Here is a 143,725-nt window from a genome sequence, read left to right as displayed (position 1 = left end):
AGAGGTATTATTTCACATCTCAGGTTTTTCAAACAGCCTCTCAGTCCTGCTGAGAGTCCATTCTTCTAAGTGAAAATAGTCTAGTATAAGGAGGTGTTGGATACCTACTACTTCCAGTAGAGTCTGCCTTTATAAATTTTTTAACTGATTAAAAATAGTAATAATCAATTTGACCCCATTAGCTTTTATTATAACAAAACAAGGAGAATTACTTTAGCCATTTCTTGCTCCAACTGTAATCTTCTGTTAATTTTCTGCTGGTAGGTCTTTATGACATTTTCTACATGTTGCTCCATGTAGAACTTGAAGGCAAAAGGTGAGTAGCTCTTTATTCGGGATTCTCGCTTTTCCTCATCTTTGCCATTTTTTCGCACAGGCACCGGAGACGTCTGAATCTGCTTTTTATCCTTGCTTGTTTTTTCAGCTTTAGTGCTCTTGCTGCTTTTATCATTTCGCTCACTGTTCTCCTCAGCCTTATTGCACGTTGAATTGGGGACTACACGGAGGGTCTGCTCTACACCCATGCATAAGCAGTTGATATCGAACTGCTCAGAGCTACCGGGAAGTAACAAATGCTTGGGATACGGTGGTGGTGGACACCGCAGTTCCTGGTTACCGTAATCCACATCTAGTTGATAGGCATTAGCTGCTCCAACAGGTTGCACATGCTGCTCAATGATCTCCAAGCCATCCACAGCCGGTGCCTGCGCAGGTAACCAACCAGGATGGGAAGGTCCCACTGCAGTCTGAGGCTCAGGTCTCATCACTCTCATGCTCTTCACTGGCTGGAGAATATGAGCAGATGTGACTGCTGTGATCGTATTTGGAGATGTAATTGAAGGATCAGGTTTTCCTGGAGGAACCTGTCTTATAGACACTGTCACTTGTGGCTGTTGCTGATGGTTGTTAAAGGAGTTTGTTCTGCTCGGCACTGTGGCATCGGGTCTGAAGGATACGTGTTGCCGTGGAGATGTTTCTATTCCTGGATTTTGTAAAGAATCTCGGCGTGACGGTGTTGCTGCCTGCCACTGCTGAACTTGAGGATTATTCATGTCATAGAGGTCCATGTTTAGGCTATTTCTCGATGGAGTTAATAGATTTTGTGGTGGACTGTCTGAAAAATCATTAGCAAAGGCTGGACCTCTGGATATCACATGCATTTGATGAGAAGAAGGACTTGTCTGTTTGTGATGAGAATGTGATATATACAGGCTTGCTGGTGCCTGCTGAAATGCATGACCAGAATTATTCTGAACAACTGCCCCTTTATTTGGAAGATTGGTGTATCCTCCCTCCTGCTGCATCTTGTTTTGGAAGGATGGACTCCGCTGAACACCATACCCCATAGGTTCCCCCTGCACCATCATGTGCTGCCTACTGTAATGTTGGCTGGTGGAGCCATGGGATGCCTGCAGCTGCAAAGCTTGACTGCTGTGATTAGCCACTGGATAATTAATCACAGAAGACTCGATATTTGCAGGGTATGTTTTCTGCTGATGGCTTGTTGGTGTGCTGTGAGTGCCTACTCCAGAGGGTCGTTGTACAGGAGCATTCATAGCTGTAGACTGCGAAGTAGAGATTAAATAGTCCATGTATGGCCTTGGAACTTCAGTAAGCATATTTGCACCTTCTGCTCCAAAGCCTGTCCCTTCATAGGCTGCATTACTGATCTGATGGTAGGACGGAAAAGATTCGTTTGATCCTTCGAAGCTTGGCCTGCGGGTTACATTATTTGGCACAATACCCTTTCCTTCATAAAAAGAACACAGAAGAATGTTAGGAAACAATTCAGGTCAACCAATTACTTTGCATTACTCATCCATCTATACATACAGACATACACACACAAACACGCACGCTGCGTGGGGAGTATGTGTTATAAAAACACCCTCCAAAATCTAAATTAAGCACTCTGAACATTTAAAGTTATAGGTGCCAAGTATTACTACTGATAACGAGCTACTGGCCCACAACACTGCTCATGCCAGGAATCATCAGGGAGTCCTATCAAATCATGAAAATAGAAGCACAAATTCCTTAACCATGAAATCATCAGATTATACTACAGCCTGGTTTTTAAAGCTGGACCAGTATCACCAGTCATTACTCACAGACAGGAGGAAGCTACAGAGCAGGGGGTTAAGTACAGCACCAACGGGAGAAAAAAAGCTCGTGGAAGGACTGTCAATACAACTTAAAGTCAACATTACTATAAGCTACTAGGTCATCACATAGTCCACATCTTCTGTACAGTGAGCTCCCTGCTCATGCTGGGGATCTGTTTACATCTCTCTGTTCCATCGTTCTCCTCAAGAATCCTTGTTTCCCTCTCCTTCCTTTACAACAAAGGCATCATACAGTTTGTCCTGTATTCTTTCCAATGTGTTGGACACAGAGTATCCCTTTATATTACTCATCTTCCATCTGTCTGGAAGGCAAATCTTTCAGGGTGTCAACATGTTAATCTTAGCTTGAAGAATGTGCAGAGGCAAGATAGCAGCATTCCTACACTGTAAGTGTTAATGGCACTTTTTCATCAGTTCTGTGATCTGAGGATAAATTGCAGGTGTATAAAGCACTGGCTGTGCTAAAAAGTCAAGGGGAGACTCTATGCTGTCGCTATTTTGTTGTTCCCCTTCTGGTTCTTTAGCTTTCACAAATCACAGGACCTGGCCCATTTATGCCTAAATAATTTCCTTTTAAAATCTTGACTTCACAAGGTCTGCAAGAATAGTTGTATTGAGCTAACAGGCTTGAACACCAGATTGCAAGCTTTTCTGATTATTTGCATTCCAGCACGTCTCAGCTGGGCCAGATGCAGCACACCTGAGCACAGCTGTTGACTCTTCATCTTGACACACAAGCCCTGCTATATACAGACAGACAAGGATGTGCACGTTATTAAGACAGGTCTATGCACCATCTCTGCGTGCTGGAGAGGCTGCCCCCACACTAAATGACACTTTCATAAACAATGCAATGTTTTGAAACAGAAGCGAGTTGGACAAATAATCAGTGCTCTTTAAAGTGAAATCTACAATTGGCAGCTCTTTTTCCTACGATAACATCAGGCCATGCTTACCGAGGTTGCACTTACAACAGCACTCCTTGACAGCGCATCTGTTGGGACACAGTGAGATGCACTGATGAGGCTGTGGCAATCCAAAGCATCCTAAGAAGTGGCTACTCTGGCCTGGAGGTGGGAGGCAGCCATAAGACCCATTTGTCATCTCTGTCAGTAGGATTCATGCTGAGCCTCAGGCACAAACTGACTTTGTTTTTCCCTATCAGAGGCTACGAAGGAAACTAGCAGCAGTAATTGTCCTCCTTTGGGACACATACTTTAGCTGTGCAAAGAATCTTGCTGATGTCAAGAGAGGTATGATGTCCACCTCCTAGATTTGTATACCAGTAAGTCTGGTCTAGTCTGACGGAGGAATATTTGGATTTGTGAAGATACCAAACGTGGTAGTTGCAGATGACTTTTTTTTTTTTTTTCACACATTCCTATCCAACACGGTAACTGTTATGACTATCTCTTGCCTATGAAGGTTTTAGATCAGCGTGTATTCTTAAGATTAATCAACTATGCTCATGGGATCATCTGTGTTTATACATAACTCTCTGTCACACAGTAATATCTGGTAAGTTTTATTTGAGTCTTGCCAGTATGCTGAAACTCTTGTTAGCTTTACTACTGAAATTAAAGTAGGACAAAAATGAATAATTTGAAGATCTATTTCCATACACGAATATACGGAATTCAAAACCAGAAGATTTAAATTCTCAAACTGCTAATTAAAAGTTCCCAAGTAGCATTACATGCCTCCTAATGAACTAGAGGATACCTATGCTACCCTAGCACAAACAATACCATACCAAACAAATCAACGTGATTTTGTGGCACCTCAGGCAGGCAAACATCAATTGCATGATATTTAAGTTTTGCACTCTGGGTATCCTAAAAGCAAAGGTGGATCTTCAGCTCGAAAGGTTAAGTATTCAAAACAGCTGCATGCATTGCAATGTTAAGAAAGCAAAAACAAATGCAAATGAAAGACACCTTAAGTAATTAAAATGCTAGCCTAGAAAGATTTTTCAACGCTTTCAGAGGAAATGTATGCTCTTTAGGACTGTGTTCTTTCACTTTAAGGAATAAAGCCTTTATAATATAAAGCAAAATACAGTTCCGTAATTCTGTCAAAGTTATTTTAAATTCTCCTTAAGGCCCAGTTGAGGCCACATTTGTGCACATATTAGGACAGAGCTCTCCAAATAGCAAACTGGCCAGTACTACTTTGTCTGTCAGGTGGTCACGCTGCAGGGTAACATTCTTGGAAATGTTTTCTTAGGGTTTTCCAGAATTTCCCAAGTAATAAAACAAGAAGTCTAAGACTGATAGAAAGGGCAGCTGACCTGCTCCTTACACAAAACCATCACCCTTTCCCACCACATCTGAAGCTCCATTCCTGAGAGCGACCACCTGGAAAATGAGGTACTTCCCCACTTCCATCTTCCCTATATGTGGCTACCCTCAGGGTCCCCCAGGAAAGAAGTGGCTTTACTGAAGACCTCCTTCCTGTCCAGGGATTTCTCTTTGTAAACTGAATGGGCTTTCTGTTCCTGAGCTTTCCTCATCTCTGGACATGCCTCTCTATCAACTACGCCAAATTTAACACCCTTCCCAACAAAGATCTTCAATTTGATCAAGAGGCAAGAAGGAAGGTGCTGCTGAGGTGGCCAAGGAGATAAATTTGTCATGTGGGAATCACTTGCACTCAGTAAAGTCAACTTATGACCACACTTGGAGGTCTGTACTACTGTAATCAGATTGATTGAAGGGATTTATTAGCTTCAACTAGTCCAACACAGACAAGACCTTTCAAGTCTAAATGATGCCACTGACACAACAGAAGTTCCTTGTCCAACGAAACAGGACCCTGACAACAGCTGTCCAATCTGCTCAACGCTTCGTCCACTAACCCCTCTGCAGCGTGTAACACCGTGTGATTACACAGGTTTGGCCAGTCAGGGGATGGTTATTTGTCTGCTTGGCCAGTTTTTGAAACTGAAAGAAGATAAAAGTAACAAACTCTATCCAAACCCAAGTGTATCCTGATCACAGATCAAAAGCATTCTGCAGTGCTGTAAGTGCTAATACCTGAACGGAAACAACTCTTGCAAGGCCTTTTGTCAAGGTGTGGACTGATGTTTGCTGATGATGCATATGCAGGGCCCAAATCCTCCCGTTTGCTAATTTACATGAAACACAACTGTAGCAGACTAGCAGGGATGAGCAGAAAAGCTTCTGTTATCTTGGGCCAAGCTATTTCTGCAGTGTACTTACAAGGATGTCAACATGAATGAATTCCTGGGAAGTGAGCTGTCTCACAACTCCTAGCAATTACTTACATGCAAGCTTTTACTTTGCAGTAAACTTGAGAAGATTGAAGTGATTTGCACTGAAGGATAAATAGCTTTGGGTTTAAGAAGGCGGACTATGAATGTGCTCTTGCAAAGCAGGTGAGCTGTGTTCAGCTTCTAGCCCAGCTCACCTTGCAGGGCCATGTTCACATCACCGTCTCCTACAAGAGTATTATTGAATACTGCCAATCCACTACTTCTCACCAGCAACAACCCTACTTTAAAAAATAGCTTATTGCAAGAAAGAAGAACACAATTTTTAAAAAAGTTCATGCTTACCTGGTGAGGTCTGCTTAATCACACGTACTATCTGTTCATTTCTAGGATCCAAGTAGCTCATCTTACTGATATACTCCAGAGCCGCTTCAATACTTCTGCTACCTGTCTGCTTCAGTGCTCGGACAGCCATCTCCTGTATGAAGCAAACAAGACTTGAATCACAGTGAGGCAAACCCCAAGCACTGTACTGCAGGCTAGAAAGCAGTAAACATTCTTACATTTATAGAAATATTTTATAATTCACACCAGATCACAGCTGCCTGAAGCCAAATGGACTCATATTTTGAAAACATTTGCATGCCTTATACAACTGGAAAATTAGAAGAAATAAGGAAAAAAACCACAACCTACCCAAACTCTGGCAATTAAAGAAGCATCAAATTGAAATGTATACTTTCAGATTCCTTAAAATAAACTTTGAGTCAAATCTGGAAAAGGCAGCATAGTTTGACAAAGGATGAAATAGAATGAAATATTTAGCTTTTGGTATTTGAGAGCATGTCTCTTAGTCACACCTGAACACAGTAAAAGCTTTAAGGCTTCACGGATGCCACAAGAAGCTTATTAGGCAGGGACTGATTTCTGCTGAGCAAATCCTGGCCCCAGTAGAGTCAGTGGGGAAGAAAGATTGCTGTTTTCAGTACTGCTGGGACATCATTCATTATCTGTTTGGAAAATGACTAGCACACCAAACTGCGTTTCACATTGTTAGTCTTTTTAGCTGTATTTTATTGGGCACACATCCATCACTGAGAAGTTAATATGGGTGCCAGACACACAACCTGAAAACTAAAACTGGGGTGAATATCAATACTGTAGTTAAACTGTTCCAACACAACCATGGTTAGTGTCCCCTGCTCTACAGCCAGCAAGTCATATTCTTCTGGAGTTTGTTTATACATTTACTTACAGCTCAGGTATAGAATACCTTTCAACAATTACTCTAGTCTCTGGCTGCAAAGCAAAATTCACAAATCCTTGCAAGGCTGTGTGGTCTTTTCTAAAACGATGGAGAGACTGAAATCCAGAGCTTTAATGTTGAATTCACAGCTCCGAACTTCAGCCATCAAGAAGTTAGATACTTAGTCAAAAGCAGTTCCTGAGAATCTTTCTATAATCACCTCCAAAAGGCAGTTCATAAAATAGATATAACAGGAGATAAACTGACCTTTGGTGACAGAAGATTAGAGGACTAATTGGAACAGGGCTCCTAGCTCTTACATGGCTAAAGCTGAATGAAATGAATATCACCATCAAGGACGTGCTTGCAAATGTCAGTATCCTATTATCTTGCCACTGTAGCGTCATTTTTAGGGGAATTCTGTCATCACAACCTGCCCACTGAGCGCTGAATCCGATGGAGTTTGTGCCTTCTTGGCTTGCCTTACCGACTGCAGATGTGAGGGCTGGGTTGGCAGAAGCGCACTACTCTCCCACGGGGCAGTTCAGCGCACTGGCTAGCAGTCAGGTAGCCTCAACATGTATGCCTCCCTTCCCGTATCATCCAGAGCAAAGAACAACTTTTCTCAACTGAACTGCAAGTACGTGTAACATTCTCACTAACTGTTTACTTAGCAAGGGAGGATCATCTCAGATGACACTAATTCACACTTAGCCCAGAGCCACACGCTGGCACTTGGCATTTTGCTTCGCTTAGCTCAGTCCCCTCCTACTCCCCCCAAAATGGCAGCATTTTCTCCATTACTCAGAGGTTCTGCTTGGGGAATAGCTATAGCAAGATTGAATATTTTTCATACAATTTATGACTCATAATTCATAGAAAGGCAGTAGTAGGTTTCACATTTCCTATAGCTGAAATATTTCACTGGCATGAACACATTACTAAGGGCAATTTTAAATCAACAGAAAACTATTATGTATGAAGGAAAGAATTTCCCACAATGTTTTTTTCTTCTCTTTCTTTTTTCTTCTTCTGGATACATTTCTAAAGTATTAGCAAATTCGCATCCTAGTGCTCAGCATTCTCATCATCCAGGGATTCTGGGCTTTACAGCCCAGTTCCACAGGGCTGCTAACACTTTCCCCATTTACACCAGCTGGATCTAGCCTTAGATCACAAGTCTTAAAGTTTCCTAAAGCAAATGTGCTCAATATGCAAGACTGAAAGATCTTTGGGCTGGCTTAGATGTTGGGGTTTTTTTTGGTTTTGACTGCAGTGGAGTACCAAGAGAATAAATGCTTGGTAAGCATTATCTTAATGATTAATAAAACAGCCCATATAATCCACTTCTCCCTCTCTCAGCTGTGTTGGCTGTATACAATTCAAAGGGGCTAAAATAGGTTAGTTTTTGTCACCAGCACAATGATACAACTCTGAAAACAATCCTTTCCCCTCCCTATACGGTGGCACTACTTTCTCCTCTTTTGCCATTGCATATGTCAGAAAAGCAGAGTAAAAATGACACTGGTCTATTTGAAGCTGCATGTTGTACCTTCAGCAGATATGTTAGGGGATTCGTATTTAAACTTCAGTGGGAACAACAGGAGGGGAAAAGCCCAATACATTTCACTGCAGACTGCACGATAACCTAAGAGGGACGGCAAGAGCTGGAGACTGGCAGATGTGTCGCTGGCCATCTCACTCCCGCAAGCCCCCAGCGCAGCAGCAGCCCTGTGCTCCAGCTCAACACCTCTCATCTTTCATTAGGTCAGCTCCCACCCTCCAAAGGGTTTCCTCATTACATACTCTGTTTGCTTAGCATTTACGTTACTGCTGGAAAAAATGAAGTATGTTTTTTTGTGGTTCAAAAGAACACCTGTGATTCCCCTGTGCACCATCTCATAGCTTTTGCCCTTTCCCCTGTAGCTATCATGAGACGCAAATAGCCCCAGTTTCTGATGCTGGTTCACAAAAGCCTCACATCATCTCCAAGCAAATGGAGAGCGACCAACAAAAAAATAAACATGCCACATACAAAAGGAAAGGATTTTTCTCAGAGGCAGATCACATACAATCATAATTCTCCACCCAGGAGACAAATCTCCCTGCGGGCATGTGATACTCCAGGGGAGTGGAGGGCAACAAGAAGCTCCAGCACTATTACAGCTGGCCTTTGGCCTCCTCTGCGTTGTCTTTCCCATCGCTATCCTCCATGCCCACAGCTGTCTCCTCTCTGGCAACTACATGAAGAGGGCTCTGCTCATTCCAGCACCTTCTCATTAGGGATAGGGGACAAGCTGATAAATGGCTGAGGCTCACGGAGGGTGTGCTCAAGGTGGCCACTGGCTAATAGGGCACGGTGGCCCTCTCCTTCCTATATGCAATGCAGCGATGAACTCTGCTGAGTGAGGGAGCGTGGCTGGGACAAGGCAGCGAAGGGCTGGCCTCCAGGAGCCTGCTGAAGGGGAAGCTGGCTCCCCACTGGCAGCAGGGGCCAGAGCCTGGGCTGTATTTGCTGGAAATCAATATAAGGACTGTTTCGAAGGATGGGAAGAAGGGCAGAAGGTGGATTAAGCAATGTCAGTAATTACACTTGTTGGAGAGCAGAGGCTTAAGTGAGATGGAGGGTCTTTGTGAGAAGCAGCAGAACGGCTCAAGAAAAAGGAGGGAAAACAATGCCAAAATCTTGCAGACTGATACTGTAGACAGTAGAAGGGCTGAGGAAACAAGACGACAAACACTGGGCGAAAATAAAAGTGCACAGCTACGCTGACACAGATAGAGGTGTCTTGATTTTATGCCACTCTAAGGTAAGTACGTTTTAGAAAGAGAAGGGAAAAAAGACCAGAAATCAGACACGAACAAAAAAATCTGCTCACAGCCGTGTCCAATGCCAAAACATTCAAATAGGCACAGGACCAAATCCAGCTCCCACTGAGGTCAACAAAGATTTCCATTAACTGCAAGGTACACTGCATCAGGCCCTCCGCTTCAGATCGTTTCCTTTTCACCAGGCCAAACGCTGTCAGCCGCAGTATGGTTTGAGAAACCTGGCCGCTGGCTGCGTTCTGCTAACCCCACAGCCAGCTGTCAGGCTGCAAGGAGAAACACAAGCCACTGGCAGCGCGCACATAAACCACAAGGGAACAGAGCGGTCCCGGCCCCAACTCATTCTTTGCATTCTGTGTATTCCCTTCAGAGGATTCAAACATCTCTCCGTGCAGGGCTTTTATACACCTTTTTGCTTCCAGACATCACTAGCTGTTGGTGAAAAAATAAAGCAGAAAAAGTAAAGGTGAAAAGCTACAAGGGAAAAATGTGCTTTTACAATTAACTCTAATAATTTTGTAATTAATGTTACAGCTGCAATATTAAAATGAGGTTTCAGTGGTCAGCTGTGGTTCTGGACAGATCCAATGGAAAACCAAAGTCAGGCCATGAACCACGAAGCAGACTGAGGCAACTGCAGGATCCCAAACCTGTGGGTTCATAGAGAAAAATGGGGGTGGGGGTAGTTCCCAGCTAATTCCTCCAGTGGGCTACCCAAACCAGACAGCTGCATGGTCAACATGCTCTCCGTTATTTCCCCAGTCTTGTGCTGGTAGAAGGCAGCTTTCCAAGAGATTTCAAGATTTTGCTGGAAGGAAGGCCACCTTTGAGCTCAGATGCTCAACAGGGAAAATCCTTGTTTGATGGTAAACAGATATTTGGATATGTGCATATACAGACTTCATCTCACTCTGTGCTCTGTAGGCAATGGGAAAGGCTTTCCCCATTTTACCCTCCCGCCTGGCTGTACTCCACCAGCATTGGCAGAGGCTTGCGTTCTTGCTGTACTACAGGGTTGTCCAGCAACATTTTTCATTCAGAAAGCTCCTCGTTGCCAAGATGTATTTATCATCCACGTGAAGATTGCACAAGAGGTTACAATAAGTAAGACTTTTTCCCAAGAACATTGTGTCTGAAGGAGACAATAGGTCCTCCAAGATTTGGCATGGGTAATTAATTGCTAACAACAAAAAAAATTAATTACTTGCTTTCCATTCACAAAGAAGGATGGGCGACAGATGCAGGAAACAGATACAGGTTCCCTGCAGAAGGGAAAAAACTAAAGCTCATGCCAGAAGAGATGATCCAGAATTGATTACGAACCTTTCTGAGATAGCCCACCGTTGTGGGATTTTTCATTCATGATTTTAAACATGAAAAACCTAAGAAATTCAGGGAACAATATACACAATATGGTCTGTCAGGATTGCTGCAGCCCCACAGAACAGAGAACCTTATTTTGTAATATTCTCTATCTGTAATTATTCTCTGGTTGGACACTTCACCCAATTTTCTACTCTACTTTTGTTTTGCCTGTTTTCAGGTTGCTAACACCAGGGGCTAAATTTTGCCCACAAATTCCCATGCCTACCTATAACCCCGATTAAAACATTCTAGCCACATAATTAAGAAGCTATCCTGAGAATCATTAGTGCTCTCCAGTTTTAGTGCATCAAAAAAGCAGGAGGAAATCAGCACTAGCAGAGACCTATTGAGTGCCCACTTGTTTGCCACAGGATCATTTAGTCCATTCATAAACCACGTAACCCATTCAGAAACTAAGGGAGATCTACCCCAAGGCTAGTTAAGGGTTTTCTGCCCCCACTGCTCCTGTTACAAAGCTCCTCCAAAGCTATACTGCTTTGGTGGTGACAAACCTCCCTCTTACTTTCAGCCTAAATTACACAGGGTCAGTTTATTCCTTCTGCCTTTAGTTTCCATTGTCTTGTAACTGCAGCAGCTCTGCTGCAGGCAGAGAGCCCCCTTCATCCTAAGGGATGCTTGCAGCTTGGCCTCCTGAGCTAAACAAACCACATTCTTTTAGCTTTCTCTTGTAAACCAGGCTCTTCATTCTCTTTATCGCTGTAGTAGCCCATCTCTGTATCAAGAAAGATCAGACTGGGACATGGTTTTGATAAGAGCTGCACACACCATTCCTGATGACATGTCAACAGTGGTGGAAAAGTTATCATTGTGGTAAAGTAATTCCTTTTCTTTGTTGATTTCAGCAGAGTTTGTTTGAGTTTGGGGCTTCAACCCCAGCTTTTAGTCCTTGCTTGCAGCATTTCTACCCTTTGTGCTCCTGAATTTATTTTCAGTTCTGGTAGCACTCCAGCCCTTAAGGTCATCCATTATTTTGGTCAGATGCTCCAGCCCTACTTTGCACTGACTGTGTGTTCCCACTTCACATTGTCAGAATGCTTCCTTTTTTTTTTTTTTTAATATCAGACTCATTAATGGAAAAAGCATGCAAAACGGACACCCTGTGGTACATAAAGTTGAGGCAGACAGAAAAAGAATGTGGATAGGTGATGAAATGTAAGACTCACTAAGTTAAATCACATCAACATATGAAAAAAATAACTGAACTGTAAATTAGGAATGGGGAATTACAGGTAAGGAACAACTTCAACCAGGAAATTTTTATATAACATTTCCAAGGGATATTTGAAGAACTAACAAAGGGAATATGCCCAAAAGATAGAGGGAGGATTTTGGAAATGATACAATGCTCTGGTAAATGTCCTATCAGAAGAAAAACAAATAAAAATAAAACTAACATGACATTTGCTGCTATGCCACCGCTCATTCTGCTTGCCTTCAAACTCTTTCAGTCTTGATTTAGACAGTCACCTACAGAGGGTAGGTGTCTTTACTATTCTGCGTTTGCACAGCATCCAGTACGATGGGGTCCTGCTATTGTTGCGTTTATGGCAGTACAACAACTTATTATTAAATAAAAGTAAGGTAATTAAGTCCAGCACAAAATATTCAACTTGGAACAGTGGGCAAAAAGATGTTGGAGGGCTAAGGTGTCAGTTCTCCTGGGTCCCAGGATAGAAACCCTGGTATTGCTACCACCACAAACCAATGCTGAAATAAGATTACCTTAACCCTCCAAGCCACAGGCACACTTCCTATAGCTGTGGAAGGAATGAGGCAAAATAAAACAAAAGTAACTAGAGATTGAGAAGCATCTTTTGATGATCAAGATTATAGCTGTTCAAAATATTTCCAGTATCTTTTCAGATTTAAAACAGCTCTGGATGATTAAAAAACAAACAAATGAACCAGACAAATGAAACCAACATTTGAAATTTAGTTTTTGTATTTTACTAGAACTAGAGCTAATACAAAGTTCTTTCACAAGCATTACAAAAAATCAAAATAAAAGGGCCGTCATGACACTTCTCTACTGTTTTTTCCCAGCTGCTTTTCCTTAAGCTTATAACTAACCAAAGCTATTTAAGCTCCTCCAAGAGAAAAAAAAATACTCTGTAGACTTAGCAGCAGGGTACTTATAAAGAACAACGACCGTAACACCTTTACCAACTTGGAAAGTGCAAAAAAACAAGAGCTGAGAACAGTAACTGGAAATATGACACAGCTCCTTAGCAGGTGTCTCAAAAGGCACCAGTTACATCAAAATACTTTTTTAACACCGTGCAATTTGTATCGAGTAGTAGCATATAACTTTTGTTTTTTGTTCTTTTAACTGAACTCGTATAGTACATTGCCCCACTGCAGCTCCTCGTAAGACACACTGTGTTTGGCCACGGGTGTTTCACAGAGGATGCTTGCCATTTTACACTACAGTCCTTGTGTTCCACGAGTTGTTCAAATATGGCTCTTTGCATGAAAAGGAGAGATACAAACTTCAGGCTATAAGCCAATCCAAGGTCCCAAAATTAAGACATTTGGAAACAAACCAAGCATGGCTGTTCAACATATTTCCAAACAAATGCTTGTGAAATGAAGGGAGTATTTATAACAAGGCATCTCCAGACAAAGAGCGCGTATGTAAACACTTCAAGAAGCTCTGCTGAACTATTCAAGAGATGCAACCTGTTTAAAGAAAAAACACACATGCACTGTAACGTCAATTCGCAAATCCAATCAGAACATTTAGTCAGACAGCTCCTGTTGATGTCCCAGAGAGTATGTGTGTGTACGTGCAGACACGCATGTAGATATTATATGTGTGCATATCTGTGTATGTGATTTTGTTGAAATTAATCTAATTTCAAGTAAGCCTGTGAGCTCTTTGAAAGCAATGTATTAAAAAAGACACGACACCTTCTTTCATGAAGAAATAAGGCTCTTATTTGTGTCATCAGTCAGACAAGTAATTTCATTATGTGTGTGTGTGTGTGTGTGTGTGTATATGTGTGTGCATTTATTATAGCATTTCTGGAAGCATGTCAGGCACTCTGGAAAGGATTTGGAAAGGGAAGGCCTGCAGGAAGCTGGAAGATGCCCTGCCCCAGGCAAAAAACCTGAACTCTGCATGAAGCTCAAGCGTCATGAAAGAACAATTACAAACAGGCAAGGAAAGAGTGGCCATGGCATTAACAACAATGGAAAGGGAGTGAGTATAATCAAAAGCCGCCATGAATACTGCTTTTTTTTTCCCTTTCTTCCAAGCTGGCTGGGTAGGAAGAACAGAGCTGAGCTGCTCTGTCCCAACCAGGACACAGGCATGAGAGGAAGGGGAGCAGGGTGCAGAGAGCCCCATCATGGAGGCAGCTTAATGGGTAGACCTGAGGGGTAGTGACAGAGAGTTCATTCTCCCTGTCCCCCCTGGCCTTGGAAATGACACATCTGTGGCTGAAGAGCTGGTGGTAGAAGCCTAGTTGCCCTAGATACTTGGTGCAGAGAGTGACACTGTTAGCACCCAAGATAAGCAGTGACTTGCTGCCTACCTCAGAGGCTCTAGCACCACTTTCTGCAGGCACCCACTCTTTCCCCCAGCTTGTGAAAGAGCACAGGCTCCTGATTTAGAAATCAAACTTGGCCAACAGTAATAGGCAGTAGTAATATCTCCCTGAGTACAGAAAGTCCCCGTTCTGGAAAACACACACCTTGCTTCAGATCCCACATCAGAACAGAGGTGTAAGGAGTGAGCATGCACAGCATTCAGTTTTGAACACATGTAGTACTACAGGACTATCTATATACCACAGTTCACAGGCCAGGTTTGCATTAATGGTAAAATAAAGGAGAGGTGGAAGTGTGTATTTGTATGTCTTCACTGCTTGAGGTATCTCCTAGCTGCAGAAAATCCTTTCTACTGTGATGGCACCTGAAGCCTTCTGCACTGCGCTGTGCCCTACGCAAACACAAGGGAAGAATCCTATTCTAAAAAGGATTTCTAATTTAAAACAGAACAAACAATTGTATATACAGCCATAACTGTTCCTCATTACTCTTTAAGTCTGCTCATTGGAGAGCTATTTAAACTATTTAGAGTTCAGTCTAACCAAATGACCCATGGCGGGTGCATCAACAGACAGAAAGTTGTACAAGTCTTCCCTAATCTTTCCTCAGCACTGGAGCAGAGGGAACTCAAACCAGGAGCACTATTATTTGCTAATTCAGAAGTCTTATACTGAGGCCAAATCACGTTATATAAACAGGATTTATAAGTTACTGCATTGGCAGGTTTATGTTACAGAGCAGCATGGAAGAGCTTTGCTTACTTCATGCATGTATGAATGCACATGCACACACATGCAAGTGTGCACATAGCTGCTTTCTAAAGGTCATATTTTACTTCCCTGAAATCCCCTCACTTTGGTGACTGGAGCAGGGAACTTCCCACCCTCTGGAAGCAGTCTGTAGCAGGTTCAGCCTCAGCTCCAGCTCACTTCTGTCCCTCCTGACTGGCAGCCACTGTGATGACCTGTATTCTGTCACACAGTGCCTCAGCCATATGCCTTGCATTAACCAGAGATGCTTAAGAGTCTCTCCTGTTCCCACAAGTCAAGGCAAGGCAGGCCACAGCACTATTCATCAATACTTCTAGTATTACCAAGGTAACATAACATCCTACAATAGCTTTTGAACTCTGAAGAAAAAGAAACAGAGGGCAATTAGAAAACTTATTCAAGTATAAGCAAATGAGTTGTCCCAAACCAAGAAGCATCATCATCATCTTCCTGTAATGTTCACTTAAAACCCCTTCCAGGTTTCTGTTCACATTTTTAATAACTAGAGGTGTTACCAAACATGCCATCCCCTTTTCATACCAAGCCCAACACTGACTGGGCCAGCGCCGAGACTTACAACTGTGACTCAAAGAACAAGAGTCGCCCATCTGGTACTCCAAATCAAATCTTTTGTATGGGACAGAGAAGTCCAAGCCAGAGGAGATCTTGTTACCAAGCCTCTGTGTTTTGATTCAAGTTGCTGAAGTATTGAACGCAACACCTCCCATCTCCCTGTCGTCTTCTTTCTTTATCCCAACAGTAAAGTGGTCCCATTGATGCAAAGAGCAGTGAATCCTTTCAGCAGCAGCACTGAGTAGCAAGGTTTGCCAAAAGCTATTAGCAGGCCATATCAGGTGTTACACCCTTTATAACGAGGAGGAAGATACACATGGGGGAAGAATCTTCAAATGCTCAGTCACCATTTGGTTTGAAACCTCCCTCTGGATTGGTATGATTTACATCCAGAAAGCCATAATGGATCCAGAAACTCAATTTAAAGACAGAATTCAGCTTGAAAAGACAAGAAGAACAGGAAGCGTGTTCCTACCACTTCTTCATAAGGTGTACTGAAACCACCAGGAGAGCAGGGGAGGTGCTGTGCATTTCACCAATGCAATCAGAAAGTTTTCCCACCCAAGAGAACCGGCAGGCTTCAGCCAGACTAATTCCTCCTTACTCCACTTCTCCCCATCTGACTCAGCCTAATGAAACATGCAAATTTGGCCAACAGTGCTGACATTAATACAAGTATTAAAGGCCAATTTGAGAATATTAATAAATACTGCAGCACCCAGCAAAGAACCAACATAAGTTCCTGGGGAAAAAAAAAAAAAAATTACCAAGTTGGCTTCAGGAATTTATTCATTCCACTAAAATCTCACACTCTCAACACACACAGAACACGGTAAAGAGCCTTCCACAGAAGGCATCTTGAAAGTTGAGGTAGAATTGGACCCAACCTCGAGGGAAAGGTGCACCACACTGCAGAACAGCACTGTTGTTTTAAGAAAGGCACTCCCGTATAGCTTCATTTCCAGTTGTGTACCAGGATCCTCACGCATGAAATCCAGCCCTAAACAAAAAATGGCATCTGCTATTCTGTTCTCTGGGGGTCCAAGTGAGTGCCCCTACACTCAAGACGTGCAATCTTAAAACACAAAACCAAAAAACAACCTACTCCTGACATAATGCATCTTAAATGACTGAATATATTAAGATGGCAGGTCCAGCAAAACCAACGCCTTGCTGTGCAAAGGCCAGCTGCCATTTAAAAAACACTGTATAAACTCTTAAGTAATCTCTTGGAATCAGGTTCTTTCAGATTCTTTCAGGTGGGATGTTTTGCAGTCTTATTATTTTACACTTATTAGTAGCCAGGGCACATTTGCTGCAAGAGCAGCAGGCCATCCCTGCTCTCCTCCAGACCCGCTTTTCACATATTGAGCTGTCACAATAATAGCGTGACTCCTTCCTACTAGCGCCCACATCCCCCCCACTTTTTTTTTTTTTTTTTTTTTTTTTTGAGACAGCAGTTTCTTACTCTGTCAGGGCAAGTAAATCAAGCTAGATAGAATAGCAGTTCAGTGAATGTTTCATGATGAGCTTATTCCTCTTCATTAGCAGCAAGTGATGTGTTTGCTAATTTTATTGCTCACGCGTTAGCCAAAAATGCATTTGGCTGGCATTACATTTACAATAATGCTATTTGTGTATCAAAGCATTTCTTTTCAGTGGCCACAGACACTAAGATGAGTGCTTCCCATTGCTCTTCCTTCTACTATAAAGATACATACATATTGAGTTACGTATAAAAAAGGATTTTTACAAATATTCACAGAGCTTGCAAATTATTTCTTAGCCAAACTGGATACAAGGGACTTGTAAACTGGGTATTCAGATTCAGCAAGATGAGTTATGAGGGTTGTTGTCCAGGAATAAAGCCCCAAAGCACAAAAAAGAATTGTGTCAAAGACTGGAAGAGCTTTTTGCACTGCCAAAGTCAGCTGTTGCCCAGAAAGTCACACGGTGCTGCAAATTTGCAGTGCTTGGTATTGTTCATTGCATTTCTCCACACCCAACTCTACAAATTGAATTTTGCATCTATCCCTGTTAATGGTGCCTCTGCCATTTTTACTGAGTGCTGCCTACTTAAGGCATTAGAAGCTTCCTTATATTTCATTTATTTAACATTTAAAGAGTGATACTCCTCTCCCATCCTTTTCTTGTAACTTTATATGTTCTTTTTTTCAGTTTTAAACCACTAGAACTTTCAAGTGTTGTTTTAAAACCTCTTCTCCAATGCAAGAAAAATTCAAAGACAGTAAAATTAAGTCGCCCATTCATATTCAAGGTCAAATACTAACACAATGTTCCGAATCAGGCTCAAGCATATTCCCAATATGGCCTTTAGAAGCTTAGGAGAGTTTTGGTCCCCTTAACTTTTCTTTGGGGAGTACTTTAACAGAACTATAAAACCTCCAGGATATCTGGTTGGAATGCATTACCACTGAACTGTTCTCTCCTTTGAGGATTTATACCACAATGGGACCCCAACGGACATCAAGCAGTAATGCACAGTCAAAAAGAAAAAAAATAAATCTGAGAAATATAGCTCTATTGTGAGACAAATGAAGGCTACTTCTCTCTCAGCCTCACAGTCCAATGCAGCATGCCTCATGTGACTGAAGAAACATCTGGGTTTTATCTTGAGATTCCTAATATTTTTCAGTACAGACACATACACACGCAGAATTCAAGTGTGCTGGGCAAGACAACTTGGCATATTTATCGTTCAAAGAGTAGAAAGATGTAGAACTCACATACAATATTATTTTTTTTAAAATTTGTTGGCATTTTTAAATTTTATTTATTAATTGTAATGCTATCTTTTCTTTAAATTCTCAAAAATATGAAAAAAGCATTCAGCTTTTAACATTTTAAAATCAATATGCTCAACCTTGTAATACAATATACTCAAACTGCAGCACTAGGGATCTCATTAGACATTTTCCAGAAGTCTCCATGCAGTGCTTAGTTTCATTAACTCTATCAAATACACATGTATAACTACAGGTCCAAAAGTAAGAATTGCTAAACACTGCTGACTACCACTTAACGATTTTTAAGACTGCAAAAATATCCCTTTGGACCGAACTGCTGCTGCAACTGCTAGTCACTGCAGCTTTCTGCAGTTGCGAGATAAAACTCTCAACTCTACCAGTGCTAGAGGCAAAAAAGAAAAAGAGAAAGAAAAAAATCTGGCTGGATAAAATATCTTAAGGTCAGGCTTTTTACATGTAAAGCAGCCGCAGCAGAATTATTCACATTCTTAGCACATAGCTGACCGGGACAAGATTCCACGGAGAGGCAAACAATTCCCCCAAGAGAGCAGCTGCATCTTCCTCAGCTCGGGAGCTACCGGGGGGAGGGAGAAATGCCCACCAGGGTCCTCAAAAGTGACCAAGAGTGGGAAGAAAATGAAAGACTGCTTCTGCTCCATGGTAATGCTTCACACGACCGCTCCTTTTCTGTGCTCAATGAGAACAGAGAAGTGTAATAAATAAATAAATAAATAAGTGAAAATAAAGCCAGCTGCTAACACACACTTTGATCAATGTCCTAGAGGAACCTCGTAAGCAGACACCCTAGTCCGGTTAAACATAGAAGAGTAGGGGGGAAATATTAGATAATACTGAACAGAACAACTGAAAGGAATGCAGTCATCTGGCTTTGCCTTTATTGCATAATTCTGTTCAGAAGTATCTTTTGAAAGTATAAAACCATTTCTTTCTAGGTTTCCACAATATCTTTCTTAAATTGTCTTTTTTTTTGTGTAGTATTTCCTTAGCAGTATCGTTACTCAGTTCACCTTGACATTATTTCTGTTGGCTATCGGCCAAGTGGCACGCTTTAGTAGTCAAGACACACAGTACTGAAGAAGCATCCTTCTCTCTCCATTCCATTTATGTGCAAAGGCTGCAATATGTATTTTAGGTTGTTGTCAGAAAAGAAATCCTCTTGCAAGATCCTCCTCAATGCCATCCCCCTAACATAGGTATCTCCTCACAAACCTGCCACTAGCCATCAATGAAATCAGCCACAGCAACATGAAAAATGACCATATCACTACTTTCAGCATTCATAACTTAGTCTTCACATATTATTTTCCAGCTGCAAGTGTGTCAGCAGAAAACTACTCCCACCTTGTTCCTGGCTGCCCGTCACTGCTCCCTGTGCCTGAGGTATCACCTGCTTCCCTCTTCCCTGACCACACTGCGGTCCACTCGCCGCCAAAGACAGCTGGGTTAGCACAGACCTATGATTTAGCTGTTGAAGCCAGCTCAGCTCATTTTGACCCAAGTGAGCTAGGGTTAACTCCAGCAGCAGCTCACTGGGGCAGTAAGACCTGGGTGAGAGGAGGAGTAAGAAGAGACAGCACTGAGCAGATGGCCGTCTCTGGAGCACAGCTGGAAGGAGGAGAGCACATGAGCGCAGGCTGAGCTTTCTCTCGGCATTTCCTCTGATGGTGGTTGACAGCCAAGGCAGCTGCCACTGCTCTCAACTTCTCTGCGGCTTTCTGTGCCCCCTGACGTACCCGCCAATTGTGCTCGTGTCTCTCCCACCATCCCCAAAAGTTATTTTTAACCTGGATCAGTTCCCTGATCAGTCACCGCTCAGCTCCGCAAACACTGTGCTGGCACAGCTTGCGGGAATGAACTGGGGAGGAATGAGCGGGAAGATGGGCTGCTCTGGCAGCACCACCGAAAGCTGCGCTCCTGGAGCCCCAGCCCAGGAGTCTCCTCCCCTTCCTCCACACCAACCTACAAACTTCCCAGGTGAATGGAATACGCTCGTGATATCTCAGACCATAAGGTTTTTCTTTTTTTTTTCTCCTCTATGCTGCCTTAAGAAAGTTTTTAATTGCAGTATTTTGTGTGTCGGTGTCATGTTAGGTTTAACAAGCTAATCTCTCTTACTTGTGCAGTTATCACCTAATATTTCAAGGCAACAACAGGACATTTTTCAGAAATACATTTGATCATCTTAAAAAGATATAGCCAAGGGGAAACAGTCTTACATGACAGGCTATAAATCAACGTGTTAGACAAGTAATTTTAAACCACAGGAGGAAGAAAAAACCAAATCTCACTGTATCAAGCCAATAAAAACCCTGTAACACTGACTCTAGAAGATATTGGACCTATTCCATAACAACTATATTTCTTAGGAAAATACAGTATTTTGAACTCTAAAAAAGTCTGAACTTGATTAGACTGAAACAAAGGAGAGGGAGGAAAGCAGAGCAGAGGACACGATTCCCCTTATACTTCCTCCACAGTTGGAAGTCTGAGGAGGAAGCTTGAGAAGGCTCAAGCAGATAAAGATAAAGAAACCGTTCCCTTGACCAAGTCACCCGGTGTTGACACATTCGCTTACTAGTTCCCAGTAATCCTGGCAGTGGATCAACATTCCTCACCTCCCTCCTTCAAGCATTTACTCAAACTTTTAGATTGGTGTTTTTCAGTGCTCTCAACCCATGTCACTTGATAGGGGAACAAACGGCAATTGTTTTTCAGGCATCATTATTATTATTATTATTATTATTACAGCACATGCTCAGTTGCTTGAATACTATCCAGAGACAGCAATGTTTCTTCTGAGATCTGGGGTGCAAAATATCAAGAAACAAATAAGAGACAAGTAATCACTTTTCTTCCTTGAGAAAACACATTCTTAAAAGTGAGGTCTACAACAAAATCACACCGGGCAAAATTCTTCTCGAATATTTCAGGTGCAGAATGAAACCTGGCCAGTGCTTTGATGGAATAACACTGTTAGTAACAAGCACAACGCTACATGGCCTGGAAGGGAGGCTTCATAATACAGCACCCCAGAAACTATGACCCTACGATGTGCTGTAGTGCATTGGTGAACATCTCAGTTTCTGGATGAAGTAAAAAAATACAGTTTCTATGCACCTGTTCTACAAAGCTGCCAAAGGTAAAGCTATATGTCTGGTTAGGCAATCCAGTTCCAAGTTCCTAAATTTCCCCTATGAGAACTGGGTGGAGACAGTACTCCTACTGGTTTCTAACCTGTGTGCGTGTTGCCAAGTACTGTTAAACAGATGTCATTGCATCACACCACACTGCAGGTTCATGAGAAGATCTGTGTTTGTACTCTTTGAGCATACCAAGCCCAAAACAAAGCTAAGCCTCCATGGTAATGATACATGGAGACGGTCTCTGTATTTTGATGATCGAGTTCACGCTACACCAGTAAACTCTGAGAGGTCGTCTCAGAGTAATTTCTGTAGCTCCAGAGAAACGCTCTTTCCTCATTTCTACTGTGTGCATCTTACTTGGGCTCCTTTCTGTGTGCACATTGCCTTCAATAATGCTGTGAGACACAGAATTACAGATGCAACGATTCCTGAACAGCAGTGTTGAAGAAGACACTCTGCTTCCAAGGTCAACATTCACTTCCTGCAACAAGCACTGCAACTCTCTATTCTTTTCTCTGAGGCATCCATCAGCTCTTGAAATTGCTGACATTATGATTAATTATTTTTACTCAAGCTTTCCAGTGTCTGCCACCACCTTCAAAGACTAATTACAAAGGCCAATGATAAGCAAGCTTAGAAGTATGTGTATATACATACATGTATAGAAGTATGTGTGAAAACCTGAATTTAGGCAATTTTTTCCACAACTGAAATTTGTAGGATTTATATTCCAGACCATGCAGTATCTGAGATGTTGGAACTATCCGAAGTACTGCCATACAAAGAAAACAGTAATACTTGTAGTAGTTCCATATGTAGCCCATTACTAGAATGACTATGATTCTTGTATATCAATTTTAATACTCAGTTTTCAACTTTCAGCTCGTCTCTGCAAAAGGGTAGAGCTAAGAACCTAGAGAAGAAGTACCCTAACCTGCAACAATCTGACAGCCTACATCTTAAATAGGATCTATATCCTAAACGCCAAGTGAGCTTTCAATGAGTACTACAATGCTCCCATCTAAGCGATCTATCTGCCAAGCAACTTCTGCATTCTTTCTAACCTGAAGCATATGGGCTGGGACACCCCACCAGCTGACTACTCTTTTACTCCTGCTCTGAACATTTACCCATGTTTTCAATACAACCTCAAGCTCTCCTCTGCAAGAACATTAAGTAAGCAGACACTAAGAATGACAGAGATATCTATGCAAACAATAAAAACACTAAACATCATTATCCTTTTATCTTCTCTGTGCTGCAACCTTCCTACATCCCTACCCTAAGAACATCAGTTCAGGTTGTATGTCTTCTGGGTAGAGACCTCAATTTTACAATGATGCTGTACCACACAGCTTTACTGCAATGCCAATATAACAGTGGCTTTGTATTTGATTATCGCTGTAACGGAGCAATGCAAATGTGAAACCCAAGGTGAACAGTAAAACTCTTGCTAGCGATTTACACTGGTAACACAATCCATCCTACACCAAGCTTTTCCCAGTTTCTAACACGCAGGTCATAGACCACAGATCCTGTTCTGCCAGGAAAGGCACCATCATGTTTTCTTATAATGTCATTACAAATGCTTGGAAAACTGTGGACACCAACATCATAACTTAGAGAAGAAAGAAGGAAAATACTGGGTACGCTTCAAGTTACAGGAATACCTTAACTGGTTATTAATTATCACATATAGCTGGGTTTAATCGTCCATGTAGTCTGAAATCCAAGCTACTGATATTAAACGGATTTGAACAGATTTCCATTTCAGGCCAAAACCTGTGCCAAAACCTAAGTCTAAGTAAATGGACTTAGCATGTGGGTGTACTGGTGGAACAGGAGGACTCCTACTGCTCAAAATAAGCAGCAAAGCTCTGGCCTGATGAAATCAATAGGAATTTTACTGCTGATTTCAACAAGGACAGAATTTCAGCCCAAGAATCTTCATCTTCCACCATGGTGGGCCTGGGGATATGCTCCCAGTCTAGATATATGCACAGTTGATCCGCAGTCCCAAACACACTACTCTTCCCAACTTTCTCAGCTCACCGCATTCTGCACAGCAGTACTCAGAGAACAGAGCCAAGTTCTACCAGAAACTCAGACTGTGCAGGCTCTTCACATTTTGTCTTCTGACTCAAGCATCCAAGGTACCCTCTGTTGTTGCAGGTGGGGTCTGAGGAAGGAGAACACTGTTTGTTACTCAGTAGCTGATGAAATGAAAAGGCCTCCCCAGCCCCTCCGCAGCACTTCCTGCAATGCTCCATACACTAAAGTCATATACCACTACAAGCTGGATTGCAGCTCAGTGCATTCCAGTGCACTTTGTCACGCTCCCCTGACCGATACTATGCCAAAAATGACTAGCTTTAACAGTTCTCTGGTGAATAAAAGAGCTTTTGCAACTCTGAAACAGAGCTGAGTTTTTAATTAATCTTAAATCTGCTTTTCTGTTCTGAAGGAACATTTTTAATGCTGCCTGTAATTCCTCTTCTGTGCTTCTTTTCTTACTTCTGTAGTGACTTTTGTGAAGATAAAGGGAAAAATTCAAGCTGACTAGTTTTTAAAAGCCTTAAAGAGACCTCCAAAATATGCCTGAAGGAAGTAAAAATATGAACTAGCAAAATACGAAGATGAAAAAGATCCACATCATGTTCATATAAATCTAGAAATACATGGCAATGAGCCAGAAGATTCACAAGACAGCTACCATAGAGAACAAAATCCAAAGTACAGCTGGACTATCTAAACAAGCATAGAGCAACATTATCCAAGATTTGCACATTTATTGTTTATTTACTCAGTACCCAACTGAGCACAATCTTGTGGAATACAGACTGCTCCTGCAAACATCCCTTCTACTCAGATACTCTAAGCACTTATAGTTATAGACTGTGCCCGAAGAAACTTTCCTTTGTAATCTCGTATTCAAAACCCATGCCTACAATTGCCAAAAGAACGTGATTATGAGAAAACTGTAAAACTAATGTAAGTATTTAACAGAGTAAAGTGCTCGTTATGTCAATGCTTGGCTCCCTTCTGTAGCAGAATACCAGCATGTTACATGTGCACCCAAAAAAGGATCACATTTCTCTCCAAGCCAGTTAGCTTTGCTCAGCACATCAAGAACTGTTGCTGGTTCCAGCCCATTTTTGGAACAGAGGGTTTTGCTATCCAACCCCATCTCCAGGCTGACCTGGAAATATGCCTGCCCTGATTGCTACTCGTGTATGGAAATAATAAAGCTATTTTTTTTACATGAAAAGCAAATCCTTTATTTTCCCAAAAGCAAGAACAGCCATTGCAACAAGCATAGAAGCCAGGCGTTTAGAATAGAGGAGGGTGTTACCTACAAGTATAAAAAGCAATTAAGCCTTGTGAGCAGAGCATGTGGGCAGGATGAGGGGTTAAGCATGACTTTACACAGCAAGCACACAAAAAAACACTGGAGAGAGGGAAGTGGGGAGGAGGAAAGCAAGGCAACCTGGAGCTTTTAAATTCAATAGGCTGGCAAGGTGGGGAAGACGCCTCTCCTCTGCAGCGCCTGCCAGCTAGAGAGAGCAGCAGTCCCTCACTGTTGGGGGGACGCTGCTGAGAGCCCCATGCTGCTTTCCCTGGTTTGCAGGGAGCAGCTCTGGCTCAGGCTACTGTTTCTTCCACGCTGCAGAGCTGAAGAAAAGGACTTTCCTAACACCCAAGCACAAGCCCTCGCTGAACATGCACTGGCTTTGGTCATGCAGGCAGCTTGGGGGATGACAGACCAAAACAGCACTTTAGTGTGCATGATTAGGATTTTCATCCTCAAAAACTACATCCAATTTTCAAGGCAGATGATACTTCATTAGCACTAATGTTCCTCCAGTTAAAACAACCAGTTTGCTACTAATGGCTGAACTCAGCACTACCAGCTTCATGACCTGATTGCCCTCCTCCCCAAGTAAATGCCAGACATCATCCTCTCTGCTCACACATCCACTTCCCGCTTTTTAGAAGGGGCTTCATCCTTGTCATGCTTCCCATTTGCCCTCATGATTGTCAGTTATCACACTCCTGTCAGAGTTTAAACCTCAGCAGTAACACCTCCTCTATCCATTAGCTCCCACGATCTGAAAGTAAAAAAAAAAAAAAGGGGGGGGGGGGGGCAGAGAGAGAGGGGAAGTAAAAATAAGTTCCATTGAGCCTCTTCCCAGACTGGGAAACCACAAAACTACTATGTGAAAGTGGCAAAACAAACCAGATCTGTGGTCTAGTGGCAGGGTTTTCCCCAAATTCATGGACTCAAAACTTTGTGTGCAAGGAGGGTTGATGGTGCCCTGCTAGTTTGACTCGGGGTTTTGTCTAGTGCTGGGCAATGGTCCTGTTTTAAGGTAACAGGAAAGAGGAAAAGAAGGCAGTTTTATGCACAGCTGAAAGTAAGATAGCTGGCCTCCCCTACATGCTGTGCTAACGCTACGGCTGCTGTTGTTTGGCCCATGTAGGGCAGGGTGATGACTGAATTCAAACTCCAGTAGACAGTGGAGAGCTTGGGAGCACAAACCCTCCTCCATGAAGCAAGAGGAAGAAAATGGCTCTTCGCAAAAAAACAAGGAATCCTGTTAAACACATAGTGCTGCTATTTGCCCAAAATAGCATTCCTGGAGATGCTGAACAATTAGCAGGACATTCTGACCTTCCCAGGAATCTGGGAGAAGGCAGTTCCAACACCGGAGCTCTGCCACAGAACGTGCTGCAGCTCAGACTCTCCTCCGCCTCCTGAGCAGAGGTGTTCCAGGCTCAGGAGGCAACAGCTTCTCCCTGGCAGTAAATCTGAGCACCCATTTCTGCATAAGTGTAGAACAGGGCCTGCAACAGCAAGTTTTCAACCTCCAGCAGTTTCTAACCCTTAAGAACCACAGGAAAGTTCCTGGAAAAGTGGAACTGATTTGTAACAGAAGGTTTTACAGCACCAAAGTAGTACTGAAAAATACTTTTTCTAGGTTACTTTCATGTGGCTAAAAACCCTGAAGGTTCACTTCTCAGTAAACAGAGAGATGGGGGGCGGGAGGAGGCACACCAACGCAAATGAAAATTCTTGTGGCTTGCTTTTGAATTTGCTGGCACTTTGCAGCGAGGTCCTGCTTTTGTAGTATGGGGAGCTGGCTCGCCACGTGCCCTGGCAGAGACTGATGACTTCTGCCCACTTGTAAACTCCTTCTAGGCTCTAGGTCTTCAATTTGCACTGTTGAGCACTGCACCAACATCTTCTCTCCACCGTTTGCATGACAGCAACACCACACACGTGTTTCACAGGTTCTTCATAACACACCTTCGAGAAAGCACTCAATGAACTTAGTGTTTGCATTAGAGAACATAATAAAGAGATTTTCAGAATGGGAAGGATGGCCAAGGTGCAAGAAACGATCACAGGAATGAGATGGAAGTGAGCTTCCAGCAGAGCAACTGCTGGAGCACTTGAAAGAAAATTCTGCCCTGCTCCAGCACATAGCCAGCTGGTCGCTACCATGTCTGGGCAGCACGCATTACAGAGGCAATCAGGGGATCATCTAAAAGCACAATCAAGATTGGACACTCTGAAAAAACAGGCTCCAGCAAGGTGGAATGCATGTCTCTAGAGAAAATTATTCAGCACTCATTTGGAGCCAGGACAAAGAGAGCCCATATGGAGTGGATTTGTCTTGATTCAAAGATCTCTGTCATACGGCCACAACTTTTTATATTTTTAATTGGGACAGCCAGAGATTTTTCTGTTTTTGTAAACCAGGATACCCTGCACATTAATATTTCCAAGGTTCCAGTTACATTGATTAAATTAGATTTTATGCACCTTTATCAGGCTGACATCTGTCAGGAAGGTGGAGTGAACACAGCGACTGTTGCAGAGCTGAAGAAAAGCATGAATGGGACGGGTGGCTAGTTTAAGCACAGACTGTGGAGTCCTGACACTGAATGGAAGAAAAGATGCAGATGTGAAAATATACGAGGTGCGCTGTCAAAGTCACATTACAGTTGCATCTATAATTCTTTAGGATGTCACATCAAATCTAAGAAATAAGGTTGAAGTCTATAGAAGAGTTCTTTCTTAAGAGTTTGCAATTATTAAAAAAATTAATTAAAGGTATTCAGAGGCACAGGGAAAAAAGCATGTAGGAGGTGTTGAATATTAGTCATTCAAACCAATGGAGCAGAAAAAAACAGTGCAATAGGACAACAGGTAAAGGAAGGTATAGACTTGAATAGCCCTGAATATATTTAAGAGTTGATACAGTGAAAGAACGAAACAAACAGGGAGAGAAGGAAGCTGCAGAGCAGCAACGATGATCTCCAAGTCTGTGCTGACATTTTTCTTCTGTTTTGAAATAACCCACATCCACTGGATTCATAAATGGTGGATAAAATCCAAACCTATCCATATAGAGACTTATACAGGAGTAACTTTACACTGCTAGTTGCCCTACTGAAGTCAATCTCTTTGAAGGGCAAGAACTTAACTATATTATCACCTAGTATCAGCAGTCTTCTTCCTAGCATTTTATGTACATGAGGAGTAATACACTGCATCTTTGCATGCTTCGGCTGAAATGAGTAATTTACAAATCGTGCATTAGAGTAACAAAGGATATAGAAAACAGTTGCAAAATGCCTGGTCATTCAAGCAATCTACATTTAAATCTCAACATTTTTCCACTTACATTGCGTTTGTATTTCTCTAAATGCATAGAAGATAATATGTGTCGCAGTAACAGTTTCACATATGCACGCATACACTGATAACAATTAAAGACAAAGCAGCACGGAACAGTTATTTTCACAGGCTGTCCCAGCTATAGCCATTGCCTGATTCAGCAAGTTACAGGTACACAGTGTTCTTTGGCTTCAGCTTTCTGAAATTAACTGACCTAGAAATAATTTTTTAAAAGTATTTTCATATCCTCTCCTGTTCTCTTCATCCCTTGCCTCCCTGGGGAAATATTTTTAATTGCTTGGATTCAGTTAAAATGAAGAGCACAAGCTTCTCATCAGGAAAAATCCATCTCTTGCACTGCAGGGAAGCAGAACACAGCCTCAAACATTAGAATCTTGTTTACTTGGACTGAAAACGAAATCTTCAGTGCAGTACCAAATCCTATGGATTAAGTTCTTTGCAAACAGCTGGTACCATGCAAATATTGCGGTCGTCATAAGGCAGATATGCACACACGCATCTCTAATTTCTATGTGTCAGTTTGCATATAAGAAGTTTCTTATGAACTGCCAGTGACAGTCCAGATGGCAGGACAAGACCATTAGAACAAAACTAGTTTTGCTGTGCTGCAACCATAGCGGGGTGACCCCTCAAGACCAGAGCTGACAGAACCACCTCAGCAGAAGCCACATGGTATCAGGGCAGACACATCAGCTGCCAAGTAACATGAAGTCAGAAATATTCCAGCAGCAACAGTATTTTGGGTGACCAGCAGCAGATATGTAGAGCAGGTAGACAGCAAGAAGTTGACTGGTTGACTTTCACCAGGCTTTTATTTAAGCATCTTCTGAAGATGGGAAATTGGGATTGCTCTCAAGTCTGGACAATACGAGCCTGCTGCTGCTGTGGTAGGATAACACCGAAGACCATAATGCCACAGCAACTTCAGCCTGTATTTTGGTAATCAGAGGCATTTTTAATTTTTTTTTTTTTTTTTCCAAAAAGCTAGGGAATGATGAAAACCTAGAAATAAGGACCAGCATTTTCCACTCTAAGTCTCAGCTCCAAGCAACATAAAAACACCAGATCTAAGCTACATTCACAATTACATTATGAACATAAACAGAAAAGAGTGAAAAAAGTGGAATGTATTTCACATGCTGTACACACCTTATGTAAGGATAAGGCCCAAATTAACACAGACATCTGTAGCTTTAAGCAAACAGACAGGGTGTCCCTCCTAGAATTTACTAGTGCGAACTGCATTTGTTCCAGCAGTACCTGATTGTAAAACATCTACTCTACAGTAGCTATATGTGTAGTGAGGCAGCTTGCAATCCAGCCAGAATTCCTTCCTAAGTCAAATAAAGGAAAACCTGCCCAGCTGTTCGTTGAGATTGTTAAAAAAAAAAAAAAAAAAAAAAAGAGGCAATGATGGGGAATTAATGGACATACCCAACAAATGAGAAAAACAGCAGCTGCCATCACCAAGCAAATTCGACCTAAAGGTCTCTTTCATGTCTCTCCTCGCGTATCTTAGACAGCATTGCATACATGCATTTGTAAGTCACAGAGACAGCCAGCACCCAAGGAACAAAGAATATATGTACTGGAGCCTGATTTATGGCAGGTTGGGGGGATACACAGACAACACATATGGGGCACGGACATTATATAGGAGTCACCACCACCACAAGCAGCTGCTGAGCAGGATTTGAATGCTGTGCCCAAGGGAGCACCAACAAGCTGTGGTCTGCTTGAGAGTGACATGATCAACCTCACAACCAAAAAGCACTTCTGCTGTGTTTTCTAGCACATAACCATTCACCTTCACAGCAACAGTGGTGTAATCCTCAGTCCCTGCCTCCTGGGCATGACCATGCTGATCACTGTTTCTCTTTCCAACAGGGGTCTGGTAAGAATTCAGCCAGCATCTTGAATATTTCCAGAAAACAGAAACACAGTTGTAATACTACCATGCTTTCAGGAAATGCAGTCACAGTAACTTCATTCTGTCCTTGGGCAAATATGACAATATCTGGCAATGACATTTTATAAATAAAATGGAAGAAAAAGTAGCTTAGTTCCCTTCAGTTTATCAGATTATATTATGCAACTGAATGCTTGGCTACGCTTTTGTAATTTAAATAACTACAAGCTCATGTACCTGCTGACAGTATTTCTACACAGGGTACAGATGAAATTCCCCATGTTTTTTCTTCCTGTTAACTTAGTTTCAGTTCTGCTGATCAACTAATTTCAAAATGTCTGCAAAATAATTTTTCCTGTGGGTACAGCATGAAAAAACCGTGAGGAAAAAGGACTGCCATTGTTAAGTTACTCTGTATATTTGGCCATGCCTTAGGGAAATAAAAAAAGAAAAAGAAAAGAAAAAAAAAATCACTCCACACAAGTATGGCACATGCCTGTATATCACATGAGATGCAGTCATAGACTTTCATTTGCATTCTACTGATATTCAATTAGCAGCTTTAACATAAGCTTTTATTTAGTTTAGCAACTATCAGGAAAGCATTCCTAGGTTGAATTAAATGAATTCCAAATGCACATCTTGGATTACCTCTACGGACTGTATCATGCAAAAGCCTTGTATCCAGTCCTTCTACTAAAGCCTCTCTCTGAGTTTAGAAGTGTCATTCAATTTTTTTTGAGAAAGAAAAAAAGGCCAACTACAAACACAACCAAAAAAATACTCCCCCCTGTACCCCCCATGCAGAGATGCTATTTTTCAGTCTCAGCATAAAATCACATTGGTTCCTCTCAGATACAACTGAAAAGAGCAGCAGAGATTTAGGCTGAGAACAACAAAAAAATGTAAAAGGAACAGAAGGAACAGTTACACCCTATTACTATTGTGATATCAACTTCCTGTTATAATAATGGCAATCTTTACTTTTGGTCACAAGGGCTTTTTTTTATTCAGAGACTGAAGTTAATGCTTATGCAGAATTTTTAGTGACTGTGAAGCCATTTCCTTTTTTATTAAAAAAAAAAAAAAAGAAAGAATAGCTCAACCTTCTTCTGGCAATTAAATTTTAATAAATACAATTTAAGTATCCAATGCAAGTTAATCCTGCACCCTGTTACAGCAATATATAACTTTAGACTTTTATATTAGCTCCCAAGCTTCTAGAATGATTATCTGACACGAGGAATAGGGAAGCATGAGTTTAACATAACTCAAGATTCACACTTATCTGCAGTTGAAGTCTGGCATCTGATTCCTGTTCTGTCATTTCAAACATAATCCTATTACCAAGTTGCAATTTATTCTATAGTTTGCTGAAGAAAAAAGCAGACTAACAGGAATAAAGGGCAGAGTTTAAAACATACTGCAGTCTTGTTCAGTGCCATATTACTGCCCAGCTGCCAAGAAGCCACATTTTGTCATGTGAAGGAGCACATGCAATCACCTACTACTGCCAAGGAGTATTTCCACCACCGCAAAAATGCAAGGGAAAAGACAAAATTCTTTTTCTTCCTTCTGCAGGACAAGAGCATACTCTAAGTCACACTCACACAGAACAAGACCAAGAGCACCTTCCCAAATATATTGCAGGAACTGCATCACGACACAGAGGATTTAAGTATATTCAGACTAAGTTTCATGAAGAAGTGACAGCAATGCAGGTAGACTGGACACAAGAGAAACAGGACAGAAGAGAGAGGTGTCGGCAGGTATCAGCTCAAAAGCAATCCTTGCCTCTTGCTTTCAGCCCCTGGAAAGCTATGACTCACTTTTTCTGAAGCAGCTAAAAACTGAAATGACTTAAGGGGCTACCTTCAGGCATATTGGTGGGAAAACACATTTCCTTACATGCTTTGATGGAAGAACACTGGATGATACTCGAAACTTCTCGGAAATGAGAAAAAGGCTGGAACCAAAAAGGAATGTTAGAATGAAAAAGGTTATGAAACAAGCTCTGAACACATGTAGCCAAGAGAACAGAGAGTGAACAACTTACCTTCAAATGAGGGAGGCAAACGAACACACAAGAGACTGTCGGCCTGAATTATCAAATCTACTTCAGTTGCTAAAATAAAATCCTTCTCCTGCATTCAGCAGTGAGTGCCCTCATTTGAAGGCCTCTTTTTTCTCCTTGTAACCCAAGAATACTTATTTCCTCCTGAGCTGCAAGATAGCTTGTAATGACTCTTGCCACCTTTAACATATGTCCTACAGAATAACCTAGACAATCTTGTAACAGCTCATTCTTCAGTCATTTTTCATTAACAAAATAATCTGGACCGAAAACACCCAGAAGATGACTAAGATGTTCATCCTGGAGGCTTTGGAAAATAGCTGGGCAAGCAGAATGCTCACCACAGGTAAAGTTTACCCAAGCAGAAGACAAAATTTTGTTACAGGACAGGCCAATGTTATGAAATTAATTCCCCCATTTGCTCAGGGCTATTACAAGATTTGCTGCCCTTCACCTCGAAGATAAGCTGTCTTTTCAGACTTGTCCGCTTAACAAATACATCACAACAGATATTTTACTACAAGCAAAACTCCAGCCACGTATTAACTTTGCATTGTTATCTGCTTCTTCTCATCACTACAATGATAGGATGAAAAGTCATACTGCTCAGTAACACGCTGCTAGATGGCACATGGATTGTATGTGAACAAGCATGACCTAAAACCCTGTATAGAAAAGAAAAACCACAATACCAATTCCACATGCAAACATAAAAAGGACTTTCTGCCCAAGCTCTGCTTGGCATAGCAGAATTTCCCTCACTTAAAGAGGAGCAAATATTTGTTCAAATTGAGATAAATACTGTATTCCCCATTCTCAAAGTTTCCCAAAATCAAGCGGTAGTTCCCAAATCAGGGTAGAATCTTTGCCAAATGGGTTAAATAAAAAGGATGTAATCCATGATGAAGAGATCACAAGAATCCTGGAATGCAAGAAGGAGAATTAAAAAACAAAAAACAACACCCCCCCCCAAACACACCAAAACCACCTCACTTCTACAAAGTGAATTCCATTAATCCAATGTAATACAGATGACAAGATGGTCAGCATCATATTCTTAGACACATTACAGTACCCACAAACACCATTCCAGTTCCTTGAAAGACACTATAATTAGCATCCAAAGGACAGATCTTCCCCTTCAGAATCTTCTGATATTGGCACAGGTGGGGTGTACATGTTTTATTACAGAGATATTTATAAAAGCCTCTGGAAAAAATTAAACATAAGGACTTCCCCACTTCACATATTCACACAGTTATTCAGTGTATAGTACATGATGCATGTTACTGGAGGTACACAGCCTGTAAAAAAAACTGAACCATCATTTTTTCTTAAAAACAGCTGCCCAAACAAACTATGTCGAGAAATCTTCGCCCAGAAAAGGCACCCTTGCTCAGAGAAAAGAAGTTTGCTTGCAGGGAAGCCGGGGGAGCGATAAGTGTGTAACGTTCCACAGTTCATCTAGAACTGCTGCAGCCCACTCTACATTACAATGTCAGTGGCTGTTTATGCTCTAAGGAAGTACAGTAAGTACAGTACAGCCCATTCAGGTTGCTGGAATGTCACTGATCATATGCTCAATTGCATCTATTCATTAGAAAAATTCAATCCACAACAGCAGCTGCATTTACCACCACACCCCAAACGCCATCCAGTTGCCCCAGGTGATTCCAGCGGTTTACCAGCCCGCAGGACAGACGCTCCACACTCCTGTCCCTCTGCAGCGACTCTAAGTTACACTTCCACGCCCAAGGAGTTTTATTTACTGAAGAACAGTACATTAGCAGTGCTTTTGGCTTCAAGTTTTTGCAACAAAAACGGTCCAGCCTTTTGCATTCATATTCTACAAGTTTCAAAACAATTTACGCTGCACTAATTATTTTTGATGGAAACTTGCTCAATAATTACTGTTGAAAGGATGACTTAAGCAAACAACAGACAAGTTACTCCATTTGTTTGAGAAGAACTATGACTAATTATGTGTGTAGTTTTGTTTTGTACTTCTTAAAAAAAAAAAAGTGCAAGCCTGGCTTCTTTCAGGTCAACAGCAAAGTGCCCATTAAATTCTGAGGGCCAAATTTCACTACAAAGTCATAAGCTACACAATGGCTGAAAAGAAATCTTTGTGAAACAACATGGGTCATTTAAAAAGGCACTGGCAACTTCCTAATCAATTTAAAAAAAAAAACAACACAACAAAACAACAACACAACCCAAAACATTTCCACATGTAACACCTATGATGACTGTAACTGAAAGACACAAGAATTTTGTATTTACTTCATGAATTACACTGCATTTTATGTATTTGTTAAGTTTACCAGTTAGCTTATAACCAATTTCCTGTCTGTGTGGGTCTCTCATAGAGCAAGAATAAAGTAATAACATGTTATGATGTTTCCTTTTTATTTAATTAAACCAATTTCTATTTCATCTTAATACTTAGAGTCACTCAGGCAGAACAGGGAGCTACAAATCCTACCTTTATGTTACCTAATAGGCAACATCTCTTGTAGTATGTAAAATGGTTGTTGTTAAAAATCTAACCATGCTATAGATACGCTAGATGAGTGGAGCTAATAAGAGTAATAAATAGCAGTATCCCTTCCCCAGCCTCTAAAATTGGTACTCCTTCCTTCTTAATTGTCACTGCTCCCCTTCACCCTTCCAAAAATCCTTATTGTAGCCCAATAAACAGACTGAAGAAGAATCCCGATCCTTGCATGGTGTCCACCAGAACAGATTACCCACAAGGTTAGGATTACTTTCCAGTGTTCCATCTAGAACACCAAAAAGCATCAGCCCAAATCCAACTTGAAAATGGAGTTCACATAAGATCAAACCAAATAATGTTATAGCCATCTATTCATTCTTCACAGCTTCCTAGAATGCCCATGATTAGAGTTTCTTATGACAAATAGCCAAATTCAGGACACTTGCAGCTGTTAACAGCTGATTAGTGTATCATGAAGCAGGATGTGGAGCTGTAAGACCGGGGGGGGGGGGTTTCAATGCCCATTTACCAACCCCACACTAGCAGTGGGTCCAGAGGTAAATAAAACCACCCCTAAAGAAAATGAAGCTGACTTCACTTCTCTGTTAAACCAGAGATCTGTTAGCTGCCTGCAGGAGTACAGGAGGTGTCCGTGCAGTAGGCATTTAAAGGCTTTGATTTGCAAGCAGGGACAGGGTAGCTTGGGATGGCTGATTTACTGCACATCATACTCTCCAACAGTTCAGCATTTGATTCAAAACAGCTCAGGAGGGAAGGAAGAATCTAGAGGCAGTAATCAAGTCTGTCACCCTACACCATGCCATCCCCAGGGCCAGATACCATTCACACCATCTCAAGAAGCCCCATTCATTCACAGCCCTCCAGGACAGCCAACCTTCATATGGCCTGGTCCCACATCAGGAAACCCAGCGTTTTTAGCCACAAGACTCCAGTTTTGGAACACCTATCTGGACTCTAGCCGAATGGGATTCTGCTTACGCTTAGGTTTGAATGCCAAACACACCTAAGGGATAGGCCAAATAATGCCGTCTCCACGCAACAAGTCACAGCTAGGGAGAAAAGCTAAATGTGAGGATGGATGGATCATGGCCAGTGAGGGAAAAAAAAAAACAAACAAACCAAAAATGTGCAGGCAAATTCAAGGAGGTAGCAAAAATCTCCACATCGGAGTCAGAACTGGGCTTATTCTCAGTGCTTTATAAGAAGTAATACCACTGTATGAACGTTGAAGTCAAAATAGCTAAAGATATTAAAAACTTTACACATATAGTGCATTACATTGCCTTTAATACCAAGACATTTTAACAGGTGCTCAGGTATTTCTGTTTTATACATTGGCTTAACATTTCTGTGCTGTAGTGTGCTCAAAGTACTTTCCAAGATTTCAGTCCAACAAGCCTGTTCTGTATGTGAACGATTTGTCTATGTAACCTACCAAATGTGCATTTCCAATCCAGAATCCAGCTGTGCTCATTTAACCTTGGCTCATACGCACAGGGAGTGTTCTCATCCTAAACAGCTAGGGAAATTTAGAGGGTAGAGTTCTAAAAAACACTGTGTTTTCATGGCATGCGTAAGATCAGAGAAAATCCCTGGTTTCTCCAGTTAAATAATTCAGTACAGTATCTTGGTTCACTGGACCAGGAAGTGTTTAGTTGTACTGCAGCACTTCTCATTGGATCTGCAATCTACTCTAGCTCTGATTATCTCACATAGCATAAACTCTTTGGAATAGAAACAGCACTAATTAATGTCTATATAGCTCCAGAGAAATGCAGACTGTTTATAATAATGCTTGATGTTAGTTTTGTTATACAGATTCAGAATGTGGTCTAGGAGAGCCAAGAGACTCACACTCTGCCATGAGCGAATGGAGGTTAAGCTTTGAAATCAAGGAAATGCCACCAAAAGCACTTTGGTTTTAGATCTCTCCAATTTATATCAAGGACTATAAATGGAAATGTTTCAGCTTGTCAACAACCGCCATTCAATCACACAGGAAAAAAAGTTGTTTCTACAACAATCAGAATCTGAGCCCAAAACGGCACTTCATCTCTAAAAAGCAAAATTTTGAACTATTCCTGGACAGAGGTGAAAGTCAATACCAACACTGGAAGCACATGCAACATGAAACCAGCTCAACACAGAAAGACCTTGTTCTGCACCAGGTGAAAGATCTTTGAATTAAGAATACATTCTAGCATCAACGTTGGAATGACAAAAGCAAGCATCTCTGTGCCAAGTTCCTTATCTGAGACACGGCTACCACCTCTTGATAGAAGCAGAGAAAGTGAGGAAGAAGAGGTGTGCACCAAACCACTGCTGCTTCCTGAACATCCAGCCAGTTCCACCCGCTTCTGGCAAACAGCAGGTGGGCTTCTTCAAAGACCATATACTGTCTCTGTCATTTCTTTAGTTGCTTCTGACAGTGAACTGAGCTTAGATACGCCACACAAAATTCCACCCTATTACTCATAGCTAAGGCTTGTTCCAGTATTGAGGGGAAAAAAAGAAGAAAAGAAGGAAAAAAAAGGGCAAAAAAAAAAAAAGGAAAAAGACACGCTACCCTGTTCAGCCTTATGTATCAACTGGAGAAATCATAAGAGAACCATAGAGGTCACCATGACCATCTTTAACATGAATTAACCCCATACTAGGCACATCTCTCAACAGCAAGTCCATCTACTCTGCTAGTCATACAGCAACACGACTGCCAGAAGAAACGGTGCATTTTGTCAACTGGCAAGCTTGAGAACTTCCATCAAAATCCTTTCCTCAGTCCTGAGTATAAACGCATTTTGAAGGCAGTGACAATCCCCCTCCAAACTCATACGTACCTGATCGCAACCTGCATTCACCAGTTCCTGGAGCATCTGCCTATTTACTTCAACAGCTGCTGTAGTGCTCGACTCATTAGCAAAAGGCAGCAAAGAGTATCTAATTTCTCGCAGAGCTTTCTGATATGGTCCAAACTTAGGTGTTTGTCTCATCTGCTGCTGCCTTGCAGCATCCTTCCCTATTAAAATCTTAGGGTCCAGAGAAGTTTCACTGCCTGGTCCAATAGGTAGTCCTGAAGATTTGGATGGTTGCTTTAAACCTTCTCGAATCTCTTGTAACCTTTGTCTGCTGTTTCCAGAATATGTCGTAGCAGGAAAAGTCTTTGGCCTCATTGTTAATCCAGTTTTCTCTGAGCATAAATACAGCTTTATTCTTAGTTTTTTTAAATTACTTTATTTCGAAAAAGTGTCACTTGATGGTATCAATTTCTTGTAAACATAATCCTTCGAAGAGAAAAAGAAAAGGCAAAATTCTCAAGAAACTTCTGCCAACATTTTACTTCAGATCACGATCTTCACGCTTCCTACAGAAAATGAAAATCCTTGGAATCATCATTTTGCAGAATGACAGTGTCTGAAACAAAAGAAAATAGAAAGTACATGCAATTAAGTTGATACTGTAACTGCCTCTGAAGGGACAGCATGAAAATTAATCAAGTGAAAGTGAATCAGTTTAACCTATTAAGCTGTCACAGCTGGATTCCCTTTAATGATTTTCACTTTATCTGTTTTCAAGAACAGGATTCCAAGAGGCTTTCTCAACATAATCAATAAATAATTCCTTTTTCTTTAAAGTTTCATTGTCAAAATAAATTGAAATAAAAGCCTTAAGAACTACAACATTTAAGAATTTTACAGTACCTAACTGTTCCCACCCAATTGCATAACCAAATCCTGGACAAGCCTATCCTATTTCATAATTGGGGAAGAGTATGCTCATGAAATGTTTCCCCCCCCACTTAAGATTTTTTTCTTTTACATTAGCTGAGCTCAGTTTCAGAAATTTATGAAAAAGATTTATAATGGAAATATTGATGACTCTAACCATAGCAACTTCTGGTATTTCAATAACAAAGTAAATAACAGAAAGACAAGATATTCTGCCTTTCCACATGAATATCTTTGCAAACTCTGAAGGTAAAAATTCTCCCCAGAACTGGAAGGGGGCGGGGGGAGGGAAGGGAGAGAGGAGGGTATATGATATTTCATTAGCTGTGCCTAATAGGGTAGAAAGGGAAAAGAGCGGTAGATGGAGCTACTCAGTAACAGCAGAAGAGGCAGAATCAGCTCAGTTAGCATCCCAACACAGAAAAAATAGAAGACAGACAGCTTTATGTACCTCTTCTGACAGGCAGCTGAGAACAACTATGCAGCACAGCCAAGCTACTGTGCAACTTGTGATCTCCATGCAGCATGAAGTTACAGCAAGAATCCTACCTTAACTAAGTCTTTGCGGCAACATCATAATAGAAACATTAAATAATGGTGCATTCGGAAAAGGATTAAAAAGATGGCTTAATCAGAAATATCATCTCGCTATTGATGCTGTTTACACAAGTTTGCTTCTGCTGGTGCTATTGGCACTTGCAAAGTGACTCCTGAATGGTGCTCAAGCCACTTTGTTGGGAAGGTTAGAATTTTGTTCAGTTGTTTTCAAATCGCAAATACAGAAGATTGTAACACACCGTATGTTCTTCTCACTCACTCAGAAGTCGACTGGATTTTTTTTCTTTTAAAAAGGCACCTCACTTCTGATCATAGCACATTCATCACCTGAAGGAGTTTCTCCAGAAAGTATTCTTCTTTATTTGCACGTGCTCATACTAAAACTCAACTCATTGCGACAACTCTTCCTGTGATAGCTATAGTATTCCCCAAAAAACCAACCATTTCCATACATTTACTATCACTTCTCACCGCCAAGCAAACAGCTTACTATTGTGAAGGCCAAGAGAATCTGGACACATTCACCTCGGAAGCCCGTCACCGCTTCCTCATTAGTTCAGAGTCCACTTCAAGATTGCCTCTACAACCAAGGCCTGACACGCAACAGTGAAGTCAGACCCTAGACTCTTTTATGATGGTTCACCAGTCTGAAATGCAGGAGCACAGATTAATCACTTGAGATACAGTCTACATGTTATGTTCTTACAACACATGCCATATACTCCTCCACGTCTTGGCTGAAAAGCAGTAGAACTCTACCCTGAAAGCTCTAGGATCAAACTACTTCAGAACACACAATGAAGGGCACCCATGTCAGCCTCTTTTGCTAATATTTAAATGCTCAGTTAACTAAAAGACACCAATAATGTATTCGAGGTCTTGAGCTCCTCCACTTGGTACTCTCTAAGGATATCCTGCAACCTTAACTCATACAGGACTGAGTGACATAAATGCCCACGAGCATATTGGACGGGGTTTGTCACTTGTTTTAAAGGAAGTGCTAAAGCTGTTCACCTAGATTTTGATATTTCCACAAACAACAAATCAGCTGTGAGTCAATAACAGGTAAAGTTTTCATTGTTCTCAATGAAGACAAAAGCGACTGAAGAATCCCAAGAATAGAATTTTGTCTACTTAGTCAGAATATAGCAAAAGATTAAAAAAAAAAAACCAACAACATAATAGTATTGCAGCCTTTTCAGGATTACATCATAACTAGCTAGTGCTTAAAAGATACAGAGCAATTAATTGGTCTATAACTGTCTTTTCCTGACAGCAGCAGGCACCATATGGCTGGGTTTGGGAATCTGGACTGTTATTCCTTTTCAGTCCCTGTGCCAATCCCGAGGCCTGGGACACGCTGGAAAAGCTTGCAACCCCCCCACCTTCTTGCAGCAAAGGACTGCGTTCCCACTTACACACATGCTTCACATAAAGAACTTTTGTGACCTTTAGCCTAAGCTCGAGTCTAATAATGCTAGGTCAAGCCAGCTGGCAACTTCGTCAGCTTACGTTTACAATACTGCTAAACCAGAAAGAAACATTGATCATTTAGACAGTATGAATGAGAACATCAACAACAGTAAGTACTGGAGCTAACCGCAAGCGTGTTTCATATTTTGGAGAAGGGTTTTTTAACTAAATATGTAAGATAAGCCAAGAAATCAGAACATTAAATATTACAGATGATATACAAAGAAAGACAAGCTGCCTGCTTTTTAAAATCTTCCTGTGATTTGTTATTTAGCAAGAAATAAACAGGTTGTACGCTCTAAAAGATACATAGTGTGTCTAATTCTGTCTAAGCATTTCTGACTGTACATCTGGATTTGGATAACTCCAAATTCTTCTGATCTGCACCTTTCCTACAGCATGAATATATCAATAGCCTTCCTGCCATCACGAGAAATGACTTTTCAGAATAATTTTTGAGCTTCAAGCCATTCTGACTAAACAATCCTAAGCTTTTTTTTCCCAAAATGTTACACATTCTGCACTAATTAGAAGCTTCTCCATTATCCTGAAGATATAATATTTCAAATAAGCGCAGCATTACTTTAATTGAATCAAGTTAGAACAATTTTTGAATAACTGATTATATTTCTTCATTTGAGAAATACCAGTAGCTGCTCTGGCAGCAAACAACCAAGCACACTGAAATTATATGCTGATGCCTGTCGTCCCAGCAGCACTAGCTATTCACGCTCCTGCTTCTTCATTCACCAACAGGCTGCGTGTGCTAGTGGCTCGATGGAGCTGGGACACAGGCAAGAAACTAAAGCTCAGCTGTGTTTCACGAGCTAAGTCCCAAACCCGGAGCTGGCGAGCCGTTTCCCAGTCTATAACCATGCAGGCACTGTAGTGAGCTGAACTAGCGATCACTGCAGAACGAAGGAGTGAACTTTTAAGAAACTGCTACAACTGCCTTCCCTCTCTAAGTTTACAGGCATTGCTTTGGTTTTTTTGGAGCACAAATTCATGGAGGCAGGGACCGTCCACTTTGTACTGGAAGTTTAAGATTGTCAGGGGGTGCGGTGTCAGGAATTTCATTATTATACAAACCCTGCTCCCCTTTATAAGTGGGCACACGGTGAAAGTGAAAAGAAACGAAGCGAGGATTTTCCCCAAAACATTCCTCCTGCTAACAAAAAGTGTTCAAAAGTAACTCTGTGCCTGTGTGTCCCACTGCCAACCATAAGCACTGGCCCAGTCCAGCGCTGTGGGAAACAGCTCACCTTCCCCATCCACAGCAGACCAGCAGTAATTGACCGCAGAGCCTGGACACTCCAAATACGCTTTTTTGCGTCATTTGCGCGAGTGCCTTTGCCGGGGAAGGGGGTATTTCAACACGCACACCGCTCACGAGGCAGGAGAGAAGGTGGCGAAGTGCTCAATTTTGGCAGTGACCTTCAACTGCCTGGGAACAGCAGGGCCCCCGCCGCAGCCGGACGGGACCTCGCCGGCTCTGGATGCCCCCGGCCCCCGCCTCCAGAGACATCCCCCACCCCGGAGGGGTCTGGCCCAGGCTCGCCGCCTCCAAGCCCCGTGCCGGCCGGGAGTAGCCCCGGGGAACGCGGGCGCCCCAACCCCTTCTCCCCCAGCCCCAAACCCGCTCCTTTCGCAGGCAGAAAGCTCCCAAAATAAACTCCGGCCGTTTACCAGCAGCTCCGGCCTGCTGGGGGACCCCGCAGAGCCGGTCCCCACGGCGGGGGGGAGCCGGGCTGCCCGGCCTGGGGCAGCGGCCTCGGGCGGGCGGGCGGGCGGGCGGGACCCCCCTCCCCCTCCCCCTCCCGCCAGGGCTGGGCTGTCACACGGGTGTCCGGAAAATGTCGGAGCGTGCGGGCAGGGCGCCGAGGCTGCCCCGGGGAGGGGGGCACATACACGGGACGCTGACTCCCGCTTCGAGGACCGACCCTCCTCCGCGCCCCCCCCTTCTCCACACGACTTCCCCCTCAGGGCACAGCAGCCGGGGGGGGGCGGGGGTAGCGCTCACACCCGGGGCTGCGAGCAAACCGCCGCGCCCCCCCTCCCCTTCTCTCACCTCCTCGAGGCGCCCGGCGCCGTCGCTCGCCTACCGGGTGCCGTCAGAGAACGGCTCAACAACAACGACGACGTCGGCGGCGACCGCGACGGCACTGACCGATCTCCATCTTCCCCCTCGGCCGTCCCGGGCGCCGAGTGCGGGGCGCAGTCGGGACATTCGCTACATTGTTGGCATTCCATTCGCGTCACGTGACCCGCTGCGCCGCGTCACTCCACTCCCCCCCCCGCCCCTCCCGCCGCATACCAGCGGGGGGAGGGGCTTCTCGGGCGGCAGGGCGGGAAAGGCCGTTAAGGGTTGTCGCACCCTGAGGGGACCGGAGGGCGAAGGGGAGGCCGCCCCCGGGGGCGGCCTCCCCTTCGCCCTCCGGTCCCCCCCGGGATGCCCTTCCCTAGCTAACTTGTGACACTCCTTCCCCTCCCGCTGGGTTTTGGGGAGAGGGGTGGCTGACCGCTGCCTCCGCTCGTTGAGGTGAAAAGGGATGAGGTATGCGGCTTGGAGGTGCCAGTCCGCTTGCCCCAAACTCATTTTAACTGTGAATTTTGTGATGATAATCTTTCACTATTATTCCTTCTGCGCCGAACTACACCACCCCCCACCCCCCCCAAAGTAGCAGGACTATCAATGCCTATTTAGGCTTTTCTTTTGATCTCTGGTTTCCTTTTTTTTTTTTTTTTAATGTATTTGACTTATTTTTCATGTATTTTACCGTGTCAGGGAGGCTGTGAGGTGCCAGAGGAGGGCAGCCAGGGAATTCACATCTGGATCAAAAATGCAGACTCAAGTTGCAAAGGATTTTTGGATGCAAAGCTCATGCTTGACCTCGTGGACGGAGCTGCCTGCATCTGAGCCTGTTTTTCATGAAAGTAGGAATATTCTGATTTTAGATATCTCTATGGTCTTTAATAAAGACAATTATCAATGAGAAACAATCCCCCTGCACACAAATACAGCAATGTTTGGATCTGGGAGGCTGGCTCTGACACCTCAGCATGACAGATACGCACACTAGCCATAACCAGGGAATACTAATACAGAGTAAGAATGATAAGAAAGTAAGCTTTCCTATATATATATATATATATATGCATATATCTAGATCATTAACATGGAAGTATCCTGCAGTCCTGAAATAAAACTTCAAAATTCTCCAAATTCTGTTGCAAAGCTGGGAGGTGCTCATTGCACAGGCGCTCTCTTTGGCAGGGAAAATGTCAGTCCTGCAAACGCTTAAGACACATGGTTATCTTTAATCACGAGACTACTCCCAGTGCCTTCAACAGGACCGAGAGCGTGTATAAAGAGAAGACTATGCGTAACTGTCTTTCCAGGATGGGAGCTATATTTACAGCCTTTTCCAAGCCATAGGGACTATTTTTGTAAGTAATATTACTCATGGGCAGTCCTATCTAAGGATATTTCTCTGAGCCTGTTTATCATAACCCCTTTTTTTTTAAATGCCTTCCATGCAAATTGTCAATAGTGCTTATAAATGATACTGGTTTGGGAGGAGAAGGGGATGAATGTTAAGTGACTGCCAGTAGAGCGCTACATTTCATGAGAAAAATGCAGCCTGGTGCACAGAAATTGTTTAGCGTCTCATCTGAGGGCAGCCAGTTTCTGTATATAAATTACTTTTGGAATTTCAATAGTGTCATTGACTGGAATACGTTGTGGCGGGGAGGGGGGAGAGGAAACCTCCGACTCTGGGGAGCTACAGAAACCCGTTAGGTTCAGAGCAGATTCCAGCATCGGCAGAATATTACAGGGTAACGTGGTTCATTTTGCAATCTTCAAATACCTGCAAAACTGAAGTAAATTTTAAATGATATGACAGATGCAGCATGGCTTCATTTTCTGAATTACTGCTGTGCTTAACCGATGAAGCACAGCAACACGATTGCCCAAACGAGAGATTGCTCAATGGCTTGAGACCTTTTCCCAACAAAGTTCAGGCTGGTTTAAAGGAACATCATCGAGATAAAAGTTGCTTACTCTGTGCTAGTATGCTCTTTCATAAGATTTGGTTGTCATCCACGTTTTTAAATCTAGGTAAAACAGATCTTTTCATTTATTTTTCTCCTTTGGAACTGTTTGTTTTCCTTTTGCATTCCAATCCATCTGGGAATGAAACTCAGCTGCACTATTTCACCTCCTGGTTCCAGCCAGCTGCACTTTCTGAACTTCATGCATTTGCAGAGTTGCTGGGTTTGAATTTCCACCAGCAGAGCAGCAGGTACAGGACAGAGGGGTCGAATCCGCTCTCTAGAAAGTACCCGTCTTCCGCTGGTCCGCCACAGATGAGGAGACTCTGTAGACTATTTATGCTTTTAGCCTTTAGAAACCCAAACTATTAGTTCCTCAAAAATACTAAGGAAACTGAAATCAGTTGGGTTGTAGCATGATAAAACTCTGCTAAAACATGATTTGATCTCTGGAAGTTTTTTGGAGATTACTGTCTATCGGTCAAGTCTTTCCTCCCAGCTATTTTCTACGCAGTAAGGTATCTCCAGAAGAAAAGATGCTACATAAAAAGAACAATACAATTTGTCTGTACAAGCAAATCCGTTCACAGACTAGACCATGAGATAATAATCTACCATGAGTAAGGGTCAGTGTGTTTATTCACGGCTCCACTTCAGTGACTCTGCTGGATCTACGGTGATTGCAGCACTCACCTCCTGACTTGCCTGAGCAGCTGCCGGCCCCGCTGTGTGGGTACGGCGAGAGGGACCACGGCTCCGCCATTTCACATTCTTTCTCCTTCCACCCACCTGAGACAGCGAGGGAAGTGGGAGCTCTCTGCAGCTCCGTCGCCTCGCATCTGATGCTCCGTGTTGCCTCATCCCCTCTCCGTACTCGTTTCACCGTTAGCTGGGCCACAGTGTGACTCTTTCTACGCTATTGTATTTGGAACCAATTACCAAATCGTGCTGCTAAAAATACTCCTAGCAACCAAATAATTGTGATGTGGGTGGATGAACTTTTTCTTTACACAGTACCAGTAGTCAATAAAACCTTGAACTCCTTCAGGAAACTTGAAAAAGAAAGGTAGAGCAAGAACATCAGCAACGTCTAATCCTCCGCTAGTCTTTTTTCAAAAAGAGGAACACACGTGAAATTATTATGAACACGTGAACGTAGGTGTGTATGAGCATACAGGCACTTAGAATTTGCTGACAGTGACATCCTTCACCAGGACAACATGTCTAGAACAAACCACTGCGACACAAAATGAATGATGTGCAAGGAAAAAAGACTTCGGTAAACATCGCTGAAATGTTCTTGTTATAATGTATTGATTTTCTTTGCAGAATGATACCGTGGAATTGTTCTTCCCAAATCACCAATGCAAAACCAGTTAGAAACAGGAGTTCTGAGTCCTCTAGCACAGTACAGACAACACAACCTATATGCGAATATAATGTATGTGTTAAGCAGTGATGGAAAATTACATTCATGGCAGTCAGTTAGGCTCACTGCTTCAGTAATTGGGTGGCTGAAAAAATAAACTCTAACCAAATTCTAACTATGGTTTAGATATGCTTTTTTTGTCAGGACTACGTCTATGGGATCTATCACAGCGTTCTTTTTGGGCAGCAAAGGTGTAGCAAATATAAGAGCTGGTACTTCAGAAATGCGTTTGATTTCAGCACAAAGTAGGTGAAATAGGACAAACCTGACTGGGAAACTGCCCCAGCTTTGCAGAGGAAACACGAACCCAGGCTCACGCTAACTGGGTAAGGCATTCTGGGTGCTCAGGCTGCCTTTACAGCCCCCACACAGAAGGTTCAAAACGCTGAATTTCACAAGGGCCCATGTTCCTATGTACTCTGCCCCCAGCCCCACACTTCGCATCAATCATTGACTGAGGCTGGAGCCCAGGCAGCGCCTGAGAGGACTGCAGGAATGTCGTGGCTTTGTGTGGAATTTCGCCAGCGCGAGTCAGTTGTGCTCTCCGTTTGGGAATGAAGCGGCCAAATTTTCAAGTCCCTGCAATCAGCTTGGTGGCATCACTTTGTTCAGATGTGATGCGGATGGCTTTTGAACAGCACAGCCAACCGATTCCAAAATGTTAGGAAAAGTTTTTAGGCGTCCGTAGGCAGGGCCCTTCCGATCCTGGAGAAAATGAGAAGGGGGCAATGCAGGACACACGAAGCCCTGGCATCTGGTGAGGGCACCCAGCAACCATCAATCTGGCCTGTAATTATCTCTTCATCAAAGGCCTGGCACAGTAGCTGTTAGCATCTCCCAGCACAACAATACCCCCACCACAGCTCTGCCCTTCCTGCCGCAGACGCCCTGAATGATTCACCCTCCAGACAGAAAGAAAAGGTGTGGGAGGAACACGCGCACGTTCAAAGCCCTTGCCTTGGTGCAGAAAATGAGGGAGTCTGGAGTTGGCGAGGACAAGGGTAGCTGCCCAAAATGCCTGTGCGGGGAGGAAAAAAAATGAGGGAGCTGTGAGGAACCCCTACCCTGAGGGGACAAATGTGGCACTTTTCTTCTCCAGCACGCTGGAGAAGAAAATACAAAGGAATTCCCAGAGCCACTGGTAGGGAGGTGAGGGTGGGACTGGAATGGAATGGAGGAATGGGAAAGTGGAATGGAGGGATGGGAAAGTGGAATGGAGGGATGGGAAAGCAGCACCAGAGCCCATGGGGAGGAGTGAGCCACGGGTGTAGCCTACAGAGACTGCAAGCCGCCCCCTGCCCCACACGCACACATACACACACACACCGGTGCAAGGGCATTTTGCAACCGTAAGAGACCATCCGAGGCTTCCGAAGGGTGACACTCAAACATTTCACGCTGATTTGGGAGCGGGGCTGGTAGCCAGGTCTGTTGGGCCAAAGGTAGCAGAGGTCAGCTTTTCTCCATTCCCTGTCCCACTTTGGGACTGTCAGCAAACCATTTCACTTCTCCACCTCAGCTTCCCTGCCTGTAAGGAAAGAGGAATGATTCCCACGTCTTGGAAAGACTACGAAATCTCTGGATGAATAGCTCCGTCTGTGAGCTATCATTATGTTAAATTGATGCCTCAAAGCCCAGTGTCATAATTTAGCGTTAATTTAAAAGAAAGCTATGTTTGTTTTTCCGGTAATTTACTGTACCTATTTAGAAGGCCTGGCATTAAAGTCCTGTGTAGCTCTTCCCATGAGAAAATCATATATTTTTTAAAGTATCTATGAAATTTGCATTTTGCATTAGACCGATCTATCAATTCAAAAACTGTTGGCTGCTAAGGAATTTATATTGTCATCTCGACAATAAACGACACATGTTTTGAAGTGAGTTTAGCAAGGAAAGGATGGCTTTAATATGTTTCAACTGTTAACCTGAATCCAGTGTTTTGTTGTTTTCTGTTACCAACTTTGAGTGCAGGAGAAGAAATCTCCTATTTCCTGTGAAATATTTGGTTTATGGAAAATCTGAAATCTGGAAAGCAAAAAAAACCAGTGTCTCATTTCACTGAGAATATAGAAATAAGTTATTATGTCAGTATAAAATGACACATGCTTTGTCCGTTGAGTAGCTCATACATAGGGGAAACCTGAGATTTTTTAGACAAGACCCTGGAAGAAGAGACAAAAATGACTCATGTGACAAGAGACCGCAATCTACTCAAATGAAGCCCAAAATAGCGGTGAGCAAAACTTTCTTGAAAATGGGTACTTTCAGTTAGTTACCTGCTTGCAATTAATGCCTGGTCACTAAAGCTAAATGTCACATTCCCCCAAAGCACCACTAGACACGTCCCCGCTAGACACCTCACCAGAGAAACCTGACCGATAACTGCCGGCAGGGAGGCGAAATGTCCTACAGAGGCAGCAGGCACAGCAGGGGGACGCACACAGCTCACATCCTCAGGGTTAGTTGGGAAGCCATTGGGTTGCAAACCAGAGTGAGTCACAGGCGTTTTACCACAATTACTCCTAACCCTTCTCAGAGCAAAAAACAAGACCATTCCAGAAAGCCTCAAGGTGTCCACATCTTAGAAACTTATCAAGATCTTTCTTGTCCTTCCTTAGGACAAGAAGGTATGGCTAGAGAGAGTAAATGTACTAACAAAGGATTTCAAGAGCGAGGGCTGTCAGTCCAGTATCCTTGGAAAATAAAACTAGACAGGCTATAACCATCTCAGCTTACAAACATATAAATGGTTCTCTCCCAGCTAAAGGGTAGAATTGAGTCAGAAGTTAGCATTGTAATAGGCTGCCTTATCAAAAGCAACACAAGGAAAAGCGATACTTCAGAAAAGGACAAAAAGTGTCAGATTAGTTATCATTTGAACACGTTTTGGGTTCCCAACATAATGTGTGGTTTGGGCCAGATGTGGGACTCAGAGGAAACCATTCCTCTTCTGAGATATTGTTGGATCTGCCAGAGTCTGTAAAAGCAGGGAAGTGTAGTTGGAAGATTATCAAAAAAATAGTGACCATGGTAATGAGCTTTGGATCAGATCTTTCAACAAGACTTGGATCTTTCCCTGTAAGCCTTGTTATTATGACTAAATCAGCTCAAAAAAAATTCCCCCCAAAACCAGCAACAAATTTCAACTGATTAAATTCTGAGAGAAAACTGGACATGGAACAGAGTAAAGGAAGGGATGGGATAGAAAAATGGGCACTGGCATGTGTTCAGAAGTACTATTAATGTGTGTTTAAAGACAATTAAAATAATAGTACAGATGGGCAAGGAAGTACAACCACAGATAAGAAAAAGACACATAGTGCAGAGGAAGAGAACTAGACAGATCGCAGACTGACATCAGAAATGCACAAGGAAAAAAGGGTGAGCTAATATAAAACATGGAAGTCAAGCTGTAAGAAACTGAACTATGTGCGTTCATATATTCTAGATACACTGAATAGGACCACGGTGGAAACAGGGATAGATGCCAGCTATAGACAGAAGTGGTGAGCTTTTAAAAAAACTATTTGTACCTCTCTTTTTAGAAAGTCTGCTTTTGTATTAGAGGAGTATGGGACGTAGGTGACAGAAATAACCATAAATTAAAAGAAGAAACAGAAGTAAGACCATGCTAACACAAGGCGACCGTACATGTGGAACAGCTACTGAACAAGAACATTCCAGGAAAGCATGGGGCAAGCATCAGTTAATCTTGCTATATGTGATAGTGCAGTGGAAGGCTGCAATTGCCCTTAAAAAAATACATAATAAAGGACCACCTCTTCGAGCAGAGATTACATCTCTACTGATAAGATGGAGAAATTGACCAGAGAAACACGGCTGGGCTGCATGAATGTTCATAAGGAACACAGCAATTCAGTGGCAAAGCCAGGACCAGAATCCTCATCTCCTGAATCATGATCAGCAACATATTATCAGCAAAAAAAAAATTTAAAAAGGATGCAAAACATGAAGAGTCAGAGGGATGTCCGATTTCTTGGTTCCAGGCTATTGCCCGGACACAAAGCTCTAGGGGAAACCTGTAAGACTTAGGTCTTGCCCTAGATAGTCTGCAGAAATTCAGATCCTCGCTGCTTAGCCTCTCTTTGACACACAGTAATTTTCCAGTGGTGCTGCAAGCCTATTGCTGCGTCTCATTTTCCTAAATAAACTGGCTTTTCACGGTGTCTGTGCCAGTTGAGCTGGCCTTATGTTGGCATACCTGCCACATCTGCAAGACGGCACTGAGCAGCCCTACGGTGCAGCGAGGCAAGGCGGCAGCCGCGGGCTCACAGCATCTCCTGAGCTCAGAGCACAGAGGGGCTGCGGCACTCTCCTGTCCGAGGTCTGCCCACAGCAGTGGCAAAGTTCTCAGAGCTCCTGCTGAGCCCAGCGCTCAGCCACCACATTTCTGGCACTGCAAGAGAGGGCCGGAGAGCTGAGCAGTTGTGTGGTGCAGTTGTGCAGGGCAGGGCTCCAGGGGAAGCCTCCCCTGTTCGGATTGCCTGCAGGAAGGAAATGGGATAACATACAACTTGGCAAGGCATCTCAAAGCAGCATAAGAAGCTCCAGTCAACAATCCTCACATATTTTCTTGGGGCAGAGAGAAAGATACAGAGTAGAGGAGAAACTACAGTCACACGTCTGTGTACTCTGGGAGCTGAGATCCTGTGTGCTTTGCGCTTGTTTACATACCTTTATCAGCAAAGGTGGACACCAGAAAACTGAGAGAGGTATTTACTATTGTCTATGAGGTGAGTAACTTGCATGAATAAAATAACTTGGCCTGAATCGTATTGATCAGTTGGTATAATCACCAGCAGAATGGAAGGATGGGGGTAACTATTGCCTGGCCTTTGCAATAGAAACAGAAAATTGCATGTTGGGTCTTGTCATCCGTACGTGCCACACGTCCATTTTAAAGATAAAGTTTTACGGGAATCAGGTTCAGGATTACAGCCCCTAGAAAGTTGTTGGGGGAAAATTCTGAGAGACCCCTGCGTAGGAGACTCTGAAAAATCCCCAACCGTCCATAACGCTCTACTAGAGTATCATCACAGAATAATACAACATGAAAACAGCATCCAAACTGAAAGACTTTCCACTCTAAAAATGCTTCACCACCATATGTTCCCGTTTGATGACTATCATTATCACCATGTGTCTCCTGGTCTTCCACACAGTCTTTCAACCTACATCTATTTTGAACTCTCTTCCCACACCAGCCACTGCTTTTAGCTCACTTCAGGAATATACACTTGCTTGTCTAAAAAGCTCCACAGCCGTCCTAAACATACGTTCAATTTTTAGCTGTTTTCTTTCAGTCTCTGCTGTATGTTAGCTTTGCATACTGTGCTCGAGCTCATAAAATCTCAACTCCATGATTAAAGAAAAAAGGCTCTGAATGTCAGGGGTAGCTTTTATTCACCACCAGTCACTAAAACTGCAGGTTGGAGAATACACGATTTGCAAATAATTAAAATACAGAATTTGGTTATAATGAGAATCACCATTCTGAGTCTGTGACTGAAATGAATGAAGTCTTCTATAAATCTTGGAACGTGATAAACACATGAACAGTAATATTATTATACCCTAAATCAAAGTGAATAGAGACACAGAAGTCACAACAACATTTCTTAAAGCAGCATCTCGTAACAGCATGCAAACCACCTCAAGTGGCCCTTGCTTTTCTATCACCATGACTACAAATCTTGTCTGTGCTCTGGCCATTTCTTGCTTCAGGTACTGTAATTTATTTAGTTACTCTCCACGTTCCTTTGTGCTCCCTTTAGCCTAACAAAATCAGTCTAATTGCTCTTCCATCTATTTTCCACTTCTCATAAAATCGCGTGTAACTCCAGATGCTCTAACGCTCTCTGCAATACCGACCCCTTGGTGTGTATGTAGCAAGAGGGCAGGCTCAGGCTATGTCATGAATTTCCATGCACAGCAGATCTGTTTAACCATCCCCTGTGTACATAGCGATACGGGTGTGCAAATTTAGAAGTTACTTTTTAGGAAGCCTTGTGCAATGTTGTGAAATGCAAGCAAAGACCGTGTTTATGTGCAACGAGCGTTTTCCTGGCCACTTGGAATTTCACAGTTACAGCTGCTCTTCACTTTGTGCCCATTTGAAACATCATGGTAAATCCTCATCTCGTCAAAGGAGAGGAGGTGTGTGCACGGAGTGGGTGACACCAAACGGCGGTACCGGCGTAGCTGGAGTTGTTTGTCTGGTGGCGCCTGAAACACGGCACTGCTGATCGTGCCACCCCCTTCCCTGATGCACCCGATCATTTCCGCCTGCACCTTTCGAGTGGGGAAATTATTTTCTAATCTGTCCGTGACTGTCCAATTTCATATCCCTGTGGGTTTTTTAATTTCTTCTCCTGAAATCCTTGCTGTTATTACATATTCATTCTGCCTCAAATAGATTTTTTCCAATATAAAAGTTTCAGTTCTCTCTAAATCTGCTTTCAGTACTTCCTCTATTTTTCGGGGTTTGGGGAGGTTTTTTCTCTTTCATTTTATTTCATATAACCAGTCTCTCATTAAAGGCCTAATCTGAAGCTTTTAGTTTCTGTCTCAGTATCTTCTTCTTGAAGTGGCCCTTGCTTTTCTATCACCATGACTACAATTATTCTCTGTGCTCTGGCCGTTACTTGCTCCAGCTACTGTAATTCGCTGACAGCTACTCTTCAGGCTCTTCGCTACTCCCTTTAGCCTAATCAAAAGGTTGTTAATCTCCATTCTCCTCCCCGACACTTGAAGGATACCATCTCGTTTCTTAATCTTGTCATTGGCTCCCTGCCTCCTCACTCTTCAGAGGTTTTCTCTCCTTTCCCCCTCTTCCCTCTCTTGCTCCCTGCGTGCCTCCCGATGCTCTCCTGCCACAATACCTCTTGCCTTCTCCCACCCTCCGTTCCGTAGCCTGCCTTTATTTTAGTAGCTGCATGAGTTGAAGTAGTATCAATTTTACAGGGAGGAGAACTCGTACAGAGATTCCTTATCTCCTAAAGGTCATCTGTGGGGTCCATGACAGATTAGAAAAGAAATTCCAGTGTTTCTGAGTGGCATCCAGTCATTCCGCCCCAGGACTCCAGATCTGTCCTTCAGACCTCCTGCCCGGGTGATTCTTGGTCTCTGCAGGATCCATTTTTTCCATCAAGACAATTGCCTCGTGGGTTTTCTTGACCATGTTTGACTCTGAATTCTTTCGGAATGAAATTAGCGTTTCTGTATTTGCAAAGCACCCAGTTCACCTTTATAGTGCCATATAAATGCTTACCCCATCGTAATTATAGTAGCCAGTGGCTTAGACATGCTGTACTGTACTCGGGGAGGAAGCAGACAGATTTCTGTGCGTCACACAGAGGAAAGCGACAGCCTGTGTTTGCTCGTTAATTAAAACATTTCAGTGACTTTAGCTTGAGCAATATGAAACTGCCTTGGATAGCCTAAATGTGCCTCAATTAAGATTTCAGATAAGATCTCCTGCCAGAACTGAGGAGATGCCCTGGTAACAGTGACGGTCAGGGCAAAGTGCTGGCTGGAAGCATGGGAACAGAAAGCACAACCCTCACCTTCTGGAGCTTAAGGGACAAATATTCCCAGAAAATTCTTTGTGTCATAAAGGATGAAAAAGGAGATCCATCGTTTTTCTGGATTTATTGTTGTGACCGGTTCAAAGGCCCTTGGCCCTCCTTCCACTAAATTAACACAGCATTGACTGGGGTAATGGTTGCTTCTGTCCCGAACCGAGAGCATTCCTGTGGGGCCACAGGGAGTTAATCCCATGTAGCACCCGACCGTCTCTTTGATAGTCTTTTTTTCATAATTAAGCAACTGGGTAAAGCATGGATCAGCCTTGGCCACATTGTTATACCCAGCCTCACCAGAACCAGAGTCAGTGGGTGAATATCAAATACATTTATTGAGGTTGTACTTTCACTGAACGGTTTACCGTGAAGGCAAAAAAGTGCCAGAATGATCTATACTGACATCAGGCCTCTGGTTGTTGCCTGTCCTTTCAGAGCTGGAACAGGTTGCCTGGAGAGGTTGTGGAGTCTCCATCCATGGAGATACCCAAAACCTGACTGGGCATGGTCCTGGGCAGCCTGCTCCAGCTGGCCCTCCTTGAGCAGGGGTTTGCACTAGATCATCTCAAGTGTTCCCTTCCAACCTCAGGTATTCTGTGATTCTGTGAGCTGGGCCCTGCTAGGTTTGTATCACCTACATCCATACGTTCATCCCAGGCAGCAAAGAGAATTCCTACATGGGATGCAAAGCCCTTTGTCTGCAATCAAAGCAGGGTGGGGGGAGGAGGACCCCTATTCATCCTGTAATGAAAGTTCAGCTGGAGAATTGTTCTTTCCCTAACCTTATTCTCCTATTCACATTTTTGATGACTAACACTTGGGAACCCAGACTACAACAGGCTGAATTTATTCATAGTCCGAGCATTATGAAAGCACCCTCTGAGGCAGTTTCCTCTCACGCTGCCACACCATTGAAGGCAGCCCTGACCTTCGGGGACCACCCTCTTCAGGAATGGAGGGTTATTCAGCCTGCATCCTGTTTGAGAACCACACGCCCCTCCTGAGCGGCCGGCTCACCGCCGGCGCATGGGCCTGACCGGTTGTTTCACAGCGTTCCTGCCCTTCAGCACTCCTGAAGCCACCGGTTGCGAGTGTGTGACCCGCTCTTCCTGGTGCCGGGTCAGAACTGAGCTCCCTCCAGGCGTACGCAGCTAAAGCAAGACTGATCCCCCAAACCTGCAGGCAGAGGTATTGGCAACTTGGCTGGCATCAGAAGGAAAACACACCCTTGGGGTATAGCCTTGTGTATCACTTAACCTCAGCTGAATACGTGTAGGAAGCAGCGATCTGGCTCCCGCTAATCCTTATTCAAGATAAGCCCTTTGAAGTCCGTGTATGCTGCAGGCAGGGCCAGCTTGGCATTTTTGCCAAGTCGGTGAAACGTTTTGACAGCAACTGCTTTCCTTCTCCTCAAAACAACAACTGGATCTTGTTCTGCTTATTTTAATCCTGAAAAAAACCTTCATCACATTTCCGTCTTGCTCTGCATTACTATGAGAGAACACCATTGCCACCACGATTTCTCTCATGCGTGAATACACAGACTCACTGCACACAAATCTCCCTTTTCTCAGTGCCCAGCCCGGATGGGCTGAGAGTAGTGTCTGTCCTCGGTTTCCTGCTGGTTCCAGCGAGAGGCTGGAGGAAGAGAGAGCAGGTTGCAGAGCAGAGAACAGACTGTGCTTGCCATTCTTCGTGCCGGGGAGAGTCAAACCAGTCCTGCCTTACAGGGAATCACAGGAATGTAAGGCTGGGAAGGATCTAGTTTAGGCTCTCCCTCTTCACTATGGCAGATTTTTGTCTAGTCTTAAGAACTCCAGTGCAAAGATTCCACACATTTCTCCTTGGCAGCTTGGTGCAGCGTTTCATGTTGTGTTGGAAGCTCTGACTTGAGGTTACCCTGGGTACAGATTTGCTAGGTGTCTTCTTTTCTGCCCAGAAAAATTGCCTGCACAGATTTTTGAGGATTGTCTGTATCGTAGCTTGGATAGGAAGGCTAAACATGTGGAAAACCTGGACATATCCCCAGGACCTGTGCTGACCTATTGTACAATCTGAGTGCAGGAAACCAGACCAGGAAGCACTGATCTTATTCTATGGATGGGATGCAGTTGCTTGGTGAATACACAGTAAATTCAGTGTGTCCCAAAAGTGTGGGATTTACTACATGTAAGCAACATCTCCGATTACAGAATCAGAGAGGAAGTACTGGATTTACTGCATAGGCACTGCAGAACATGGCAGAAGCAGGTAACACATTGCAACTATGAAGACACACAACAGCAACTGTGTGATGCCCAGGGTATTGGACACTGACATTGCTGCAGTGTCTTGGGTCCTGCTTTGATTGGCACTCATCCTTTGTGGCGTGCCCCAGCCCTTCGCATTCTTCCCCAATTATTATTTTTCCCCCATATTAGGCTCACTAAGTGAACATATATTTTGGGGGGACACCCTGGGCAGAAGCACAGCAGCCCTGTGCTGGCTGCAGGGCGTGACACACTCACACTTATCTTAATTATCCTGAGGTGCTGCTGCCCTGTGCCCTGCTGCAGCCCCAGCGCTGCACGGCAGGTGCCGGGTGGCGGGGCACGGGGGTGAAGAGTGGGGGGAAATCAAAAGGTACCAAGTGAGATACACAGAAGAAACACGTAATTCTGGGGAGCTGTACTTTCCTCCTTGTCTTCCACCACTCCTCACAGTCATGCTTTTATACCGAGGCACAGCTGTTTGCATGACCACAGGGCGACCTAGAACCTGACCTAGAAAAAGGGGAATTCCACACTAAATAACGTTTTGGGTTTTGCTTGGGTTGTTTTTACTTCAGCTGACAAGCAGTTGTGCTGGTCTGACTGAAGCTGCCATCTGACTGTCTCTGAGCAGAAGTGAGCAGCAGGGCCAAGTGTGCCTTAGGCTGGTGCTGCGCTGAAGACCACGACCCCGATGGCACGGTAGCAGCAGGGATGCCTGGCCAGCTTCACCATTCCCCCTCCGCCATGTCCCCTTCCCCTCATCATCCTCTCCACGGCAGCTGGGGTATGTCGCGCAGTGCCATGGGTGGCTGTTGGGTGAACCGGTCTGGGGAACTGATCCAGCTGAAAGATAATCCACCAGAATAAAACCAAAACTGACCATTTTCAGTGCCGTCCCTTCCTCAGTGGGGTCCGCTGCATGGGTGGAGAGGAGCAGCCAGGGGACAGCCTGGTTCGCCCTGCGCTGCTGCCAAAGAAGACCCCCACGATCCTCAGCCTTTGTCACATGAAGCCACAGCCTGAACGCAGGCAGTTTCCTCATCCCTAAATTAACTGTATTCTCATATTTTGTTTCTCGGCACAATCTTCCATTCTGAAGGGAAGGGTGGTAATTTTTCTTGAAATTTCACATTGTTTTGTTAGCAAATAAACTCATGTTTGACACAACATCCGCCATGTCTGCCAGAGCGGCAGGGTTTTCTTTCTTTTCTCTGGCTCTTTTCCTCCTTGTTGTTTTTTTTTTTTCCCCTTCCAGTATTCTCTTAATTTAGACTGGACCCTCCTGTAACAGCAACTCAGTGACTTGCTTTGGGCAAAACAATTTGTACACTAGATTTATTGTCTTCCTGCTTGGATGTCCATCTTGTAATGTCTTCCGCATCCAAGCACATCCAAGTTTCTTTCTCTCTTTTTTCCTCTCTACTTTGAGTTTAGTGTTTTGAAGGAAGTTGATCAAACTGAGCATTCTTGTGAATTTGAGCTCGGTTGCCAAGAATGTAAGTGATTCATCCCCCTGTAAGAAAAAGCGCTGGCAATAAAACATTCCCCATTCCCCTTTTTTTACATGCAAAATACTGTTACTGCTCAAAACAAGCAAATCTTTTTAGTCAGAACAAAGTGTTACACTATTAATTGCACGACAACTAGAATTCTTAAAATACCTTTAAGCTCTATTCTTAGAAGAAGGAAATATTACCATCAGAGGCCTTGAAAGCGATGAGATGTAAATTACAAGCGCTAGTAAAGCACAATGAAATGGTACCTTGCCTCATATCCTTCATATTGTTACCTTACCCTCAGCAGGACCAAATCCCAGCAGTTTTTCCTTTGCGCTTTGTGTTGCGGATATTTTAAGAACCCTTCAGGGAAATGCAAAATAATTTGAGGGGGGAAACATGTTATTTACTTGAATGAGGACAGCACAGGAGCTGAACAGTCTATTCAGCGTGGGGAGTTTAACGTCCCGGTTTGTCCCCGATGGCGGTGCTGGTGCGGCAGGACAGGCGCATGCCTCGGTGCCACTTAGCAAACCCCAGGGAACTGCCACGGCTGCGTTGCCTGTGCATGGACACCCCGCCTGCGCCGCGCCTGCCTCACCCCTCTTCTGCTCCAGCGCTCCAGCAAGTGAAGGTTTTTGCACGTCCATCAAGCAGAGAGCCTGCCGATCTGCACACTCCTCCTCAAGAAGTCAGAGGGCTTGTTTGTAGTTTGAAGTAAAAAAAAGTAGTGTGGGATCAAATATGCATTGTTACAGACGGGAAAGCAGGATTCATCTTTTCTGGGAGTCTTTCTTTAAAAGCTACAGTATTAGTAAAAGATTGCATTGCTGTTTGTCATAGCTTTGGCTTCGCTCCTGGCCGGGCCAGGAAACAGCGTGCACAAAGTATCATTTCCCAGATTTCAGCAGTGTCCACGGAGCCTTGCTCGTGCTCCGTCAGTGACGCAAAGGCAGGACCAATACCACTTTCACCTGACATTTTTCAAACCTACCAAGGACCAACTGCTTTCAAGTACCTTTTACCATCTATTAATAAACTCTGCCAGCTAGTCTCCGATAAAGCCAGTCACAAACCTGATCCTGACAGCCAGGCTCATGGGACTGCTGTCCCAGCAAGAAACCAGGACTCGTTCAAGCAGCCTGAAGAAACTGTAAAACCTCCCGCAGTTCAGCTGTCAGCATCCAGCGTGTGCAGAGCTAAAGGAGCTGTACAACTCACACCCCGCAGCGAGCTGGAGGAGGATAAGCTCCAGTGCCCCCAGAAGCAAGTGCACAGCCCATTCTTGGTGGCCTTCTACCACGGATGCCACCAAAAATTACCAACTTAAGAAAAGTGCTCAAAGAAAGTGGGATGAAAAAGTGTTGACCCAAATCCAGGCATCCCTGAGTGCAAGATGGAGTGAGAACTTCTCTGTGACTGACCAAAGATTTCTTCTGCCATCTAAACATAAAATCGTGAAAAATGTGTAATGTCTTCGTATGCCAAATCACATGCATCCGCTGGCTGTAGTTCAAAGAAGAACTACGAGCTATGTTAACACAAATACACAAATCTTCCCCCTTCGTTTGCAGCCCAAGATGAAGGACCGCTCACAAATGTCTCATTCTGACAAGTCTTCATGGTTTCTAATCAGAAACCAATTAGTAGCTTCTACAGTGTATCATTTCATCTTTGGTCTTGGCTAAAATCCCTTCTGAATCTCCTTCACGTTTGATGGCTGAAGCATGTTTGATCGGTAGCTCCATATTTTTATGGATGAAGCCAGACCCAAGTCTGAAACAAGTGATCCGCAGCCAGGCTGCTGTACTTCAACGGCATTTTAAAATCCGGCCCACACATCAGAATTTGTACATAAGAACTTAGCAATAACTGTGCCCTGTGTTCTAAATATTTCACTTTTATATTTTCAAAACATCATGCTTAGCTAATCGTTCATCTCTAACAGGCAGGGAATCTACCTCTACCTCTAGTAATAGAATTTTTCCAATTTTTGTATTTGAGAGTTTCACCTCCTTTCATATAAGGTGTCTCTTTTTCTAGTATTTGTTTCACTGAAAAATCTGAGATCTCTTTTTTAAAGGTAACATTAAGTGATAATGGTCTTTTAAAAATCTGAACACCTGCATTAAATTGGTGTATCAGCTGGTAATTATTATGTCTTTGCATTCCCCAAGCCCAAATAAAACACCAGAGCATATTTTATCTTGCTTCATATTGAACAAGTCTAATCTAAGAAGTGTAGAAGAGCCATTTCTCTTGCTCTTCTATGCCCTGAAGTTTTATAGAAATTAACCTGAATTATTCTTAGCTTTGTACCAGGGGTAACAAAGCATAAAGCTGACTGTGAAGTAGTGTCAATCTAAGATGTTTTCTTTTCCCAATCCACTTCTTTTTAAATAGTTTCTTTCTTTCCTTCCCCTTACTTCATTTGCAGGAATTTCCCCCCAGCGATTCTGTGAGGCACTTATTTATTTTCTGGAGTGCTGCACTTTCTTATACATCTTGTGAACATAAAAGAAGAGCACTGCTCACAGCAATCTGAAATGTCAGAGTCTGTCACGCTGTCACATAAAATAACACATCGCACAGCTTGTCATTTGAAAGCACCAGGTTGTGGACAGATGTCATCTCCTGATTCCAGCTGAACCTCTGCGAGAGGATGCCCTTTATCACCATCCCTGCTGGCCCACTGACGTACCAGAAGAGCCATTTGTGTGAACCCTTCCTCGCCCATTCCAGGCAAGTGCAAGGAAATTATTGTAAACAATTTAAGTGTGAAGTCTTTGCTAACCTGTTTCATTGTAATAAGTCTGTGGAAAGCTCATCATGACCAGCTCTGCCGAGAGAGCTGACAGGGAAGGAACAGCAAGAAGTGTAAAAGCAGTGACTCCTTCCCGCTGGCACCCTGGCGGCAGTGGGCACCTCTGTCCGTGCCCGTACGATCGCTCAGCTATAACCCCAACGTGCCTCCGTTGCTCTGCAGCAAGGCTTCGCAGCTTTGCAACAGCACGTCCTTTACGTTTCCCCAGCATCTTTTGCCACGTGTAAAATGTAATATAATACAACTGATAACAACAGCCAGTGGCACATGCCGAGATTATTCTTTCTTACTGAAAGGAATAGGCATCCACAAATTTTCTATCACTTTTCTTTCAAAGCTATTGCGATCCACGGAGCCGAAGTGATTCTGCCTTACATTATGCCTACAGGACATTCTGTTTTACTGGCACTGTTCCTGCCACTATCGTTAAGATTATGTCAGTGTTTCCACTAAGCACTGTGTCTCTGAGGAGCTTATGGTAACCAAGCTGTCAGAATTCATTCTGGGCTCAAACTTCACATATTGTAAATTTCCAGTGATGGACATTTCCTTTCTTTAAAAAAACATCAAGTTAATTGATATTGCAATATATATGACATAGCAGTCAGAAGAGAATTTGGTTTGATACTGCATTATTCAAAATGTTGCAGGTAATTTATCACAGCCAGAACATTTTGGTCATAAGTGGCCACTCAGGCAAAAAAAAACCCAAAAACAAAAACAAAAACAAAAAACCAACCAAAACAAACAAACAAACAAAAAGAAAAACCAGAAAAAGAGAAAGTTACACAATTGTGTTCTCTGACCTGCACGTTGAGCCACAAAAGGTATTTCTGTGATGTAGCTGGGCTGCCTTGGGGTGCTGAGGCTTTGCTTTGTGCTTGGCAAGGCTTTCCACATGGAACCACTTATTTTGGAGGAAAGTTTTGCTCGACTCTTTATGATGCTGCTTCTGGAGGCAGGACACGTAATGGCTTACATGACATCAACCTTTGTTATGAAGGATAGGGCAGTGCTCTCATAAACTTTCTGTGGGGCTCTGTGAGACCTAGAACAAAACCAAGTAAAACATGACTTGCTGTGGCTGACAAGAGAGGATTTATTTATCAACACCTCCATTGTCGTTAAAGAATTGGTGTGGAATGCCACAGACACGGGGAGACTCTTTGTGTTGAGACCCATCGTCCTGGGGCAGAAAACAAAGAAGCAAATATCTGTTCTGGGTGTGTGGGATGCATCTTTATCCATCTACTATTTTCAATAGGAACTGTGTGTGCCACAGACTGGAAACTTCCGGAGATGTATGGCAAGCTGAAGAGAGCAGCATAGCCAGGGAGCTGCATATAAAATATATGTCCTTTGGTATACTCGGTCAGATCTCTTGGAATTCTCTGCTTTAGGAGAAAAGGTTTGAGTCTTTTAATATTATTCTTCCATGGGAAGGGAAAAGAACAGATATTTGGGGGAAGATACTGGAATAACCATCAACCTGGTCTGTTAACGCTTATTCACGGAAACGTTCCCACCAAAGCATGAGCAGGACTGTGTCTATCCGAAGGAGATACTCACCCCCTCCTCAGACTTTTGTGTCGTGTTCAAGGACGGGATCGCATTAATCCAGGAAGCAGCCAGGGAAGGGATTTGTCTGTGCAGGAAATGTGGAAGACAATATTAAGGACACCTCTTCCAGAGGATGACATCGCGAGGGGACGCGCTGGCTTTGCCACGCAGGGCGTGTGGAGGATGGTGCTGTTGTCCTCAGAGCAGGCGGCGCAGGTCAGACAGCCTCCATGTTCCCGGGGCAAACTGGTGGCAGCAACACCGGCAACTGGGAAAGGCACCAGCGATGAAAGTAACCTCCACACCTGGTTTCCCACCGCTGCTGTCAGTAGTGGAGCTGCCCCAGTGAAGGAAAACAAGGGAATGTAGCTACAAGGGAGCGTAGACAGGGGCCCGTGCTGCCGACGTAACTATCTGCAGTGAATTACAGGCTGACAAACTTCTGATGTTGGTTGTCCTCTCGATAACACACGTCTCGTACACAATTTTTAAAATTTCCACTTATTGCAATGACAACCCATTTATTCCTTCCTTACAGCGTACGAAGGTTTTTGTACTGAGGTAATTTAATACAAACAGTAGGGGGGAAATCAAGAATCTATGGTGGAGTATTACCCAAGTTATAGAAGCAGTTTATTACTCTATTGTGTGTCTAAAATTTCTGGAACATTGTAGCAGATGTATTTTATAGAGAAATGACAACACGTTTTAATGAAATCCAGGTTTAGATTCTGGCAACATTTCTTCCTTAATTTTATATTTTGTAACTGAGTCTACTACCCCACCAGGAAAAACCAATAGAATATTTAGTACATCTCACCATCACACCTTCATGTGTATTTGTATAGAGAAGAAAATAACTCTACGTGACAGACCAGGACTTACTTTTTCTTTACTTGAAACTGAATTCTGTCTTTCTCTGCTGACAATTACAAGTTCCAGTTTGTTCTGGTCTCTTCCAGGCGAAATTCAAGCAGTCACTACAAGTTTTGCTGGACCTCTCTTGCAAAACACATTCCCTGTTGTTGATTTAGACTGCAAACAGCGTTGCACCGGGTTGGCCTGAAGCGCTGTGGAGCTGCTCTCCAGCTCCCTCCTCTCACCGCTCCAGGGACGCGGGCAGGGTCCCATCCTGCGTCCCTCACCGGTGCCCGCTGTGGGCAGCAGCGCCCTAAGGAAAAAAAAAAGAGAGAGCCCCGCTGTTCCCTGTTGCCGTGCCCAGGCCTGTCGCAGAGCACAGGCGCACTGCGGACACCCCTCTGAATCCCTTGCACGCCCAGACGCATCAGGTGCAGTTTAGCTGCCCAGCATTAGTTTGTCTCTGCTGAATATGGATAAATCACAGTCTTCTAAAAAATCATAGTTCAGTCAAATATATTTGCTTTATGAGAACATTTCTGACACAGGAGTAAGCATCTCTGCCACACTGTGTTTCTTTCTCAAAAGTAGGTGGATGCTGCAGGTTTTCAGACAAACTGCTGTGGGTATTTAAAATGAACAAAAAATAATAGAAATGTGAGTGATAACGCTCATCTGCCTAAAATATTATTCTTGGAAACATTTTTTCTGAAACTGCAAAAAAAAGCATCCCGAGGATGTTCTTTCAGGAAACACCTGATGTGGCCAAGTTCCATCCGAATGGCAGACTGATAACATTTGGCAACATCACAAGCAACTATACGCAGGGTCCTACACTGGCACGCGTGAGGCAGCTCGTTTACAAGGCACAGCAGCGGCTCTGCCTTGCGTACGCCGCCCGGGTCCTGCAGCCTGCGCAAGGCTGTGCAGACCGACCGCTGCTACCGTCACGTTAACAGTTAAATAACAATTTTGCAATACTGTATAATAATAAATCCAATTTGAGACTTTGCTCACTAGGCTGGTTGTAAAGATGTTTGGAAGACGATTGTGCTGTTGCCAGAACAGGGCAGTTGAACCTTCTACAAGCAAGATAAAGACCGAGTCCTCTCTCAAACAAGCTTTATGGGATACACATACAGCCACGCAAAATTAAGGAGCGGTATGCAGTCCTGACTAGGAAGACCTCACAAATGTAGCCAGTAAGCCAGAGGTCCTGGGAGCCTCGGGAACCTGAAAACAGCACGCTGCAATGAGTGAGGCTAATTCAGCTTCTTTGAGCTGAGATTCAATGCACTCACGGGTCAGAAACGTTCAGAGTTCCTTGTTCTGGTCACTTGTTACAGTTTTTCTAGTTCCTTGGAGGTTTACCTCAATGGTTGGTATCCCAGGCCCAACTGTGCCATTCCTTTCTGTATCTTCCCAAGGACACTTTTTATTTACTGTCATCTTCTCTGTTCTGCCTAGAGAGTTTTAAGTCACACAATATCAACTGCTCCTTTTGTTTTCCCCTTTCAGTCACAATTTACTTATGGCGTTTCGTAGGCCAACAGGCTACTTGACCCACAGTGCTCCTCTCTAAACAGCTGTGGCAGCTTTTCCCAGTCCCATATCCTAATGGCACCAACACGCCATCTCATTCATGCCATTCCTAGATGCCCCAATAAACAATTAAAAGTTCACTATTTAAATAACCACTTACATGTGGTTATTGTATGTGGAATGTGTGTTTACAATTCTTAAAGAGGCAATTCACACTTCTGAGACCACTTGTCTCAGCTCTCTACAGGCGTTCCTCTCCGAAAACGTTTCATTCATATTTTGGGTATCTCTGTTACAATAAAGGCTAGAGACTTGCTTGTATATAGAGTTTTATTCCGCCTCACTACCTCAGTAAGGAGCTTTCATTTCCTCTATAGCATACACTATATATACATGTTCGCACATATATATACACCGTTTGCAGAGAACACAGCGTCCCTGACAAGCAGAGGGACGCCTCACCCCCCAAAACATAAGAAGATGTGAAGGGAGGGTGAAGCCATCAACCGCCTCCCTGCCACTGACGGGACAGACCCTGTCCCATTCCTGTTCTCTCCCGCCGTCTCCCAGCTCCTCCTGGGCACATGCTTCCACCGCTCACCTCGCACCAGGTCACGGCATCAGTTTAGAAAGCGTTAAATGCAACAAACTGACAAGAAACCAGCCCCCGGTGGGATACCTTTACCTCCAATTAGGGAATTTAACTTATTCTTGGAAGCATCCAGCGAGGGCCGCACCTGGCAGAAGGAAGGGAAAAAACCCTCCCATGGCTGAGAGTGAGGAGAGGCAGTGGGGAGCTGACTCCCCCTCCTTTGGCAGGGGCGAGCCGTTAGACCGACGCAGGTACGCGCGTGCGGGACCCCAGAGGGGTGGGGATCCAGTTTACCGTGTTGTGCCTTGTTTGACCAGACAGCACCGTCTCCAGTAAAACCCGCACCCCGCCGTCCAGGTTACAGCTCGCGTAACTCCGTTTTCAGCTCCAAATAATTGCCAACGCTCTCTTCCAAATACATAAGAATCTAAGATTTTAGACTGAAAATAAATTGCGATTGTTAATACAGTTCATGAATAATAAATTAAGTCATGCTTGAATTTACTTAAAACTCAAGCACATTAGGTCATTTTTCACATAAATAAAGCACTCCAAAAGTTCTAGCAGAAGGAACTACTTAAATTCATAACAGAACTGTGCTTTATTTGTTACAGCTGTTCCTTTAGGATACCTGATCCTAGACATAAATTCCTTTGTTTTGGAAATGGCGGTTCACATATTGAACCCAAAGCGTGTATTATCAGGGCAGATATAATTAATTTTAGCAGTGTAATAAACTGTATCGTTGCCTGGGAAATCAAATCCTGCAAATGGTGGCAAGGTTGAGTCATTCCCTTCGGTAATACAACGATGATATGCTATAACTTAACATAGATTAAAAACTGTACAATACTACCCAGGCTACCACAAGAGGAAGTTAATAAAGGCTGAGGGTGAACTCTAATAGGTTGTTGGTTCTCTTGTCTTTTATTAGGTGTGCCATAAATCAACTTTTTAAACCAAATGCTGTTGGTTATATTAAAGGTGAACTGCAAGAGCTTTTTTTTTCATAGAATGGACTCATAACTTTTTTTTTTTCTTGATGTACACACAAACCTCATAGGTGAATATATTTTTCTAATTTCTTTTTCTCCCCTACATATTTTTAAAATAAATAATACACTGGAAAGATACATCTACAGTGTTTGGAAATGCAAAATCAAACCACAATATCACCCTTAGAGCACAGCTATTCCAACAGTTATAACACCTTAACAAGCATAGGCTTTTTTCATGGTGCAGAATTTATTGTATTTATTTCTCTCTGATATTATACTTGAGAAAGCGATGCGGCACAGACAAAAATTCCCTCTGGATCTCCTTACTCAGAGCAGTACATTGCAGAATGGGGATCTGGAGACACAGCTTCGGTGGCACATACTTCTGCGTTGCACTCTGCTGCAAGCATCAACACAAAATTACCCGAGCAGTATAGGAACACTGTAATAATATAGCATCAAATATAGCTTAGTGGGATGGTTAAGGGCTGGGAGCATCTGTCATATGAGGACAGGCTGAGAGAGCTGGGACTGTTCAGCCTTGAGAGAGCTGGCTCCTGTCACTGTGCATCTGATGGGAAGGAGTAAAGAAGACAGAGCCAGGCTTCCCAGCGGTGCCTACTGACAGGAGAAGAGGCAATGGGCACATACTGAGATACCAGAAATTTAATTTAAATATAAGAAGAAAAATAAACTAACTTTTTGTGTGTGTGTGTGAGGGTGACTGAGCAGTGGAACAGGTTGTCCAGAGAGGTCTCCATTCCTGGAGGTACTCAAAACCCACCCAGACCTGAGCACCCGGCCCTTGCTGATCCTGCTTTGAGCAGGGGTTTGGCCTAGGCAGTCTCCTCCAGAGCGCCCTTCCAGCTGCAGCAATTCTACGAGTCTCTTATTTTGCACCTGCAAGCACATACACTTCTGCATCATTTTACAGGAGAATTTAATTTTGTTTTACTCTTGAAATGAGAAATAAATTCACAGCAATTGAGAAAATAACGTAGGTGTAAATTCCATAAAACCAAATATACAGCCAGTGACTCTAATATGAATAACAAACAACTCTCAACACTTAAAAAAAGTTATCACATCAGAAATACAGACCTCGCTCCTACTTGTTTTGTAGGACACAAGCACAGACTCAAATTTAACCTAATACAAGATTCTATTCTTGGAAAAACAAGACCATAAATGGAGAGCGTCTGCATTTGATACTTCCTGAATTAATATTAAGGGAAGCTCAGTTGTAAATACGATTTACCCCTTTCTAATTTATTTTAATCTACCATTAGTTACAGTGGTTGATTATATTATTTACCTATGTTAGGCATCTGTTTAAATCTGTCTCCCTATAGGAAGAAGTGGCTTTTTCCAAGAGGCATCAGTATCAGTAGCTTATGGAAATCTTTTCTAAGCACAAGAAAACACAGGCAATGATTCAGAGAATACGCGAGCACAACACTGAGCAGGAGGCGGAGAGAAGCCTCCGGCAGCGCATCCCAACCCCTGCCAAATCAGAGCCCGCAGAGCGCAGTGCTCTGCTCAGATCAGCGACTCTACCCCAGATGTTTACAGGTTTCAGGAAGAATCACGTACGCTCCTGTCAGACAACCGCCAGTCACCACAGCCCCGAACAGGGCAGCTGCCAGACCCAGCACGGCCTGGGCCAGAACAGGGTCCCCAAACCCCCCGCGGCCGCCCTGCCGGCCCGCACAGGAGCGACACAGGGGGCACCGCTCTCCCAGGCTGCCGCTCACCGGCGACGCCAGGGCAGGCTGCGGGGCCACGCCGCCAGGACCCCGGGAACCACCACCGCTCCGGCGGGCGGGAGGCCGAGGGCCGCTCCCGGGCAGCGCCGACCCCCCTTCCCCTCAGGCCCCGACGCGGGGAGGGGGGCGGGCGGCCCGCACAGCCGCAGCCCGCGGCGGTGGGGCGGCCCGCGGCCGCGCCTCCTCTCCTCCCGCAAACCGCCCCCGCGCCCTGTGGCCGCCTGCCCGGCCCCGCTCCGGGGCTGCAGCCGCCGGTGCCCCGCGGGGCCACCCCCGCCGCGGCCGACGACAGCTGACGGCCGCCCTCGCGCCGCTCCCGCCCTGCCCACGCGCGAGCGCTGCGAACAGCCCGGCCCACCCCCTGCCCCGCCCGTCACCGCCCCCCCCCCCTCCTCTCGCGAGATCTGCGGCGCCCGGCGGGACATCCGGGACCGCCGATTGCTGGCGCGGCGGGGCAAGATGGCGGTGGAGTCGCGGGTCACGCAGGAGGAGATTAAGAAGGAGCCGGAGAAGCCGATCGATCGGGAAAAGGTGCCGGGGTGGTGCCCTGCGTCCTCGTACGCCGCTCCCGGGCTCGGCGGGGCGGGCGCCGCGGGGGGGAGGGTATGGCGGCGCCGTGAGGCCTCGGGCCGGGGAAGGGGGGGGCGGTTGGAGATGGCGGGGGGTGGCGAGTGGCCCCTCAGCCTCGCCTCGCCCCGCAGACCTGCCCGCTGCTGCTGCGCGTCTTCACCACCAACAACGGGCGGCACCACCGCATGGACGAGTTCTCCCGCGGCAACGTGCCCTCCAGCGAGCTGCAGATCTACACCTGGTGAGTGCGCGGCCCCGGCCCCGGGCCCCCGCCGGGCTCCGGGGCCCCGCGGCCGGCGACTCCGAGCGGTACCGGGGAGCTCGCCTGGGTCGAGCTCCTTCTCGGATGCTGAGCTGCAAGGGGGGTTCACGGGGCCTGTTTAAAGCAGGCAAGGTGGGGAGGCTTTGGTGGGGGCCGCTGTGGTGGCAGCTGCGCGGGGGACGGAGCGCACAGCTGAGGTAACAGCGCTTCTGCCCACAGCCGCGGCAGCTTAGACGGGGCGTCCCTGGAAGCGCAGCTTCAGCTAAGTGCTGGTGGCTGCACGCTGAAACTGACTGCGGTCGAGTTGCCCAAGTACCGATGCACGTAATCAGAGGCTTGTGGTGTACCTTTGCTTATCACAACGGATCTGTTCAACACAGAGGTTCTCCTTTAACTAACGCTTAAATTTTGTTCCAGCAGCCCCGTTTTGTCAGTGCACGTAGTTGTCCCGGAAGGCTTGAACTGTTGTGTGAATGGTGTGTTGGTTTTAAGTCCGAGCCTTTTGAGGGAGGAGTAGTGTGTTTCTTTTTGTATGGTCAGGTAGCAGTGCTTTAACAGAGGGCTGCTTTTTATTGCTTTCAATTTTCATTTGGAGAACTGCTTTAGTCTGTGTTGCAAGCATGTTAATTTTTGTTTATAGTATTTTGAAGATTGCTTCTGAAAGTGAATTATGCTACTTTTTAAACCTTGCTTTTCCTTCAAGGTGTCCATTAGGGTTATAACCTGTATGCCGTATGGCTGAATAAATCCATTTCTGTGACTAGCAAAGCGTGCAGTTCTAATTTATGTCTTAATGGGATTTATGGACTTGGTCCAGGCTATTGATGGTGTCTGAGCTGTTTGCCATCTGCAGAAGTCAGAATGGGCATTGTCTGTCAACACACTGCCTCTTGGTTGCTCGAAGCCTGGAGTGAGTGTTCAGTCTGTATAATTAAGAGCCGCTTTAGTTGCAATGATTGAGTCCTTTTGTTCTTGAAATTCTAGAAATGAGCTTTAGCCCTGGTCTGGGTGAAGGCTGGGAAAAGGAGGAGTGCTGCCTGTTAGGGCAGAAGTGGAAATCTTGATGGAAATGGAAAACTATTCATGATTTTTTTTCTTTTATTTCTACATTTGCTCTAGTATTCAAGAAGCTATTTTAACGTAGACACGAACTTAGGTGAGGAAACACTTAAAGTGTTCATTTGTATAAATGCATTAATGCATTTTAAAAAGAAAAAAGTCCCCTGCTGTTTAAATAGTAACTTTTTTGAGAGGCGTGGAAAAGCAGAGGGTGAAATGTACACAGAGGTGAAGAGACTTGTCTAATAGCGTGGTAAATTAGAAGCTACTACAACTAGAGCCATGTTTGCAGTAGACCGTATTGTCTCCAGTGTACCGTAAGTGGTGAATTCTCCCAGGTGTTATAATCAATAACTAGAGCAGCTTCTTGTCCCTTGATCGTTAGACCAAAATGTATTGTTTGGAATGTCGTGTAGTTGTGAAATCAATGGCTTGCTACGTAGCTGAAATGTAAGATCTTACTCATCTTCAGGTATTGACAGAAAGTATGCAGAGGCAAGGAAATGTATGGTTAAGTTGTAGCAATATATTGATTCCACCTTAAACGGGTTTTGGGAAGCTTTTTTTATTGTTGTCGCTTTTGAGAGCGTGAACCGCTTTGTTTGTTTAATCTAGGATGGATGCAACTCTGAAAGAGCTGACCAGCTTGGTGAAAGAAGTCTACCCAGAAGCACGGAAGAAGGGCACACACTTCAATTTTGCGATCGTTTTTACAGATCTCAAGAGGCCTGGATATAGGTAAATGGCATTTCTTCTCCAGGTTAATAGAAGACTTCAGGCACTGGAGCTGTAAATTCTTTTCCATTAACACTGATTTTAAAGTTTATGATGAAATGCAATTTCTAAAGTTCTTGATAACAGATTATATGATGACCACTGCAAACTCTAAATTTTGCTTGGTGGCTGTCATTGTTAACGTGTTCCCAAAACAATGAAGCTGTGCGCTTGAAGGCTGCGGTTGCTGTATTGGTAACCACGGACCTACAGCTGGAGATGAAGCTTTGTTTCTGGTGATACGCAGCGTGGTAGGTCTTGTATCTGAGAACGCATTTGCGTTTTAGCAGTGATATTGTTGCAGGTATTCATCTTCCAAAACTGTGTGAGCTAACCTTTGTCAGCAGCCAGCGGATACGTCCTGCTCTGTAACGTGTGGGGTCTGTTCTGTGTGTGTATGGAAAGGGGCCAGGGGTTCTCTCTGGTATTTAACTTAATAGGGCAGAAGGTTCCCCCACCCCTCTGCCCCATCAGAAAGAGGATTTGGTGTGGCTTTTCTTGGTGCACCTGGTACTGGAGGGGAAGAACCCCAGCATCCTGTGCACGTAGCTAAATGCTAAACGTAGCGCAGAGGATGGCACGGGAGGGGTGTTGTGAGCTGATGCAGTTCCTGTTGTGGACATCCAGAGAGATTTGCCTCCCATAACTGCCTTGCCTTTTCTCGCCTGTGCGCAGGGTGAAGGAGATCGGCAGTACCATGTCGGGCAGGAAGGGCACAGATGATTCCATGACATTGCAGTCTCAGAAATTCCAGATAGGAGACTACCTGGATATAGCAATTACTCCTCCGAATCGTGCACCGCCCCCGTCGAGCCGCATGAGACCGTACTAAGCTGTTGCTTCTTTCTATGATTGCATCTTCTGTTTATTCCTACTTGCTGTTCTAAAGCAGGCTTATTTTTTTTGCTTTTGTTGCTAAGCAAGAACACCTGAAGACAAAGCTAAGCATCAGAAATGAAAGTTAACTTTTAAACCTTAACTTTTAGTTTATTTGTTTAGAAGAAACACTTATCTTTAGCAGTGCCATCATCCTATCCCTGATTGTTATAGTTTGAACAGCAAGTCAGTGTGTCCAGTGTTTCAAGATTTCCATGAAATACGACCAGAAGGATTACAGGTGTTCTGTAGTTCTATCTTGTTTGGAATAAAGATGGATGTTATTAATCTTTTGATAGTGTGGTGGTGGTTTGTTTTGTTTTTTAAAGTGGGTTTCTGCAGAGAAATTTGGAAGTTGGCCTTTAAGCAGAAGTTGAAAGGAGGGCCAAAGCCTTTACCTGATAACTTTTGGGCTTGTTGAGTAGAGGTAGGTGGCCTCCTGGGCCTTCCTTGTACAGGAGGATTTCTTAAACTGCTGCTGGCTGGATTTTGGAGAGTGAGCATGTGAACAGTGTGGTCGAAGGCAGGCAAGCTCAGTCTCATGCTCCCTGTGCCGCAGAGATGCGCTGCATAAGGCTGCCTGTCCTCCTGATCTCCCAGAGGGTCAGCGCAACACTGGAGGATGGGGCCTGTGGCTTCCCATGGCTCAGCGCTTGTCTGTTTCTTCTGTCGCTGCAGGGGGAGGTGCCTCTGGTCCTGCAGCGTGCTCCCGCCGTCCCGGGCTCTGTGCCTCTGCCGGCTGGCCACGAGCACCCAGCTGGTCCGCAGAGAGCCAGGCGCTTGTTTTCTGCACGTTGCGCCCCTGTGTGCTGAGAGAAAGGCAAGAGCAGAAGCAGAAGCTGTAGCTGCTCCTTAGGGCCTTCATCTTCCTCACTGAAGGCCTTGGCAGAGGCTAAGACTGAAGTAAGTGTTCCTGTCTGCTGAGGACAAGGCATGCCGCCTTTCATGAGCTGTGATGTGTATATATATTTTTTCCTCTTGGGAGTCCCTTGGTGCAGTATAGCCTGAGGGATTTTAGGTTCAGTTCTGCCCATGGTTCACCCTCTTCTGTTTCCTTTCTCTGGCTCCTAAGTTAGGGAGTTGCGATCTCAGCCTTCATGAATGACCCTGCAGAATCACCTGCATCCGAGTCGCTTTTTCCCCTAAACCTGAAGAGGTTGAAAAGTGTTCCCCACCCTTTTTTAAAGAGAGCTCAAGAAAAGACAATATAAATGCTGCTTTATAAACGACTGTGAGCCCGGAAGCGGCAATGGAGCTGGTCTAGTGTGGCCAGAGGTGGGACAGGGGGGTTGTGTTGCCAGGGCGAAGGCAGTCACCGCTGGTGCGAGGGGGAGGCTCTCCACGATGCTGCTGCTGTGAGGAGCCCGTGCATCCTAACGGCTCGGTGACTTGTGTGTCACCAGGGGCAGGCCTGGGACGCCTGCTGCCTGCACGCTGGGTTGCCGCCAGCAGCTCGGCCGTCTGCTTTTTGGCGCCTTATAGACCTGGGCAGACAAAAGTGAAGACCACTGCTAAGCAGCCTGCTCGCCACAGGGCATCATCCACGCTGCAAAGTGAGTGAGGCGAGTCCTGCAGTGAGCAGCATGCAATTACAGCATTGCACAGCCTGCTGCCAAAGGCAGGGACAGACCTGCCATTAGAGGTACAGAGGAATAGGGGCATTTCCTCATTTTTGTGTCCTGGTTTTTGCTTTAATTGTATTTAAGGATAATTCTCAAAATTAACTGTAGCCAATATATAAGGCAACAGCAGCAAGCGAGCCTGTGCCTGTGCCTCAGCTGCTCTGGGAAGTGGCTTGGCTTTGCTGCTGGAAGGGAGACGTGGCCCCAGGAGGGCTTGTGCCTGCCCAGCCTAGGGCAGGGCTTCACACACTTCAGAGAAAAAGAGGAACGACCTACTGGCTTTAGATTTGGTGGCCCATGAAGCAAAATCACCAGGAACTGAACATGCAGAACTGCCTTCAGCAGCAAATAGTTCAGCTTGACTGCTTAGGTGTGGAGTTCGCCTTCATGTGACTGCCATGGACGTATAAACCTCAGCGACCTCTTCCCTGGCTGCTTTGGGCTAAACATCTCTTGAGAAAGAGATTTGCCCTCAAACACTTGCACTTCACACAGAAAGGTAATGCAGAAGGGGAGAGCGTTCAACTTTCTGTACCTATTTTTATGGGAAAAGACACCTGAGAGATGAGTGCCATTAGGGTTAGGGGTTCCCTACACCAAAAATCCACTAAGCAATCAAGGCCAACAGCAGCAGTTTTGAACTCGGACATCAGGATACAATGAGCAGCTGTGAAAGCAGACAGCACCAGGGTGCAACCATCCAGTTGTTGCAAGAGGTGGCATGGTAAGTGAAAGCTGTCACCTGCTGCGCTCCTGGTGCACAGGAGGGAATTTACTCACAGTAATGAGGTTGCGTGTGTCGCTTTCGAAGCTACTGTAAAAGCTGAGGAAGGATGTCAGTCCCTCAAAAGAGCAAAATACGTATAGCACTGTGGTTCGGGGAAATTAAAACATGGTCTCAAAACTCAACAACAGTGGGCAATCCCATATGCTCAGGAAGCAAAGTGGCGTAGACAGCACTACATCCAAATCTGTGAATCCACAGGTCTTGCTTTGTCTGCAGCGATTTCATGAGGGATTTTTGTCCTGCATCAAGGCAGCTGGATGGGATGGGTTTTTCCCCTTTTTTCCTCAGAGGGGCTCGGGTTTTCTCTGCCTTTACCCCGTGACAAACACCTGGGCCACTTGTGCAGGTCTCCAGCCCCTGTGACCCCTGCCCCCAGCAGTGAGCGGGGTGAGCTGGGTCCCCCGGCAGGGCCGGGAGATGCGCCCTGCGCCCCGCCTGTGGGATGCAGCACAGTCAAATGGACCCAGCTACAAAACCAAGGCAACTTCCCCTAATTGCTATTTTTTACCCTCAGCAGCAGCTACCGCAGGCTGCTCTGCTCCCACAGATGTGGCTTCGTGTTTCTGTGCACCTTCTGGTGTGCCTTTCCTGCCTGTCCAGGTTTGGTTTGTCCTGAAGGACTCTCTGCTCTGCTTCCCCAAGCAAACTTGGTTCTTAGAACTAATTTTTTTTTACCAACATTTTTTTCAGTTTAATAAATTCAAAAAAAGATATATCAAAAATGCTTTTTTTTTTCCCACACTATGAAACCCTCCACCATCACCTTGTTACACCTTACATAAATATTGCTGCTGCTGTTGATCTTCTTTAGTCAGGCTTTCATTTAACATGGGGGGAAAAAAGATTCCTCTTTGACATGCTCAGGCCTTAAACTAAGGGCTCTGTGTTCGCAGTCCCCCTCTGATTCTACCACCCTCCACTATAGGTTCATGCATGCGTGTACACAGATACACACATATCAACAGAACAGAAGCTGCAGCCTCGGAAGAGCAGCCCTTTCCTTCCCTGCGATGGCAGCATGACCCATATAACGTTCTATAATGACCCTAAAGTGCTTCTGCAGCACTTTTGGGAGAGGCTGCCTGCGTCTCTGGTGGAAGCACTGGTATCTGGGTTAATTCCCTCCCTCGTTGAGCAGTGAGGACAAGGCTCGCGCACACACTTTGTCAATAACCTGGGCTGCATCAGACACACTCCTCGCTCCAGCACCGTGTTTATCATCTGACTGGAGCAGTCACGGAGGCTTAAGTTTTGCTTTATAGTTCTGGTCAAAAGCAGAAACAGTTGCGATGCGGCAGAAAAACATTAAGCGTTATCAGCAAGTTCTCATTCTTGCTATGGAAAGCACGGAAAAGTGAGAAGGTCTCAGAAACCCCATTGTGTCAGAACAAATGAATGACGACAGCCATGGTCGTGTTCAAAGAACACGTGTTAAAAAAAAAAAAAAAGCATCAGTTCCTCCGACAGAACAGGACCCTGAAGAACGTGAACTGTAAAACACCCGTGTTGTGTCGTGCACAGCTGGCGCCGTGCCTGGCCACAAAGACCTGGCGATGAGGGGGGATGCCTGGCTGGCACACTGCGCAAGGCACTGGAGATAAGAAATGGCTGAGGGCTGGGTTCAGAGGGGCCGGGGTGTTCGGGACCCTCCCTGGGGTATTTCCAGTCTCACAGAACTGACAGGCTTAAGTAGAGACATCCTGCCCCAAAACCTCACTTGACCTCTTCAACACTCAGCAAGAAAATCCAGTGAACGCTGCAAGTGAGAGCTTCAAGGGCACCTCTGGGGGAGCTCCTCTTAGTGCTGGCTGAGGTGTGAATTCCTCACCCCATGCTTCAGGTGTGCAGAAAATCATGAGTTAGTGTCTTCAAGCCCGAAGAGACTTGAGGGTCTTTAACAGGGGCCTGAAACTGCACCTGGCCCCGACAACCACGCTATGTATGCTGTTCACATCCAAGTATTCCTTTCCTTGAGTCCTCAGTGCACGTTTGGGAGATGTAGAAGACCTCCCAGTGCTCCGTTGCTGAACAAGAGAAAGGAGCCAGCACAGCTGACCCTTTTCCTTCTAGTCTTCTGCTGAGGTCTTCTAGCTGAAAGCTATGATGCACATCCCCCAGGTTTCAGAGGACAAGAGGGGAGAGCCCCAACAGTGGTTCCAGGTAGGGCATTTGAAGAACAGCACCAGGCACGCAGCAGTCCCGCACCAACACCCCTCGCTACCAGCTGCTCAGCTGGGGCTGTGCACCGTCCCACAGCCCTTGCTTAGCCCTGCCTTTGGTTTAAGAACTGTGCTGGAGAGCAGGAGGCTTGTACCTGAAAGGGAGAAAGGAAGCATCTGCATTTAATAGTAAAGGTTTGAAACACAGTCCCAGCAGCACCACATCACCACAGCCCACGTGGCCAGGAATGACCACGGCCCTGCACCAGTAGGGCGCTTTTCCAAGGGCGAGGTTTGTCACAGTACCTGCGTCCCCTCCAGTCTAATTCACGCACAACCACCCAAGCAGCTGTCCCAGGGAGCGGGAAGGGGTGACAGGTGGTGGGGTGAAGAAGAGGAATTGCTTCAGCTGCATGGAAGCGCTCACAGAGCGACAGTCCCAGGAAACCTCACTGAAGCAGCCGGACGGACAGGATACGATTGCCCGAGCAGCTTAAACCGCCAGTGAACGAGGACGTCCTGGCTCCCACCCCCCGCCCTTCCCCTTCTCTTGCCTCAACAGCCCTCAGTGCCCTTGCAGGTGAGCAGTGATTTGGGTCAGTGTACAGAGTCCACCAATAATTTAGCCTTGGAAAACAACAATTAGTTCCTGGCGGCTGGGCAAGGAGGAACGGCTTCCTGTGCAGCCACAACTCCACTGACACAACTGAGGGCGTGGGACCTGCAGCTGGGGGAGAGGAAAGGCGGGACCGTGCAGTGAGGCTTTGGATTGGTTTGCAACAATTGCGTAAGCAATCATTAGGGAGCGTGACCCCAGGGCTTTAAGCCAGAAATACATTATGCCCAAAATTCTGAAAGTATTTGAAGACCTTCCTGCTGGGTATTCTGCAAACTATCCTTTGCTTGGTCTCTCCCCAGCAGAAACGCCTGTGTAGCAGAGCATCTTCTTCCACGGAGCGCTTCCTGTGCGCACACATTTGTGCTATTTTTTTTTTTTAACTCTTCAACTTGAATTAGACAAGACAAGATCAAAGAAATTCACGGACCTGATCAGCTCCCTGCCATGGTGTCAACTGCCCCTTTGTAAAAGTGGATATTACCATAAGAACAGCATGAGGTTTCACGTTTAAGTTGCTAGATAATATAGCCAGCATTGGCTGATGTCTTCCTGGTAGAAGGCTGTATTCCTGTGGACTAATGCACATGCGATTCCATAGTGCGGCCACTGGATGTTGTCATTGCTCCTTATAAATGCCATGGTCTCTGTATTACTGTCCCATGGGGAAACAAGGTATTCCCAAAACACAAGGCAGCTCCAACATCCGCTACAGCTGTTGATGGAGCACATACAACCACCACAAGTACTGGAACACCTGAATAATGACATCAGGGAACAAAGCAAATATCACATCTTACAGAAAATTTAAAGCATCCACGATGCTTTAAAATAACCAAGGAAGCCTGGACTCCAGTTATTGCTCCAGTGATTTATAAACACATCCATAAAAGCACAATGGGAGGCACTAAAAGCGATGCTTGTCATTTATCCATTTGACAACCATCTGGGAGGTTTAATTTCACTGCAAGATCTATATTTGTATTTAACCTCAGGCAAAATATTTCCAAGATAAGAAAGCACTGACCACCTGAAGGGGCTTCCTAGGCAGAACAATCGAGACACTCCTCTGACAACAAAGGGGATTATGGAGAGAAGCTTCTGTTAGCTGACACATTTGATATACTTAAAAAAAAGAAAAAAAAGAAGATTAAGAATGACAGCAAATGAAGGAAAACTAAAGGCTATGCTTTTTTGGCTGCTTCCCAGATGTCCCTAAATACTGAAGTGCAATTTTATGCTGGGCTCAGTCTTTTCTGACTGCAGGCTACTGGTAGAAGATGTGATCCCATTCTCACCCTTCCCTTCCATCTGCTCTAGCACTCACACAGGCAGAAGCCGAGTTTGAGATTACTGTTGGGGAGGACGAACTAGAAGAGAAAACAAAATCAATTAGCCTTTCAGTGGCTCGGCAAAGGGAAGGAATCCATCGTAAAATTGCACAACCCCTAGATTCTGTGCAAGGGAATGGGCGAAACAGCCTCTAGTGGAAGCAGCCCCCAGTCAAACCAAACGAAGCACAACACAGAACCATACTCTGAGTCAATTTTGCCTGTTTTTAGGTGACGACTGTCCCTTACAGAACGACTGCCTTTGCTACTTATTCCGCTACCGTTTATCCCAACTGCACGTTCTGACAGGCCAATGCTGTTATCAGATTCACCCCACACAAACCAACATGTAACTTCTGTTTTAAGTTCTTTTGCATTATTCTCACTCTGACGTGTTATATTACTTTAGTGCGCAGTGGGATGAGCCTTTCTTCAGCAGCAATGCTGGCTTAAGTGGAGTTTTACCCTCCTCCAGCCCCATGGCTATATCCTTGCTTGTTCCAGTATTTGAACTGGTGCAGTTTATCAGATGGCCACACAGCCACCGGAGTGAGAGAACTGATCTGAGTAGGAAAAAAAAGAAGACAAAACAAAACACAGAACTTTCCCTCCCCAACTTATTTTGAACACAAATCAGTTTCCAACACTGCTTATACTTTCACTTCTGCCAACTTTTCCCTCCCCTACCCCCAATACTCAAACTAGTGCTTAGGCCTCACTGAAACCTAAAAAATTTTCAAAGGTAGAAGCACGACAAACTAAAACTAGTTTTTGGTTTGCTGCTCTGCTTATAATCAACCTCAGAGCAATGGTCCTGTTATAAAGAAGAACTTAAGTACGAACAGCAATATTACTTGTATTACGGTAATACTATAGGCAAGAAAAACAAAACTAACTAATAATACTTCATTTTCTAGATTCCAAAAAAATCTCATGCCAGCATTGAGTAGACCAGAAGATTAAGATTTCAATTGTCATCTTGAAGATAATTTGTATCTCAAAATATGGAATACCTTTTATATTAGTTAATGAAATGGCTATGAAATGTAGCAGAAAACATTGTTTTATAGGCAAGAAAAATGACGCAAGTGGCTTATGGTGATAACCCCAGCACTGCTAGGTACAACTCTAGTTCCGTAATGGAGGAAAGGCCAGTGGAGTGCAATGCTCAAGTTTAGGGAAAAGACATTTATAAGCCCTTTTGGGAACTTCATTAGTTGAAGGGGGGGGGGGGGGGGGCGGGAAACACAGCAAGATCCAGGACAGTAGCGCTGCTTGTTCCATTTCATGTTAAATGGAGTCTTTCAGGATATCTGGCTTGCTTCAGAGCAAGAAAGTAGCCATGAAGTGCTGTGGAGGGAGAATGCAGGCTGTGAAACCCTTCCTGCTCCATGCTGGTAAGTCTGTCTGGGTGAAAGATTCTGCTCTGCAGCAGAATACTTTGTACCTTTTTAAGACCATGAAATTCCCTGACTAGCATCCAGCCCATTAACTGGTTTTAGTCTGTGAAGATGCTGCTATCAGGTCTGGCCTTCGCTCTCTGAAGGAGTTAGGCAGAACAAGTAAGTGCTTTTATAGCAGCAGACAATTAGTTTTCCAAGCAGCCACCAAGCATCTGAGACAGTTTATTTAGTATTCAAAAGTGTTGATCAAGCTCAAAGACTGACACATAATAATACATACATATTTTTAAACGGAAACTAGCACAGAAAAATGACATTGTGCTCAGGCCAGAACTAGTAGAAAATCAGCTTCTCCAGTTAATTTGATGTACACTTATTCTGGAGAATGACTGGAATAGCAGGAAAGAAGGCCCCTTTAGTTGCTAGGTTTTAGCCAGGACAAGTCCGTCTAAGCAACTAGAGAAATACTTCTGGGCATCTCTAGATGTTTGTGTATCCTGAGGGCTCAAAAAAATGTGGAGCTGTGTTCAGAAAAGCATACGCTTCTCCCTGTCTCCTGGGACAATCTCTCCCTTTTCATGTGTTGCATATAAATGACAGAATTTTAGCCATCAACAGGAAGACCGTGTAACAGCTGGTAAGAGCAGTCCTGGAGAGGAATAGCTGACCCTGGAAACAGCAAACTGGCTCCAAACAAGGGATATGTAGCTGGGATTTCTTGTGGACAAAAGTAAAATCTCTGGTAGAAAAAAAATCCTAATTACTATGACTACCAGATACCAAAAAAGTGCCCAACACCTCTGGCAACTTGAGCTTAGTCAGCTATTACAGGGATAGATGTGCCTGTTTAGAAGCTACACCACCACTTACAAAATGTACATGGCAGCAGCACAAGAGAGCAAGCAATCACCTACATGCCTGCCAGCAAATCTTTCCAGCAGCTGAAGATATATATAACCAGTACCAATTGCACAACGTATTTTCCAATAATTCATATTCGAGCCAGAGTCACCTTTTAGGGCTACAGAGGTTAGACTGTCAAAACAGATGTATGGCACCTAATACAATGTCAATGTAAAAAGACTATAGTAAGAAAGAAGAAGAAATATCTGCCCATCAGATAGGTAACAGAGAGCCTGATGCAGGAATATGTGTGGTATGTCTTAGTATTGCAGAAGTGATTAATAGCATAGACATGCTTTAAACAGTAAAGCAGGAGGTACTCTTCACATAAAAGTCTTGCTTCTGTTGAAGACACCAAACACTGTTGAATTACTACACTTCAAACTCAGCCCTGAAAAAGATGTACAGTGTCACCAGAACAGGCAGAGATATCAACTTTCTGGGGCAATATACTGGACTTTCCCTTTATTGCAACCTCACTACGCTTCTCTACAGCCTACTGCAAGTGCAAGCACACACAACAAACATGAGAATCAGGTGAAACTGCAGTACTACTTCGTACATGACCCCAGTCCTATTTGAAGCATACAGATATTTAAAACCCCTCAATATATTTTGCCAAGCACAAGTTGTTAGTTCAAACAAGTTTATCCACATCAAACTTTCTGCATCATAAAAGCTGTTCCTTTGCGTGGTTCTTTCCTCCCACCATTTTTTCTTTTGCTTTTTGAGGTCATTATGATTCAGTGATAAGATCCATGAATGTGAAACAGTCTCAACATGGTCTTCAGCTTGATTTCAGATGTTTGTCTTGAAAAATCCAGCATATCCTCTGCAAATATATCCAGAAGAGTTCATGAACTTATTATCTCCATCATATTTTGAATCAGCAGAAGATACAAACATTGAAATTTTTTTATTATTTTGACAAGAAAAAAAGAAGGGTCAGCTAAAGTAAGAACTTCGCTCTATTTGATTACTCAAATAGATTCCAACTCCAAGTATATTAAGATACCTACTTTTATCAGACTCATTCTGGGTTGTTCTGATTATTATTTGACTCCATAAATGTTCCTTGTACCTCTTACCTAAATAATCTGTACTGATGCCAAGTTTAACAGAGAGTCAACAAGTGTAATATATATTACATGGAATCAGGAACATCTACACTCGATCAAGTTGTCACAAAAACTTCTTTCTATTCAAATCAATCAAGTTCTTTTTAAAGCCGTTATTCCATTGTTCAGAGATTACTCATACTTACTGTAGACTAATTTAATCTTGCATACTGTTCATAAGGTGGCTTTGCATTTCAAAGAACTTTGTCTTTGTCAAAACGACCGTGAAATCGGTCGTGTCACTTATATAGTTTTCTCCAATTCCTTAGTTTTATTGGCTAAATTTACTCAGAAGAAAGCATTCACTGGTGCTTTGATCGCCACGAAGCAAAGTATACCTACAGATAAAACAGTAACACTCTACTTTCATTTCTTTTTTTTTTTTCCAAGTTGGAAGGATTCAAACACACAATCAATTATAACATTTGCTCTTTACAATAAAGGCAGTCAGATACCATGCCAAAGAACAGTTATTTAGTCACAGTAACAAGAGCTGTTTTGGTAGCTGAACAGCAAGCAGCTGCATGAATTTCTAAAGGTGTTAAAGCATCTTCATAGCTCCTCCAAATTAAAGTACTTAACCAAATTTGTAAAATTTAATCATACCTGTTCTCTTTGTTGCAGTAATCGGTGAAATCACTTTCATATCTTGTAGTATTTCCTGCCTTGGTCTCCATTTCCTTGGCTTTGGACGAGTCTGCTTTATGATTATACTTGGACAGAATCTACAGGAGACATTAAAAGGTAATAAAAAGAATTATTTAAGAACTCAAAACAGGATTACAGTTTATACATTTTTAATAAGTAGCAGAGAACTCTTTCTTTTTGAAGAACAAAATTTGATAGAACTAAGCCCTTTTAATTTTACTATTTTGATATTAAAACAATTTAGAAAAAAAAAGTATATTGGCTAACCTGTAGAACATCATCTGGTATCCTTGTTATTTCTGGAGGTGGAGGAGTATTGAGTAACTGGTCATAGTGTTTTATTTTGGGAGGAGAAGGGTCTCCAAAATTTTTAAGATACTCATCAGAGCTCACAGCAAAAGGAATGCTGTCTTCTATGTATTGTTTATCTGTTGCATCATTCGTTGTCACCGACTTAATTTTTTCCCCCTGCTTTACCTGCTGCAAAAGAGGTATTAAATGTCTTCAGTTAATTTACTTATCTTAAGTAAAGTATTTAATAAATGTTCTTACAAAATTACCATCAGAAAGATCTTCTACAAGGACATAAGAAAAAGCAGTATAGGAAAATAATCCCAAACTGACATTTGAAAAACTGCTTATGGTAGAAAGCATGTGAAAACGTACATAATTGCTATTTACTACCTTAGCTTCTGTTTTCAGCCATCTTGTTTCAAAGTTTGGAAACTGTGGTGTTCCTGCATGACTAGGAAGAGGCAGTTCATTTGTCTCTGGTGACCTTGATAACACTGTTCTATTTGTTCTGGAAGGGATTTTCACATCAGGAGTACAGTACACAAATATCATAGGAGAAGCCATCCAGTCAGCTGCTGAAATGAAGTGGGGTGGGGGGATAAAAATAAAGATATATACATACACACACACAAAAAACTATTATCAGTTCCAGTGCCCCAGTTTAGTTTTCTATTAGCTTTTCATAGATCTGCATATTCTAAAACACCTGTATAATTTTAGCTGATATTTTTAGCATGAAGAACCATCCAAATTACAGAATTCCACAAAAGTAGCAAATGCAAAAAGGTAATAAATCTAGCCCCACTGCTGAATATAACTGAAAAAGCCCAACTTAAATCAACATTGCTTTAGCTTCTCATATATTCAATTGGCCCTATATTTGTCCCAAGATCTTCACACATTTTCAAGAAACCATGTTACATCTCCTCTCAAAGAAGTTTTAGCACTACTCTTGAAAGATCTGAGTTACCGTCTCATTAGCCTCTTTCAAAGCAGTTTCTTTCCTACCTTTAAACAGATCTAATGGGTATTCTCAGAAAAAAAAAAAGTCTGAGTTGGCAAAACAGTATTTTTATTTCAAATAAGGATAAGTTGCAGTTACAAAATTATGGAATCCTCTGCATAATTCTAGATGGATATGAATAGAAGAATGAGCAAAGATTTATACTGAAGTGAGAAACTTTCCCACAGAAACCACCAACATTTCATTAGTACTCATACAATGACTGAGCCTGAATTAACTACATTTAACAAGAAACACAGTTTAAAAGTTTACCATGTGTTTACAATGCATTTACATATGCATTATGTAAAAGATGCATATGTAGATTTATTTCACATATTTTTAACTTACCATTCTGAGCCATCACTTTTGGTTTTAGCCCAGGAGTAACCATGATTTCCCTGGATGTCATTTCTGGTACCTTCATTTCATGATCATCTTTTTTTACGAACCTGAAAACCAAAACCTTCAATTAGCTCTCAAGTAACATAAGAAATCACACTTAAAGGAATACTGTCAACCTGATCACTTTTCTAGTGTTTGTTCATCAACATACAAGTCAAAAATTCATTTCCTCAAAGATGATTTTTTCATAGATTTTTTTCATATAGGATTCTACTGCAGCAATTTGTAGCATGCAAATGTTCAGTCCATCCACAAATTATCGAATACACTGACATTTCAATCCAAGGCATAAAAAAAACACAAAATGAAACAAACAAGAAAACAAAAAACCAAACCACCCCCCCCAAAAGAAGTGTTGAGGATAGGACCAATTTTCTTTGTCCCAGATGATCAATTCTGTGTTAGGGGTACAGTCTATTTTATTTTGAATTGCCTGCTGCCTACAAAACTCTAAACAACAAGAGGAAATTCTTTTGGCTCTTAACTTACCAACATTATTGTGAACACTAAAAGATTTTTAATTAAATTTTTAAGTTTGAATAAGATGACTTATGTTAATCACTAGCTGACTTCAGAATTAAAAGCCGTTTAATATCAATTCCACAAAACTAGAAACGGAAATTTTTGAAATCCTTTTTTCATATCCAAGATATTCTAGTAGAAGAAGGGTGTAGGCAGTTAAGAGACAATACCAGACAAAAAGTGGAAGCTTACCTAGACTCTACACAAAAGTGTCTATAAGAAAATTATTTTAAATGTTTAAAAAGTTATCTTAACTATGAGAACCAGATATAGAGCTTCTCTACAAAAAGCCTAAGCTTAAGGGAAAAAAAAAAAAAAAAAAAATCCATTTCAGGCAGTATATTTTACTTAGTTGAATGCACCTCAAATTTTGAGTTTAAAAAAAAAAGTAATTTTTCAAGTCAATTTTGCCTTGGAAGTATTATAGATACCTGAAACCATATGATTTTTAGCTTTTACAACGGAGAAAAACCAGTATAACAAACACTTTTGCTCAAACACTTTTTTTTCCCCTCCTTCTTTTCTTTCCTAAATACTTTTGGTTTCAGTTTTGTAGTAGATGCAGGGAAGTATATTGTTCTTTTCACCTGCTTCAAAACTGAAAACCTGAAAAACAACGTTGGAGGAGTTGAGGTCTACTACGTATTTTTAAGAACTTTGAGATGAATTTTTGAAGTGGTTTTCACACGGTGCACAGCTGCGAGAGATTTCAACTAGGTACAAGACCTAGCTGGCACAAGCAAAGGATATGAAAGAGCAGGGCTGTCCCTAAGAAAGTCAGAATTATTACCTGTCTTTGCACCTGGAAACTACAGGTATAAGGCTAGCTCATTTGTACTAGTTTTTTTGCTTATCTGATCCTCAGGGAAGAGATTCTGCACATTATCCAGTGGGGGAGGGAGGATCTTTCTTTTATTAATTTTTTTTTTTTTAATTAAATTTGCTGGCTCAGTGTTCTGCCCATTTAACATGCTGATCCTTCTCACTAAAAGGCGAGATGAGTGCTTTTTGGAGGTAACAAGCTGTTTACTTGTTTCAAACTTTCTGATCAAACCACAAGCTAACTCTAACTTAATGTTGCAAAATAAACAAAACAAATAAGCGAAAAGACAGTTAAACATTTTAACTCTAATGACTTAATGTCATGACCTCTCACATATGCCACTAATTCTGAAACCATACACAGCTTTAACTTTAGTCACAATTAGTGTATGTCCATCTATTTTGGTCATTAATAATGATGATGTGTTCAAGAGCAATCATGATGTAACTAATTCTCAACAGAATTTTAATATTATCATTAGGGGTATGGAAGATGGCTAGTGTGATTTTTTTTTTTTTTTTTTGGTATTACGTATAAGTATCCCTAGTGGACAGTCTAATCGTTTTACTAGAAGCCACAGAAATAGAATGTGCGTTTGTGGATGTACCCATTTATAAATTACAGCCATAATTAAAGCTGAAGATCACATTTAAAACAGTTCTCATTAATTAGGAAAAGTAGTACAAAACCACAAAAAGTTATAGATATCAAAAGAACTTAAATTGTGCGATAGGCTGAAACTATTTTCAAATTATTATTTGAGAGGGAACAATTTCTGAATTAATATCTTTCAGGATTCAGTAACAGTTTTCCTGTTATTAAATTCCAATACTATAAAGCTTTATAGACATTATAGTATTTGCATAACTATTCAAAAGGAGAGATCCTCAAACTATTTTAAAAGAAAATGTATCTGTTCACTTTTTCCTCCAGTAGTCTTAAATTAAAAAAAAAAAACACTCAATTTAACCATTGCCATAAACTGGATCTTTGGGGGACAAAGTCACTTAAGTTGGCATGATTCTGAAGAACTTCACACCAGTGCTTATACTGCAAATATCAGGGACAAAAAAAAAAAAAAAGCTGACTGATTATTTTCGCAACTTGTTTTGAATATGGTTCTTGGTTTTTTGAATAATTTCTCTAAATAACAAATATTTCTTTTAAATAGTCAGCTTTTAAAATTGAATGTGTTGCTAATACTAACTATAAAAACATGATCTAACTACCTTTACATTACCTTAGAAGTATAGAAAATTCCTCTACTGCTAAGGTGTTCTACACCTCACTGCTGCAAATTCTTTTCCTTAATTTTAATTAGAACAGTGAAAATCTGGAGATGTCTTTTCAACAGAAGACTAGAACAGAAAGAGCTAAGTGTTCGTAAGGTGGGGCTGGACAACATACGAGATAATACACTGTTTCTACAACGAGGCATTTTACTGAATGCTTTAGAAGTTTTTCTGGGTCTATATTCCTAAAGCTTTTGAAACCTTTAGATGGGCTATATAATATATACTGCAGACATGTCCTCAAATCCACGGTTAAGGAAAGCAAAAGATCACAGATATACTGTGCATTTTGCCTTTGTAAATAGATTGTGTATGGAAGATTCTGATCGTGGGGCAGTCAAGGGAAAGAGTATATCAGAGATGTGTTTCATGGCAGCGTTTGGCACTGCAAAGGGTATGTGAAAAGGCATGAAGAGAGTTGAATAAAGACACAGGACTAATCAGCTAGTAGATAATAACATATCACCTGCTTGAAGAAAAAGAAGGGCAATAGCAGCAAGAAATTAGTACAGCAAGAAGAAACTACAGAAAATTCAATAGAGAAACAATCTAAACTTAAGTAATTTACTCACTTCTTGCTTGTCTGAGCAGCTTTACGCATAAGTGACATCGTATAATCTTCATTCATACACATGGTATGTTCACTAATGCCAAAGTGTTCAAGTCTTGGTGTTACACACTCATAATCGTCCATCTTTAGCTTACATTTTGGTGTTTTCGGCAAAATACAGGGGGTCTGTGTTTTTAGTGGAGTCCTGTTCTTTGAATTTTCTTGATATGCATTTGTTGCCTGTTGTCCTTTCACTGCACTCCAAGGCCTGGAGAAAGCATATTGTGAAAGACCAAAATCAGAAAGCTGGGGGTTACGCAGTGGGTCTTGGGGCACCGGTGGCTTCTCAGTACGAGCAGGAAGATGAGGTACGTCATCTGCTTTTTCTTCATCAGATTTATTCTGGACAGACACTGTTGAATCATTGTTAACTTCTTCCTCCTCTTCTGTTTAAGAAAAATAATAATAAAATGTCAGAAGTTTCTGTTTTAAGACTTTATAAAATAACTTGGAATTTCTTCCTCCCCAATTCAAAATTTTTTATTTATTACTGTAAAAAATAGATTCCTTCTTTCATATTAAAGCACTGAAACTGAAGCTACAACAGATATCAAAAGCTCATATCAGACTAAGCTATATTTATAATCTAGGTCACAGATCTACTGAATTTCACTCTATTGGTAAATATTATTTCTAGGAAAAATGAAATTGAAAGGTTTTTACACAAGTGTATTTTTAATAGAATTCATCTCCCTGCATGGAGCAGGCAGGAAGTGCTAATCTTAAATATATTTATTTGTTTTTAATTCAGTGCAAGAATGGAAATTCACTAAAAATGTACAACATAAATGACAATGAGAACAAAATTTGTGTAGAACTGAAAATATTTTGGGGAAAGAGCAAAGGCTGCACACAGTACTAGAATGCTCATTCTTCCGAAAAACAGTATTGAAGAAAGGTTATAAAGCAGCAACTAAAAACTCATGACAGAGAGTAGCTTTTTAGATAACAAGAAGAGTCTACTGCAGAAATAAGCAAATTTGTACATTTCTGTAGTTAAACTGAAACACCCCAAAATATTAACGAATTTCTGCATGATGTAAGAAGCAGGAGAAAAAAAAAAAGCTATTTAAAACAATACGGTAGAGGCATTACCTTTTTATGTGTATTGGTATTACATATTTAGATAGACTTAGCTTAAAAGTACATCTTAAAAATTAAATTAACCTTGTAGCTGTTTGAAGTCTTCTTTAACAGCAGAGAAAGGACAGGAAGGAAGGTACTGTAAAATCAGAGCCTTCTGCCATATCTTTGTAAAACAGTTGTAGTAGCTTAACTTGGAGGTGAATATGGTCCATGACACCATTTTGTTTTGGGTAATGACTGGATAACACTCAGGGGAAGGTTAAGGTGTGCCCTGCCAAAGGCTTCTTGAAGATTGTTTGAGCCCTTGATACCAAAAGGGGTATGTGTAGTACTGACAGTTGTAGTATTTTAAACTCATTTGGCATATCTGGATTTTCCACACAAGTACGTGTGCACTTTCTGACTGGACTAAGGATCTCCCCCTCTCCAATGATCAGATAATACTGCTTCATAGACTGCCAGTGTCACCTGATCCCCGTATGTGCTTCTCTTGTCCCATTTGTGCTATGGAGCACATTATTTTAAGATTTTCTCTATGATGATTTAAGTTAATGAAATCATCACATATGAATACATACTAATTTAGATGCATCTACAACAGTTTCCTGTGCATTAGAAGCTGAAGCAGCATAATTTTTGGGGTTATGAAAACATGTTTGCTAACATGTTTTTGGATATAACTATTACCAGAGAAAAAAAACTATAGAACTATTACTGGAGAAAAACCCCCACACACTAACTTAAAAGCATGCCAGGAGATCTAGCTCTAAGTTTTTGTATTTTGGTTTATTCTTATGGCACCAATCACAACAGAATCTTTTACCCTCTGGATATTGTTATAAAGCAAATAACATAGATGTACTTGGTCTCTTAATTAATAGAAATATACACAGAGCTAAAGAGAAACATTTTAGAAAATTACATTTGTCTTCACATACTGTATTGCCAAGAAATATTACCTGTAGAGTCTTTGACATGTGGTTTGTAGCCATATTTCTGGAACAGCTCTCTTATTTTTCCAAGATCTGCTGCATTTCTTTGCATCAGTATTTCACTTGCCTTCATAAAGTCATGAATTGCTTGTTTTTCAGAGCAACTCTTACCAAGACTGGCATTAACATCTTCCTTTGGGGGTGGAGTCGGGGAGAGAAACAGAAATATTGGTTTTCAAATCACCATACAGTAGTTGTTTACACATGAAGTGTTTTGGGAATAAGTACTGAACTTCAATTCAGATGAGGATAAGCAGCAAATTTAGGTCTTATCTATACCTGAAAACTAGGTTACAAAATATCAGGAATATATAGGGCATGAGTGTACAAAAACATAAAAGTTAAACTAAGATGACAGTTCACAGTATGATAAACTACTTACTGGTAACCCCTCAAACAAAAATATATGCTTTTACTCCATAAAAATATGAGATAACAGCAATTAGCTTGGAATCTTACTCCCTATGTACAAAGAATTGGTGCAGAGTAGATAGTAAACCTCAAGTTTATATCCTAGCTTATCTCTCAATTATTTCTCCACTTGCTCATTTCTATAGCCCATTTTTCCTACTTCTGTTGAAGAAATAAAGAACATTCTTCACAAGTTTAACTGAATAGCTGCAGGTACTGAAACTTCTGTGAAGATTTTCTTTATTCTAAGTGCTAGTCATTGAACACAAACAAGCATACCTCTTCTGTAGGGAGTTGCTGGTCCTGAATCCTAGTCCCCTATACCTATGCCTTGGCGCAGCTACAACTTCCCTGTTACCTTTTTACCCTGCTGATCCGAGCAACAACAGTGATTGCAAACTAATAAACGCTGCTAAATCTACTTTATGTCACCCACAAGTTTTTGGGCACTATCCTGACATCCACAGCCATTATGAAGACTTACAAGTAAATGAATAAAAGTAAGAGTCAGAACTGCTGACTAACAAAGCTGTATTGTGGCTTAATGATCAAAATAGAACCACAAGTTTATGGAACCTCCCCAATTTTTCAAGAGGGAAGTGAGTTAAGATATTACCTTCAGAGTCCTGATTTCACAATGGAGGTCATGTAAGACTCTTATTGGAGGTTCATCTTCATAGTCTTTGATGTGCATGTTCACATAAACGGGTTTGGAAAGAAAAAAGGGGTATTAGTATTTTAGCACGCAACTACATTCTACATCAGAACGTAATCTCCTATATTAGACATGCTGGAGTCATACGTTAGAGAAAAAGAGTCAAGACAGAGAAAACCAAAGAGAAACCAGTTCACATCAGGTACCTTGCACAGCACGAGACTGCAATTTGCACAATATGTTTAAACTACACAGAGAAACTGCGCAGGCTTCCATTTTACTGTTGCAGCTAATGCTGTAAAAATTAATTTATAGCAGATGTTGGTACAATAGGTAGGTCCCTGGGCTATCAAGGATTATTTATGCTACATTTTTTATCCTTAAAGAGCTTGAACTTGAAATAATAATAACAATTGAAAAAAAGTGATGTGGACGCCACTGAAAAACATACATCAACAAAAAGCTGAATTCTTCTGCCTTATTTGCGTGTAGGCAAATGTTAGTGTTGTTCATTTACACATGCAGCAGTCATTACTTCTTCCACTGGAAATCAAGGTTAATGCAAGTAGTGTAAAAGAGGACACCTGCTATGTGACAAGACATAGCACATCAACAAATCCAATTAGAAGCTTGAACTATTTGTGTAGAGAGAACGACCCCTGCAAATGCGTTTTCCTGTCTCAAACCATAAAGAGAGTAAAAGCAAGAATGTGATTCCCCATTCATCCCGCTTTTTCCCCGTAATAAAAGTTCACCTATACACACCCACAAGGGAGCTCAGAGAAACAATGATAAAAGGGGGAGCCCAAATTATACCTTGACGAGCTACTCCCAGGGCCCATCCCCGAAGCCATCAGCCGACCGAAGGCCCATCTCCGCATGCCCAGAGGAGCACAAGGGCACAACGGCAGGCGGGAACCCGAATCAAGGACTCCCGAGGAACACCCCCCCCTCCCCTCCCGGGCTATCCCAGCAGGGCCACCGGCCCCAGCGTTCAGGTGTGACACCCATCACCACGAGTCACCAGCAGCAACTCTCCGGATCACCTTCCGGACTGGGGGTCTTGCTGCCTGGGGCTGGGACGGGCACGCCAGCAGAAGCCCCGGAGCAGGTCTGCGGCCCGAGGAGCGGGAGAGGCCCCGGCGGGCTCGGCCGCCCCGGGAAAGAGACGAGGCAAGGCCTGCGCTTACCCGTGTCCTCTCTGCGTAGGGCCCGCTCGAGCTGCCTCACTTCCCTCTCCAGCGTGAGGGCTAGGGCGCGCAGCTTACCGAAGAAGTCCCTCGCCACGTCCATCGCCCACGGGGAAGGGGAGCGCCAGAGGGACAGCGTCAGCGCCACCCGGCGAGGGCCGCCCGAGCCCCGCTCCCCCCAACCACCCCGGGACCACACGAACGGCCGCTAACGGCTGCCCGGCAGCTGGGGCTGCCGCTGAGAGCGGCCCTCAGGAGCGGGGCGGGGCGGGGCCGGGTACGGGCCGCGCGCTGCCTGAGGGGGACGGTTACTGCCCGCCGCCAGCTTCGAACCGCGGGCAGCGCGCGTCTCATTGGCTCTGCCAGGCCCCGCCCGCCCGCCGCGAGCTCTCGCGAGACGTGCCGCCCGCCACCGCCCGCCGCCGCCATCTTGATTCCCGCTGTGAGGCTGGCGCCGTTACCGGAGTCGGTGAGTGAGGGCGGAGGGGAGGCGCCCGTTAACTACAGCATTTCTTCGCGTCTCTTGGCGGGTTGGTCTGGCCCTGAACCGGGAGATAACCCCGCTGGGGAACGGGCAGAGGATCCTTCTCCCCGGGCAGCCGCGCTCCGCCGTGAGGGCCCAACCCCGCCTGGAGCCGTCGGGTGCCCAGGGGCCCGTGTGGCTTCTAGGGCACTGGAAAGCGCCGGTGGGCAGCGTTGGCCGCGGTCCCTGCTGAGGCTGCAGCTGGCATAGACCTGGGGGGGAGCAGTCGGCGCTGCCGTGGAGGCGAGCAGCTCCGCTCTGCCCCCCGCCCCGTCTGGAGGGGAATCAGGGCCCGAGGCAGCAACGCCCCTGCGAAGCCCCACAGCTTCAGTTCTAAACTGGATCAGAGAGTGGAACGACATGCAGTTGTACCATGGGGATGGGGTATAGCGGGGTGGCTTTTCTCAGCAGCAGTGCTGGTTTATGCCGTGTTAAAGTGCTTGGCTGACTGATTAATTGAGGAAAATACTGTGTAATTTGAGACCTAGGAGTTAGGCATGTTTAGGACTAATAACTAGGTTAATAAAGTGCATGCATGTCAAATCTAAATGTACCTTGGCCTTTCTTGCCTCTTTGTTATACCTGTGTATCGTGTTGGAAACTGTATTTGTGCTTTCTACGTATGCTAGTTGGTCTAATACAGGATATTTTCTTCTACAAACCAGATTTCCCATAGTTAAAATACAAGACTAGGTAATTGTATGCTGATAAGTTTATGGAGAGACTGTGGCTCAAAACTTAACACTGAGGAAAGGCTGGATCTGGGTCTAGAAGATAGACCTGGAAATACTCCCTGTTTTGACAGTGGAGTTAGCTATTTGAAAAAGGAATGAATGAAGTGAATCCTTTGTTTAGTAGTATCTGGGACTGGATTTTTGGTAAATAATTTATGGAGGATGTGCTTTAATCTTAACGTAAGGATAACTGAGTAAACTGTTTAGCTAAATAAAGATTTCCGTTTCCCTTTTCTGGACTTAAGTTTCCAATATGTCTGTCTTTGTACTGCCTACTGTACGTATTGGTTGGTTGTGAGTATCAGGTTCTGAACTTCAAACTTCAAAACAGCCAGCTAAATGGCAGTGGAGTAAGTATGTGCAGATTTCTCATTTTTCTTGTTAAATTTTTTAATTTGGCCCCTAATATAATGAGTATATTTTTGTCTGTATTTTAAGGCATAATGTTTTTAACAACAGTATTACTCCGAAAGAGAATTCCTGGAAAACAATGGATTGGAAAATACAGGCGACCAAGAGTGGTTACCCTTGCAATGAAGCAAGCAATGATCCGAAGGCTGGAAATTGAAGCAGAAAACGAATATTGGCTGAGTCGACCTTTCCTGACACGGGAACAGGAGTACAAACATAACACAGAAGAGAGACGTGCAAAATGGGAAGCTTTCAAAAGCCTGATGAAAGCCAAGTTTCCTGAGCATAGATATATCGAAGATCATTTAAACCACTTAAATGTGTCGAAAAAGTGGACATATTGAATAATACGGTGTATTTATATTTGGCATGTATTATGCACTACCATGGGATCTGCTGTTGTAGCTATTATGGTAGTTTTGTAATTCAGTGTAATAAGGGTAGATGACAAATGAGATTTTGCTACAGTATACAAAATCTGTCATTAAAAGTAGTCCTACAGAACAGTGTATGTTTTCTTACTATTGTCTCTTTAGAAAAAGAGTTCTTTCTGTGGCTCTCTACCATCTGCCTGCCTTCTGTTCTTCAGGGGTTTTGCATAATGCGGCGTGAGTTACCAGGTGCAGTGGTGATGATTTGAACTAGATTTATAGCTTCACTAATTGCCTTTTGAAAGCTAGAACACACCTGCTCTGTTGCAAGGGATTATCTGCTGGTACTGACCAGATGGCTTGTACTGGTCACTCTCCCTTCTGAAGGGGTAATTCTGTATACATCAAAACTTGAGGCACAGCTGACGCTGCTTGCATTGTGCTCACTTCACCAGGCATGCAAGGACCCAGGTGAACTCATGGAAGAATTGTAAAATGTTCCAGTTTTTTTAAACTTTCTGAAAAGAACTGTTGAATTTAAATGCCAGTGTCATTGTCATGTCAGTGTTGACTTGGGCGTTACTGCCCTCTCTTAACAGAGGTTATTTCGGATCTAAAAGGAAGACAGCTGATTGCTGTTTGAGTGGCAGTCTGATTTCTGAGTCACATTTAGTGTCCTGAAGGAATATAGTCAGCCCCAAGTCAGAGTTTTTTTATTTCTCCTCTCAAGACCAAGTGACCTGGAAGACGTGTCAAGAGTGAGTGTAACCTTAGGTTTGTTGCAGCTGGAGTGTAAAAACTGTGGAACAGTTAGAAAATGTTGCCCAGGTAGGCAGTTTTTCTCACTGATCTCATACACATGCTACAGCTAAGCAATTTTAAGATTCTTTCACGTACTTTTTATTAAGTTGATGTTGCATTTGCTGATGAATTAAAGTGTCAAATCCATTTATATTTTATCACTTTGGAAAAGAGGACTAAAATGGTACAACTTTTATTTAAACATGAACTATACTTCAGAGAAGTACGAACAGGTCTGAACACTGATGTACAAAATTTTGAATGCACTTTCAATGGTTACAAATGGCTTAAGATAACGTTTATGGTAAAGTATACATATGGGGAAATTGCACAATACAATTAAAACATGAAGGAACTTCCAGGCAAAGTAATGTGATTTTGTATTTAATTCATTTATAAAAGCCCATTTTAAAAAGTTACTTCAAGTATTAAACTATAAATGGCAACATGTTTTCTCTGCGCATAGGACTAGTCCTATCTGTAACATACAAAAAAATACAATAAATGTGTCATCATTACATGAATCTTTTACACTTCACCTCAAACTTAAGTACAGCTCATTACAAGTTTAGGCAGCACAATTAAAAATAACTATGTGAAAGTGGAACAGCTGGGACATTGTGATTAGTGCAAATGTTGATGACCCCTGCAGGCAAATACAAAAATAATTGCAGAGGTAACCCAGGGATGTTTAATTCATCAAAGTTAAAAAGAAGACGGGGAGAGGGGACAGACTTAACAGCAGGAAAGCTGCCTCTTCCTGTGATTTTTTTATGATTGTAAATTGTCGTTCAGAAAGATGAAAGTTTCTCACAATAAAGCTGACCACAACAGGAGAAATTCGAGAGGAACATGCTAAGCATGTAAGTTGGCAGCTAAGCAATGTAAACGGACGGGGATCTGCGCATCACCGTTAATAATGCTTTGGTGCCAACAAAGGTGATCCCAGTACTTCATCCCCAACACATCTGCTTGACTGCTGAGCATGTGCTCTCTGTCTCTTGGGGCAGGGGGTGGGAAGAAAGATGGGGAACCCCCCAAAAAACAAAGAAAGCAATTCTGTAAACATTATCAGACTTACTACCTAATGGAAACAAGATTCAAGTAATTGCCGCAGAAAACAAACAGCCAAACACACCAGTTTTAATCGGCATTAAAACTAACCACAACTTGCAGCTTCATTACATTTCATGGGAGTCATGTAATTAAGAAAAACGCATATAAAAAGCTGTCTATATATACAAAATAAATTGATAAAATGAGTGTAGTAAATGTGATCAGTATTATAACAAATCACTTCATATGCAGCTGCTCTCTTTGGTGCCATTTAGGGATAGAAGAGCCTCTGACGTTGCATACCTAGCTATTTTTTAGGTCCTATGAAAGGTGCCTTCTTGATCTGCACTTACAATTAAAAAGTAGCCGCTATTTGGAGCCTCTGTAAACGTATACCTGAATCTCCCAATTACGTACAATTTTAGATGGTGTCCTCAGAGAACATATAGTATGAAGCTCAAAGTTGCTTTTTGTTTTTGGTAGTTTTGGTTTTTTTTTTTTTTTAGTTTTCAATAAATATGGTCAGTCAGTGCTCCAGATCTAGGCAGCTCTGGTTAATTTATATCAGAATCAATGCATCCCTTGGTAAATCTGCCAGACACTAACACTGCTGCAGATGCTGCTTTTTTCCCCTCCTCTTGGGGCTCTGGTGAGCTACAACCAGACCATACTTCAGACAGATCAAGAAGTTCTTTGAGTGGATATCGAACAGTATTGAACTTAACCAAACCTTCCAAACCCCAAAAGGTTATTTACAGTACAGAAGAGCCACACAGGATCAAACGAGGGAAGAAACAGTACCTGAAAACTGTGGGCATTTAGCACTCTGGAGAACAGGACCAGTTTCTAAGCATAGCATACCAAAAGTAGCTTGGTACCTGCGAATTCCACCCTCAAGAGCCAGCTTTAACAAAAATGTTACCATAATTTCTACTCAAATCACTAAAAATAAAAGTGCCCGAACTCCCTCTAAAATAACCCTCTGAATATTTAAAGTGGAAGTTTTCAGTCAAAGGCTTAGGATGCATCTAACTTGTGACACTACAATCTCAGGATAATACTGTAGGAAATGGGTTGTGACAGAAACCTACACCTCCTCCTGCTCTCTTCCCGTAATATGCCTTTGGTAGGAGCAGCAGCGATGTGTACGTCGTACAGTCTGTGAATAAATGGTCATAAGAAAAAAATAGTCTTAGCTGTGTAGTTTTAAGTACTCTTTTCTATTTATGGATCTCCTTGCCTCATCTTCACAGGGACAGGTTTATCATCTCAAGACATTTCAGAAATGTCAAGGGGAAATTGCACTGAAATCTTACCCTACGTGTCAGGCTTCTGTCCTCACACTGGGAGTTTAATGTCATTTTGTGTACATGACTTGTGTGTGTATGTGGATTTTTTTTTAAAGAAAAAAGCAGTAAGAAATACTAAAGCATAGTTTCTAATTCCAGCCAATGTCAACTATCCTACAGTAACTACAATACTATTTATAGCTTGCAATAGTAATTATTTTGATGGATCTAAAAGCTTAAGGGCTGTTATTTTTAGTGACAATCTAGGTATTTTCAAGACTTGCTGATACAGAGTAGGTTAAAGCACAAAACCAGCATGTACAACACGACCCAGCACCCTAACCAGTTGTTTTCTCAGGATCCCTCTCCCTTCTGACCACCTCCTGAACAGGTAGGGCTGCTCTTCTTGCTGCATTTACTGAAGTTTTCAGCTCTTCAGTGCATGGGCCAAAAGGAGCAACAGCTCCTGGAGCACCCCTACAGCCCCCCTGCCTCTGCCGGCAGCGATACCCAAGTCTGCTTGCGACTCCACAGCCACACAGCTGTTTGTCCTCACCAACTTCTGAATTCCTGGCTTGCTCCCTCATTTTGCCTATCCGCCTCTTTGATACAGCACCGAGTGCCCTTGCTTATGGCTAAGGAGCTGTCAGGACAGAACTCTGACAGACGGAACAGAAGACGCTGTCCCGCCGCCTTAGACGTGATCCCTTCTCCACAGCCAGGGCTTGCCAGGAAAACCCAACCCCCCATCCCACTCACTGCTGGGCCCTTAGAGTTCATCAGTACAATTCCCTTAGAGAACTTAATTCCTTTATATCAGTCTGGGGTTTCTCTTAGTAATCAGTTCCCCAGTGGGGGAAAAATGGTGGGTGGTGAATTTGGAAGGATCATATTTGAATAATTTTATTATGTTTCATATTCGTCAAAGTGACTTTTCAGTAATGCCTGCTTTTACACCAACAGTAACTCTGGCCTCAAGAGTATCCTAAGCACACAGCTCTCCTCCCTTTCTCATCTGAAACATGAGAAAAATCCCCAAAATGTACCCATAATCTGTATAAAGATGTCAGAAACATCAGCGCTTCATGAAAAGCCACAAAAATGCCCGTCAGATATACAAATAACTGGTTGCAGAAGACCAGCGCCTGCGAGAGAACAGACATGGAGTCAGCCCAGTCTGTTCACTTGCAGTTTTTCCTGACTTAAGAAATCAAACTAGTTATACTGATGTTAGCCTACAGTATATATACATTCATATGGGGGTATATCAAGCACTTTGGGGGGCAGGGAGAAGCAGAGACCATATTGCTGAATCAGTGATATTCACCATATTAGAGACATAGATTTTGCTTATATTTCTGCTAGACAATGACTGTCCGTGTATGTGTTACCTCAGCTGTAATACGCTGATGCAGTACACGCCAGATGATACCCTGGGCTCTCCGTTACAGTTCCACCAGTGTTTGGGGCTGCAAATTCTGGTATCCAGAACAAGCCGTTTGAACTTCAGTCTCTGTTGTCTTCCCCAAGAAATTTTGCTGGTGCAGTACTGCTGAGAGCTTATATTCAGGTGAACACTTCTCACTTGACATATGAGAAGAAAAAGCTAAAGCTTTCAGATTAATGTGTAGGAAATGTTTTTGTAAGGTTTGAAATTAGCAAATGCAAAATTTCTTGTACAAAGTTTGAAGAAACATTCTGCAACTTTTATAAAATATGCAAGTTTGGACCATTACCTCTGTCTCAAGAACGTCCAACAGTGACCAAATCACGTTCATAGGTTCTCAAAGTGTTGTTGTTCTAGAAGATTAATATTTAACAAAAATTTATTATTTCCAAAGACAAAAAAATACTTGTTTTAAACCTTACAATATATTTGACACCTTAGTATCTCCATCATAAACATATTTGACTTAAGTAGCAATCACTCTGGGGGAGAAACCAAACAGGTTCTTTTGGTCCAGATCATCAATGCGGCTCCTACCTTCAGTCTGTATCAGAAGGGCTCATGTCTATTTGTAATCAGCATCAGCTGAACATCAGAAACGTTACAGACAGGAGAATAGTATTTGTCACTTTTTCCGGGTGCAAAATTCTAATACCACCCAAAGATGAGTTAGCAGTCTTCTCTACAGAGGAGTGAGGGGGAAAGAAACTCCTGTTGTTTGCTGTAGGTCTTGAGCTTAGGATGGACTTTATTCCTCGCACAGGAAACAATTTTGCGTTTTGTGAACAGGTACATCACTGCACAAAGCATTCAATCTTTAGCAATTTCAGCATCACGCAAACTGGACTTGAAAGTGGCAGACTAAAGCATACAAATTTTCAGTGTGTTAACACAGATGTATGATCCAACACTAGTTTTCTTGTAAGTACTTGGTATTTGCTTAAATGGTACTTTAGAACCAATAAAAACTTGTGCCTTTATTAAAAAGATAAAACAAAAGTATAAAACAGTATTTATAAACCATCAGGAGTCCCACAGAACAAGCAGTACTCTTCCAGTTCCATTTTCTAACAACACACAACTGCAATAAGGTTTTTCTCAGGGGTACCTTACCATTTTGTTATTGCCTCATACAGAACACTGCAGACATTAACAGAAAATGTAGCAATTGTTAATTCCTTTTTGGATTGGCTTTTCTTTGTATGCTGATAGACAATTGTTGGAAAGTAATAATCCACGTTTTTTCGACTAAAAAACGAGTTTGCTTCTTTGAGCTCTGTTCTTGATATGGTTAAATAAATCAAGTTAAAATGATGAGGGGGCTCAATCCTATAGCAAAAAAGCAAAACCCAAGTAAAAGGCTTTTACGTTGTTGGCATTGCCTTGCTCCACAGTACAGCTAGTAGAAGGAATCCTCAGTCCTGAAAGACCTGGAGAGCTATGGTCATGGGGTAGACAGGTTACTAGGAAGCGGGGAGAAGACATCATCCAGTCCCTTCCCCATCACCTGGTGTTTGAACTATGTATAGTCACACTTCAGACTCACTGGCCATGCTCTCTGTTGGTTTTTCTTTTTTTCCCCCTCTTTTTTTTTTTCTTTTTTCTTTTCCTTTTTTCTTTCTTTCTGTACCTCAGAGACCTGCTATGGAAGCGACTTCTGCAGTGCCTAAGGTATGACGTTTGCCCGTGGGGAGGCAGGAGTCTTTGCAATCTACCCCCACCACTGCAGCATAACAGAAATGCATAGTTCCCACTCTGGACCTTGTGCATCCAAGCAGGGCACTTCAGGATTTGGCCCTTTGGTAGCAGTATATAATTCAGTGTTGCATAAATGCACATTAAGAATCTTAAGGCATCTGTCTTAACTTCCCTGCTCTGCAATAGTGCTTACAAGAATCCATTGTACTGTGCAGAAACTTGAATTTCTTGTCTCTTCCTAAAATGTTCATGTTCCATTTTTACTGATCAACTTCTTCCAAAGAAAATTAAGCAATATTCAAGCACAAAATGTGTTGCAGAAACCTAGTGAAACAAAAAAGGTAATTAGTGGAATTATACCATTAGCGTTGAAAACAGATCATAGTGCATTGCAAGAATGCAGCTAGGCAACATGTAATTTACAGACTCCTGATTCAGGACAGCAGTTAAGGTAACTTCAACTCATAATTAGCCCTCTGGGAGGTGTGGGGTTTTTGTTTTAAACCTCTTATGTTTTAGAAGATTATGTACACTAAGAATATCAATCCATCACCACTGACCTGTGGCTAAAGTCTCTTGGATCCCTGATTGGCAAGAATTGCTCATTCATTTTGGATTACATTGATAGATATGGGGACACAAATGATATTTGCTTAGGTGAGGCTGGGGCACTGCTGGCTGGGAGACTGGTCGTCTTTTGCAAATCATGCTCTTTTCCCTAGAATAATCTGGGAATTTTACTCGTCAGACATAACTTTGCTTCTGCTGTGTGTTATAGGCATACAATTGAAAAATACAGCTATCAGTCTGTTCCAGGGTATATGACAGTGCATGGAACAGATGCTGGATCTCACAGCTATTGCATAGTTGCTTACAATTGCAGGGAGTCTGGAATTAACCACCTTGGCCTACAGAAACTGTGATCAAATCCAACTGAACTCAGAATGGCTGAAACATTTTGCTATGGAGTTAACCATTTTTTGGGATAACACATACCAAAATGCTTTTGTGTTGGGTGCAATTATGCACTATTAATTTATACAACTTTTAAAAGCACAGCAGTTTGGGCAAGCGCGACACAAGGTACACCGTCTTCCTTTATTAAGTTTGGCCTGACTTTAGGAAGAGAGGGAAGATAGAAAGGAAATTCATCCCAAGCTATTACCAGTTAATTGTCTAGCCTAAGCCAGTCACTTATGCTCCCTCTCTAGGTCAGTGGAAAGAAAGATTAAGACCTTTCTGTAATACCCTATCAAAGGCTGCTGGGATGAACTGCTCTCAGAAGATATCTATTCCTTTCTATGAAGAATAAAAAAGCCTTAGTAACCTGTTTAGATCAGATTAGTTTTTATACAGCTGAAAGGAGTCCCTTGCTGGGACATTCATTTGCACATTTACATAAAGTGTTAAGAAAAGTTGCGAAGGGAAAAACTCATCATTGTTGGGCTCTCGAGTAGGTTTTTCAGAAGTACCACTAACTAGTCTAATTTTGGCTTTGTACAAGTTTACACTGAGCAGTGTGACCAACATCAGTCAAAACATCAAACCATCCCCCACAAAGACTGTTTAGACAGATTTTTTTTCCTTGAAAACAAACCAAAAAACCCCCCCAGAACAATGATTCTAGGTCAGAAGGCTTATTTAAAAAAGAAGAAAAAAATTTAAGTGATCCTAAAATTAGTGAGCTCACAAAACTCAAATATTGTGTTTTCTTTCCAAAGAAAATGGGAATTCCTTGCAAGTTCTGCCTCCCATTTTTTTTTGGAAGAAAAAAGAAAAAGAAGGGGGGAAAGGCAGAGTGCGTGAATAACTCAGCCCTCAGCATCTACGGTTGCTAGTTGTCCAAATAAGCTTTATTTCTCTTCCAGAGAGAACAATTTAATGGGAGATTATAAGCTCACCACAGTATGAAGTCAACATAAAAGAAGTCTAATTTAGTCACTGGAAATACACCACGGGAAATCTTCATATATGCAGCAGCACTCACTGTACTTCCTGAATGCAAAGTGCGTGCCGAGCTCTTACATAAAAGATCACCGTCAATTCCAAGTGTGACGAAGCAGTCCATATGCAGACACCTATATTTACCTATTGACCTTCGTTCCTCATGCGCGCACAGCTTCTTAAAGTCTAAGAGCAGAGCACTGCACACCAATATACGATTAAGAAAAAGACAGTTAAGGAGCTGTTCCTTAAGAACAGCGCTTCCTCAAGACAGGACTTCATCTTGAAATTGCCTATTTAGCAGATTAGATTCTTTTCCCTGGTCAGGTAACAAATCCAGCACTACCCACTTCCATCTAAATGACAGGATTAGTCTGACTCATCTCGGATCTAGCCAGCCCGTGTTTCCTGCACTGCAAGATTACTCCCATTCTTGTCTTCTGGACAGCCATTCTGAGTTTTATTTAGACTTTTCTATTAATCATCCAACATCAGAGGACTCCTCTGCATTCCATGACTAGTGACTTTTGACTTCAAGATGCCTGTTTTAGTATACACACATATACAGAAATGGCAATCAATTATGTTGGTCTTACCTGTTTCTCACTGAGATGGTTGGTTAGTAATAAGCTGAGATCAGCTTTCCAATGAAACTATAATATGCTTTTTCGCACCTAAAATGTGAGAGAATCTCAATTATGTGTGTTTGCAGATTTGCACAACAAATAGCAAAGACTTTAAACCAGAAAGCACATTTATCGTGCTGCGCCTATTTTAGAAAAATTTTTTCCTCCCCCAAATCAAACATAAAAAGATCCAAAATCTCAGAACAGGAAGTGCAAAACCAAGAATTATCTATCCATTACCTTAGTATAATAACTCGTTTTGGAGCAGAGCATGAGACACAAATTAGCCTTAACTTCTAAACCTGCTGACTTCATTCTATGGAACAAATATTCTTCTACTTGACTCCAATCAATTCCTAAGGACTTTTTAGGCCTAAAAAAACCAGAAAAACCCACCACAAACAAAACCACAGAATCACCAGATGTGCTGCAGTGCAGGCTACCTGATTTAACATTTTCTTCTTCAGGGCCACTTTCCACCCACTGACTGTCACTGGCTAGCAATCGATTTTGTGATTCACTGAGTGGTCGAGTAGGAAAGGACTGATTGGCTCCAGAGCTGAAAAGTAAACAAAGTCAACAGGAATTCTGTAATAGCAGTAGCTGCTTATTTCAGACATTTGTAGAGTAGTGAAGTTACTTAAGAGCAAAGCAAACAAAAAAAAACCCCTCCAACTAAAAATGGCCCCTGGCCCCCCACCCTAATTCTCCTATAGGCTTGTTCCAGTCATCAATCTAAACCCTTACCTGACACAGGCCACTCACAGAAAAAAAGCACGGATTGACAGACAAGAAATGGCATACTGACAACAATGCTACTGCTACACAGTTAAAAAGAAAACCTAACCAGTACTGACTGGGAGAACAACCTAATGCCATCTTATCCCATCAGTAAATGCTAGGGCCTTCTCCTGAACATCTTCCTAATGCAAAAGGATACTCTGCTGTTTGCACAAGGGTCCTGCTCTTGTGTAAATTCCACAGGTTACGTTGCACTGGAAGCACCTTCTTCTCAGTATTGCCTTGGAACCTCCCTAATGCCCGGTAACTCAGGTGGCTGCTGTTGACAACAACTTTCAGGTACAAATTCACCAAACTACACAGAAGATTTCTAAAACGGCAAATGTAAACACCCCCAGAAGTGTCACATACTCCCGTGTCTTTGAATCTAAAGTATGCTTCCTGAAAATACACTGAAGATACAAAACATGCAAATTTGGAGGGATAAAACGTAACGAGCTACGCCCCCCGCCCCAGTGCTAAAACCCAGCAATAGCCACAGTGATCTACCTTTCTTGCAAACTGTGTCTCAGCATCCCTTGTTTAAGCATGCTGGAGGAGGTGAAATACAAATAATACCTTGCCTTTCTCTCATTCAAAAAAATACCTTAAACTTTTTTTCCATGGACCATTATTCAGCCTTCCCTAGGACTTTTTTGCTTGTTGTTAAGAGCCAGTAAGCTCTCTTAATTTCTGTATTACTGTTTCCTTAGAGCCATATTCTCTGTTATAGGTCAAAACCAAGAAACAGACTTTCTGCATCAAGCAGCACCATTTTTTAGTCTTGATGCATTCTGTCCTTCTCTGAAGACTTAGAAACTCACTCTGAAGATGACAAGAAGTATAAAAAATTAAAAAAAGAATTTTGAAACAATTTTTTCTCCAGATGAAGTACAGAACAGTACAAAAATCAGTATCTTAAATGCTATAGTTACCTTTTGGCAGGTTCATTTTGGCTTGAGACAGTAAGTTGCTCTGGATCCATAATCACCAAACGAGTTGGAAAGTTACACCCGTCGCCCAAACTAAATTGGAAACAAAGATTCAAATCACTGTTTGTAGTTGACTTAAATGATCTGAACGAGTACCCATGCAAAAGGCAAACGCTATAGACTCGAATCAATTACTTGAGTGCAGCGCTGAACTCCAGACTTGAGCAAGGCAGTTCTACAACTAAGCTAGATGATCAGTTAATTAAATCTTGGAGCTCAACTGATTCCCATCCTATCACTCAGTGTGGATCGCTGCGCACAGCACTAGTCTATGTATTTCAGAAACATCACTGTGTTTCTGTAGACCGAAGCCCTAGTCTTCCCCAAACCACTGTGCACACGTAGTCAGACTATCTGGTCTTTACAGCCCCAGACGCTGTAGCATAAATAATGCTCTGGTGGCCATGCCTTCCCCTCTGCCCATCATTTTAAGGTTAGCTAAGCCTTCTTTTAAAGCAAGTTTAATCAGGATAAAACGTGGTGGCAAAACAGACTGATCTATCTACAATATAGCTTCTGTCTTTAAGCGCATGAAAAGTCACGGTAGTTGAGGAAACAGCTGAGGCAACTTAAGATCTTATTACCTCTGCAGTTTGCTACTGGACCTCAACTTCACAAATGGGTTCACCAACATTTTAAACTGATACACAGCCCCCCAAAAAGCAGCGTTGAAACACAGCTCTTACTTTGTTCTGCTGACTTTTGGGAGTGGTGGGAGTGGGCAGCAGGTCACTCTTGCTTCATTCAAGCTTCTCTGATGCTTGTCTGCAAGTCCCTAACACTCTCTCAGCTGAAGTTTTAACACCAGTATTTTGCATCATATGAGAATTTTTTTTTTGCACTGCTGCTTATTTACATGCACTTTCTCAGGCTGCTTTCAATACTGAAACTGTCATCTACAGCAAAAGGAAAGCTGTCAAGTGTTTTCAGGGGTGTTTTTAAACTGGTGGTGTTTTGATGCAGCTGAAGTTCAAGCATTTGGATCTCCTCCGAGTTGCTGATTTCTGCTTTATAATCAGACACTAATACTACCACCAAAAGGCGTACAATTTTTGTAATACACTTCTCAAAGCTTTCCAAACTTCTGTATTTAGAGGGCCCTTGTCAATGAGGCCCTTGTCTCGAAATGAAAACCCTGTGCAGAGTTTGCTCTGTTTTCTCCTGCACATTTTCCCTACACCAATATTCATCGTGAGGGATTTACAAGCTGGCTTTTCAGTTGTGCTTTATTTCTCAGGAGAAAGGGAAGCATGGTGAAAGTCATGGAATCAATTTATTCCCCAATTCATTCCCATTCAGACTGAATACCTGGTAAAGATAGGGAGTAGCCAATACTTCTTTTCATCTCCAAAAACTTCCCTCAGATTTTTGCTGCATCCAAGAGAAAAGCCATTTTTATCAGGGCCATTTCGAAATGTGGGTGCACGGAATGTTTCTGTAAAAGAAAAACATGCAGTATCTCTAAAGCGATAAGGAGTCAGGGAAGACGAATAAACAGACTCAAACTTCTCTATTGTGAAAACGGTGTTGGGCAAGCTGAGACGATCTTGATATGCATTGGGGGCGGGGAGGGGGGAGAGAAAAAGAGTCACATCAAGTAATCAGCATTGAAAAAAAAAAAAATCACAGGGTTAATGACCAAAATAGAAATGAAAGGTAAGAAAGTCACATAAGCAGAACACTCATCTTTTTACATTTAACATAAGGTCTGAGACAGAGCTGAGTACCATCAGCACGCCAAAGATACCACATCCCTTATTCACGGATTGCTAGCTCTCTCTTTGGCCTGTGAAGCCACCTTTGAGCAGAAGACTTCCTCTTCTAGAAGCAATTTACCATAAGCACTACTGGACCTAAACCCATACAGGATAGTTTTTTCTACTTCTGCCAAGGTCTGAAGTTGAATTAAGAGCATCCCGTGGTATCAGAGAAAGATGAGATCTATTATATTAGAAATACAGACACACCACGAACTGTAGCAAACCACCACCATTTTTCTGGTCAGTCCAATTCCACCCTTGGCCAAGAACTGAGAAGACTCACTGCTCTCCCCATACCAACAGCTTGTCTTTTACGATCATGATCCAGAAAGTAAATAAAGTACTGACTGTGTTGCCAATTATGACCGCTGACTTTTGGGCAAGGAACATGCTAAAATTTTCTTCAAAGCTAAAAAAGAGACTGTGAATATTCCTTAGCTGTAGATATGTCATAAGAAAAAGGACTCAAACAATCCTCCTGCCAAGCAATCAAAAAAATTCCTTTTCCTCCATCAAAAAATTCCAGCAAGCTGAAAATTATTTCACTTTTAATCAACCCACTTATTTTTGAGGATAAAAATTAAATTTCCATTGAAAGGTATGAGATTTTGACTTATTCAGTTGTGTGGACCCACCAGTCCCTGTCCCCCCACCCCACAAAAAAGACTTTCAAAAATGCTTTAGCAAGAACTTCAGATATTTTAGCTAATGCACGTAACTCGCTTATGCTGGTAAATGCCATTTAAAACACTTAGGCATAGAAATTATGGGAATCTCTTTTATTATTTAGGAAAGGTGCATCAGTGTTTCCATTTTTATCGCACTGCTTTTACCAGCCACTTCCTAATAGTGAGGTCCATTTTATTTCACAGGATTTAAGAATACTCTTTTGGATGTAGTTCAAAATGTAGTATGTTCATATACAGCAGAGCTTTCACCCTGGTTGGGGCCACCCAGCTACTTAAAGTATTAGAACAACAGGGTTACTGGCAAGTAACAATTGCATTACATACTTAACACTATATAAAAACACAACAAAAATGCACGTGCCCTCAGAGGTCTCAAAAATACAAACAAAAGAAATTAACATTCATCATGAATCCAAATGCTTAACTCCAGCAGAGGACCCCTACACATGCTTCTTTTTCCCATATGTTTCACCTTTAATTACTTTCATCAAATTGCTTCTTATTGCACAATATTTAAAAATTACGTTTATATGTGATGGCATATCCTGTAGGCCTCCCATTCTCATCAACATAAGTTGATAAGGTTTTCTGGACAAGGAACAGTTCCATATTCTAATTAACTGACCTATGGTTGATCTGTTTTTGCCAACTAGCCAGCAGTGGTAGCTGAAGAGTGACAGTATGCTGATGAAGAACATGGCTGCCACAAAGAAAAGGAACAGCACGTGGAATTTTGCATGGGTATCTGGCAATTCATTCTGAGGAGAAAGAGAGAAAGAAATTAATACGTTAACACTTTTTAGCAACTAATGCAGTATTGTCGCTAAACATTTTCCGCCGCACCCATTCTGCTATAGGTCTTTCACCTCACTTTTCACAAAGAAAAAAAAGCACAAGCCTGGCTTTCCTTTCATGTCATGTTAAAACTGGTATACAACAGCATTTAAAGCTGATAGGTACCCCTTCCACCTGAGTTTAGTAGCATGAGTGTATATGTTCATCTGTTAGTTTTTAAATGCACAGTAGGGGGGCAAGGAAAAAAATTTCCTCTGCTAGAAAAATGTTAACTGTGCAGCCACAGACAAAGAGACACAGGGAAAACATGTCCAAAATCACTTTCTTTGAAGGGAAGAAAATACAGCAAAAATGTCCAAACCCTTTCCTGGCAAGGTAATAATACTGAACCTACTTTTGAACTGGTGTAAGGACCATAAAAGGGAAATGGCTGTCATATTGTGTTTCCAAGACTGAACAACTCCTAGAAAAGACCTGAGACAGATCTTCAATTTTTTTGTGATCTCTAAGGTTTAGGCAACAACCAGCATGTACCTAGCAAAACAAATTTGCGATGTCTGATGAGGCAGAAGTGATTCACCAGAAGGTCTACACGAGAAACAACAATTTCAGTACAACCGCCATATAAAAAAATAACCTCCCACCCATATTGGATAGTCGATTCCACCCCCAACCCCAATTATTTTTAGGCTTGCACTTTCAAGAGGCCAATGGGATTTGCAACAATACTATTCCAGTTCTAGATCCTCAAAAATCACTGTATTTTAAGTAGTTGACCTTTAACAGCACTATGAAAGCAGAGAGGCTATTTTTCTTTCAGCTGTTTAGGTAGCATTATTGCCATTACTTTTTCCATTAGCTCATTCAGTATACCCACTTATCTAAGGCTGATTTTTTTTTTTAGACTAAAACACATTTTAATTAAGATCAAGTGCACATAGGTATATCTATATCCCTGTACACTGCCTATACTCATAGGCAACAGATTACAAGTCTTCCTCCTTCTGTGATGGTGTAAATAGCTACCATGAATGACTGAAAAATTATGGTAGGAACAGTATTTCAATAATTACAGCAATATTGGAGTTTACCTTTGGACAATTCTCTGCAGCTTTCCTGCGGCAAAGCTTTGCGCAAACAAAGACAATTTATTAAACACCAGTATTACGTTAAGACGAAGCGTTTGAGAACAGCACAGGCTTTGTTAAGAACGAAACGGTTGGTGTGCACATGTGCCCTGGGACGTGCTGAGTTCCAACGCCCATCAGCAGCCTTAGCCCCCGTTCTCCAAGAGATTGGAGGAGAGACTACGTAAGAGGACACTACTAACTTCCAAGGCATGAAATTTTCTACCAAAGCACAGAAGTATTGCTATTCAGATTGTAGCTGGATCACTTTCAAGTGGTTCCTCAGCTTGAACAGCATGACTACACCAGGTGCATTCTTTGCTAGTTGTTTCCATCACAAGTAAGGTTGATGTGAATATTCTGTATGATGAAACCATTGATAAAGGTCTGAAAAGCTCAGAATACTCCAGAGGTATAAAGCAATGGCTTATAAATCACAAAATCTTTCTGACTTCAGAATATATCTATGACCATTAGATGTAGTTTCAGTCAAAACCATAAAAAAAAAAAATTGCTATTCTTTGCACTATTTTCTTTGTTTAAAAAAAAGAACCAATAACACATCAGTACAGTTTTTCTTCTTTCCAATATCCTTCAATACTGAGATATGTTTGTGGGATGTATCTTTAGCATAACATCTGAAATTGAACAAGTATTTAAGAAAATAACGCAAGAAACAGGAAAGCTTAGTTTAAATTAGCTTTTAAATTCCAAACTTTATACCTGAAGAGTGGTATTAGCCATCTTAGCTAAGATGCTAGCACTTAACGAATCTGTTGTAAGCAAGACGTATGGCTTTTAAGTTACATTAATCTGTGCAGAAAGCCTAGGGAGAGCCCAAGCATTTACCTTGGAGTTGGGCAGATATACACAGCATTTTCAAAAATGCTGGCTACCATGAGATCATGCTACAGTAAGCAAATGATAGAGTCCAGTCCAGAACTGCCATTTAAGTTCAGTTTCCTTATTTACTACTTGCTTTTTTGATGCAGTTTTGCTTAGACAGTTCGTGCAACAGTCGCTCTTCCCTCTGCTGTAGGGATATGTTGTGTTTTGTGATCCCATGAAACCAAGGCTAGCGAAATACATACTCCAATTGCTGCTTATTCCTAAACTTTATATTAAAGCTATGATGACTTTTCCTACCTCAGAGCACACTTCACTATTCCCCAGTTTCCTAATTAATTTTTGTAACCTCTATTTCTATGACTCTTTTGGAATTGCATATTTAAACAAAATAGTTCTCTATAAAGAATTCTCAGGCCAGTTGATTTTGAAGCTCAAAGAGCAGTAGCAGCTTAGTCTTTATGTTTTCTGTGGGCCAGAAAATCTAAGTTTATTTCAGTTGCATCTTCCTAAAACAGTAGCTCTATAACCTGGAGAAGGATTTTTTGAATTACGCATGATTAATCTGCATGATCCCCAGGGAGCATTTATCTCTTCAGACTACCCAGTTTCAGCCACTGGTTTTAAGTTCTTGAATGACAGTTGCAGAACTGAAGCATCTTTCAAAAAAGGCCAATTCCTTCCTGGAGAGAAGCATGCAGGCTTTGAGTGCATAAAACAGGCTTATTCACAGTTGTGTTCTAGCAGCAGTCTACATGCCACAGCACGTGAAAAGAGAGTGAAACTTCAGACATTAGTTATTTAAAATCATTATGCTCAGCAGCAGCACCAAGGAGAGACTTGCAGGTGAGAGAGCTGCAGAGCTTACAAAGGGAAGCAATTTACACAGTAAAATTTGGGCTACTTAGCACACGTAATAGACTGAAGCCAGTCATTATTCTAAAGAGTCACCTACAAACTCCTTCTCAAGCATAGAGTCATTTGAGCATGTATCAGGTCACAAAAAACCTCAAACAAAACCCACAACAAAAAAAGTGCTGTCAGAGCTTGACTCATTACTCATCTTTTAGCAGCTAGGTCTAGCATAAATCTAGAAAAAACTCAGAAGATCTGATATATGTCCTTATGTGTATATGCAAGAGGAATAACTTCTAACTAAGGATCTGGAATTGCCCTCTTTTTTTTTTTTTGTTTTGTTGGGGTTTGTTTGTTTTTGTTAATACAACCAAAGTTTTGGAGACGCGTGTGCCATCTACCCAGAACACATATCACATCCTTGAATTAGCTATACTCAGAATTGCCAAAATAATTTGGAGGACAATGAAAGACACTGAAAACAGCTGGAAAATATCCAGGTGTCAAGGGGGAGGGAGCACAGCAAGAATGAGAATAGATACAAATATACACTGGGAAGTACCACCATGCACTATGTAAACAAGGCATCACGGACTGGGCGTTCAGCCAGTGCTGGTGTTTGTGTCAAACACGTTTGGTTAAACTGAGGTTTTATCTGCTCATCTTTAACAACTTCCTAGGTAGGAAAAGAAATTTCATGAGCACAGGAAAAGTAGTTATGAGTATTTAAAAAAAAAAAAAAAAATCCGCATCAGTGTGTAAGCCTGTGGTAAACATTTACAGCCACTGTAGTTGTCCCACCACTGTATGAACAGTATCACGATCTTTCTTCAGCACTTCTGCATAAACCATGAAAGATGCTATGTAAAAGACTTGCATGTGCAAGAGAGAAACGCAAAGACTTTCTTCAAGAGGAAGAGTTAGGTAGGTGTGCATGTTTCACAATGTTTGCAAGTATCTGCATACGTGTGTTGTGTCTCTATGCAAGTATTATCAACAGTGCAAAACAAGGGATTGCTAAAATTTGTGCAGTTAGCATGTACACCTTCACAAACTCGTTACTACAAGTTCTGAAGTGACTGAGGCTACACTCCCCAAGAAGCAGTTCATCTCCTGTCCCAACACTGGATATATATATATAGCAGTTTGTTGCACACTTTCCTGAAAAACATCTATGAGGAAGCAAAAAAGAAACACTACCTTCTGAAGGTATACTATAACATTTCTGATAGTCAAGCTTTGGGGGAAAAAAACAACATCTAGAGAGCCTCAACAGAAAATGTCAAAACAGTGATCTGTCTGATGCCGTAGAGGACAAAGCTGAGCATTAGCAATATACTGAAGCAATCTACAGACAGCATGTGTCAGCAGTACTCCGCTCCGATATGGATACAGATGTAGAGAGAAACCTCCAGGCCTCTATTCTGCAGTCAACAGCACTTGCCTAACAGCTTACATACTACAGACATACTAAATTTTGCAAGCCTACATGATTATGGTGCTGCCACCTCTTCCTGGAAGTCCACTTTAATCAGGTTATTACAAGATCAGAGGAATATTAGCTTTGTGGAATGAGAGATTTAATATGAGTAAAGTGAGTCAGAGACCTACTCTAATGATAAGATCATGGCATCACCAGATTCTGTCTTGGAAGTAACTGGAAATGAAAGCAACAAGTGCACGCACACAACTACATTGTCTGTTGTCACATTTCAGAAGTAGCCTGTTCTTGCAGGAAGCATTTTTAACAACTAAATCATTTAAAAAAAAAATTGCCTCTTAAGTTTACTTCCTCTGCTCAAGGGTCCACTTCAATATCGTGTCCGATGGGCTTTGGAAGAACCTTGCTGCAAATGCTGGTATTAAATGTTTATTGTGGTCAGATGTCCTGCGGACTTTTGTTGCACTAACACTTACGAAGTGAGGTGACAAAGCAAATTCATTTTTTTTGCTCAAGCATTGACTGGTAAATATGTAAAAACGCATCTACAGTTTCATTAAAAATTGCATACAAAGCACTGGAAAGCAGCCCGGCAGATGTTTGGGAGTGGCACACTGGCAAATTAAAAAATTTAACTACTTAGCAGTCAAGCAAGACTGAACAGCAGAATCAGACCATTTCATTTGACATACCTGTCAAGCCACAGCTATGACTGATAAATACATTTATGGCTTTCATCTCACCCAATACTAACAGCTCAATTCCCACATAGTTCCTTGCTCTCCAGTGACAGGCCGCTATACAGAACCGAAACTAAGAGAAACAGTACTTTGGCAGATTAGACCCACAGGCTTAGCTGAACACAAACAAACATACTTTTTGCACCATTTATCTTACCTGTCTAATGCCAACTGTCTCAAAGTACAGCTCTTCTGAATACATGATCAAGCTTCTTTTACCCTGACATGGCAACATCTTTCTGCTCCAATAAAGATTATTTGTACAGCTACAGATAATGACTGCTTTCCCCAGTTACTTTGACAGCAACTAGCATCTAAGAAATATGTGCTGTTATTTACTTATAAAGACGTGATAGACAGCCTTCCACTTACAGTGATTTTTCCCATGCTAGATAATGGAAACTGATTACGGGAATTCTGATTCTCTTCTGCCTAGAGACAGGAAGGCACAGTACAAGGTTTTGGAGATAAAAGGGAACACCACCAGAAGCCACTCTGTTCAGCCTGGAATGTGACTAGAACAAAACTGATAGGAGGAATATAGCACTGATGTACAAGGATGGTTGCCCTTCACATAAATGTTATTAAATCTACTAAGATGCAGGTATGTGTATTGATCATTTGACAACTGATGATAGTTGAAAGGAAGATGTATATCATGAACACTGTACATATCTTAGCATTCTACCCATATCAGCTCGATAAAAGCCACTAGTATGAAGTTCAGATATGCCTATGCAGGGACTCCAAAACAGAGCTTGGTCAGTTCCCAAGAACTTAATCTGCCTTATCCAGTAGCAGATTATCCATGGACAAGTCTAGGAAGATACAAAATTGTTACTTATATTTCACATTTGTCAGTATTTTTATATATACATGTGTGTATACACACACACACACACACACACAAATATATATGCAATTGTTTGATATAGCCAGTTCTTTCTATATCTACATATCTATATCCAATAGTCTCAAAAAAAACCTGAGCTGTGCCACTTGATTTTCATGGAGCAGAGAAATTGCACAGTGTCCTCATCGGAACTTCTTCCCCCAATTACTCATCCTGGGCAGCGTAATACATTTAATTCATTAATATTTGGAAGGTTCTCCTGCTTCAGTCACTTCGACTGATGCTGTTAATGGTAATGAACTATGAAACAGAGTAAATGGTGAGTGACAACATGCTGATGCAGCCTCCAATAACACATGCAGGATTAAACAAATGAACAACAACAAAAAAGCCTTAGAACTTACTGTCCAAAACTTTATGAAGTACTGCAAGACTGTAGCAGCAACAAACAGACAGTACAGTAAGGAATACATTAAAAACAGGAGGAAGAATTTGTAGTTAGAAAATCCCACACAATTATTCACCCTAGAAGGAGGGGAAAGAGAAAGAGGTTACTACGATATACAAAAAATAAAATAAAACAAACCACAATACATTCAGCTTTTGCAGAGCATAACGTGTGTGATGTCAGTGGTATGTCCAAAACAGTCTGGCAGTAGTGTTTCAGAAGCATTTTAAGCCACCATTTTGAATGAAGTCTCTTTCCTCTGGCCAAATGATCTGGGCCCCTCACATAAATTTCACCCCCCACGAAGTTCTACAGGACAGGACATGAGCTGGCAAAGCATATGATACATACAGTCTGTATAGGAAGCGTCTCACACACTATGAACTAACTGCAGTCATCACGGAAGATAATATGAGCCTCTACATCAATTTCAGTGATGTTGCTTTGGTTACAAAAGCACCTTCAAGTCAACTACTGATAGCACTGTTTTTATAGTGACAGCAGATAATATTTTTACTGACTACCAGTGAATACATACTGCAGAAGAGCAACTGTCTGAGTGTGTCTTATGTATCATCTAGAATAAAGAACTGATTTTCACAGTGTGGTGGGTATCTCCTCTCCTGGTAATAATACCAAACTAAACGAAAGAAGAAATGCCATTTCTCATAGGTCTTGTTAATGCCAGGGTTTCTTTATATAAGGAGAAACCGTGTGATTTGGGCTACTGGGCCTACCACTCTATGGTGCAACACACATTAGGAACAAGATTTATTTTCACATATGAAAGCCTCAATAAATTCTGTGAAAATCAAGTTTTACTTCAAAGTTGCATTTTTGAAGCAGCATCTAATTCATCATGTTGGATCTAATTCATCATTATTATGCTGATTTTTTTTTTTTTATTTTTAGAAACTTACCATGGACAGTGGTGGTCCATTTTTAATACACATCTGAAAGAGATAATTTCCAGTAAGTTAAAGCAAAAAATACATTTTCTTTCTAAGACATGTACTTTTAGCTTCTACAGGTTCGGGTTTGAGGGTTTTTTTTGTTTGTTTGTTTGTTTTTTCTTTTTAAAGTATTTTGTCCCACTGTATCTTTTTCAAGTCCTTCTCAATCATGCCAATTCTTGGTATTATAGCAGCCATCCTTTCACCCAAAAGGACCAAGTGAGATTCAGAAGAGTTATGAAGAGATTTTCTTAAATTAACATGCAGAGCATTACTGAGCAACACCATGTAATAGTTCATTAAGCCACACTAGTTTTATGTGCACATTGAGAGAAAACAAATCCAAAGGACCCTTCAGAGTTGTGTGAATAAGATATGTTACCCTTCATTCACTTCAACTAACTCTACCTTAGGGCTATTTTTGCTACGTTTTTTTGTTTGCTGCTTGCTTGTTTGTTTTTTAAAGCTAATTGAGGAAAAGAGCAGCACAGTGAGTAATTTGAATAGTCCACATGCCGTTTTCATCCAGTTTTAGTATAAGGACAGATACTAGACGTTTCAGACACACGGACGTTCACTGTATTTGCTAATAAATTTGATTTTAGCCAAAAGATCTCTATTAGGTTCTTCAGTTAACTAGATTTCCTCAAGCTCAGCCTACTGAAGTCTCACTCATAGCCTCAGTCTTCAGTGCCCTTACAGACTTCTCTGATGATTCAGAATGAGGCTAGGGAATAGCAGTGATGTCTTTGAAATGGTTAAGGCATGTAATTGCACTGTCAATCTCTGAGATAAAGATTTTTAGCATTATTAGTAGCACACATCTGTTTCAAGGCTGCAGAAGCAAGATACAGTAAGAGACTTCTATAATAACCATTTGCTGTGCTGGTATCTCAGACCTGCCTTTCCTTACTTTCAATCGCCAATTTTTTTATTTTATTTTTTTTTTAATTAAGTGCAGTTTTACAAAGCTACAAGCAGGTTTCCTAAAAAGTTCTGCCACTTTGGACAATGGGGCTGCAATGATAATATTGCACCAACAGGAGGAACTTTGCTTTTTCATGAAATCTGTACTGAGGGTCTGAGAGAGGAACAAATAGTAAAACCTGCTGTTATGCAAGGGCTGACACACCAAAGACATGAAGACACTGAAGTGATGATCGCAGGAGAGAGAAAATCCATCATTTCAGATTCAGTAACTTACATGTCACATGCAGAACAGTGGTGGCAGCGGTCAGGTTTGATTAGCTGGCATCGATCACAGTATCTGATTGCTGCATTCAAGTGGCAAGGGTCAAGGCATTAGAATTCATTTAATGTTACAAATGTTCTCCCCCTTAACATGAACGGAATCTTAAAGAGCTTCCTGCCCTCCCCTGCCACACCCGTTCTCACAGACCTCCATGTGCCTACTCTCATGTGACATGTACTTTTGAGGTTTTTAAGAAATGTAACATATGAAAGTATTTAAAACACTTTCATCTATTACTACTGTACTGAGTCCGTTTCCATTTACTCTTTGGCTCCCCAGTCTTCCCATCCTTCATCCTCTGGTACTGATCCCATATCGCCTGCTTTCTTTCACCTCTGGACAGGGGACGCAGGCATCCCATTGTGAAACTACACTCTTTCTGCATTAGCTTTCTCTATCCTCTTCAGCAAATAGTGATCTAGCAGACTGCTCAGTACATTAGCTCTTCCTCATCTTTCCTGGATATTTTTAAACAAGCCTTCAGGCTCTTCTCAATGGAAGCAAGACACCAGCACAGGCAGTTTGAAAGGAGGAAAGTCAACACCTACAGCTAAGCAGAACTGCTAAGAGCTGGCAAAAGCTTCCCAGACCACTCCAGGAACTTAAGACTGGGATTCTCTAAAAGGGAGGCTTGTATTCAAAAAAGCCAGGTGTCTTTAGACTTTGTTTGGAAAGTCACAGTAAGCTTTGGTAACAGTTACTCTGAGTAGTTTATGTTTTTGGAAAACTCTACAGCATTGCTAGTTTCAAGAAAGAGAAACAGATATATATACATATATAAAAGATAGATTTTTTTAAGAATATACATATGTATAAGACAGCAGTTTCACAGATCATTCATACATAAGTTGGAATAAAAATGCCTATATATATTAAAGGCAAATACAGAAATAGCCCGTAACTAGCTTTGTACTGAATTACAGATGGGAATGAAAGAACATTTATTCATTCTTAAATTCTAGCCTTAAGTATGATGTTTCTCCTCCTGCTGAACTGATACAGCTCAGAAAAGAAGTTTAAAGGGGGATATAAATGATTATAAAATTGAGTAAAAAGTTGAATTATCTCTATTTCTAGCTGTATTTCTTTGCTGTGCTTATTTTTATAGCCACAGAGATAAATGTTGTCATCTATCTGCTTGCTAGAAGAGGATTGATTTTTTTTTTTTTTTTTTAATTCCAAATACTGGCTACATGTTGAGATCCCCAGACAAAGGACTCCAGTTTCTCTTGGGGAAAAAAAAAAAACCCAGCCCAAACAAATAACAAAACAAGGTCATGGCCTTTGCAATATGTGCTTAATAGATTGTTCATTCAGTGACATCAAATGAATTTCACTGAATTAAACTAGCAGCTTCAGGAGCACAGAATTATCTTTACATCTCACCTCTCGATGCTGTTGTCGTATAGATAGGCAAGTCTTTAGCAGCTCTTCTCAAAATCTCCTGTTGAGATTCTGGTCTCTCTTCTTTTTCATATTGTTCTTTATCAGCTTTTGATAAGCAGAACTAGGAGGGAGGGAGAAAATGGAATGAAGGAAAGAGATTAATTACTACTTTACGTTCTAGTCAAGCTCCAAGGAAAAGACCCTGTGTATCTTCATCGTATGCCTTTGGACAGCCCCCACCCACCAATGCAAAAAAACCCACATAAAGAAAAACAGAATGCTGCAGGAATCACAGGAGATCCTCAAAACTCCATCACAGTCCTGGACATAGTTTAAAGAAAATAATCTTTATTTCTCTTCCATTATCTGTGGCATTTTCCCTTCAATACAAAGGAAGCCAGAAGCTCAGGGGAGTTTTTAGAAGGCGTAACCTTTCCTTTATGCTTATCAGGAGTTAAATTTAAGTGATCTGTGAACAAGAGGAATGTGCAACAGTCCTTTGCTGCTACAGGGCACTAAAGTTCTCTTAGCCCACTTCCTCCCTCTGACTTAGAGAGGGGTAACAAGTCAGGGCAGGGGGGGAGGAGGAGCAGCTTCATGGCTTCATCACAGAAGTTGAAAGAGTTTAACTGGAATTTTTACTTAGGAGTAGTCAGCAATAGTCTCAAAATCCACGAGCTGTATTGAAAGCAACTTCAGCAAAGCCTGTACAGCTTCAGAGAGAGTTACAATTCTGAGCAAATCACGAGGAGCATTCCTGTTGAAGCCTCACTGAATTGTAAAGCTTTACCAGAAGAACCATGAGAGCTTTTACTCGCTTGTTAAACACTTAGTTTGGTATCCACTGAAATTATGAGCTTTACCATTAAGCCCCACAGCCTCACTGTGCTGAGAAGCCCCCACAGAGTTGGGGCTGAACTCACTATTTCCTTTAGTATTTTTCTGTTCTGAAGCACTTTTAAACTCTGAGATTCCCGCATGGACTACAAGAGCCCTTTTTATGAGCACACATAGACGAAGCATTCATGGTAGTGAGTGGAAAACGCTGTGTGTGCAACTGGAACAAAAATTGGCTTAGTGTGGTTTAATATGACTCTATTTTCCTACCAAGAACATGTATAGGATTATTTCACATGGATTTTCCTCTCATCCTGTACTTTTTCCTCTTTTGGATTACAGTCAGTTGGCAAGCAACAATGAATACTCCACTTACAGAAAGGAGGAAGCAGTAAGACATTGCTGCAACTTCTCTGTGTTATTTCCTAACCCAGAATGCAAATAAGTTGCCTCATATCTCACAGAATCTAGTTAAGTCTCCGGTTACATATAGTATCATCCCAGCTATTGAGCCTACCCACCATTCAAGGGTGAATCATAATCTCCTTTTAAATAATCAGAAACTTGGATCAATCTATGCAAAGAGTGATATTAAAGTTTAGCATTTCAGTCATCACCAAGAGTTTGACCTCATTTTTTAATATCCATCTCTAAGCTAGATATTTACTCAAATAGGAAAACTGGAGAGGCTCACATAAAAAGTTTAAGACAGATGTGAGGCATCATGCCAGCAAACAGTGGTGCAATATGCCTTCCTCCCTATTGCCCTTGTGAGTCTGCTAGGTGACCAAATGCCTGTCTCCATGACCTGCAATCAAGCAGAGGTGGCATTAAACATGAAGTACTACTTCTAGATGACATTTCTATGGCAAACCATTAATGCAAGAAAAGGAACTAAATCACAAGATTTAAAACATTTTTAATTTGTCCAAGTAACATCATAATATTACTCCAGAAATCCTGGATAGGATTTTGGTTTTCCAAACAGCTATATTTCTGTTCTGATTTCAGAAATTAATAGGGCCATGAGACCACAGTCTCTTTGGACAATGGCAGGATATGTTCAAAGACATCAAAAGTTGTCTGTTACCACATAGCTAACAGAATTTCCAATGAGGTTCAAGCAGTTCTTATTGAAAACAGAAAGAGTCCCTTTGTTTCCTTCCTCTTTCTGGATCTTGTATAGTGTTGATTGTTCTTTCTTATGACAAATGTACAGGGATTACACTAAGACAACAGCAGCTGCAGAATCTTTTTTTAGTTCAATAGTAAGATCACAGGATGCTATTTATTTTGCAAGAATGGCTGATTTGAATGACTAAAAATATATACGTTTACACTCCCATACAATGGGGAGATTCTGAAGTCAGGTTTTGTTTTTAAGTAAAACCAGCATAAGTTACTCACTGGTACATGAACAGAAGGGATTTGCCCAGAAATGAAAAAGTGAAAAAGTGGTGGTGGTTTTTTTTGTTTGGTTGGTTTTTGTGGGCTTTTTGGTGTATGTTTTTTGTTGTTTGTTGTGGTTTTTTTTTTCTTTTTAAAGCTAGCTGTAGAAAAAAATTGTATTAGATCTGAGCTACCCCCACACTTGACATAGGAAATATTCATTACATGCCTTATGCCCAAACCATCCCTTTCACTCACTGAATATGAAAAGCTTGCTACAACATTACTGCAACTACAGATAAGTACTGTCAGAAGAAGTTTTCTATTATTGAAGAATCCAAGCAGACAGTAAAAGTTACTAGGCATTAGCTTTATGAGCAGCTCTAGTTCATATAGCTTTACAAAACCTGGAATAACACAGTTCCAACCACATTTTAATTAGCTAACCTGCCTAGCTTTATCATTTTCCTGCAGAACCATCCCAGACAAAGCCGAAACAGACCACCCTGAAGACAAGTCCCTTTGATTTTTTTTAGGTTTAACAATTCAGTACTACTGTTTTTGCTTAGCTGAACAGCAGAATAGTCTTTAGCTTTTTTTCACTTTATATTCTGTAGCTTTCTAAGATACAGACCTCTAAGCCATAATTTAAGCACTGCAGAGCAGTGTTTGCTTTTCCTTAGAAGCATGGTTTTAACTCTTTTAAAAAATGTTTAAGGTCGACATTAGCACTGAAAGTCAGTCTTGCCAAAAATAGAATAAAAATTCAACCCCCACAGAGCAACCAAAACCTCAAACAGTCTAGCCAATTTAAAAGCTTTATAAAACGGGAAGGGAAGTATTTTAAATTTGGTGCCAGTATTTAATCCGTACATACACACACCTTGGAGAAAATGGAAAACAAGGTAATCCATCTCAGACTTACTGCAATTAATACTGTTCTTTTTCAAAACAAAACTTCTTACAGTAATCATGCATTCTTTTGCCATTATGTAAAGCTCCTTTATGTATTTACTTCTCAATTGTCACTAAACCTTAACCCTTGACTTACTACTAAGTGGTTCAGTCCTCCAGGTTATGAGTATACATTGCATTACTACTTTTTCTTACCCAAACAAACATCAAAACTGCCTAAAATGGAAATATAAAAATGTTGTCACTGTATTTGATTTATTGGTTTTAAGAATTCCAGGTTTCAAGCAAGCTACTTCATAGCAAAGCACTGTGCATGACTGTCAAACTTGTGATGAATTAAACTTGCATTTTGTATAAGGAAATGTCATTACACAAAGTATACAGTATTTTAAGAGTAATTTGATAATTTTCATTCATGATACACTGTCATGCTGTTCTATTTTAGATAACGAGAAGCGAAAGGTGAATCATGCAGTACTGCAAACAAGTTTCATCACTGAAAACAGTTCAGCTATTTATAAAAAAGGCATTGACATTTTTCTAACGTTTTATTTACCTCATTAGAGGGGGATGCAGGAGATGTGAAAATTGTCTTCCAATAGGACCATACAAACATGACAAATGACAGATGAAAAACCACAAGGTAGACAACTGCAATAAAACACAAATAAGAGTTCAGTGAATAGAGCTGAAAAGAACAAGAAACAAAATCCCTGATCTTTGATGAGGGCTAAACTACTACACTATGAGTCACCTGCTAAAATTAAGTTATATTAAACCCTCTTCCCTGGGTAGACTTAGCACTCTAGGAGTGCTTGCTTAAAAAAAAAAAAAATAAAAAAATCACCAAATGTGATGGTTGCTATTCCTCAAGGAAATAATATGCTTTTATGTATGATTTCAAAACAGGCTTTGAAGGGAAAAAAACCAAACAAAAAAACCCAGAACTGAACACAGCTTCACCTGTGGCATGTGACTAACCTTTTTGGATAAAGATGATGCTAAAATTCCATTCTAGATTATAGTATTTGATAACTGACCCACAGAATTCAATGTAATTTCTACTTCTAATAGAAACAGCACAGTATTGTGCCATTGTAGAAGGCACTGGTCATCAACGACAGTAAAAACTCCAAACCAGGGGTTTGGAGAGGACTGCACTCTGAGATGAGAGCTGTCTGCGAGTTAAAAATTGTCTGGGTATCTTCTTTCAAATAATCACAAGAATATAATCTGGAAGAGTCTTGCTGTTATGTCACAGTGGCAATGAAATGTAGATGGTTTTAGCAGGGAGCTCAATCAATTTATGAATGGGTCTGTGTGATATGGTTGCTTTAAAGACCAGAGACCCAGACCTTATGACCCAGGAAGCTTCTTCCAATCTTGTTTCCTCCAACAGTTTCTTTTACCATTTGTCAAGAGGAAACAGATCAGTTGTGCCAGAAAATCAAGCCTTACAAAAGAAGTCATACTAAATATTTACATTATCTTCACTTATATTATCTTCAGTTGCAGGAAGAAGGAAACTTGACCTCCTTCCCCGTGCACACAGAGTCCTTTAAGAAGCCATATGACATACTTTGTGGATGGCAGAACAGGCTTGAAACTCTGGGAACTTCCAACAGCTGAGAAAATGCATGTGCACAGTCACAGAAGAGGTGGTCTTAATTTATCATCTTTCAGGATTTTCATTGCTTGTTACAGTAAAAAACCCAAACAAACCATATTTGAGCTTTCTTCAGAAAATTATGCTTTTTACCTTTGGCTCTGACTCCTCCTACCTTACAGACAGATTTGGCAAATTTTCAGCTGCGGAGCTGAGTGAAAATGCAAGAAGCAAAACCTTTTTCTAAAGCTACCCTAAAATTGTCATCCTGATAGGAAAGAACTTGTGTCATTGTACTAAGCACTGCATAATTAGAAATGGTCTTTTATTAAAAACATACTATACACATTCAAACATAATGTGGTTAAGCAATTAAAGCACGAGAAAACGGTTTGGAAAAGAGGAGAAACGGACACAAAATTAGAGTGGAATCAGCTGCACAGATCAGAGCTTCGGGTGAGAGAAGCTGAATAGAAGGAAAGAGGAAATGAGATACAGGGGAGGGCAAGGCACAGCAAAACTAACTTACACAGTAAACAGTTCTATTCTGCCCAGAAAAATCACCCCCAGAATTCAGATTCTTTTGAAGGATTATTTTTAGTGCACGCACAATACTTCAACAGCAGAACCTCAAAGTCTTGTCACAGGCTGTAAATGCCCCAACAACACACAGAATAACAGGCACCAAGGCTGGCTGCAGCAAGGGTACAGATCTGTGCCAATCCTACCAGTATTTACTAGAAAGAGGCAGCTGTTGAAGTGCTCTTGCACTCTTGCAATAACGGAGAGCTTGCAATCTGCCACCATCATTAAAAGCCAAGGGCCTGTCCTCAGCAGCCAAACTGAGGCAACTCAAGGAAGAGCAAGACTTTCACAGCTGTTCCAGTGATGGGCACCACCCAGTCTAGAGGAGAAAGAGCCTGCAGTCGGCAGTCCATACTGGCCCTGCACTGAATAAATTTTTGCTTCTTTTCCCACTCCTGTGCTGCCATTCCTACTGCAATTACAGGTATCTGTCCTGTCAGTGCTCCCCAAGAAATGAGAGGGAGGAAGATATAATTTTTGATGGCTTTTTGACAGTCCATCTACCCACCGTTTTGGGTAGCAGTATCTCCTCTGCAGACTACTCCCTGCAGACTACTCTTGCATCAGTTTCCAGTACAAATATAAACCAGCTTGATTCCTATTCAGCTAATTTTCTTGTAATTACAAGCTAGATGGAAAAATACGTCAAAAACCTCAAACCCCAGTATCTACCTGTTTAGCCAGACTCAGAGTCATGAGGAAGTCCTGGCTAAGCTAAGGGAATCCAGGATTCTTGGTGCCATGTTGTGACCAAGTGAAGTCACTTCTCTTTAAAGGCACTGATGCATATTAGACCATAATTTATGCCCTCAGGAGGACAACGTCTTAAGACATGCTCTTAGCATCCTCCTAAAATATGCTAAGCCCTCCTAAGATTTGCCCTTAACATCCTTTTCTGAATCATTCTTAACACTACTTCCAAGACAGGGTCAGATTACAGAGAGGTAATAATATATAACAGAATTATATTATATTGTTAAGAGAGATTCAGAGTTCACTTTATTCCCCTATCCTAATGGATATAAATCTAGACAAGAATATGAAATTACAAAGAAACAATTAGCTTTAATGGGGTGAAGAAATCACCACTAATTTAATCAAAAGTTGTAATTAAGTACTAGAGTAAAAGGATTTGAATACAGTACACTGAAATATGGTGCAAAATATATTTGCTAAGATGCACATTATTGATTTACATAGCAATGTTACTGGTACTTTGGCCTTTTGACTCTTCTGATGTTATTTCCTGGCTATTGTGAATCAGCTTATAAGAACTTTACAAAACTTATGATAGCTTTCATTTCAAATGAAAAAAGACTTCACATCTCATTTTAAAATCAACCTCCATGGTAAAGAAATTAATGCATGCAGGATGCCTGTGACATGCTTTAGAATTGAAGGTGCAAAAAGCATGCAGGTGACAGCTATTAAAAGCCTAACAGTCAGGTTCCAACTATACTGTCAGTCTCATTAATTAATCAAGCATTTTTCTCCTCTGGTAGATTTAAGAGCACCTGCTTCAGTCAGGCAGGCACCGCATTTGTATTAAAGCCAGAGATGAGACTATGTAACACCAACGCCATTGCTCTGCCAGGCTTCCTTATCTGAGACATGGATCTTGCCTTTCCAGAAGAAACTAGAAAGTAAAACTTATTTATATAAAGGTCAACAGTAAAGCACAGCAGCAACCTGCAAAATTTTGTGAAGTCTAGGTGAAGCCCAGATGTGCAATGTGATGCAACAATCCAGGGTAAGACACAGCTCCCATCTTGAATGGCTTACAGTTTATTTTGGAGGTTTTCCCACTCTTTCACCTCTTCATTAGAAGATGAAAAAAGACAGATCCTATCCACGTTCCTTCCTTTCACAGTGTTCTCGTGGATGTTCCCCACGAGGAAGAAAACTGCTAGAATAGCTCCAAATTCTATGCTCTTCTGCAAAAATATTTGAGAGATGAGAGCCTCTTACTGGTCTCACACTCTGAACACAGTCCTCCGTGGATAGTCAAAATGCAAATGTATGCTTCATTTACCACTCATGTCCCCCCATAAGTTGAAATAACTCCCAAACAAATATCCCATCAATCATTTGTATTTCTGCAGAAAAAAAAAAGGGAAGTTTTACAAAAAAATCCCTGTATCTTGAACTTCTGGAATTGAATCATCCTTTAGACTAGTTTTTGGTCACAGTTAAAAGAAGTGGCAGAGCAAGAATGCTGGAATTTTTTTGGTCAGTTTGTATCTCTGTAAGTACTAAGCACTGTGGCATATACTTGCCAAAGCCAATACGAAGACTTAAGTAAAGTTTGTCAAAACAAAGCCTTAACCACTTGACCTGGAAATTTAAAATTGTAATGTGCAGCCACCTTTGAAATGGTTGTGTTTTGCACAGTTCTAACCAGTCCTAAAGAATGGAGTTCTGAAGAATTTGGTGAGCTGTTTGGAAAACAGCAAGCAGTAGAACAACAATTCTTCCTCTTCCAGAAGTCTTTCAGGTCATAGGGTGTGCTCAGGAATAAACAGAAAATGGACTTGTGGATCTGTTGCAGTTCCTTCTCCTTCTTCTGTTCTTAGAAGGTACCCATTTAGAAATATTTGCAAACCCAAATCATAGTTGCGTTACTCACAGGTCTCGTCATCATCCCAAACTTGTGGTACTAGAAGCTAAACAGACTCAACCTCACAATATTTACCTTGTTTCTTAGCACTAATCTACTCATTACACAGATCTTACGCATGAAGGAGTACATTTAAATTCTACATCCTTTAAGACTTGCATGCAACAAAACTATTCACATCTTAAAAAAAAAAATTACCTTTTTCTGCAGTTGAAGAAATAGTAACTGGAAGAGAAAAAAAAAAGATACATGGTAAGTAAATCCATATTGTACCAGAATTTTGGCTAGAAGTGAGATATGAGATAGCTGACTTGTTCCAACGTCCTTCAGGTGTTAGTAGAGCCTCCCTACCCCCGCTGTGGGGTAAAACAGGAGTTAGCATGCCTCCTGCCAGCCCTTGAGGCTTGGTGAATCAGTGGAAGAGCTGAAGAGATCCAGTTCCCTGCACTAACCAAGTGAGCACACTCCTTTTCACATACATTAATTAGACCATAATTTATGCATGTTCCCCTTCAGATATACACCTAGCAAAGTTTTCTGAGGGATGTCAACAACTAGGCCAACAGGTGTACCATTGGAAAGCAGAAAATGAAATAAAAAGTTCTTACAGAAGTCCCTGTGAAACTGTGTTCCACATAACCTGCTTCCTTCTCTTAGTTTTTTCCCACCACTTCTCTCTTCCCATCACATGCTATTTTTGACTTTTTTCCCCTGACCTGAATTCTTCAGGCATAGCTAAAACCTTTCCACTTCCCTCTCTCCTACATCCTCATCTTCTTTTCTCCGAACAGCAAATTCTATTGTTCAAATCTACCTCGTATACTGCCTGATGAGTACATCCTCCTGCCCTCAGGCTTCTCCAAAACCTTCACACTTCATTCATCAGTTCAGGTTAGATGCTGAACAGAGAGCTGCTGTACTTGTTGGGTTGCTTTGTTTGTATCACTCCCCTTGCTGGATCTCTTCCTTAGACACCGAATTCCTGAAATTCAATGAGGAAAGGATATTTTCCCCACTCTTTATCTTACACAGCAAATTTAAGCTTCCGGTCATTGGCATGAGCAAAAGGTTAAACAGAGCACACCCTGCCTACCTCCGTTCACCTCACTCCACCCTGTCTCCCTACCTCAGTTCACCTCACTGCACCCTGTCTCCTCTCTCTCAGCTCTGACATTTCTACAGCTATCAGTCTGTGTGCCAGTGCAAAAAGAGCTTTTTCGTGATGCACGCTAGAGTCTCCAGTACGCATTGCAGACTTCCTTCTGAAGGGTTACTTTGGTCACAGAGGTGGCATGTGTCTCACTTAACTGCAGATATCTATAGTAAAAGGCTCTGCAACTATATTATGCAACCATGCTTCTTTTTATAGTCAACAAGAGACATAATGAGGTGATATCTCAATGTATAGATGACCCCTTTTTGTTCAGATATGTGGGTTTTGTTTGGTGTGTGTCCCGTCCCACCCTGCCCCCCCCCCCCCCCTTAAAATATGCACTTGGCACCCTCTGTCTGTCCATGGAAGCCTCTATGAAGTTAATGGAAAAAGTTCCAGTTCCTTCCACCTGAAGAAGAAAGAAATTACCATTTAGAATAGAATAAGGTTGGCTTCAAACTAAAGGAGGTCAATTCTAAAGTACAGCTTAATTTCACATTAGTTATGCATACTTGGACATCCTCCTCCCGTGTCTCTGTCTGAAACAGGGACATAATCCACACAGGAAAACAGACCTGAAGCACACAATTACCTGCAAAGTATGCATGTAAATATAAGAACAGGTCCAGTTGTGTCATGATACAGTCTCAGTACTACTTCACTGCATGCTACAGAAGTTGCATTATTTTTAAAGCAAACCCTATGAGTGTTTTTGCTTGAAATTTTACTAATGTGTTATTTCTCCAGTAAAAACTTTTTCAACACAAGGAGAAGATAAAATCATTAAAAAGGTGAAAATTAAAACAAGCTTGCTGAGTAGGGTTGCTTGCGCAACTTCAAAAAAATACTAAAAGTACTTTAGATTAAGCTTTGTCTTTGGCTCCTCATATATCTTAAGTAAACACCTTTGCACACAGCTGGACAAACATAGAATCATGGAATCGTTTAGGTTGGAAAAGACCCTTAAGATCATCAAGTCCAACCATTAACCTAGCACTGCCAAGTCCACCACTAAACCATGTCCTCAAGCACCACGTTTACACCTCCTCTTAAATACCTCCAGGGACGGGGACTCAACCACTTCCCTGGGCAGCCTGTTCCAATGTCTGACCACCCTTTCAGTGAAGAAATTTCTCATAATATCCAGTCTAAACCTCCCCTGGTGCAACTTGAGGCCATTTCCTCTTGTCCTATCACTTGTTACTTGGGAGAAGAGACCGAGCCCCACCTGGCTACAACCTCCTTTCAGGTAGTTGTGGAGAGCAATAAGGTCTCCCCTCAGCCTCCTCCAGGCTAAACAGCCCCAGCTCCCTCAGCCGCTCCTCATAAGACTTGTGCTCCAGACCCTTCACCAGCTTCGTTGCCCTTCTCTGGACACGCTCCAGCACCTCGATGTCCTTCTTGGAGTGAGGGGCCCAAAACTGAACACAGTACTCGAGGTGCGGCCTCACCAGTGCCGAGTACAAGGGGACGATCACCTCCCTGGTCCTGCTGACCACACTATTCCTGATACAAGCCAGGATGCCATTGGCCTTCTTGGCCACCTGAGCACACTGCTGGCTCATGTTCAGGCGGCTGTCAACCACCACCCCCAGGTCCTTTTCTGCCAGGCAGCTCTCCAGCCACTCCTCCCCCAGCCTGTAGCATTGCATGGGGTTGTTGTGACCCAAGCGCAGGACTCGGCACTGAGCCTTGTTGAATCTCATACAGTTGGCCTTCGCCCATCAATCCAGCCTGTCCAGGTCCCTCTGTAGGGCCTTCCTACCCTCCAGCAGATAAACACTCCTGCCCAATTTGGTGTCATCAGCAAACTTACTGAGGGTGCACTCGATCCCCTCATCCAGATCATTGATAAAGATATTCAACAGAACTGGCCCCAATACTGAGCCCTGGGGAACACCACTTGACTGACCACCAACTGGAGGTGACTCCATTCACCACCACTCTCTGGGCCTGGCCGTCCAGCCAGTTTTTTACCCAGCAAAGAGTACACCCGTCCATGCCACGAGCAGCCAGTTTCTCCAGGAGAATGCTGTGGGAAACTGTGTCAAACAATGTCAAACATGTATTTCCTCAGACAAGAAATATAAAAAAGTTCTTAATTATCCTCTAACAGGGTGGGAGAACATTGTTAGCTATAAAACTACAGGGAAATTTTGTAAGTAATTCTGGTTAAAGCACTCCAGAATCTGTAACCTCATTTTTGCTCCCAGTATAAAACAAAATTGTGAGCCAAATTTGATGTTTGAAGACTCAAAATAATGAACAGTCTTTACACACAGAAAAAAAGCTTAAGATTATATCACCTGTGAGACTTCATCAAAAAATCCCTAAATAAACTTCATAAAAATTAATTAAAGTTTCACAGCACCAGAAAGATAATTTTCTCTTTCGTACCTAGGTCCCTTAGGTCAGAATGCAGTTATTAAACGGCACAGAACAATTTTAGTTTTGGCAGACTCCTGCAGTTTGAGGTAAAAGCCAAGACTGAAACACTTGTGATTTTCATCCTGTCTTATCATCCTCAAATGAAATAAAAATAAAAGATGGCCAATTCTCTTCTGTCTCAGAAGTTCATGCAAGTTAAGTGTTTCTGTTTCTATCCCTTTCACTGTTGTTATTCCCATTGTCAGATAGATTAAATGAACGATTGTCCAAATTCACTCAGCAAATGGCAAATCAGCAGTTTTACAGGATCTTTATACCACAAAGCGAAGCCTTCCTTTAAGTAAGTTAATATTTAATCTTTACATAAAACAGACCTTTAAGCATTTTCTAGGCTGGCAATGTAACACATTGCTTTATACCATCAAGAAATCGATTCTAGCTTTTGAACTCTGGTTCAGGAAAAAAACCCAAAACCACAGAATAAGACATTACCATTGTGGCCCACCATCCCTGGCCTGTAGTTTAAGTTACAAGCTTAGCTCTCTATTGCTTTTCTCCTCTACTGCTTCTAACTACTTAGATACTGCCGTCACCTTCTGCTAAATTAATACCATTTTCACTTTAAAAATTTCTAAAACATGGTTTCCTGTTTGCGGGGTGGGATGGGGGAAAAAGCAGCACCGCCTTTTTGCTTATTGATATTTTTTGAACAAAATAAGCCCTGCCTACGATTTATATATTAACCTCAGGATGCAACAGATACACTAGACTAGATGCATCAGCATACGTTAGTGCCTCCAGCACTGCAGTCAACACAAACCTGTCTGTATTTCAGAAACGTAAGCATTGTAAAACAGCTGTTCTTTTGACGATTTTAAAATATATCCCCATATCAGTCTGTTGCTCAGCTACAAAAGGAAAAACAAGAGCAAAAATATTCTTAGGATTGGCTTCTTAATATTAAGTTTCTGGTTTCTCGAGAAGACTTACGAAGTTCTAGCAAGATAATGCTAGGGAAGGATAAAAATATGACTAGACAGTGAAAGCTGAAGTTCACTTCAATGCAAAGAGCTCAGAAGCAGGCACTCGCATGCTCATGCACATGGTGAGTTTCCACTCTGGCCTCATAATTTCAAAGGACTATTCAAAAAATTCAAATTTCAAAAAATCTCAGTTTTACAGCACCGAGCAAGTCAAATGAAGTGAACGAGCCCTGTCTGTCTGACTGTAGTGCAGAGCTTTACCTTGGCTACCTCAGGGTTTCCAAAATCGGCCCAACTAAGGAAGGAGCTCAGCAAAGCCTGCCTGTGAAGAGAGGCGTATGGGCCTACACTGAACTTCGTGCTGCTGCAGCTTGTCCAGGGACGTACAGGCCCAATACACTTCACTAGCCGGTCCTGCACAACTGAGCAGCTTACGCACTGGACCTCCCAATGCTTTGGGGTCACTGCTATATGAAGCACACAAAACTAAGTACGTGGTTTCACTTTCTACAGAATACTCCCTCCAAAATACACAATACAGCCTTTTATTAGGCTGGATTCAAATGTAGTTTTTAACTTGGTCAGCTTAAGAGGACAAGCAGAAGTTCCAGGTTTGACTTTAAAGGAGGAAAAAGTTGTCTTAGTTTTGATTTAGACACCTAGCATCACCCCTGGCAGCAAAGACACTTTTGCCTTCATGACCCCAGTTGTTCATTACACCTCTTTCTAGATACTCTTTCTTACATTGTTGTCTGTTATCTTTCATCTCACCTATGTCACAAGAATGAAAGAGGCGGAAGCCTATAGATTATCACAGGAAACAATCCTGCAGACATAGGGACATCATTAGTTGTATAACAAATGAGACAGGGGGGAAAATGTCATTTGTTGGAAGCATTCTTCTTGGAGTATGAACTGATGCACTTCAAGGAAACCTCCCAGAACATCTTGGAAGAGCAAGTATGTTTAGGGAGCTGGTTTGCTTTCAGTTTCAGGCTTATTTTCAGGATTGCTACGAAGTGTTCAAGCACCTTCCAAATCACTGCATAATAGGAAAAAACGCCAATCTCTCTATTCTGAGGCAAAGAGGTGGAATGATCTGCCAAGACCTTGCAAGAGGCATGCTAAAAGAAGACATATTTGCCTTCAACCTTGGAAGAAAAAAACCCCACCACTCTACAAAACCCACACACCGCATCTCCCTACCCCCCTAAAAGACATATTCCAATCAAAGCCAGATATGCTCCTTGAAGAGCAAGGAATTCAACTGCAACTAATGTAGAAGTATAGAAAAGGAAAATAACTGATCTTGTTACTGATGTGCTATGTTTATTTCCCCCTGCCCCCTCCCACGATGGCTCCTAGCAGGAGTCATACTGTGGGTATTACAGCCCTTCCATGAATCTCAAGAGTAACATTCACATTTTGGCTGACATTCCTCATGGGTGGGAAGAAAGAATGATAAATTTGCAATTGCATCCCTTCACCAGATGTACAGCCTTAACTTTTCTCAGTTTTTAAGGAAAAGGGTTAAAATATATATATATATATATACACATACACACACACACATACATATTTCCAGAAGTTACCAGTACTGAAGCTCAGCAGAAACTCTCCATGGGTACTACCCTATCTGCAAAGGCAAGCACCACTGACATTATCCCAAGTTTTTCATTTGTTCAGAGAATGGCATTTAATTGAAAGCGTAACTTAGATTTACAGTAACGTAATTCCCATTTGCAAATACAGATCTTGACCACTCACAAGAAGATGGTAGAAACATTACTTACTGACACAAATGGGACAGACAATGAGTGAATTTCTTTGAACAAATACTCATCTGACTTCTGTTACAGGGCAGCGCCAGAGCTTGAAGACCTTAGCACCTCTCCACTGTTCTCTAAAAGCTGTAATTCTGTGACCTTTCCACACTGAGCTATTTCTTATTTCCTGACTGGCAGGCACCCACTAGGTGCTTTCCTCCCTAAGCAGCAGGGAGTTGTTTTTAGACAAATGACTCAAGACGACTCGAGTTGACAGCATCATGTAGCCAAAAGCCAACGCAGGAAGATGCTGCCAGGTCCCTGTCGAAAGGCTATGGGGGCCCAGGAATTGCACACATGACTTGCCACGAGATGGAATGAATGTCCTCTGCAGAAATTTGAGCCATACAAACCTAGAATTGTTTTATCTTCATATGCTGCTAGATTGATGTATTTTTTTACTCCAGATCTCCAGGAACAGGACACAGGTTTCCCCCCAGTGCCCTGCTACGTAATTCAGAAAGTAACATTTTATAGAATACTGCTCCAGCAGTAGCACTGCCTGGGGCTGGTCTGCAGCATGGGTGCACCGTCACCCAGGTCTAACACAATGCTTGTCTCAGAGGCACGACCTGTGGTGGACAGCTCTTGCTGCAGGGGTGTATGAAGTTAGCCCTCTTAACCATCCACCTACTCCCCTATGGCAGACAGACATAGCAAAAGCAAGCACTTGCCTTCCCAGACACTTCAGGTCAGGTTTGAGCTACCAATGAAGGCAAGTTTGAGCGACCACAAACAGCAGGGAATTGCAGTGATGAAGGGTGAATGGTGTCCTGGGTTACGCAGTGTCAGTCATGAGAGGAGAAGAAACCCTGCCAGGGCCACCGACGCCTTAAAGCAGCACAGCTGTTTCCACAAGCACATGAGCTAGAGCCCAAACTCCTCACACGCACTGTGCACGGCAGCATCACTTGAGTGAGCTACTTTGCTACTTCAAGAGATCACAAGATGATGCCTTCAAAGGCACTGCAGGGAGTGTGGGGGGGAGAAACCTGAGGTGGGAGGAGACAGGAGGAAGAAAATGCAGCCAGGGAAGAGACACCTTGCTGCCAGGGGGATGCTCTGTTGTTTATGGCCACCAGATTTTCTATGTTCATGATTGCCATGCCCATTGCTACAGGATTCAAAGCAGCATTATCACAGGGACAGGTAAAATGAATTAATATTTCAAATAAGGCAGTTCAAGCTGCACTGCAGACCTATGTTATTATTTGTTACCAGCTATCATTATGATTTGTTGTATGGTTAAAACAATATTAACACAATTCTTTCATTATAAACAAGTAACTTAGAGCAGCCAGAGGCTTGCTGACCAGAAAACATTCTCTTATCACAATAATAAAGGAGTTTTTTTATTTAGTCAAGGTCTTTTCAGCCTCAATGCAGAGAGTATGTGCATAAATACAAAACAGGGCTACAGCAGAAATTAGCATAATCAATGCAAGATACTCCTTGGGTACCGAGTTACATTTAGCAATGAATTAAGCTATGACAACTGAAAAGATTTCTGCTGTATATTCTGGAAACAGTAAATTCTGTGCTACCACTTCCACAGTTCACAAACGCAGCTACAAAGGCAGCTGACGTCTGGAACCCACAAAATCCTACAGATGGCTGCCTTACCTGTACCTCTACAAAATATTCCCAAAAGTTATACCAAAGGTCTCCTAATGGTCTTCCCACTGAGGGTGCCTGCACATTTTAAATGATTTCAAAACCAAGAGCTATATTTGGTTAGCATGCAGGAGGACGTGTTGCCAGCTCTTAACCTCACAGTCCCACACTTGTGTCCGCACTAAAAACCATAATGTATTAAGAGATGTATCAGCCCAAATAACTACAGGCTTTTTCTGTATATGAAGTTAGCATTCAGCTGCAGCAACATACCAGGTTTGTTGTCCCTGAAAAGCCCTATTCCCTGAGAAGCACTATTCACTTTCAATTTACCATAATTGCCCAAAGAAACCTAATATAACTCGATTTTCTTCAGCTATTTAATCACTATTGCCACTGCTCATTCTATTTGCATTTTGATGGATTTTAAACCCTAGCATTACTTCTACACGCTTTCCTCAGCTGCTTACTTGAATTATTGGACTTTCTTCATACAGTTCTTCCCCCAAAACTTCTACTTTATCATAACAATAACAGCTTTATCGCTCAGTAGTTTGGAAGTGCTTCACATAAGTTGTTTCCAATATTGCCTTTAAGCTATCAGACACAGTCAAAAGAAAGCCTGGTTTCTTCCTGAAAGACAAAGAGAGCTCTTACTTGCATGAGTCAGTGAGCTGTGCTCCCTCTGGCACATCAGGGAATAAGAAAAAACAGAATCGGCAGAAAGGCATGGAAACTGAGAAGCATCTGAGTGGAGGTAGCTTATGTCCACACCACTAATTAATTACATTTACATTTGAAGGAGGGACATTTACACTGAGACTGGCCAGATCAAGCTCATAGTAACACTACACTGGATATGTGAAAGGGCTTGTTGTGTTAGGAGTAGCTCCAGTGGTTCTGTAGTTAAGACACTACTAGGATACCTGCAAGACACAGGAGAGACAAACAGGGTAATCAGGTGGTGTTGACAGAGTGCTAGTATCATATGTTGTACGGAGTTGTCCTAGACACCTTGCACAAGATGAGGTGTTCTGCAGGTAATACTAGAAACCATCGATACATTTAAAGTAAAATACCAAAACAAACAAAAACCCCCACCCAACCAAAAACCAACATACAATTCATGCGTGTAACAGAATTTTTCAGGTAATTAAGGAGTTACCATTTCTTTTCAATACAAGAACACTCTTCACTAATTCACAGTTGTAACTGCCAGTCAATACCTGCCTTGGATATTAAGGTCACGCAAAGCCAAGTGTCATATGGCTCGGGACACTACTAGTAAATCCATTTACTTCTACTCTAAACAGATGAAAAGAGCATGACAGTCTTTATTTAGCTATTCCACACAGCTGTGAGGTATGACGGCAGGAGAGCAGAAGTGTCAGTTCATGGGGAAGAAAAATTCCAGACACAGCTGCTGTGACCTGCAGACATGAAGCATCGCCCACTGGCGAGAACCATCAGCAGACAGCAGGGATCCACTTCGTTAATCAGGTACCCCTCTTGGCATTTGGCTTCGGACTCTTCCAAAATCAGTTGTCTCCTTACTTACTTACTGACTCTGCTTGCAACAAGTGTTTCCTCAAATATTAGGATAAAATCTCCTTGAAAAACTCTCCGGACAACAATCTCCTTGTAAATCTCATTACAAAGTATTAGGCACTCTGTTTTCTGAGAGAAGGATTTTGCTGCTGCCAAGTTCATCAGGTAATGGGAGAAATCAAACTGCCCAGCAAGCTGACCTCCTCTCGTACATTAAGTCACTGGATTCCTCAAATAAAGTTTTAAGTTCAATTTTTTTGTAGCATTGGTCAGGTTTGACTGGTATTTGCCACCTGAGATTAAGTATGGAACTACGTATGATGAAAAGAGCTAATTTTCTGCCAGCAACACATTAACAACATAGGAGCCAGTAATGTAATTTACATGAACTCCCATCAAGATATTAGTAAGCCAACCTTTTGAATAAAGCCCTTTAAGCAAGTTTTGTTTTGAAAAACATGTCATTTAAAAGCATGTCTGTTAGTTGTGGGAAAGTTTAATGGTGGGGGATTCATGTCTTCAACATACCGGACTTGTAAATATTAATAAATATTCAATACTTTCTTATTTTACTATCAAAATATTTACAGAATAAATAAAGGTTCAAAGACTTCTCATAATGATTTAGAGAATCTGTCCATATATGGCTCATCAAATTGGTTGATAACAAATGCTGCCATCTTTTCATGCTGGAAGCTTCGCTGCTTGTTCTTCTTGCAAAACAAAATGTCACTTGTTAAACCTTACTTGGACTGAAAATATCTCGGGACAAACCTTGACTGTAGCTAAAGCTACTTCCTCTAGTTTCTTTCCAAAAAGGAAGAAATACCAGCGACTCCCCAGGAACATAACAAAAGAACCAGGTGCTGCAGAGGGGAAAAAACATCAGGGATAACAGGACAGAAAGTTTCAGCTAGAGGACAGGGTCAGAAGGACAGGTTTTTGTTGCACCAGGTCTCATTTAACTACCAGACCACTTCAGAACGTGAAAAAATGACAGCACAAAGACTGCACAAGCCACTGCAAAGAGATTTTTGGATACTCCAGAAGATCTGTACTAAAACTTAGAAAGTACTTCAGAGTAAACAGAGAGAGGCAAGCATACAAAGAGCATAGCCTGTCATCCATACAGCTCTCATTCAGTAAATATTGCTTCCAATAAATAAATAAATAAATAAAATCCTCAGAGCTCACCTGCCTGCTGACAGTTCACCACATATTCTTGGAAAGCATTAACTCAGGACTCTGTAAAAAGGTCAGCTGAAATACTATAAATCCTAACGCAACGTGTGCCAAGGGAAGAAACAGTACTGTCTACTACATCTGAGAGATGCATTAGGGCTCCCGTGGCAAAGCACTGGATGTAACACAGCAGGACTAGCGAACTGCCTAGCAAGAAATGAGTACAGTTTGATGTATGCATCGAGTTAGATCAGGAAAGTGATTACTTCTAAACATCTACAACTAAGTGCAAGGTGACCCAGACCCTTAAACCTGCTGCCTCCTGAGAAGCCACACAGAAACACAAACCAGGATGGGATCAGGAGGTGCAGCCACTTGTCTGAAGACTTTTAGACAAGACTTGTCTAAAAATATACAGACACAAAAGATCCCCACAAAAATCCTATGCACAACTCGCATCCTTCTCCGGATACTATAAAAAAAGACCTGCATGTTAGTTACATAGGATTTTTCAAAACATAACAGAAACCAAGTTTTGCTCTGTTTTGGGCTCCTTTGCAATGTTGGGGTAAATCTGCATGTCACAAACCCACAGACGTGAAAGCCTTCAGCCATCAATCCCAGCATTGTGGAAATACACTTCACTTCTGTTTTTTTAACCCAACTTGACAAACCTAAAAGCAATCACTATTTGTCAAGGTACAATAGCAGGTTCTCTCCATTCACACCACGACAAGGCAGTAGCTGAGGCACTTAACGTAAGCTTTAAGTCTATCACAGACAACTGCAAACCAGCTTATAAAATAACTGTCTCTTTAGGTTGCTTCAAACAAATCACGTCTGTTCCTCTCAAGGTTACTTAGATTTCATTTAAATTTTGTTTCACCCTCTCTGCAGCAGCAGCTCGCCTAATTCCAGATGAATTATTACTTCCATCTCTAAAATTTTTTGTCCCAAATAGGCTTAAAAAAAAAAAAAAAGAGGAAAAAAAGAAAAAAAGAGCTATCTCCCTGCTTAGTGCTTCACAAGGGATGCATAAGAATTCCCCACTCTGGAGACAAACACATGTCAGAATGCACAACTGAAATACCACAAACAAAAAAACCCTGCATAAACCCCTGACTCGATCTCTCTGTAAATCATATGACTAAAATGGTTCCGTGCTTCACATTTAAGACAATGCTGCACCATATATAGCATCAGAGAGAGCACTGCAGAAACTACAGAGGCAAAGCATGCTGTTCTTGTGATCCAGTTCTCTTCAACAATCTCATAAGACAATTTTAATAGTCAAAAGGGCACATGAATAAGAAACAGATGAGCCATTTGGCCTTTCGAAAAAAAGGAAAAGCAGAGGCTTGAAATACTGCAGAGGAGGGACTCGTTTTTTAGCACAGATAAGAGAAGACAGTCAAAGGTTACGTAGGAGGCACTCCACTGAGGATGGGGGGGGGGGGGGTAGACAGAAAAGGGGGAAAAGTCTAGGTTTTTTTTTCTTGACCCAGGACCAGATGAGTTAAGCACATCCTACAGGAAACAATTTAGTGACAGCAGAAGGAGGTAATATTGGGGAAGTGGCTAAAAGAGCAAATGTATTTGTTGTGGTCTCATTATCCCTTTTATACCTGATTCACCTTGGTGGAGATTCAGCTTACACAGAAAAGTGGCCTGTGGTTACTTCTCAAGCGTTTCTATTAAATTTCATACATACAAATGAGAGAAAAATGGATACTCAGTTTCAGCCAAGCTTTGAAGCTCAGTGGAGGTCTCACATTAAGTATATGCCACTAAGTTTCACCAAAGCCGTTGCATGGGTAGAAGAAACAAGCGCATGCTCCCTGTTAGGAAATAGCTGCTCTGAGCTCAGGTGCTCATTTTCTGCCTGCCCCCCAGCAAGCTAAGCACACCAAACTCACCACCGCACCACACTTCTTGACCAAATGGTAACTAGGGATATCAAGGAAAGATGCCAACTACTGCAGAGCTGTCAAGAGTGGTTTAGCAGATAGAAGGGAAAAGTGACGACGGAGGGCTGGGGCTGGGGTGGGCACTGCAGATAGACAGCTGGGAGGGAGATGAGGGATGGAGTCCTCCTGCTGGCAGAAGAGTAGGACGAGCAGCCACAAGACAACTCCCCAGGAAACCAGGCTGACTAGTTCTGTTGCTCTTGGAACACTTTTCATTAGAGGACTGCCAAGAGAGCAGACTTCATGCCGTATAAAGGGCACATGCCCAACCATCCTTATAAACTACTATGACCAATACAGTGCAAAGCACCATATAAGAAGGTAGACAGTTCTTCTACTCAAGCTGAGCATCTAGTTTTCCAATACATTTGTATCCAGTCTGAGGACCTCAACGGGAATTCTACGTATTTATAATAACAGAAAAAGGTTCTCATTTAAGATAATATGCACACTTGAGCCAAGACGCTACACAACTACGTCCATCCAAAGCAGTTCAACTTCTTTATTTTGAAATTTGTGAGAGGCACATAAACATAGTTGACTGTTACTAACGATCTAAGCTGTTTAATTTGCTGTTCCTTTTCTTGAAAGGTAACCCTCTTTTCCTACAGGAATGCTTTTTGCATGCTTAACATGCAAATGTTGTACTTCGGTGCTGATACTTTAGCTTTTTCTATAGCTGCAAATCAGAAGTTACTGACACACTGCTGTTAATATCACTTTGCCATTGCTTGATAGCTACCGCATTAGCATTTTCAGTAGAGATTTCTTCTGGAGGAGGCAGATGGAATTACCTGCTCTCTGTTTATGCAACAGACACTTCAAATGGGAGCATTACAACAGATCACCATGTGCTGCTCATGTGGACCGTGCTTTGGGGAAATCAGAGCTATCTCCCTCCTGACAAGAGCTGTTGCAGTCTCCTGGAACAGTAAGGAGTTCAATTTGCACCATTAGCATGAAGTTATGTATTCTAAATTACAAACTGCTTTGTTTGCCAGGATTTTAGACACATTAGACATTATACGGTATTAAAAAAAGGCAAACCTTTCTGCAAGTAGATGCTATGAAAAGAACACACAACTAGTTACTACTGTAGCTTTGAAAAATCACATTTTTCCATACTTTGTGGAGTGTGAGGCATGAAAACACTCATACATTTACAAGACTAGTAAATCCATAAAACAAGCCATTCTCCTTACAACTCTCAGCCCAGGAGAAGAGCCACGACTGTGCTTTTCAGAACATACCGTTCTCCCTATAGAAGTAAAACCCTAACGTGAACAAGATTTAAAATTCTTTTTTAGTATTTTTTTTAAATAAAACCAGCCAATACACCTTAGTTACGATCTGCAGACAGCTCAGACAAAGTTAATTTCTCTTTTTCTCAGTGCAGACAGCACTCACTACCAAATTCTGCTAGTGTTTTAGCAAAAGGGCTGTCTGTAGGAAATCAGCTGCCTTCACCCACCAACTCCTACTACGTGTGTCAAAACAGTGTCTTCTGACCACCCTCTAGTCAGTCTGTATTACAGCCAATCACTTACAAAAACATTTGGGATAGGTAATAAGATACAAGTCAGCCGTAAGTGGAAACGAACCATAAAAGAAGAGCTTCCCTCTTTCTGAGCTTCTGAGGGATGTGGTAAGCAGACACAATCAGTTGAATTCACTAACAGCATAATACAGCCATTGTTTACAAAAGCAATGTTAAAAGCAAAACATGTTTTGATAACAAGAAAGAACACATGAAATGGTTTTAAATGAATGAAAAGCTATTTTACAACATCCGTTATTTATTTCTAGGTGTGCTTTCTTGCAAACAGAGCTCTGGGCAAGTTATGTGTGAAAAGAAGAAATAATCTAGTAAGAAGGTGTTCATTCATGTTTTTCTACTTCAAAACAAAAAAAATATGAATGAGATGTTGCCTCGAGTCTTTTGCAGTTCCTTCAGTTACATGTGTTCACAGATTTTTTTCCACTCTGCTGACATTCCCTCAACTTCTGTGCATTTGGTGAGAAACAGCCGTTTTCACCTTTCCAATTAGCTTTAGTAGCTAATTTACCTGATAGATCACAACTACACAGCAATAGTGGTCTAAAGAAGCCAGCGTTTGCCAGCATACATCGATGCTTCAGAGATACAACGATGCTGGCAGTTTCCATGGGAGGAAAACAACAGACTAGCTCATGAATCTCCTTTCATCTTGTCCACACCAGTCCTCCTCAGTGTTCACAGCCAGTATGTAAGTAATATAATTTAGGGTTATAGAAGAGGCATAACCAAGTAAATACATACTAGCAGTGAATTACAGAGTAAGACTGAGTCCATCAGACACCAAAAGTAAGACATTGAGCAACGTGAGCACTCCAGCAGAGGAGAAAAGGGTGATGAAAGAAGCAGCCCCAACTTTATAATACCATGTTCTACTTTGATTATTAGGAATATTTTACGATACTGCATTAAGCTTGGCTTCCCACTTGATCTACTAACTCAATACATATGTTTAACCTTTAATACATGAGCAGGGACTACAAGGAGAAAAAAAAAAAAAAAAGAGGAAGAAGAAATAGTTGGGGGGATGAAGGCTTTCTCTCTTCCTGTTTCCTTGTTAGCTTCACATCTTAACAGTTATCTAATCTTTAAAAATAACCTTTGAGAAAACACCAGTGTCTGTGGGGTTTCAATTTCTCTTTTACACTCAGTATTTACTTGAATTTTTCTATTGTGCCTCCTCTTTTCTAAAGCTTCCCTTCCTCCATCTGTCTTTTCCTTCACCCAGGCACATATCAGCTGCATATTGTGCCCTTTGCCAAGGCCACAGAGGTGCAACAAGCCATAAGCCCTGCTTCTGCACCTGCCGTATGTGAACATCTGCAGAGGCCAGCGCCACCTCATTCATTAGCTGTGTGCTAAAGGCACACCCTTGCTCTTCTTCATAGTACACAGTGCAGTGGTTCTCAAACCAAAATAAAACATAAGGAGCACTGGGAGAAAGTAAATATACCTGCCAAGAGAAACAGAAAATTCTGTATTTCGCTATAAATCCTCCCTATGCCAGTTTGAACTCAACTGCAGTGTAAAAGAAAAAGCCCACAAAGAAAAAGAAAAACCCACAACCAAAAAACCCAAACACAAAACCCCTTTCCTCTCCCTTGATGAGATGACCTTTTATCAAGAGCATAAACAAAATTCAACAGGTTAAAAAGAAACAAACAAACAAAAACCCCCAAACCAAAACGCACAACAGAAAAAAACTCACAGAAAAATAAAACCCTTAGTCACCAAGTATGATTTAGATGGGTAACAACTGTAAAATTCAGTGACAGCAATAAAAATCAGTAAGTAATTTTCTTATTAAAGGACTGCTTTTTCTTTGTAGTCTGTATGTGCAGACATTAAGAATAAAGCTGATTTGCGAGTAAAAAGTGCCAGACGTCTAGAAACCAGATGTGAAAGTTCTCGCCTAGGAGCCAACCCTTTCACACATTTTTCACACAAATGAAACCCCAATGAACTCAGAAGGGCTCTCTACAGCTTATTCACCAGCACCCAGACCTGATGCACTCTATGATCAAGATACAGAGCTGGGACTTGGGAGGTTGAGGTTGTTCCCAACTCAGCCAGAGACCACCTGTGCGACCCTGGACAAGTCTCTTAATCACTGAGGTTTTGTTCTTTGCTTAAGAGAAGAAACACATAGCCCTAATCTGCCTTTTGTCATACCTGTCAGACTGTAGCGGGTACAGAAAACCTTCACATCACATCCGTAAAATGTGAGTCTATAACCTCACACAGCCCCTCTCAGGACTGCTGTAACAACTACCCATGCCCCAAACCTCCAGTATTAAAGATTGTCTAAAATTTGGTTTCAAGTGTTTATAGTTTTAAGCACGATTTTCACAGAAAACCAGCGCTATTTACTCACACAAACAGACTACTAAACCATAGCAATCTGGCAAGTTTAGATACACATATTTGCAACTCCCTCACGTCAACATTTCACGTAATACCTCAACAAGCATTATTTTACAACTATATTTCTACTATTTTAAGTCCAAATAACTTTCTGCCTGTGGTTCATGTTCCAGTCCACATATGTAAAGCTAAAACAAAAGGCTGTGAAATACCATGGGCATTCAGAAAAGTTATCAAAAAACCTGAGTCCTGCAGAAAAAAAGTAACCGATTATTTCTAATGGAAGGATGTCTTTACAAGTTTGCCCAGATATAAAGTATATGCAAACCTTTTACGTCTAGCTAGGGATATCAAAGCGCATATTTTACACACATAGCAAGAAGTGCAAGGACCTACAGACACTAGGCAGGACCTATATGTAGCTTAAAATAGTTCTTCGTAATTTTTTTTTTCTTTTAATTTCAGTTTCCTTACTTAAACATGCCAAATGCTCAGTAACACATTCCTTAGTTTTCCTACACTGCTTCCAAGTTTTACCAAGTCTGACAAATACTGTGCATTGCCGTGCCGCTCCGTTTAACCTGCCCGGAGAAAGTCAACATCCTCCTGAACTGAAGTTCCCTCCTGAAGACAGAAAAGGGTAAATATCATCCTGACCGACACCGCCTGCCAGTCAGATTTACATAACGCTGAGCCCTCGTCCAGAAAGCCTTGACGCGGCCTGACAAATCCCCATAAGCCCTAAATCCTTTCCCGGCCCGCTTAAGCGGCATGTTTTCAGCCTCATTATGCTTCAATGACACTGGACTTCTTAATTAGAAGGGGGGGGGGGGGCGGAATAAATACACCCATAAGGTGGTCAAAGAGTTATTTGATACATCAGGAAGACGGATTAACAACAGAAAAATAGAGAGGGGAAACTTCTCCCGGGGGGAGACACGAGGGGCAGAGACCCCACGAAGGCTCCGGCAGCCCCCACGGTGCCCTCATGGGGTCCCTGCCCCTCACCGCTCCCTGAGGGGCCCCTGCCCCTCACCGCCTCCCCGAGGGGCCTGTCCCCAAACGAAGTGCCGCGGACCTCCCGCTTGGGCCTCCTCGCCCCCGTCTCCGTCCCTCGCTTCTCCACAGGCGACCCCGCCGCCATGAGGCGCCTGAGCGCGGGCTCCCGCCGTCCTCGCCCGCGGCTCCGGGAGGGCGCCTGAGGCAGGGGGACAACAGGTAAACCCGGCGCGGGAGGGAGCGCCTGGGGGAAGGGGGGCTCCTCTCGCCCGCCTGAAGGAAAGCCTGAGGCGGGCGAAGGGAAAGGAAATCCCGCCGGGGCTCAGGGGAGAAGGCGGCCCCGGAGGAGGCGGGTGGCGAGGGGTCCGGAGGAGGCGGGTGGCGAGGGGTCCTTCCCGCCCGGCTGGCAGCTCCCGGCGCCCGCGACCCTGCCCGTCCACTCACACACACACAGCTCCACCACGTAGGCGTAGTAGGACCAGGCCACGACCAGGGCGATGAAGGCCACGGGCACCCAGGCCAGCACCTTCTGGCAACACTTGAGGACGTGGGACGGCGCCATCTTCCCTGCCGGGCCGCCGCAGGAGGCATCGGCGCCGGCGCTGCAACGGGCGGCGGCGGCTGCAGCTACGGCCGCCGCTGCGGAGCCGGTCCCGGGCGGGCGAGCGGGCGGGCAGGCCCTGGGCGGGCCGCAGTGGGCGGGAGAGGGACGGCCCTGGCGTCCGCCACCGCCTCCCTCCCGCGGGCGCCGACACGCCTCGGCGTCCCGCCGCCCGCCGCTGCCTCCCGCCCCTCGCCCTCCGCCGGGAGGGCGGCGAGCGGGGCCGCCCTCACGGGACGGGTCCGTCATGGGGGTTTCACCCTGCACCGGCGGGGCCGTTTCTGGGCAGGGTCCTCCTGCAGCCATAAGAAATGGTCCTAAACCTCAGCGCTGCTCTTTTGCGGTCCACACCGGGCGGGCGGGTCGGTGCCGGCCATCCTGGGCACAGAGGCGTCGGGACGGGCCCGGGCCCGGGCCCTGCCGGGCTGTTACCTCCTCCTGCTCACCAAGTCCGTGTACTTACAGGGCTCGAATACCTTGTTGGCTGCAGCAATGTTTATTTATAACTAACTCGGTACATTGCTTTCTGAACTTCAGTTAATGCCTGACAACTGCGGGCAGCGCCGCGACCTTCCGGGAAGGCACTGCCACGGGCGCTGCTTTGCGGGGCCGATCCTCTTTAGCGCGGGCGTTTTGAACGCTTGAAATTCTTCGCCTTGCTACAGCGTGACTGTCGCCTGGGACCCCGGCGTTGGAACGGCCCGCGGCGTGCCAAAAATCCCCGATTCTCTTCAAAATCAGAGGGCGCTGGTGCGGGGGGCGCTTCCCCCGGGTGGGGCGGCGGCGGC

The 143,725-nt window shown here is 42.5% G+C and overlaps 5 protein-coding genes and 2 long non-coding RNA genes across 12 annotated transcripts in view; 3 read left to right on the top strand and 4 right to left on the bottom strand.

Annotated features, from left to right (window-relative positions):
• The window catches only part of LATS2 (large tumor suppressor kinase 2), a 51,610-nt gene extending 8,752 nt beyond the window's left edge, over positions 1-42,858 (bottom strand). The window contains exons 1-4 of one of the 2 annotated variants that reach the window (XM_087757564.1): positions 42,678-42,858; positions 37,691-38,264; positions 5,704-5,836; positions 213-1,750 (exon numbers count right to left, since the gene is read on the bottom strand). In XM_087757564.1, coding sequence (XP_087613690.1) covers positions 213-1,750; positions 5,704-5,836; positions 37,691-38,023 — 2,004 coding nt within the window. In that variant the 5' untranslated portion in view covers positions 38,024-38,264; positions 42,678-42,858. The remainder of the gene's footprint in view (positions 1-212; positions 1,751-5,703; positions 5,837-37,690; positions 38,265-42,677) is intronic. The other variant, XM_087757565.1, reaches the window with a different exon arrangement.
• Positions 42,859-51,559: 8,701 nt separating this feature from the next.
• Positions 51,560-67,784, bottom strand: LOC148055924 (uncharacterized). Its single transcript, XR_015705122.1, has 8 exons — positions 67,569-67,784; positions 67,130-67,221; positions 66,142-66,214; positions 65,111-65,256; positions 62,710-62,995; positions 61,834-62,161; positions 61,071-61,312; positions 51,560-57,457 (listed from the first exon to the last, which is right to left on the bottom strand). It is a non-coding gene; the product is annotated as an uncharacterized LOC148055924 (long non-coding RNA).
• A 174-nt stretch (positions 67,785-67,958) lies between these two features.
• Positions 67,959-71,414, top strand: SAP18 (Sin3A associated protein 18). The gene is made up of 4 exons (XM_087756868.1): positions 67,959-68,111; positions 68,282-68,391; positions 70,087-70,209; positions 70,921-71,414. The coding sequence occupies exons 1-4, from the start codon at positions 68,040-68,042 to the stop codon at positions 71,075-71,077; spliced, it is 462 nt and encodes a 153-aa protein (XP_087612994.1). The 5' UTR covers positions 67,959-68,039; the 3' UTR covers positions 71,078-71,414.
• Positions 71,415-79,243: 7,829 nt separating this feature from the next.
• Positions 79,244-91,228, bottom strand: SKA3 (spindle and kinetochore associated complex subunit 3). 3 transcript variants are annotated; one of them, XM_087756862.1, is made up of 9 exons: positions 90,992-91,228; positions 89,763-89,827; positions 88,703-88,868; positions 86,620-87,043; positions 83,357-83,457; positions 82,393-82,577; positions 81,976-82,188; positions 81,667-81,785; positions 79,244-80,774 (listed from the first exon to the last, which is right to left on the bottom strand). In XM_087756862.1, the coding sequence occupies exons 1-9, from the start codon at positions 91,092-91,094 to the stop codon at positions 80,741-80,743; spliced, it is 1,410 nt and encodes a 469-aa protein (XP_087612988.1). In that variant the 5' UTR covers positions 91,095-91,228; the 3' UTR covers positions 79,244-80,740. The 3 variants fall into 3 exon arrangements, with proteins under 3 accessions (XP_087612988.1, XP_087612990.1, XP_087612989.1); XM_087756864.1 differs by having other exon boundaries at positions 81,976-82,185; XM_087756863.1 differs by having other exon boundaries at positions 82,393-82,574.
• Positions 80,778-89,280, top strand: LOC148055923 (uncharacterized). The gene is made up of 4 exons (XR_015704626.1): positions 80,778-80,896; positions 81,685-81,804; positions 86,864-86,965; positions 88,835-89,280. It is a non-coding gene; the product is annotated as an uncharacterized LOC148055923 (long non-coding RNA).
• Positions 91,228-93,163, top strand: MRPL57 (mitochondrial ribosomal protein L57). The gene is made up of 2 exons (XM_087756869.1): positions 91,228-91,460; positions 92,687-93,163. The coding sequence occupies exon 2, from the start codon at positions 92,692-92,694 to the stop codon at positions 93,001-93,003; it is 312 nt and encodes a 103-aa protein (XP_087612995.1). The 5' UTR covers positions 91,228-91,460; positions 92,687-92,691; the 3' UTR covers positions 93,004-93,163.
• An 845-nt stretch (positions 93,164-94,008) lies between these two features.
• On the bottom strand, positions 94,009-143,075 carry ZDHHC20 (zDHHC palmitoyltransferase 20). 3 transcript variants are annotated; one of them, XR_015704624.1, is made up of 14 exons: positions 142,781-143,074; positions 124,956-124,982; positions 120,506-120,600; positions 116,809-116,929; positions 115,375-115,444; positions 114,138-114,170; positions 113,174-113,294; positions 106,738-106,870; positions 104,972-105,098; positions 103,607-103,696; positions 102,335-102,450; positions 101,862-101,939; positions 97,568-99,645; positions 94,009-96,046 (listed from the first exon to the last, which is right to left on the bottom strand). XR_015704624.1 is itself a non-coding variant. In XM_087756866.1 (13 exons), exons 1-12 carry the CDS (start codon positions 142,896-142,898, stop codon positions 101,902-101,904), a joined length of 1,089 nt encoding a protein of 362 aa, XP_087612992.1. In that variant the 5' UTR covers positions 142,899-143,074; the 3' UTR covers positions 94,009-99,645; positions 101,862-101,901. The 3 variants fall into 3 exon arrangements, 2 of the variants coding, with proteins under 2 accessions (XP_087612992.1, XP_087612993.1); XM_087756866.1 differs by having other exon boundaries at positions 94,009-99,645; XM_087756867.1 differs by lacking the exon at positions 124,956-124,982 and having other exon boundaries at positions 94,009-99,645; positions 142,781-143,075.
• Between the last annotated feature and the right edge of the window lie 650 nt (positions 143,076-143,725).

The sequence above is a fragment of the Nipponia nippon genome, unplaced genomic scaffold, assembly GCF_047370975.1.
Source record: "Nipponia nippon isolate SJK-2023a ecotype South Korea unplaced genomic scaffold, ASM4737097v1 scaffold_2, whole genome shotgun sequence".
In the NCBI taxonomy this organism is placed as follows: Eukaryota; Metazoa; Chordata; class Aves; order Pelecaniformes; family Threskiornithidae; genus Nipponia; species Nipponia nippon.
This window is presented reverse-complemented; position numbering and strand designations above follow the sequence as displayed.

Bases quoted from the DNA above. Each gene is read 5' to 3' on its own strand.
- SKA3 (XM_087756862.1), bottom strand. From the start codon at position 91,094: ATGGACGTGGCGAGGGACTTCTTCGGTAAGCTGCGCGCCCTAGCCCTC. The intron at 82,189-82,392 runs GTAGTAAATAGC...CCTCTTTTGCAG, and splicing joins GGCTGAAAACAGAAGCTAAG to CAGGTAAAGCAGGGGGAAAA. The intron at 81,786-81,975 runs GTTAGCCAATAT...TGTCTCCTGTAG, and splicing joins TACCAGATGATGTTCTACAG to ATTCTGTCCAAGTATAATCA.
- MRPL57 (XM_087756869.1), top strand. From the start codon at position 92,692: ATGTTTTTAACAACAGTATTACTCCGAAAGAGAATTCCTGGAAAACAA.
- SAP18 (XM_087756868.1), top strand. From the start codon at position 68,040: ATGGCGGTGGAGTCGCGGGTCACGCAGGAGGAGATTAAGAAGGAGCCG. The intron at 68,112-68,281 runs GTGCCGGGGTGG...CTCGCCCCGCAG, and splicing joins AGCCGATCGATCGGGAAAAG to ACCTGCCCGCTGCTGCTGCG. The intron at 68,392-70,086 runs GTGAGTGCGCGG...TGTTTAATCTAG, and splicing joins GAGCTGCAGATCTACACCTG to GATGGATGCAACTCTGAAAG.
- ZDHHC20 (XM_087756866.1), bottom strand. From the start codon at position 142,898: ATGGCGCCGTCCCACGTCCTCAAGTGTTGCCAGAAGGTGCTGGCCTGG. The intron at 116,930-120,505 runs GTAAATAAAACG...CCTCCCTCCTAG, and splicing joins CTGCATCCCCCTCTAATGAG to TTCTGCTTATCAAAAGCTGA. The intron at 103,697-104,971 runs GTATTCAGTCTG...TTTCCAATTTAG, and splicing joins CTACTCCCTATCTTTACCAG to TTTGGGCGACGGGTGTAACT.